The sequence below is a fragment of the Schistocerca americana genome, chromosome 3, assembly GCF_021461395.2.
Source record: "Schistocerca americana isolate TAMUIC-IGC-003095 chromosome 3, iqSchAmer2.1, whole genome shotgun sequence".
Lineage (NCBI taxonomy): Eukaryota > Metazoa > Arthropoda > Insecta > Orthoptera > Acrididae > Schistocerca > Schistocerca americana.
This window is the reverse complement of record NC_060121.1, coordinates 732,883,764-733,027,942: the sequence shown is the minus strand read 5'-3', so window position 1 is coordinate 733,027,942 and position 144,179 is coordinate 732,883,764.

Sequence of the window (144,179 nt, the reverse complement as noted above, 5' to 3'; positions counted from 1 at the left end):
TGATCCGTCACTGCCAAGTAACAAAGCTCAGTGAAAGTTGGACCATACATAGAAAGAACTGCTACCGTATAGTATGGAAGGTAACTGAAAGAAATACGCAATGTGGCGAACATAAATGACACATTTAGCCAAAGATAATAATTACACTGAAGTGACTTCAATTTACAGGGTGAGTCACTAACTATTGCCACCAAGAAGTAACTCCGAAAGTACGATAGGAGCTGAAAGTTTGTGGGACAAAAGTTGCATAGGATAGTGGGGGCCATAATAAGACGTTGGTGTTTTGTTGCTATGAGGGGTCGCTTCAGAAAAAAAATGGTTCAAATGGCTCTGAGCACTATGGGACTTAACATCTGTGATCATCAGTCCCCTAAAACTTAGAACTGCTTAAACCTAACTAACCTAAGGACATCCTACACATGCATGCCCGAGGCAGGATTCGAACCTGCGACCGTAGCGGACACGCGGTTCCGGACTGAAGCGCCTACAACCGCACGGCCACACCGGCCAGCGGGTCGCTTCAGAGATATGAAGGTCAACTTTGTTTTTTAGATGGGATGCTATAGTTTGGTACTTATTTTCTGATAGCGACCGTCGAGACGAATCGAACGATGTGTAACAGTAAGGTCTTTGAAGGTCAACGAAGGTCATAAAGGTGGCATGAACGTCCATTTACAGAAGGTGTTCGAAGTGATGACTACTGGTATTACTGCAGTGCTGTAATATTCTTATCATGGATTGGACTTCAAAGACCGTACTGTTACACGTAATTGGATTCGTCTCGATAGCCGCTATCAGAAAATAAGTACTAAACTATAGCATCCCATTTAAAAAAACATAATTGACCTTCATATCTCTGACGCGACCTCACGTAGCAACAAAAAACCAACGTCATATTATTCCCCCATTGTCCAATGCAACATTTGTCCCACAAACTTTTCACCTACTATCATACTTTCGGAGTTATTCTAGTTGGCAATAGTTAGTGATTCAACCTGTATAACTGTACCGCGGAAATCACAAAAGGCGAGAAATGATTCTTGGTAGGGAGAGTGATCACCCCGGAAGACATCGTTATTCTGTCACCGTACTCCTTTCCCCATGTGCATCTTTCCAGGCGTGAATTTGGCCCTAACATCATTTTCAAAGATGACAGTGCGTGGCCATATCGAACAGCAATGGTGGAGAGGCTTTTGGAATGAGAGCATTTTCGTTGAATAGTGTCCTACCCGTTTCCACGAATTACACTATTGGCCATTAAAATTGCTACACCATGGATATGACGTGCTACAGACGAGAAATTTAACCGACAGGAAGAAGATGTTGTGGTATCCAAATGATTAGCTTTTCAGAGCATTCACACAAGGTTGGCGCCGGTGGCGACACCTACAACGTGCTGACATGAGGAAAGTTTCTCAAACACAAACAGCAGTTGACCGGCGTTGCCTGGTGAAACGTTGTTGTGATGCCTCGTGTAAGGAGGAGAAATGCGTACCATCACGTTTCCGACTTAGGTCGGATTGCAGCCTATCGCGATTGCGGTTTATCGTATCGCGACATTACTGCTCGCGTTGGTCGAGATCTAATGACAGTTAGCAGAATTTGGAATCGGTGGATTCAGGAGGGTAATACGGAACGCCGTGCTGGATCCCAACGGCCTTGTACCGCTAGCAGTCGAGATGTCAGGCATCTTAACCGCATGGCTGTAACGGATCGTGCAGCCACGTCTCGATCCCTGAGTCAACAGATGGGGACGTTTGCAAGACAACAACCATCTGCACGAACAGTTCGACGACGTTTGCAGCAGCATGGACTATCAGCTCGGAGACAATGGCTGCAGTAGTTACCCTTGACGCTGCATCACACACTGGAGCGCCTGCGATGGAGTACTCAACGGCGAACCTGGGTGCATGAATGGCAAAACGTCATTGTTTCGGATGAATCCAGGTTCTGTTTACAGCATCATGATGGTCGCATCCGTGTTTGGCGACATGGCGGTGAAAGCGCATTGGAAGCGTGTATTCGTCATCGCCATACTGGCGTATCACCCGGCGTGATGGCATGGGGTGCCATCGGTTCCACGTCTGTGTCACCTCTTGTTCGCACTGACGGCACTTTGAACAGTGGACGTTACATTTCAGATGTGTTACGACCCTTGGCTCTACCCTTCATTCGATCCCTGCGAAACCCTACATTTCAGCAGGATAATGCACGACCGCATGTTGCATGTCCTGTACTGGCCTTTCGGGATACAGAAAATGTTCGATAGCTGCCCTGGCCAGCACATTCTCCAGATCTCTCACCAATTGAAAACGTCTGGTGAATGGCGACCGAGCAACTGGCTCGTCACAATACACCAGTCACTACTGGTGTATCGTGTTGAAGCTGCATGGGCAGCTGTACCTGTACACGCCATCCAAGCTCTGTTTGACTCAATGCCCAGGCGTATCAAGTCCGTTATTACGGCCAGACGTGATTGTTCTGGGTACTGATATCTCAGGGTCTATGCACCCAAATTGCGTGAAAATGTAATCACATGTCTGTTCCAGTATAATATATTTGTCCAATGAATATCCGTTTATCATCTGCATTTCTTCTTGGTGTAGCAATTTTAGTGGCCAGTGCCATGGAGCACGTGCAGAATATGTTGGGGAGACGTCTTGCAGCGGGTACACACGCACTGACGACCAGCCAGCAGTTGTCACTCACAAATCGTAAAAGAACAGAACGCCTTAACAGAAGACCTTACCAATCACGTAGCCAGCACGAGAGAGCGATACTCAGCATGCATTGCCGTCGTGGCGACCGCGCACCGTTTTAAGAACCATGTCCCGCTTTTGTGATCATCATATACTGCGGCAACTTCAGTGTAATTATTGTCTTTAATTAAAAGTGTCATTTACATTCGTCTCATTGCGTATTTCTTTCAGTTACCTTCTGTCCTAAAATGTAGGAGTTCTTTCTGTGTATGATCCAACTGTCAGTGGACTTTTGTTACTTGGCAGTGACAGATTATGCGAAAGTTACTTTCGTCATCACATAAAAGTGTAGTTCCAATCGTATAAATTTGGTTTTCTGTGGTTGCCTTATTTCTCTGCAGATGGAAGACGAAATTGTTTCTTAAGGAGCACCAGCGGCAGTTTCCTTCCCCAATCCTTACCCAGTCTGAGTTTATTCGCCGTATCTAATGACTCTCATACAGACGGGACATCGGAGAAAAAAATCCTTCCTTCTAACAACTATTTAAATTTTCACCGATTCCTGCCGGAAATATGTCCATTGCGTCAATTATCCGCCAATTATTTCGGCTATTGAGTCACCAAGTATCACGCGTAATTATTCAGACTGGCACTCCCGTACTGATTCCTGTAATTCGTCATAGACTCTAGCGAATCCACGCCCCCACTGCCGGCTGCTGCTCACCCACAAGAGTACTGCTTATTGGTATAGCTTTCCCGTGTTACCACACCGTAATGGCACGTGTATAAAAGCTAAGAACTAAGGAAAGACGTGTACTGCTGTAAATGGAATTCAGACACGCCAGTGTGATGGGGGTACTGATTACTGAACAGTCGCTTAGTATTCTCCGTACACTCTCGAAAACACATTTATTATTCGCAATTTTCTGATGTAACTTCAAACGAGGTTTCTAAGCTACCCAAGAAAATAAACTTTTACAAGATCTTTGAGCGTAACATATTAATTCAAGGTTATGTCAGCCAAGCACACGACAGTCCCAGTTGTTTCTGAACTTACATATACCCATTGCCACATCCCACAAACTACGTAATAACTATTCAGGGGCTTACAAAAGCACGAACAATATCAACCATGAGCAATAAAAACCTTCGAACCCTAAAACATTCTGTACGAACATGTCGTCAGACATCCTTGTCATTTATAGGGGTGGATTTTCTGCGTGCAGTGATTATTGCCTGGCAGAATGTTCCGTTTAAAGGCCATAGTATCTCATTTTCATACTCAAACTGCTGCCCAGAAGGCACTGATCACCAGCTGTCGTTTACGTAGGTGGAGACATTGCTCTCATTGGGGTATGTACCAGCGGCTTTATGTAATGATGAAACACTGATCATACCTTGATATTCGTGAACCTGGTGGATTCCTTACCATCAGTATTTAGACAAGTGTGTGTGACACCAGAGGAATTCGGTGTGAGCCGCCTGATTGTAAGCGGCAATTTTGTCTTGTTTCTTTCGGACAATCAGTATGGTCGATAGCACATTGAACATAGAAAATTATATCGACATTTTGAATAATGTTACGTGCACACTGCCGCAACAGTATGGAATCGGAGCGACTCTTTATGAGCATAATAAAGTTGTTCGCAACAAATCAAATTACGCTGGATCGTGGTTCGAAAGAAAAGAAGACAGATGCTTGGATGACAACTACGCAATCGAACACTACCCGTAAAAAATAGAATAAAACATTACAAGCGGAAACAGTTCTCCAAAGACTAAATTTTATATCAAAACGGGGCATACACTAAGTGATCAAAAGTATCCGGACACCTGGCTGAAAATGACTTACAAGTTCGTGACGCCCTCCATCGGTAATGCTGGAATTCAATATGATGTTGCCCACCCTTAGCCTTGATGAGAGCTTCCACTCTAGCAGGCATACGTTCAATCAGGTGCTGGAAGGTTTCTTGGGGAATGCCAGCCCATTCTTCACGGAGTGCTACACTGAGGTGAGCCCTGGCCCGACGTTGGCGTTCCAAAACATCCCAAAGGTGTTCTATATGATTCAGATCAGAACTCCGTGCAGGCCAGTTCGTTACAGGGATATTATTGTCGTGTAACCACTCTGCCAGAGGCCGTGTATTATGAACAAGTGCTCGAACGTGTTGAAAGATGTAATCGCCATACCCGAACTACTCATCAACAATGGGAAACAAGAATGTACTTAAAACATCAATGTAGGCCTGAGCTGTGATAGTGCCACGCAAAACAACAAGAGATGCAAGCACCCTGCAGGAAGAACAAGACCACACCATAACACCACCGCCTCCAAATTTTACCGTTGGCACTACACACGCCGGCACATGACGTTCACCGGGCATTCGCCATACCCACACCCTGCCATCGGACCGCCAAATTGTGTACCGTGATTTTTCGCCCCACACAACGTTTTTCCACTGTTCAATCGTCCAATGTTTACGCTCCTTAGACCAAGCGAGGCCTCGTTTGGCATTTACGGGGGTGATTTGCGGCTTATGAACAGCCGCTCGACCATGAAATCCAAGTTTTCTCCTCTCCCGCCTAACTGTCATGGTACTTGCAGTGGATCCTGACGCAGTTTGGAATTCCTGTGTGATGGTCAGGATAGATGTCTGTCTATTACACATTACGACCCTCTTCAACTATCGGCGGTCTCTGTCAGTCAACAGACGAGGTCGGCCCCTACGCTTTTGTGCTGTACGTGTCCCTTAACGTTTCCCCTTCACTATCACATCGGAAGCAGTGGACCTAGGGATGTTTAGGAGTGTGTAAATCACGCGTACAGACATATGACAAATGGTTCAAATGGCCCTGAGCACTATGGGACTTAACATCTGTGGTCATTAGTCCCCCAGAACTTAGAACTACTTAAACCTAACTAACCTAAGGACATCACACACATCCACGCCCGAGGCAGGATTCGAACCTGCGACCGTAATAGTCGCGCGGTTCCGGACTGAGCGCCTGAACCGCTAGACCACCGCGGCCGGCAGACATATGACACATGTGACACCCAATCACCTGAACACGTTCGAAGTCCATGAGTTCCGCAGAGCGCTCCATTCTGCTCTCTCCTCATGTCTAATGACTACTGAGGTTGCTGGTAAGGAGTACCTGACAGTAGGTGGCAGCACATGCACCTAATCTGAGAAACGTATGTTTTTGGGCGTGTCAGGATACTTTTGATCACATAGTGTACTTTTCACAGGCAGTTATCCGCAACAACACTAGGTGTGCCCGGCATGCGTTGGAGAGTTTGTTTTTCTTTCTAAACAGGTACACAGAGACAAAGCAGACAAATTTACATTTCCAAAATAAATCAAAGAAAAGCATATTTTGTTCTTTAAATTAAATTTGAAAAAGTTTATTGAAGTGGTTTGCGTTATCCAATATTTTTGGTATTTGCGTTTGCTGCTAAAGCAAATAAATTTTTCGGCTGTAGCACACATGAGTATGCAAGAAATATTCGGACTGCTTACTGCGGAAAGGCAACTAGCCAGAAATGTATAAATTTCCGTTTTTCACGATTGTGGTTCTGAGTGGATCAGTAAATTGTTTACCGCAAAAAGGAAAGCAGTTTGCATGATAACATGAGTCTGGTTACGCCGTCAGTTTTCCGATTACTACAGATAGGGAACTAGTCCGCAACATGGTGATGAAGCTACGCGGCCAGTTTGCTCACTACACTATGTTGTTTTAAAGAGTAGGGTTCAAATTCTTTGTGTTGTATTTTGTCACAGGTCACGTTGTAATTGTACTGTGAATTGTTACTATATCTGAATAAAATGTGTAACATTTTTCATCTACCATGAAGGCAGAGAGGAAAGGGCTCAAATGAACTGTTTACGATGCTGAACTGGTACATCGAAAATAAGATCGGCAGGAACATAAAAATATTATAGGTGTTAGGGGATAATTGTGTAAGCCCGAATAAAAACAGTTCTCCGGTTAGGATGACGATGGCGCTCTGTGAGATCAAAAGATTCAGTGACATTAAAATTATTCCTCCTCTTACAGGTCACTCGTTCATGGCGAATTACGGAAATTTCGGGATAATTAGGAGGAACCTGAAGCAGCAGTAAATATACTATACAGTTGATGATGTTGTTGAACTCATAAATAATCCTCTTAAAAGGATAACAAGTTTTCCATTGCTCAAATGAAGGTGGATTCTTTTATCGACTACAGTTCCTGGTGGCCTAAGTTCTGTAAAAGAACCAGCCTGAGAGATTACTCGTATGGTTGAGACGTTCGTGGACACCTGAAAGGTTTCTCCCCTATTTCAAAATACCATGAGATGATATTTCAGCTGAGAATCCACTTTGTATTACGTGCAACAGGAATACTGCTGGTTTGACGATGGTCACTTTTAGGCTGAGAAAAGTTGTACAACCTTTAAAACTCCCCTCGAAGAAAGCATACGTATCAGAGCTGCCTATAAATAACAACAAACTGGATGACATCAAGAAATCTTTGGTCTATATCCTTCAAGACAAGAGGCAGTTTTGGAATTCAGTCATATCATAGCCGACAACAAGGGCATCTAGTGATATAATAACTGAGTAATGCAACAATGCAAAACGTCAAATATTATTCAGAAATATGTAACGAACAATGTTTATTACAATAAAAGACGTATAAGGCGAGACGAAACAGATTCTTTTCGAAACCCGTACAGTCCAGAATCGGTATGTCAATCCGGAAAAATCGCCTTGAACATTGAGGCAATCATCCCACCTACGCACTGGACTGAAGATATCCGTTTGGTAAATCGTCGTGTCTTGTTGCGTGAAGAAGTCCGTAACTGGCTGCTGCACATCCTCGTCGACGCTTCAACGCCTTTTTGAAGAGACAGAAGCAGTGATAAAGGCATTGGGACACATCGGGACTGTACAGCTCTCGCGTAGAATTGATTGTCGTTGTCCGTAAACGAATGAGGATGGTCTCCCAGGTCACCGGCGTCTTGTAGCGAATCGCGACCAACACAGATCTTGGCGCACTATTCCACATCGGTGGTTTTCGATTGCCATGCTGCCCCATACACATTCTTCAGTCTCTGACGGATGTCAACCAGTGTTTTGCCATCGGCAGCCAAGAAAAGAATACCAGCACGTTGGTCCCTGTTTGGATGTATTTCGTGACAACATCGCTGTAGTTTATACCATCGCATTTTCCGCGCACACGTCGGAAAGACACCGATGGCACTCTAATCCCTTGCCTACATGTTGGTGCTTATATATCCGCATCGGAGTCGCGTTACGTTGCATACCCGCTGCAGTAACATCCTCAAACGGAAACTCTTTGTTCGCCTCTTCTACAATTCTGTTTAAGACAAGTAAATCAATCCTAGAATTAATCTGAAAAGTGTACTGCAGAAGTGGAACATGTATACCACCAACAAAGCCCTCTCCCTCTTTCTTCTTACGTCATACTTAACTGATAGACCTACAGAATATGCAAGCACACCTGCATCAAGGAACCAGAAACGCACGACAGAAGATAAATTGTATTAACACTAGAACGGCGGAGTTTCTGACATTCCTAACGCCGAAAAGAGGTCATTTTGACACCACAAAAAATATTTTCATATTTGACTTAAACAATTACTTCTTTAATGTTCGTTAATCCAAATTTTATTTCTAGTAATCTCAACAATTATTTACCATTGTGAATAATAATTACTAATTTATTCGAACAACAGTGTACCGTACAAATTTATTGTTGCTACTGCTAACAAGTTTCTTAGCTATAGAGTTTAATTTATTAACTATTCATACATCCTTCTAGATACATTTAGTATATTAGCACCATTTTACTCTCACGCTTATTTTATAAACAGCTCTGTACTAATTTTCACTCAAGTAATTTGAAGCTGCTGGACACACTTAGCACAGGTGATATCTGTTCATGCGCACATTTTCCACACACGCTTTGTAGCACTTTACACAGTTTTCGCAGGTCTTATTGCCTTTGCAGAGGCTGATTTGGCACTTCCTCCGCTTTCTAGGTGATTTCAGTCCCATGTCCTCTTCCTCTGCCTGATGTTCTTGCTCTTCGTTTCCCTGAGTTCATTTGCCAATTTAAGTGTTAACTTCTTCCTTTTCATTTTCTTGTTCGTTACTACGTTATAGATGACATGCATTTACAGTCACCGTGTCCAATATGTTGTAGAAGACAGGCCTTGTCCATCCCCTACACGCAACCGTCGTACTATATTTGTGGATCATTTGATCAACCTCCTCCACCCCGTACTTCGTTGCATCGTAGAACCTTATGGTTTCAGGTTTTCTCTTTCCTTTCTTGCTTTTTGCTACTTCAGCATGCAGCATAGTCAGAAGAATGACATTTTTATTCTTCTTTCCTTGTATGCAGTAAAGGTATAGTCTGTGTTGCCACTATTATGCACTATTGTGGTGGAGTGTATTTAAGCACTCGGCTTCCTTCCTTCATTGGGAATTTCACGTTGGATCTTGTTCATTGCACAAACTAATGAAGTTTTCTTTTCTTTGATGGTTCAAATGGCTCTGAGCACTATGGGACTTAACTTCTGAGGTCATCAGTCCCCTATAAATTAGAACTACTTAAACCTAACTAACCTAAGGACATCACACACATCCATGCCTGGGGCAGGATTCGAACCTGCGACCGTAGCGGTCGCGCTGTTCCAGACTGTAGCGCCTAGAACCGCTCGGTCACCCCGGCCGGCTTCTTTTCTTTGAGTTTTTATCAAGTTCAAGATTCGTAAAAAAGTTGTCTGTGGTCACATTTCTTCCTTGATTTCCAAATGGCTCCAAGATATGCAGAACGACGCACTCTCCAAGTGGTTGGGAAAGCATTTCATATATACTTGTCGTTACATCAACAGCCAACCAAAATTTGGGACCATATTTGTCTGGTTTGTTGGACATGTACTGAGTAAACCAGCATATTGCATTGCTTGGTAACAGTTGCTCGACAATGGTCATATTTTCTCCAGTGATAAGCGCAAATACTGTTTTCGATTAACTTTACCCAAACTTCAGATACAGGAGGGAATTTGTTGGCTGCCAGGCGTTCAGCTCGGGTTGATTTTTAATCAGAACGAAGGAGTCTGAGAAGCTCGTGAAATCTGTCCCTTGGCATAATGTCCTTGATAAAAGCAGGCCCCGAAGTGTGCGACCAGAAATCATCCACAGACATACATTTTATTCACAATACACCCCAAACATACATGATGACTATCAGTTTCCCCAGTTCCTCAAGTGACGCAGTGCAGTCATTGTCTTTTAATACTTTTCGAGCATCTGATACTGTGTATTTCTTCATGACACGTAGCATTGCTTCATCAAAAATAAGACGGAAGACACTGATGACAGAGTTGTCTACTTGTTGGCAAGCATGAGCAGTGGTACTTCCTCTCTCCTTCAAAACATTCACAGCTGACCGCCTTCCAGAAGACGAATATTTCCAATCTCCCACACGGTTCCATTCCTTGCAATCATCTTTGTAGACGCTTCCAACTGTACCTGCTGTGTTGAAAGAGGTGATGATTGACGTGTATCAGTATCTGAATCCTCTTCCACTAATCGCCCCCTCGTTCACTTTGTCTTCATCTTCACTTGTGTCAGGTACATAATCATCATCTTCGTCAATGAAGTCGATTTCCGATTCAACTTCAGAATTCTCTAAGAGATGTAACATTTTTTTCATCAGAAAGTCCACGCTAACGATACAAAAAAAAACGTGTTTCTCGGACGAAGACTGCCTGAGTGACACAACATAAGTTGTGGCGGGCTGGAATGTACACGTGCCAAGTTGCAACAATGAGGAACAACTGCTCTGCGTTATTGCTCACTGTTGCTACTATATTGTTGTATAATTTACTTATATTCTGAAGAGAAATGTCAGTGAGGTCAAATTGACCACTTCCGCCGTTCTAGGTATACTGAATGAAATGGTGAAGAAAATTAAAATATTTTGTAAGTACTAAAACATCTTCAGAAAGAGGAGAAAAAATTAGAATAAGTCATATAACGAAGTAAAGACATCAACGAAGTAAATAAATTGGATACGACAATGAACCAAAAACTTATGACACGGGTCATTTTGATCCCTTCCGCCGTTCTAGTGTTAAACCGGTTTTCTTCAGTTTTTTGTCTCTAGAGTAAAAGTAGGAAATGTAAACATGTTGCCTTTTCGCAGTAAGTGGTTTATAGACATTTCACATACATTTAACATATTGGTACATATTTTTTAAATTCGTGTCTTCAGCGGTATGTCATCCTTCAGTTTCATGTGTATCCTGAGGAAATTTGTTATTATGCCAGCAACTGATTGTCGTTCCAAGAACAATCACTGTCGCTGGCTGCTGTATGATTTTCTACAGTTGTACACGATGCGACTCTAGAGAGGACGTTAAATTTATCTGCGGTACTGAGCTGTGTGATATGATCCTTGGCCTCGAAATGTTATGCGCTTGATGCACCGAACAACGCGAATCTGATTCAGATTGTGCTTCATACATTTGACGTGTCCCAAGACAATTGTTTACAGGGAAGAAATACCAACAGGTAGTTTTCGAACTTTTATACATGTCACCGTTCTCATCGTCACCCCCACCTCTAATTGATAGTGTGATAATTCCACAGTATTTTTATGCAGATAATGTGTAACTTATACATCAAATTTGGCTGAAATTCTTTCAGGCAGGAGCTACTGAGATTTCCTGACATGTCAGTGTGTTTAGATCCTCCCGTCCCTAGCTCTAGGGGTGAAACGTCATCGTGAGTGTCACCAAAATACTAGAGACCCCGAAAAGCAGAGACTTGATGTTAGTATCAGTCGTTATTCAATAGTTTCACATGTCAAATCTTCCCTCCCCCAATAATAATTTTATGCACAGATTTATACAAATAATGAGTCATGTACATACAAAATTTGATTGGAACTATACCAGACGTTCCTGAGTTAATTTTCGAAGTCACCCAGCTTCATCCCCATCCCTCAGTGTGGTAGGTGGTTTTCTACCCACACAGAAACCCTTGGGGGCATAAACACAACAACTCATCAAATTTTGTTGTGTTCGGATGAATTGAATACGAACGTACAGAAGACAAACAAACAAATATCCATTTTTATATATTACACAGGCTTATTTTCTGTCTGTCGACGGCTGTTTTTGTTTCGAAATAACCAGTTCTGGGAAAAGTCGCCCTTCTTCCGATCCTATCTCGTAGTACAAAGAAGCCGATCTTAAAACAACTACCAGTTTTACTGTAGTACTTACGACAGGAAATAAATCTAATTTTTACTAAATTTACTAAATTCTAGTAGCACACTATTATTTACTTTAAGAATATTGAACTCCAATGCAATTAGCTGAAATTCATTACCGCGTGACCTCTAGAAACAGCAGCTCCGCCTTCCGAACTGACCTGGAGGTGTGAAGACCTGCGGGGAGAACGAAAAACACTGTTGTTAATAAGACAACAATTCTTTCATTTAGTCCAACACCACATAATAATATTAAGCTACACGGGTAGCACGGGTTGTGTGGCGTGGGCTGGGCCGTTTTTTAGGTTAGATGGCCTTGGGCAAGTACAGAAAGGGCAACAGCCTCAACGGGTGCAGAGCAAAGTCAGGACAAGCGGGGACCAAGCAGCAATCGGTATTGTAATTGTAAACTGTCGAAGCTGCGTTGGTAAAGTACCGGAACTTCAAGCGCTGATAGAAAGCACCGAAGACGAAATCGTTATAGGTACAGAAAGGTGGTTGAAGCCAGAGATAAATTCTGCCGAAATTTTTACAAAGGTACAGACGGTGTTTAGAAAGGATAGATTGCATGCAACCGGTGGTGGAGTGTTCGTCGCTGTTAGTAGTAGTTTATCCTGTAGTGAAATAGAAGTGGATAGTTCCTGTGAATTATTATGAGTGGAGGTTACACTCAACAACCGAGCTAGGTTAATAATTGGCTCCTCTTACCGACCTCCCGACTCAGCAGCATTAGTGGCAGAACAACTGAGAGAAAATTTGGAATACATTTCACATAAATTTTCTCAGCATGTTATAGTCTTAGGTGGAGATTTCAATTTACCAGATATAGACTGGGACACTCAGATGTTTAGGACGGGTGGTAAGGACAGAGCATCGGGTGACATTATACTGAGTGCATTATCCGAAAATTACCTCGAGCAATTAAACAGAGAACCGACTCGTGGAGATAACATCTTGGACCTACTGATAACAAACAGACCCGAACTTTTCGACTCTGTATGTACAGAACAGGGAATCAGTGATCATAAGGCCGTTGCAGCATCCCTGAATATGGAAGTTAGTAGGAATATAAAAAAAGGGAGGAAGGTTTATCTGTTTAGCAAGAGTAATAGAAGGCAGATTTCAGACTACCTAACAGATCAAAACGAAAATTTCTGTTCCGACACTGACAATGTTGAGTGTTTATGGAAAAAGTTCAAGGCAATCGTAAAATGCGTTTTAGACAGGTACGTGCCGAGTAAAACTGTGAGGGACGGGAAAAAACCACTGTGGTACAACAACAAACTTAGGAAACTACTGCGAAAGCACAGAGAGCTTCACTCTAAGTTTAAACGCAGCCAAAACCTCTCAGACAAACAGAAGCTAAACGATGTCAAAGTTAGCGTAAGGAGGGCTATGCGTGAAGCGTTCAGTGAATTCGAAAGTAAAATTCTATGTACCGACTTGACAGAAAATCCTAGGAAGTTCTGGTCTTACGTTAAATCAGTAAGTGGCTCGAAACAGCATATCCAGACACTCCGGGATGATGATGGCATTGAAACAGAGGATGACACGCGTAAAGCTGAAATACTAAACAGCTTTTTCCAACGCTGTTTCACAGAGGAAGACCGCACTGCAGTTCCTTCTCTAAATCCTCGCACAAACGAAAAAATGGCTGACATCGAAATAAGTGTCCAAGGAATAGAAAAGCAACTGGAATCACTCAACAGATGAAAGTTCACTGGACCTGACGGGATACCAATTCGATTCTACACAGAGTACGCGAAAGAACTTGCCCCCCTTCTAACAGCCGTGTACCGCAAGTCTCTAGAGGAACGGAAGGTTCCAAATGATTGGAAAAGAGCACAGGTAGTCCCAGTCTTCAAGAAGGGTCGTCAAGCAGATGCGCAAAACTATAGACCTATATCTATGACGTCGATCTCTTGTAGAATTTTAGAACATGTTTTTTGCTCGAGTATCATGTCGTTTTTGGAAACCCAGAATCTACTATGTAGGAATCAACATGAATTCCGGAAACAGCGATCGTGTGAGACCCAACTCGCTTTATTTGTTCATGAGACCCAGAAAGTATTAGATACAGGCTCCCAGGTAGATGCTATTTTTCTTGACTTCCGGAAGGCGTTAGATACAGTTCCGCACTGTCGCCTGATAAACAAAGTAAGAGCCTACGGAATATCAGACCAGCTGTGTGGCTGGATTGAAGAGTTTTTAGCAAACAGAACATAGCATGTTGTTATCAATGGAGAGACGTCTACAGACGTTAAAGTTGCGTGCCACAGGGGAGTGTTATGGGACCATTGCTTTTCACAATATATATAAATGACCTAGTAGATAGTGTCGGAAGTCCCATGCGGCTTTTCGCGGATGATGCTGTAGTATACAGAGAAGTTGCAGCATTAGAAAATTGTAGCGAAATGCAGGAAGATCTGCAGCGGATAGGCACTTGTTGCAGGGAGTGGCAACTGACCCTTAACATAGACAAATGTATTGCGAATACATAGAAAGATGGATCCTTTATTGTATGATTATATGATAGCGGAACAAACACTGGTAGCAGTTACTTCTGTAAAATATCTGGGAGTATGCGTGCGGAACGATTTGAAGTGGAATGATCATGTAAAATTAATTGTTGGTAAGGCGGGTAGCAGGTTGAGATTCATTGGGAGAGTCCTTAGAAAATGTAGTCCATCAACAAAGGAGGTGGCTTACAAAACACTCGTTCGACCTATACTTGAGTATTGCTCATCAGTGTGGGATCCGTACCAGATCGGGTTGACGGAGGAGATAGAGAAGATCCAAAGACGAGCGGCGCGTTTCGTCACAGGGTTATTTGGTAACCGTGATAGCGTTACGGAGATGTTTAACAAACTCAAGTGGCAGACTCTGCAAGAGAGGCGCTTTGCATCGCGTTGTAGCTTGCTCGCCGGGTTTCGAGAGGATGCGTTTCTGGATGAGGTATCGAATATATTGCTTCCCCCTACTTATACCTCCCGAGGAAATCATGAATGTAAAATTAGAGAGATTCGAGCGCGCACGGAGGCTTTCAGACAGTCGATCTTCCCGCGAACCATGCGCGACTGGAACAGGAAAGGGAGGTAATGACAGTAGCACGTAATGTGCCCTCCGCCACACACCGTTGGGTGGCTTGCGGAGTATAAATGTAGATGTAGATGTAGATGTAGATGTAGAATTGTAACCTAGCAGTCTGTGCGTACACACACATGTCTAGTAAATATGGGAAGTAGCATACTTTCTGAGATCTTGGTCACAGTAGGGGCCGTAAGACGCTTCGTTGCAGAAAAAAACACAGGCGTTTCATTGGAGCTGCAAGGCCAGCAGTGTTTTTTCGTGTCTTTCTGTATCACAGCAGTGTATGGCTAAAATGATTCAAATGGCTCTGAGCACTATGGGACTTGGCATCAGTGTAGGTAACATTAGTTTGAGTATTAGGTAACCTGCAGTCAGTTGTTGTCTTGAGTAGTGTTGTACTGTAGCCCGTCATGTTACCTTACACAAGTAATTGAACTTTTCTGCTCACTGTTATTATGCCGTTTGACAGCCTCAATAGCTGTGTACACTTTTTACTCTTTTAAACTACTTGTTAGAAGCGGAAGCCAATTACAAGTGACAAGGCGAATATGTAAGAAATGTATATGTAAATGTATTGTTGGCTGGGATATTGGATGAGGTGGGTTCACGTGTGAGAGAGGGTGTTCCTCAGAAAACATATGCCGCTTTCCTTGCTGGTATGCGAGAGTTGTGTCCTATGTGTATTTGCGGAGTGTAGATGAGTGTAATGGACGCATGTATAGTGTAGTATTGTATGATGAGAGAAGCTGGAGGACGAAACACAGCCTACTCCTCGTCGAGCTTACCGTCCTCAACTGATGGACTTACCGCCGTCAACAGTGTCACGCGTCCTCGCTTTATGAAACATCGCGGAGAGTTTTGGAATTTAATCCAGGACATTGGAGCTAAGACTGGTGATCAGAAACTTTACGCCATCATTTGGCTTCCATTGTCGGCCAAATAATTGCAGTGAAAAACTCATCCACCACCAGAATTCGAACCGGCTCACCTCCAAGTCGAGCACCACTACACAAAACGTGCATTAGCAACGTTTGCTGCGCAGGCGGGTATGATTGTGTGTTACGGTGCGGCAAATGGATGCAGCATGGCGACCCTCGCTCTCTACGCTGTCACACACCATCCACTTCGCGGAGCACCATCTGATAAGCTGTTGCGCAGGCCTTCCAGCGTACCAGGCACGCACACGCTGGAACATAAACATTGTAAGGCCTCGGCCATTACGCGCTCTTGCCGTGGAGGAGTTTAAATTAGTCGTTGGGCAAAACAGCCATCAACTGAAGTAAGCATCGCCAACTAGAATATAATCTGGAACAGCCGTCTGAAGATCAGCCTGTCGGTTCGAAACCGTAACAGCGCCATTTGTGAAAGTAAACAGGTTATTAACAGTAGCTAATGCTCTTTTCTTCTTTGCAAGAATGAACCGATAAAAGTTATTGCCACGCAGAACCAATCAGTTTCCTGCTACGAACTTAGCACGTTCTTCTTAAAAAATTTATTTTCTACATTCTGTAATTATTTTTATGGCGATATGTTGAGCAGCATACTTCCGTTTTATTAGAATACCTTCTCAATTTTTTTGGATAGAAATCACTTATTTACAAAGAGAGATACAATGTTTTCCATCCCCTGTCTAACCTCAGATTCGGATCTTTCCATTTCCACTCTCCATGTGTTTTCTTGCGCGAATTTATCACGTGATTAATTAGTATTCAACAAATTTCGTTTTGGAGTCTGCTGTCACCTTCTGGGTAAGCTTTCCGTAGGGACGCTATATTCAGAGCACAGTTCAGTGCCCCAACTAGCACAGAGCTAATACATGGAGCCTTTGCGCTAGACCGCGAATGAACGCACAGTGACGTTCTAGAACAGTAACAAAAGCTTCTCGTTACCCAGTGAGGTGCCATATATAGGAAGTTGACAAGTGAGTCTTTCTCACAAAGACAGTACCTAATATGGACATGAAGTAATAGCCACGCAGCCAAGATAAAAGCGTATTCTGTTGCAACGCGAAACAAGAACGTCAACAGAGACAATTTTCACTACGGTGCACAGATAATATGTGTTAGAACACAAGCGAACCTATTTCCAGAACATTTTGCTTTTTACTATCTCGTTATATTTGAATTTTCGCTGTAGTGTACTTCAGACAAATGCATCTAAATGCAACCAAAATGTCTAGTAAGTTACGTGATTAACAAATGAAGCTGGCGACATTATAAGAACCATGCATTGCTGTTCTGGGCGAAGGGGTTTTGCTGTTGCCTTTCTCAGAACATTTATGAAATGTCTATATCGTGTAGAAGACTGCAATGACTAGTTATTCACTGCAATCCGGTGATGATGTCGTTCCCGATGAATATAGACTGGTAGAAAGGAATAAGTTAAACGCGGTGCCGACAGATAGCCTATTCTCTAAGAACATGATGGAGAGCTGATACAAACAGACGGAGCGGCAACAGTAGTTTCACAGACACTCCTTTCGTAAGACAGTGCTGAGAGCTTTGAGGCATAGCCCACGACGTCAACAAACATTCCTACTCTTTCCAACCACATACCGAGAATGATAATTTCTTCCACGATTAGGTAACGAACACATTATCTCTAAATCGAACGATAGTGTTTATTTTTAGATGAATTGTGAAACTCTATTTTTATAAGGATGATAATTGATAAACCCGGCATTGCTCGGGGATTCATTTTGGCAGTTTTCTATTAGAAAATGAAAGAATAAATGAACTGTGTTTGTAGTGTAATATCGAAAAAATTTCGTTTCCATGGATTGGTGAAAACACTTACGAAATTATGTAAGAGGCTATATGGCAGACGCGGAGAGCTGTATGTTGTGAGGTGGCTTCCAACTTACGATTATTTGCTTTTAGGAGTATGCTGTCATTGAAATTGTACTGAAGCCAAAGTTAGCATGCAACAGTAAATCAAGCTACGAAACGTATGGAAATACTGCAGTACCTTTGTTTTGGACAGTTGTGAGGTATGATTTTCTTTTCGCCCACCTTTTTCGTTCGTCCATCTATTGCTTCAGCTATTGAGGCCATTCGTGCCCCTCGGCAATGTTGTTTGCGTCAAATCGAAATTCGCGAAAGGTCACCTTTACATTCGTATGCTAACGCGTAAACATGACTTGTTTAGTACAGCACGTCTGCTACAAAGGAACATTTTAAGACCTGTGACCAAGACGAAAGTCTTCCTTTTGTTTATTCTTACTTTATATGTACTCCTGTTGTAAACTCGGTGTGAGATGATCCTGGACAGTTTCTGTCCGATGGACGCTGTTTGGTGTCTACAACGCTATTTTGTAAACGTCTCTACGGCAAGGTCTCTTCATTACCCTATAGTTCTATAAACGGCTATCGTTTCCGCCTACAGTCGTTTGCACTTCGTAGTTGACAGCTGTCAAAATCACTACCAGGTCTCAGGGATATCCTTAGGTTGACTCGACTGTAGGAGTGTCTTACCAGTAAAGAATAGACGAATTAAAACTTCAGGCGTGATGCGCCATTTTTTCCGGCATCTTAGTGTTTATCACGCCATTTCTCTTGAACTATGTGTAGTACAATTATATATTTGTGTAGGTACACTCAGCAGCTTATGTGTATATTCTCTGAGAAATATGTTGCGAATGGAATTAATAGCAAGGAAGTAATAAACTTTAACGACATGCTTGATGCGGCAGTTTTTGACGGATCTCACTGTTTATGACGCATTATATACGAAACTATGTTTGGTATCAAGATATAATTTTGTAGGTGCACTTAGCGGCATCTTCGGATACTATCTGCAAAGTGTATTGCGAATAGAATTTGAAGCACAAAAGAAATAAATTTAAACGCCATGAATGTTCTTCATGCATCTCGCTGTTTATTACTTCATATCTCATGATTTATGATATGTAGTTTATTGATGCCTGACAGTAACGAATTTGTGTACCAATTATGTTGAAATCCGTCGGGTGCTTTAGGAGGAGATGTAGAACGTACACACATACACACATCCATTTTTATTATATGTATGGATGTATTTTGTAATAGTAAACCGCGTGAAAGCGGCCGCACTCACTAGTTGGTTGGAGAAAATTTCACAGAAAACCAGCAGAGGGACTCATAGCTTCTTCTTTGTTTACATAAACTGTAGTAAGTTGTTTACATAAACTGTAGTAAGTAAGTTTATCCTGCCTGTAGCTTAGAGCAAACGATGACTCTCATACGAAAACACAATACCTCTCATGGATCATGGCTAACAGCTCTAAACTGCGTGTAGGCTAGTAAAAATAATAATCCAGTCGATATCACCCGACTGACAATGAGAATCTAGTAACACATCTTTCTACGTGGAAGTAAGCTCTTCAACAGAGTACATAAGAAGACGATTTATATCCAATGAAACAACAAGTATACTTTTATCAGTTACTATTTATGTCCACGACCCCTTTAGAAGGTTTAAACCTTTGTCATCAGGCGGATTTACATTTGTTAGTATGACATATGTGTGTGTGTGTGTGTGTGTGTGTGTGTGTGTGTGTGTGTGTGTTGTGTTACAATTTTGTGGGAACTTGTGACACTGTCTCCAGTGGTCACAGGCTCCTTTCTCTGCCGTAACACATGTAAACTGTTGAGGTCATCGGTCTCTAGACTTACACACTACTTAAACTAACTTTTGCTAAGAACAACACACACACACACACTCCAATGCCCGAGGGAGGACTCGAACCTCCGGCGGGAGGGGCCGTGCAATCCGTAACATGGCGCCTCAAACCTCGCGGTCACTCCGGGCGGAAAAAAAAGGATCCTGTGACCACTACAGACAGTGCAAGTTACCCCAAAATCGTAACACAACCCATTCATATGTCATACTAACAAATATGAATCCACCTGATGATGGAGGTTTAAACTTTCGAAACGCGTCGTGTAGATAAATAAACAGTGACTAGTAACGGTAAACTTGTTGTTTCATTCGATATTAGTAACAGTTGCGGTAAAGCGTAACCTATAATGTTCGCATTTAACGTCAAGACGATTTATTTACGGTATTTTAGACTGCTGTTAATAGTTCCGAAGAAATTTTATTAATACTTTTAAATTTTTTTTTAGTTACATTAAATTACATGCAGTTCGGCGTGGAAGATTTGGGACTATTCAATGTAGTTGTGCACGGAAATGTCCTTCGAAGATGATGCTAAAACTAGTTTTAATAAAATAACGAAGTACTGCGATATTTAGCATTCTCGCTTTTGTCGACTAAGAACAAAGTCATCTTGTGGTTTCCATATTCATACTATGCTTATGCTTTGTGCAACGTAACAAACATTGGTTACCCTCATTTGTCTCTTACATCTCCTTGGCTTACTTAGTGTCTGATGACAAGATACCCAGAAATTTTGCTTTTCTGTTAACGTTAACACTAGTTCGTGACAGATTATGAATGCTGGAAAACAACTTATAGCACCAATCGTGCCAGACGAAACAGTATCGTTTAGTAAATGAACCCTGTGGCCAATGTTATAACTACGAATATTAATCTGAAAAGTTGTAAACCGCTGTGTGCAGAAATTTCAAAACCGCTTCATTGGAATCATAGTAATAATAGGAACCGTCTTCAAAAAATGTTACTAAGAATTACTACCCTAACACAACTACTCGTGACATATTTATATTGTTGTGCGGCAGTCTTCAGGACGCTGCCGAAACCAAGTCGTATCATGTAGATATTGTCGTATATGTGTGGTTAAAGCTGGCTGTGTAAATTGAAAATTACGCGATCTTTACATAATCATTATGAAACAAGCATGGAAAGATTCAGAATAAACAGAAGTCTATGCTAAATATGAGTTTAATTTGTATTCTGTTTTGTTTGTTTCATGTGACGCCAATTCGCGGCAGGTGGTGGTTCATGTTAAGTGTTGGGTTGCCGATAACATTGTAGGGTTCGCCGGAATAAGCCAGCTCTGAGCTCGCACTGCAGGCAGGAGGCAATAATTACAAGCAGGTATCACAGGTAGTTGATTACTACTTTGAACAAACGTTTATGGCTGGGACCGCATAACGATCGAAATGTCGCACTCACGGACATTTTAACATCTGAGATGGTGTAATAGAGTCACAAAATACGTACAATAAGCAGTTTTGTTAAAACTGACAGTTATGGTTCAATAATTGGAAACAGTATAAAGGTATCAGGGTCATAGCCATAAATGGTAGCTACAGATATGAAAGAAATGTGTCTGAATAACCAAGGTATAGAAGCTTGGATGTGTTACACTTATTCTTTTGGCTTTGCCATTGACGTAAGACAAGGACGGATGCTGTTATAAAGAAGGGTAATATAAATGCAGGGTATTCAAACCATCGAAATAGTGAGGTTTGTTCAGTCAATAAACCCTCAGTAACACTGTCTAGCAGTTCAAACGGTTCCCGCTCTCTTTCTGCAATTATTAACTCATATATTAAATAATTTTTAGTTGAAATGCTATCAACAGCTTTGGTGGATACAGATACTAAGGGAACATAGAGACGTATGAGGGCATGTGAAGCTATTGATGGTGATCCGTACGTCGCATGGGGACGTATAAGCGAGGCGGTTCCCTTGACGCTGTTCGGGAGGAGTAGGTCACGTGCAGGCATAGGTTTCACCCTCCGCCTTCTCTGATCACCATCATACAACACAAACATAACACTACAACATACACGCACCCATTACACTCACCTACACTCCACAAATACGCATACTACATGCCCAATGTGCACGCAGAATGAAAATGCTTTCCGACAGCCTGTTGAGCCCAGCCATGCGATATCGCAACCGAATAAAGCCATATTTACCGGTATAGGCACTATTATTTCAATTCTGTCTGCTCTGCCATCGCAGCTACATTCTGGTATGAAGACGGCTCAATAAAAAGCAATTTGGATTGTGTCGGTATTAGTAATTTAATTTTAGAAGTTGAAGGTTCAAAGAGATTATAACTGGAATTTAGCCACTTATTGTGTTTATAATTCACTGTTTTATGACACCGATTGTTAGCTTTCACAGACAATGGTGACTACCTGATTCTGATGGACATATTTCGTAATGAGATACGTACAAAATTTTCAGTTGTTGCGGTTCTCAGAGAATGGTAATTTATCTGGATGCCTGACTTAGATGTAATGTTAATCGCGCGGGATTAGCCGAGCGGTCTCAGGCGCTGCAGTCATGGACTGTGCCGCTGATTTCGGCGTAGATTCGAGTCCTCCCTTGGGCATGGGTGCGTGTGTTTGCCCTTAGGATAATTTAGGTTAAGTAGTGTGTATCCACAGGACATGTGGCCTGTAATAGAAGAAGTGTCATGATGATCTCTCCATTGGCAAAAGATTCCGGAATAGTCCCCCATTCGGATCTCCGGGAGGGGACTGCCAAGTATGAAGTTACCATGAGAAAAAGATTGAATAATCTACGAAAGGATAACGTTCTACGAGTCGGGGCGTGGAATGTCAGAAGCTTGAACGTGGTAGGGAAACTAGAAAATCTGAAAAGGGAAATGCAAAGGCTCAATCTAGATATAGTAGGGGTCAGTGAAGTGAAGTGGAAGGAAGTCAAGGATTTCTGGTCAGATGAGTATCGGGTAATATCAACAGCAGCAGAAAATGGTATAACAGGTGTAGGATTCGTTATGAATAGGAAGGTAGGGCAGAGGTTGTGTTACTGTGAACAGTTCAATGACCGAGTTGTTCTAATCAGAATCGACAGCAGACCAACACCGACAACGATAGTTCAGGTATACATGCCGACGTCGCAAGCTGAAGATGAACAGATAGAGAAAGTGTATGAGGATATTGAAAGGTTAATGCAGTATGTAAAGGAGGACGAAAATCTAATAGTCATGGGCGACTGGAATGCAATTGTAGGGGAAGGAGTAGAAGAAAAGGTTACAGGAGAATATGGGCTTGGGACATGGAATGAAAGAGGAGAAAGAATAATTGAGTTCTGTAACAAGTTTCAGCTAGTAATTCCGAATACCCTGTTCAAGAATCACAAGAGGAGGAGGTATACTTGGAAAAGGCCGGGAGATTCGGGAAGATTTCAATTAGATTACATCATGGTCAGACAGAGATTCCGAAATCAGATACTGGATTGTAAGGCGTACCCAGGAGCAGATATAGACTCAGATCACAATATAGTAGTGATGAAGAGAAGGCTGAAGTTCAAGACATTAGTCAGGAAGAATCAATACGCAAAGAAGTGGGATACGGAAGTACTAAGGAATGACGAGACACGTTAAGTTCTCTAACGCTGTAAATACAGCAATAAGGAATAGCGCAGTAGGCAGTACAGTTGAAGAGGAATGGACATTTCTAAAAAGGGCCATCACAGAAGTTGGGAAGGAAAACATAGGTACAAAGAAGGTAGCTGCGAAGATACCATGGGTAACAGAAGAAATACTTCAGTTGATTGATGAAAGGAGGAAGTACAAACATGTTCCGGAAAAATCAGGAATACAGAAATACAAGGAAGTGCAGGAAAGCTAAGACGAAATGGCTGCAGGGAAAATGTGAAGACATCGAAAAAGATATGATTGTCGGAAGGATAGACTCAGCATACAGGAAAGTCAAAACAACCTTTGGTGACATTAAAAGCAACGGTGGTAACATTAAGAGTGCAACGGGAATTCCACTGCAGAGGAGAGAGCAGATAGGTGGAAAGAATACATTGAAAGCCTCTATGAGAGTGAAGATTTGTCTGATGTGACAGAAGAAGAAACAGGAGTCGATTTAGAAGAGATAGGGGATCCAGTACTAGAATCGGCATTTAAAAGAGCTTTGGAGGACTTACGGTCAAATAAGGCAGAAGGGATAGATAACATTCCATCAGAATTTCTAAAATCATTGGGGGAAGTGGCAACAAAATGACTATTCACGTTGGTGTGTAGAATATATGAGTGTGGCGATATACCATCTGACTTTCGGAAAAGCATCATTCACACAATTCCGAAGACGGCAAGAGCTGACAAGTGCGAGAATTATCGCACAATCAGCTTAACAGCTCATGAATCGAAGGTGCTTACAAGAATAATATACAGAAGAATGAAAAAGAAAATTGAGAATGCGCTAGGTGACGATCAGTTTGGCTTTAGGAAAAGTAAAGGGACGAGAGAGGCAATTCTGACGTTACGGCTAATAATGGAAGCAAGGCTAAAGAAAAATCAAGACACTTTCATAGGATTTGTCGACCTGGAAAAAGCGTTCGACAATATAAAATGGTGCAAGCTGTTCGAGATTCTGAAAAAAGTAGGGGTAAGCTATAGGGAGAGACGGGTCATATACAATATGTACAACAACCAAGAGGGAATAATAAGAGTGGACGATCAAGAACGAAGTGCTCGTATTAAGAAGGGTGTAAGACAAGGCTGTAGCCTTTCGCCCCTACTCTTCAATCCGTACATCGAGGAAGCAATGATGGAAATAAAAGAAAGGTTTAGGATTGGAATTAAAATACAAGGTGAAAGGATATCAATGATACGATTCGCTGATGACATTGCTATCCTGATTGAAAGTGAAGAAGAATTAAATGATCTGCTAAACGGAATGAACAGTCTAATGAGTACACAGTAGGGTTTGAGAGTAAATCGGAGAAAGACGAAGGTAATGAAAAGTAGTAGAAATGAGAACAGCGAGAAACTTAACATCAGGATTGATGGTCACGAAGTCAATGAAGTTAAGGAATTCTGCTACCTAGGCAGTAAAATAACCAATGACGGGCGGAGCAAGGAGGACATCAAAAGCAGACTCGCTATGGCAAAAAAGGCATTTCTGGTCAAGAGAAGTCTTCTACTAATATCAAATACCGGCCTTAATTTGAGGAAGAAATTTCTAAGGATGTACGTCTGGAGTACAGCATTGTATGGTAGTGAAACATGGACTGTGGGAAAACCGGAACAGAAGAGAATCGAAGCATTTGAGATGTGGTGCTATAGACGAATGTTGAAAATTAGGTGGACTGATAAGGTAAGGAATGAGGAGGTTCTACGCAGAATCGGAGAGGAAAGGAATATGCGGAAAACACAGATACGGAGAAGGGACAGGATGATAGGACATCTGCTAAGACATGAGGGAATGACTTCCATGGTACTAGAGGGAGCTGTAGAGGGCAAAAACTGTAGAGGAAGACAGAGATTGGAATACGTCAAGCAAATAATTGAGGACGTAGGTTGCAAGTGCTACTCTGAGATGGCGAGGTTAGCACAGGAAAGGAATTCGTGGCGGGTCGCATCAAACCAGTCAGTAGACAGATGACTTAAAAAAAAAAAAAAAAAAAAAAAGTGTGTAAGCTTAGGGACTGATGACCTTAGCAGTTAAGTCCGATAAGATTTCACACACATTTGAACATAATGTTAATGTTCTTTTACATTTTTGATCTCTTTTTTTTTTTTTTTTTTTTTTTTTTTGGTCATCAGTCTACTGACTGATTTGAGGCGGCCCGCCACGAATACCTTTCCTGTGCTAATCTCTTCATCTCAGAGTAGCACTTGCAACCTACGTCCTCAATTATTTGCTTGACGTATTCCAATCTCTGTCTTCCTCTACAGTTTTTGCCCTCTACAGCTCCCTCTAGTACCATGGAAGTCATTCCCTCATGTCTTAGCAGATGTCCTATCATCCTGTCCATTCTGAACTATCGTTGTCGGTGTTGGTCTGCTGTCGATTCTGATTAGAACAACTCGGTCACTGAACTGTCGGCCGGCCGCGGTGGTCTCGCGGTTCTAGGCGCGCAGTCCGGAACCGCGCGACTGCTACGGTCGCAGGTTCGAATCCTGCCTCGGGCATGGATGTGTGTGATGTCCTTAGGTTAGTTAGGTTTAAGTAGTTCTAAGTTCTAGGGGACTGATGAGCACAGCTGTTCAGTCCCATAGTGCTCAGAGCCATTTGAACCATCACTGAACTGTTCACAGTAACCCACCCTCTGCTCTACCTTCCTAATCATAACGAATCCTACACCTGTTATACCATTTTCTGCTGCTGTTGATATTACCCGATACTCATCTGACCAGAAATCCTTGTCTTCCTTCCACTTCACTTCACTGACCCCTACTATATCTATATTGAGCCTTTGCATTTCCCTTTTCAGATTTTCTAGTTTCCCTACCACGTTCGAGCTTCTGACATTCCACGCCCCGACTCGTAGAACGTTATCCTTTCGTTGATTGTTCATTCTTTTTCTCATGGTAACCTCATACTTGGCATTCAAATAACTTCCGGGAATTCAGCCAGGTAACACTTTCAGCGACCGCCGATATTTCGGCGGGAGAACACCCCGCCATTTTCAAGGCAAACTGCAACGGACAGGCGGCGTACATGCAAATTTAATACCTCGGTTCTCAGACCCAAGCAGGAAAGATAACACACACACACTGAACACTAGTGCCACCAAAGATGGCCAAAGTCAGAGCTATCGATAGTGAGACTATGAATTCGCAGGTGAGGTAGCATTGAGTCTGTCCCTCTGTTTCTTGACAAGGGAGAGAGCCGGATTCCAAACAGAGTTTAAACAGAAACCTCCATCCCTGTTAACAAGGTTGCTCGCTAATTTAATCTCAACTGCCTCCCGAATCACACTGTCCCAATAGCTGGACGTGCATGCCAATATCTCGGTGTTATTATATAACATGGAGTGACCAGTATCCAAGCAATGTTCGGCAATAGCAGATCTATTTGGCTGCTGTAATCGTGTGTGCCGCTTATACTCAGTACATCTGTCCTCCACGGTCCTGATAGTTTGACCAATATATGCCATGCCGCAGCTACCAGGGACACGATATACACCCGCCTTACGCAGTCCAAGATCATCCTTAACGGAACTCAAAAGTGCTCCAATTTTAGATGGAGGTCTGAAAACACATTTCACATCGTATTTCCGTAAAATGCGACCGATCTTATTGGACGTGTTTCCTACGTATGGCAAGAAGGCAGTAGACTTAGGTGTTGACTCAGAATTATCATCAATCACCTGATGTACAGTTGGTCGATAGCGCAACGCACGTTCAATCTGTCTATCACTGTAACCATTTTGACGAAATGTAACTTCAAGATGGGACAGCTCAGCTGGCAAAGTCTCAGCGTCAGAAACGATATGTGCCCTGTGTACCAAGGTACGAAGTACCCCTTCACGCTGAGCCGAATGGTGACAACTATTAGCTTGTAAGTACAAGTCGGTGTGAGTACGTTTCCTGTAGACTGCATGTCCCAATGATCCATCATCCTTCCTCCTAACCAACACGTCGAGAAAGGGAAGGCAACCATCCTTTTCCACCTCCACCGTAAAACGAATGTTCGGGTGGATCGAGTTCAGATGTTCTAGAAAGACATTCAAATTCTCCCTACCGTGAGGCCAAACAACGAAGGTATCGTCAACGTATCTATAGAAACAGGCGGGTTTTAAAGCCGCCGACTCCAATGCACGTTCCTCGAAGTCTTCCATAAACAAATTTGCGATCACAGGAGACAACGGACTACCCATCGCAACTCCATCTGTCTGCTCGTAATACTGGTCATTAAATAAGAAGTAAGTGGATGTCAACACATGCCTAAAGAGATTAGTTAAATCAGCACCAAACCTGGCTTCAATTAACCGCAACGAATCAGACAGAGGAACACGAGTGAAGAGAGAGACCACATCGAAACTCACTAAAATATCAGAGTCATTCAGCCTCAGTCCCTCCAAACGACGTAAAAAATCAGCTGAGTTCCTGATATGATGTTCACACCGTCCTACTTGTGGACTCAACAGAGAAGCAAGATGCTTGGATACACAATATGTCGGGGCGCCGATGTTACTCACTATAGGACGGAAAGGAACCCCTTCCTTATGAACCTTTGGAAGGCCATATAACCTAGGGGGAACCGCACTATAGGTGTTAAGCCTCTTGATTGTGTCCTGCGACAAACCACTTTTCTTCAGGAGGCTGTTGGTCTTTTGGTCTTTCTCTCAACACTTTTTGTGGGGTCAGCATCGATTCTGCGATACGTTGAATCAGATAGTAAACGTTGCATCTTTTGTACATAATCATGTTTATTTAAAACAACGGTGGCATTGCCCTTGTCAGCAGGTAAAATAACAATACTGGGATCAACTTTGAGAGAGCGAAAAGCAGCCCTCTCTGCTGCTGTTACATTACTCTTGGGTGGACGAGCCCTAGTCAAAACACGGCATGCCTCCCTCCTAACTTCCTCTGCAGCGTCAGGAGGTAGTTTGCAAACTGCCTGTTCAATTGAACTAATAAAATCAACTACCGGCAAATTCTTCGGAGTGGGTGCAAAATTTAATCCTTTCCCTAGCACGGATAAGGTTGCGTCGTCAAAAGATTTCTCTGTGAGATTTATCACAGAACGTCGAGATATAACGTCCGACTCCGCGCGATGAAAACGTTCAAACTTTGCCAAATGCCGGGCAGTAACGGAGTTGTACTCCCAGTCAGCTTGGGTCCATGAGGCACCGTCCAACCAATCCCAAGTGAAATCAGACACTTTAGATGCAACCATTAAATGAAAACGATGCAATTCTTTGGAAACAGAATCCAAACGTCGACGAGTAAAACGAATCCTTTCGCGAACAAGAGCCAAGCCAGCACGTTGCTTAATTCGATTGGCGGCAGGAGAATTAATATGGTGCACAACCTTAGCAAATGTTGGGACATGATTTTCATCACGACACCTCAATAAAAACGACAAAGCACATTGCAGTCTAACTCGACAGCTACGAAGTTTATCCAACTTACGTAAACACCGATACATTTCCTCCCCGTAGAGGTAAACAATGTGAGACCTGATTTTGAGGAACGTGCATTGGAGTCGGCGCCTTTAAAACCCGCCTGTTTCTATAGATACGTTGACGATACCTTCGTTGTTTGGCCTCACGGTAGGGAGAATTTGAATGTCTTTCATTTGCTAAGGTTGTGCACCATATTAATTCTCCTGCCGCCAATCGAATTAAGCAACGTGCTGGCTTGGCTCTTGTTCGCGAAAGGATTCGTTTTACTCGTCGACGTTTGGATTCTGTTTCCAAAGAATTGTATCGTTTTCATTTAATGGTTGCATCTGAAGTGTCTGATTTCACTTGGGATTGGTTGGACGGTGCCTCATGGACCCAAGCTGACTGGGAGTACAACTCCGTTACTGCCCGGCATTTGGCAAAGTTTGAACGTTTTCATCGCGCGGAGTCGGATGTTATATCTCGACGTTCTGTGATAAATCTCACAGAGAAATCTTTTGACGACGCAACCTTATCCTTGCTAGGGAAAGGATTAAATTTTGCACCCACTCCGAAGAATTTGCCGGTAGTTGATTTTATTAGTTCAATTGAACAGGCAGTTTGCAAACTACCTCCTGACGCTGCAGAGGAAGTTAGGAGGGAGGCATGCCGTGTTTTGACTAGGGCTCGTCCACCCAAGAGTAATGTAACAGCAGCAGAGAGGGTTGCTTTACGCTCTCTCAAAGTTGATCCCAGTATTGTTATTTTACCTGCTGACAAGGGCAATGCCACCGTTGTTTTAAATAAACATGATTATGTACAAAAGATGCAACGTTTACTATCTGATTCAACGTATCGCAGAATCGATGCTGACCCCACAAAAAGTGTTGAGAGAAAGACCAAAAGACCAACAGCCTCCTGAAGAAAAGTGGTTTGTCGCAGGACACAATCAAGAGGCTTAACACCTATAGTGCGGTTCCCCCTAGGTTATATGGCCTTCCAAAGGTTCATAAGGAAGGGGTTCCTTTCCGTCCTATAGTGAGTAACATCGGCGCCCCGACATATTGTGTATCCAAGCATCTTGCTTCTCTGTTGAGTCCACAAGGAGGACGGTGTGAACATTATTTCAGGAACTCAGCTGATTTTTTACGTCGTTTGGAGGGACTGAGGCTGAATGACTCTGATATTTTAGTGAGTTTCGATGTGGTCTCTCTCTTCACTCGTGTTCCTCTGATTCGTTGCGGTTAATTGAAGCCAGGTTTGGTGCTGATTTAACTAATCTCTTTAGGCATGTGTTGACATCCACTTACTTCTTATTTAATGACCAGTATACGAGCAGACAGATGGAGTTGCGATGGGTAGTCCGTTGTCTCCTGTGATCGCAAATTTGTTTATGGAAGACTTCGAGGAACGTGCATTGGAGTCGGCGGCTTTAAAACCCGCCTGTTTCTATAGATACGTTGACGATACCTTCGTTGTTTGGCCTCACGGTAGGGAGAATCTGAATGTCTTTCTAGAACATCTGAACTCGATCCACCCGAACATTCGTTTTACGATGGAGGTGGAAAAGGATGGTTGCCTTCCCTTTCTCGACGTGTTGGTTAGGAGGAAGGATGATGGATCATTGGGACATGCAGTCTACAGGAAACGTACTCACACCGACTTGTACTTACAAGCTAACAGTTGTCACCATTCGGCTCAGCGTGAAGGGGTACTTGGTACCTTGGTACACAGGGCACATATCGTTTCTGACGCTGAGACTTTGCCAGCTGAGCTGTCCCATCTTGAAGTTACATTTCGTCAAAATGGTTACAGTGATAGACAGATTGAACGTGCGTTGCGCTATCGACCAACTGTACATCAGGTGATTGATGATAATTCTGAGTCAACACCTAAGTCTACTGCCTTCTTGCCTTACGTAGGAAACACGTCCAATAAGATCGGTCGCATTTTACGGAAATACGATGTGAAATGTGTTTTCCGACCTCCATCTAAAATTAGAGCACTTTTGATTTCCGTTAAGGATGATCTTGGACTGCGTAAGGCGGGTGTATATCGTGTCCCTTGTAGCTGCGGCATGGCATATATTGGTCAAACTATCAGGACCGTGGAGGACAGATGTACTGAGCATAAACGGCACACACGATTACAGCAGCCAAATAGATCTGCTATTGCCGAACATTGCTTGGATACTGGTCACTCCATGTTATATAATAACACCGAGATATTGGCATGCACGTCCAGCTATTGGGACAGTGTGATTCGGGAGGCAGTTGAAATTAAATTAGCGAGCAACCTTGTTAACAGGGATGGAGGTTTCTGTTTAAACTCTGTTTGGAATCCGGCTCTCTCCCTTGTCAAGAAACAGAGGGACAGACTCAATGCTACCTCACCTGCGAATTCATAGTCTCACTATCGATAGCTCTGACTTTGGCCATCTTTGGTGGCACTAGTGTTCAGTGTGTGTGTGTTATCTTTCCTGCTTGGGTCTGAGAACCGAGGTATTAAATTTGCATGTACGCCGCCTGTCCGTTGCAGTTTGCCTTGAAAATGGCGGGGTGTTCTCCCGCCGAAATATCGGCGGTCGCTGAAAGTGTTACCTGGCTGAATTCCCGGAAGTTATTTGAAAGTTGTATACGCCAGGAGAAACTCAGGTCTCTCATACTTGGCAGTCCCCTGCCGGAGATCCGAATGGGGGACTATTCCGGAATCTTTTGCCAATGGAGAGATCATCATGACACTTCTTCAATTACAGGCCACATGTCCTGTGGATACACGTTACGTGTCTTTAATGCAGTGGTTTCCATTGCCTTCTGCATCCTCATGTCGTTGATTATTGCTGATTCTTCCGCCTTTAGGGGCAATTTCCCACCCCTAGGACAAGAGAGTGCCCTGAACCTCTATCCGCTCCTCCGCCCTCTTTGACAAGGCCGTTGGCAGAATGAGGCTGACTTCTTATGCCGGAAGTCTTCGGCCGCCAAAGCTGATTATTTATCAAAATTTAGGCAGTGGTGGGGATCGAACCCGGGACTGAAGACGTTTTGATTTTGAATCAGACGTTACCCCTAGACCACGGGTACAGCCCTTTGATCTGCCATCCTTATAATCTGTCGAAAATGGTTCAAAATGGCTCTGAGCACTATGGGGCTTAACATTTGATGTCATCAGTCCCCTAGAACTTAGAACTACTTAAACCTAAGTAACCTAAGCACATCACACACATCCATGCTGGAGGCAGGATTCGAACCTGCGACCGTAGCGGTCGCACGGTTCCAGACTGAAGCTTCTAGAACCGCTCGTCCACACCGGCCGGTTAATCTATCGAAAGCTCTCTAGTACTACAGATGATTCTAAGATATTTCTGTTTGCTTATGACACTAACTTGGCAGTAAAGGAAGTTGTGTCAACATTCGCACTGTTACATGTAGTTAAGTTCATGACATAAGTCAAGGCTTATAGAAAATAACAGTAAATCACAGTAAGACTCACTTTTTACATTTTCTAACACTCTATTCAACAAAAACCGACGTTTTAATTTCAGAGAATGGGCATATGATTTGTGAAACTGAACAGTTCAAATTTATAGGTGTTCAGATAGATAGAAACTATGGTTGAACGCCTACGGTCAGGATCTTGTTCAAAGACTTAATGCCGCCATTTTTACTATTCGAATGGTATCTGAAGTAAGTAACTGTTCGACACGAAACGTAGGCTACTTTGCTTATTGTCATTTGCTTATAACATATGATATTATATTTTGCGGTAACTCTTCCCATTCTCAAAGGATATTTGTGGCTGAGAAACGAGCGGTTCGGGCAATAAGTGGTGTAAGTTCGCAAACCTCTTGTCGACCCCTGTTCACCAGTCTGGTATTCTGACATTGGCCTACCAGAATATACATTCTTTACTGTTGTTTCGTGTTAACAGTATCAGCTTATTCCCAAGCATTAACAGCTTTCACTCAGTTGATACTAGACAGAAATCCAATCTGCATTTGGATCAAACTTCTTTGACTTTTGTGCAGAAAGGTGTGTAGTATACTGTAGCATCCATTTTTAATAACCTACCAAAAGAATTCAGAAGTCTTATCAGTAATCCACTGAAGAGTTTCCTCGCGTCACTCCTTCTATTCTGTCGAAGAGTTCCTTGAAAAATGAAGCTGATTCCTGTGTTATATTATTGTTTGCATTTACATAAACTTATGGCTTGTCTTTTTTTTGGATTCATAAACATTTTATTACATCTGTTATTTTTTTCTGTTGTAATTTCATATACTGACACGTTCCATCATCTAGGAGATTTTGTCCTCAATCTACGGAACTAGACATGTAAAATAAATAAAAAAATTGGGTAGAAAACTTGCAGGGTGGTTGTACGCCACAACAAATCGGAATAAGATGTACAACCAGTTTCCGAAGGTCGGGATTATCTTCAGCAAAACATGGAAAACCGCCAAATCCAACACATCGCAACCGTAGTTGACAGCTGTGAAAACTGTCGAAATACCCTGGGGAAAATGATGACACTACGTTGCAAGCAAAACGGAAATCTAGAAACAATCAATATTTCGGCGAAAGCTTGAAAAGTGAAAACCTTTTATCTTTTTATCTGGACTAGCATCGGTAGCTGGTCAGTGTATTTATGATAAACTAATGTACGAAACTTAAATCGCTACGGAAGCCAGAGGAAATGTCAACAAGACAGTACTTCCACCACAGCCACTGCGCAACGCCTGTAGATGTCTGCCTTAAGACGTAGCGTTTAATGTTTGAGGCGCCTAGATAAGAGAAAGTAAGTTTCTTTTATCAAGAATCTACACTCTGTATCACACAGCTACGAAGTTTCATGACGGATTACAACTAGTCTAGGAATGTATACATGAGCACATCAGTAGAATTCCTGGAGTAGGATGGTCGCAGGTTCGAATTCTGCCTCGGGCATGGATGCGTGTGATGTCCTTAGGTTAGTTAGGTTTACGTAGTTCTGAGTTCTAGGGGACTGATGACCTTAGCTGTTAAGTCCCATAGTACTCAGAGCCATTTGAACCATTTTTTGAACCTGGAGTAGGATGGAGGTTGTGACAGGTGGAAGATCTGAAGCACGACGTGAAGTTTGTCTGGATAGTTTGTAAAAGCACTGTATACAAATCGCTGAGATTCTTTCGTATACATGTTTGATTTAAATGGTAACTATAAGCTAAATTTACTTTGATTTAATTCGTTCATATCATATCACTAAATTATAGAGAGTATTCATTAAAATCTGCTACGAAAATTTAAATAGGAATCAGTGGAAAACAGGAAGTTCATAAAAATTATAACTATACATAAAGATATGAAAACTAGTAACAGATGGGGGAATTGGCGCCTCATGCCGAGGCGAGCACAAGACATCCTCACGTGACACTGCACAAATGACGACTGGAGTGATGCTTGATGTGATGGCAGAATCACGGTAAATCTCATACCTTACAGGCTGAATTTTGTTAATGGAAAGCGAGTAGTACACAGAGTGCCGCAATAAGCCGTGAATGTCAATGATGCAGCTCATCCACAGATCGATTCTACAGAAAATTCAGTGTAGCCTCAACATTAGTATCCGACAATAAAAGAAAACCGAAGACCGAAAACGAACAGAACACTTTCACAGTCAGAGCACATTTGATAATTTAAATCCTAGCAAAATGTGGAATTTCATAAAATACTGCACCACATAAATATTTTTTCACGCTTAGTAGAACTCATTTCGAGAATTTAGTTTATTTTCTGGTGTACTTGTATACAAGAATATTTTTTTATATATTTGCGTGCGTGAATTTTTGCCCCTTTTGCATTGTTGTTGTTTTTTAAACGTTATACTGCAATCAGAAAATCGAAAAAAATAAATCGTGGGGTGTTTTTCTATATGCTAATTCTAGAAATAGTACTTTTTTCTGCCTGCTTGCAGGTATTGTGACTCCTCTATTACACAGAATACCACAAACACGCAAATCTTCATTGACACTGTTTTTGTAATCAAAACATTTTACAGGGGTACTATTATGGTTTGCCATAGAGTTAGCGTACAGTCAGAGGTATGACGTTATTCGAAGCTTACTTTATTTATATAAAGTTTCCTGTTACAAAATTTATTTTACATTATTGATTATTAAATTATTTATTATATCCATATTCTATTATGTTGCAGATGCTGAGTAGAGTCTATGAGGAAATGAACAAATTTATGGAAAATACTATTTATTGCAAACAGGAAAAAAATTAACTGATTCTCTCTTTAGTTTGTGATTGAGAATCTTCTCCTCTTGTTTTTTGTGGTGTACAATAATTTCCAGCTCATCCGTTAAATACATTGTATATAATTTTTGGACGCGGTGGAGTGTCTTAAGAGCGTTTTCTATGTCTTCTAAGGAGAGTCCAGTGTTTTTTGTGTGTGTTGCTGCTGCTGATTTTGTGAATAACCACTTTCAAAAATTCAAAGCTAACTTTCCTAGTTCACGTGTACTTACGATTAAATAACTACAACAACTACAGTAATATTCTCTTGAATGGCTTAGTGAATAAAATGCTCCTAGCTGGTGCTTCTCCATAAACGATTTGTGTAAGAAATTGAAAATGACAATCACTTTAGCAGGACATACAAGTTTTGCAGAGTTTTCTAATTAGAAAAGATTAATGATAGCGATAGAAAGATGAGAAGTTTCTGCTTATTTCATCATCTTGGTCTTTAACAAAACACGAAAGTTTCTTCGCAAATATTGATAATCACTACGTAAAAGAAGAAGAAAGCAATAATGTCTTATTAGGATTCGCAATCGCTTTTAAATAGAAGTTATTTGCAGGTGGAATTTCTAAAGGTGAGTTATACTAGTCTCGGCCTTAGTCATAAGTACTCGCACTGCAGATGTGAGAAGAAAAGCATTCAACTGAAGCATTACGTAGGTAAGAAGTGGAAATATCGGTGTTACCTTGCCTCGGAAGTACGGTAGTCTGGACAGTGACAAATGTAGTTCTTAATTTAAAATTTGTTACTTAAAGAAAACATTATTTGGAAATTGCGTTTTGCAAGTAATTACATAGAAATTTATTGCAACTTTTGTATGACGACCTGTATTTTCTTATCTGCTGCCCAATGATACTTTCAAGTTAACTTTGTGGTATAACTGCTTGAATTGTAGAAGAGTAGTTTAATGTCAACTATATAATCAACTTCCAGCCGCATATATTCGTAAATATAATGGTTACGTCAGGCTATGTTAGAAATTGTGATTCAAGCTTAAATCCAAGACAAGGCGTAACTGAAGAAAGAGATATAAAAATAATGAGAGTAATAATCCCTAGCCCGTTACAAAGTCTCTACCAACTTGAAGTAAATAAATACACATAACAGCATATAGGAATATCATATTCACGCTGTTGTTTGTTTGTTACTCTGTTATAGTAACCCGTCATTTAGGCAAGGGTTGCTGCATTAACAAGACAGTAGTCGTATGCCACTCGAAAACAATCTGTCCGTCAACGTGAACGTGGAGAGCACCAAGTTTCATTCACATACAATGAACTGAAAATGTGAAGCACTGGTAGTTATGTTGACGTAGAAAAACGTGTACATTCGCGTACCTCCTCCTTCCCGTTCCCCCTCCCGCAATAATATGGTATCGACTCGTGTTCTGGTCTGTGAATCGTTCTCAAAACGTTCGACTTTTGTTAACTGAAAAAACTATGAAAAGTAGTTAGAGGCAGTGAATTAGCGTTTAACACTCTGAAAGACATGGTGCAAAGAACACATCTCCTATTGAGGCTCACATAGCATACACTTGTTAAAATTTCTCAAGACGTCGGTGTAGTGAATGTAACTGCCAGAAACAATGCGATGCGTTGGAGGAGCCGTGTTGCTGGGTTGGCCATAGCAACGTGAGTGCGTTTCAGAACATGTGCTTGGTGCTCACATCAGCTATCCTGCCCGAGTTGCACAGCACCGTGCTACTGACTGCTCTTTTCTTGCAATGTGCTCGCTATTACTGTGATTTTTTTTTTCTTGTGCTATCTAACTTTTTCAGCCGCCACCGCCGTCGTCCTGTTAGAAACCCATTCACTTGGTGACTCATCCTTGGATGAGTAGCTCCAAAGACTTGAAAATGTAATTTTCATATATCAAAATTGAAAACATTTATTATTATTATGTGTCCTGCCTAAAAGACAAGTCTTTACACGGTTGTTCCCCACGCCCTTCTGTTTAGTATGGCTCTCTTCGTCTCTACAAAGAGTCTACTCCCTTTAATGACATCTCTCAGCTTTTATCTTCTCCTTACTTTCTCTCCTACACGTTAAAATACAGAGAGATAAAGTGGAGAAAAGCTGCAACCCTGTTGTCACTGTCACTCCCTAAGTACTGTGGCACACTCATATCGTTAACAAGACCCTTGCGAAAGTACCGCATAGACCACTGTAATGAAGACAGTAATCCACTAGATCACTGCTTTGAAAAAGCAAGACTCGATTCCTGAGTGCACACCTTGTTTTAGATTTACGCAGATATGGTTATCAAGGCCAGTGACGATTCCTTTCTTCCTTATTGGTCATCCAGTGATTCCGATTTCCACTGGAAGTTCACTGTCTCATACTCGTCCTCTGGAATCAGTACAAGTAACGAAAGAGCGTAATTGGTGTCGCTGTGTAATGAAATGTAAGTGAAACCTGCTTCTTGTTCTAAGTGTGTAGATGGCTCTGATGAGTAAATGTAGACTACGACGTTGTGTTTGCATTCTTCGTGACGAGAGAAGAGAGTGAAATACATTGCAGCCCTGTTATGTACTCCTCTCGAATTGCATCAAGGGTAACACTATTGTTATCCGATCGCCTTAAACCATGTTTTATGTCCTCATTCCATTTACATAGGAATATTAGAGCTAACTGCCTCGTCGATGCTGAGGTCATTAGTGATGCGGAACTTCACATTTGTAGAATGGTTGGTAAAAATAAAGACAAAAGAGGAGCCTTCCAAATAACAGCAGTAAGTAGTGCACGAAAACCTATGTTACTACAGGTAGTCATTCGACGATATGAACAACGAATACGTGCCCTGTATCTACGTCACCTTGCTCTGTCTTAGCCCACGAAACATTTCAGAGTAAAATGTAATTGAAGTCAAAAAGTGGGTACAAATTCTAGCTATCACGAAGAGATTTACTGTTACAATTTTGAGTGCGTAGAGTCCAAGATATGTCACGCCTTTCGATAGTCACCGGCCTCAAATGTATACTACATGGCAGAGTCCCTTTCGCTATGTTCGTGTTACTTTGTACTCGTATCTTTTAAGCACTAGCTAAGTAGCTAAGTGCTACATATTTCTCCATTAGAACTAACAACTGGAAGAACACTCTCTCTAATATTATAAAATAAAGGAAAATCAAGAAGAGAGAGAGACGAACAGAATGAGAAATAAATTTATCATTATTACGAAAACATGTGTAGGAGGCCACAACTGCTACAACAGAGTGACCTTAAACAATCTTAATGGGTAAGGTACTCGACGTCCAGTATCCTTTTAGAACTAACTTGAGGAGGGTCACTGAACCAAAATCAACTCAACAGTATGCTGTACTATTTCAAGTTTCACCACATGTGCAGTACATGAGGTACTGCGTTTTCAATGTCTCTCTGAGACGCGATATTTGATCCGAAGAGAACTTAACTCCGGGAACGATGAGGAGCTGATGGTCTACTAAACCCGTTCCCCTTCATTCGTATCCTGATGTCGAACAGTTCCCCTCCTCTGCGGCACATCATATCCTTCTGCTCCAGTCACGCGTTTAATGGTTGGCAAGCTCTCTTTCGGTTGGCTGTGGAAGAGCGAGGCTATTTGAGTCAGTAATCCAAATGTAGCTCATTATGCACTGCCTCGTAGACAGGAATGATATGTATCTGCTGTCTCCCTCCCGTCATTAGAGATTCATAAGCTACATACTCCAGTAGGATGTGGTCAGGAGTACCTATGGCTCCGCAATCGCAGCTGAGTTACACTTATTTTTATTTCCTAACTATGAAGTAATAAAGCTAATACTGGCAGCAATTGTACACTGCTGCTGCTACTAATACTGATAGTAGTAATAATAATGATAATGACAATAATAATAATAGAAAAGAATTTATAGGTGTTCAAAATAGATGTTTCTGATATAGCAAGTTCTAGGGACAGGAAATGGCTGGCTCTGTGCACTATGGGACTTAACAGCTGAGGTCATCAGTCCCCTAGAACTTAGAACTACTTAAACCTAACTAACCTAAGGACATCATACACATCCATGCCCGAAGCAGGATTCGAACCTGCGACCGTAGCGGTCGCGCGGTTCCAAACTGAAGCGCCTAGAACTGCTCGGCCACTCCGGCCGGCTAGCGACAGGAAATTGAAGGAGAATGCACCAGCTAATAATATTGGGTAATGAGGAAGATTTAATTGGAAAGAAGGATTTACAAGAGAAATGAATGTGTACAGGGACAATGGTAGTCATTATTGTTGCTTTAGTAGATTTGTCATTAGCTGTCTTCTGAAACTGAAGATGGATTCAGTTCCCTAATATAGTGTGGGAGGTTATTCCAGTCCTGCTTCTGAGAATAACTTTGAGAAAGTGGCTGAACGATGGAGTGGGACAGAAAGGATTTTGCTCTGGTGGGAACGGGTGTTTCTGTCATGTTGTTCAGTAAGAGTGTTGGGGGACAGTGTACGTTGATAAGACAGTAGAGAAGACAGAAGGTGCGAAAATCTCTGCGCTTGTCTGCATGCAGCCGGGATGGCTATGCATATGACTGCGAAATACGATCAGAAACTTGAACATCGCAGATGTAACGAAGACAGGCATTCATAACTAATTCCAGACCCCGTGAAACTTCCTGAGAAAGGCCTCGCAGGATAACATCTCTGTATTCTTAACTGCAAGTATTTGTACAAGAATCTTCTTCAGGTCAAGAAGGAAGAGCTTTTTATATTTTTTTAAAGGGATGGAGAAATGCTGAAGTCTTCTTCCACATTGCAGTTACATTCTCAGTCCAATTTAGATTTTCATGTGTTATTACTCCTAGACTCTTCGCTGAAGATGATATCTTGATATTTGACCCCTTCAGGGTTAAAGACGGTAGGGACTCCCGATACTTTGGGCTAATGAGCCTAGAATGACCAACCGGTACGACTTTGGTTCTGGATGGCTGAACTGAAACCCTATGTCCTTCGTCCATTTTGGTAATCCCTAAAAGTCGGTACTGAGAGTCTCAGTAGCTGTCGTCAGGTTTATTGGTTTTTCATTTAGATACAACTGACAACAGTTGGACAAAACTGATGACACATCACTGACATATTATGAAAAGAGTATAGGAATTAATACCGAATCCTGGGGGGCACAAGATACTATCTGCCTCCATTGTGACTTCATGGTGCCGGGTATGACGCACTGTTGGCGAGATGTCAGATTTGAGCGAAACCGTTGCAGAGCACTTGCCGAGAAATTTAGTCTGCTAAATTTGGCAAGTAAAATGTCAAAGGCTTTGCTCAAATCTTTATCACTTGTGCTTGTATGGCAAACATTAGGTCACCCGTTACCTCTATTGAGGCAGACGTTGTGCTGCGATATTTACGGAAACCTGATTGGTCTTCGTCTAGCAGGTTGTTTGTGGTTAGGTGGTTTGTTAGCTGGTCGTGGACTATATATTCTCAGGCCTTGTACAGTGCAGGAATTAGAGGCTGCTATGGCAACGTCCTTTTTAGGTGGTGGTTTAAGTAATCCCTGTTTCCAGGCCTCAAGGGGAACACATATGGCTAATAAGTGGTTGAAAACATCTGTTATAGTGGACAGTACTAGATCAACAACGAGCTTCAACATCTGTACTGTGATGCGATGCGATCGTGTCTCGAGCGAGGTGGCGCAGTGGTAGCACACTGGACTCGCATTCGGGAGGACGACGATTCAATCCCGCGTCCGGCCATCCTGATTTAGGTTTTCCGTGATTTCCCTAAATCGCTCCAGGCAACTGCTGGGATGGTTCCTTTGAAAGGGCACGGCCGACTTCCTTCCCCATCCTTTCCTAATTCGATGAGACCGATGACCTCGCTGTTTGGTCTCTTTCCCCCAAACAACCCAACCCCCCAACCCAACCGGATCGTGTCTAGTAGATACTGATCTGATACGCTTGAGTGCTTTTTGACAGTTCTGCCGGTATGAAGTCGTGGCCCACGAAACTCTTCTGTTCCTAAAGTTTCGTCCAGAACTGAGCTGGACATCTTCAGAGTCTTGAGTTTCCTGGACCACGACCTTATACCCCGAAAGGTTAACCAGAAGCAATTTCACCCAGTCGTGAAAAAAATGGTTCAGATGGCTCTGAGCACTATGGGACTCAACTGCTGTGGTCATAAGTCCCCTAGAACTTAGAACTACTTAAACCTAACTAACCTAAGGACATCACACACATCCATGCCCGACGCAGGATTCGAACCTGCGACCGTAGCGGTCGTGCGGTTCCAGACTGTAGCGTCTTTAACCGCTCGGCCACTCCGGCCGGCCCCAGTCGTGAAAGCCTTGATTTTTTGACGGTATTGAAAGTAACATGCTTCAGACATAATTTATCGTAGCTACAGTCGTTTACCTCCACGAAGTAAATAATGAGTCTCTATTTTGTTTGTGGTTCAATTGTGGTTGCAGGTAACGCGAAGTACCGGTTCAGTTCTTGGGATCAGCTCGAGCTTTTAGTTTGCCTATACAAAGACCACGCAGATTTCTCTACAGGACAGCTGGTCTATTTCTGTTGTCGGTTAATGTATGAGCATCCATGAATTTTTCATTTATCACAGCTTGACTGACTCTTTTCCGCTACTGCTTGTAAGAGGTATTGTTTCAGGCGTGGGGTGCCGTTCGTCTGTCCGATTGCAGCGTCTCTGAGATTCATTGGCTGTTTTAGTTCTTCAGTTAGCCAAGGTGCAAGATTTCTTCTTACTTTTCCAGACTTTAGGAGAACACATTTGTCATATAGTCCAGGAATTTTGTTAGTAAATCCATGAAGTTTTTCGTTTATGTCCGTGAAGGGAATAGAAGAAGTCCCCCAAAGTATTTCTTGCGCCCCAGTAGCAACTTCAGATAAAGCGTTTGAAGTCTCGGTACGTATTCAGTTGTCGTTTCCTTCTGGGACATTCTAGGCAGTACATCATGAGAATTATGTCGTGGGTAGACATGGCAGGTGCTGATGTTTGAGAGCGACGAATTACTCTGCGGATTTCGTTGCAGATATATCTATGAGAGTGTGACTATTGCTCGTATGATGTGTAGGAACAAGCTGAAGTAGTGATACGTTTGAAGAAGAAAGCATCGGCTTAAATTTCGTACTGGATGGACTGCTGTATAGAAAATCTATGTTCGTGACGCCAGCTATAATTATTTGCTCGAATGTTGATTCGAGACTTGAATGAGCAGTTTCGAAGCGGGCATCTCCATCTACCTTAGACATTTTGTGTAGGACACAAATAAGGCACTTCTTGTTCAGGGATTTGATCTGCAGTGCAGTTATTATCTATCAGTGACTGAGGACGGTTTGCTAAACAACGTTACATCAGTATTTATGTCGTTAGCAGCGTGGATGTCGTTGTAGCTATTACAAGTCACATGTTTTTAGCTTGGGTATTACCTCCAAGTACATGTGGCAAGAGCAAGCCATTAATACTTATTTTCGCCTGGGCAGCAGGTCAGGTATTTAAGTGTGGACGCGTGGACGCAAAACGGCTAGTCTATAATGACAGGCGTATTCCACTTAGTGGTGCAGTTACGACATGCAGAAAACACGTTTGTGACGTGTGTGTGGGAAGATTGTTCGAGGCAGAGAAAAATCAACCAACTTATTAAGGTATCACATATAAAAATCTCTGAACTTACATCCATAACACCCTGTATATTAAACTTGTTTATTTTTATTATTGTTGAATGTGTGTAGCACAGTAATGACAAATCACAGTTTATGCATGCCCCTGCTCTACCCCATCGTCTGTTATATTTTAGAAAGCTGTCTACATACCGAACTTGTGTGAATACTTGGTTTAAGCCAGGTCTCCGACAGAAGCATTACGTGCATGTCTATATCTTGAAATAAGGACGGGAATCGTCGAGATGAGCTGGCGGAGATTGGCCATTTGCGTGTACAGTGTGGAGCTTGGTACGTTCAGGTGCGAGAATGCCACTGCTAGTCACCAACAACTCTTGGTCAGCGCTGGCGAAGGAGCAAGGGACAGCGAGACACTTCTTTTCTCAGCATACTACGTATGTAGATAACATGGACCTGGTAGGTAATGCCCAAGGCCTGTATCTAGTCCAAAGGGAACTATTTGAAAGGACTCCCTGCCATTCCGGAAGAAAATATATGCACGCCTTCCAGTGTCAGACGTGCTGCATCTCTCCTTCCACGAAACCACAATACGGTCTGATTGGATCGCGATTATCTCCACGACTCCAAAGTATTTCGTTTACTTTTTGTAACCTGTTTTTCCTTCAACGAGCAGACCAAGAAGCAGGACACAAACACAGCTTGTAGTGCATCAGCTAATATGCATAAGCATCCGAGCAACGAAGCAGAAATGTAGGCTGTACCCGCACCACCGACACGGACAGATTTACCGTTGGCGGTGCTCTCGGCCAAAGACTTTTGGAAGCAATAATGACGACTTATGACATCCTACTACACCGTGGTAAAGTCTCAGCAAGGACGTCAGTATTGAGGAGGAACAAAGGTGCGTAAGTGGCGGCGGTGTGAACCGAGCGCACTAATCTTAGCACCTGAAGTCTCTTTCGTAGCAGTAGTTTCTTTATCATGCTTCTTCTTCATCTTCTTAAGGTGCCGCCTCTCTTTGGAGACTGACTCTCATCATGGCTAATCCTGTTTTTGACTTTGTGCATCTAACCAGTAGCGGGGAAGTGCTTCAGAATCACTCTCTTAGATTCCGTAATTACAATATTCGTCTTCTTCCCACTTACTTTTTACAACAACTTTTCCTTCCATTATCAGTCGCAGTATATTATATGAGTCTCATGATTATGGCCACAATATTGTACCATAGTTTCGTGGTACTGATAGTGTTTCGGAATTCCCTGTCCTTACTGATTCGTCTTGGAACGTCTTTATTAATTCTTTGTGTGCAAGGTATTTTTAAATCTTGTCGGTCCGCCTCCGTAACTGCGCCGTCAGTGTGGCGGATTACCAAGCGAAGTGACCCGCGTTCGATTCAAAGCCGGTCGGAGATTTTCTCCGCTCGGGGAGTGGGTGTTGTGTTGGCCTTACCTTCGTATAATAGTAACTGATATTCCATTGACGAGATGGCTGAAGCTGCACCTCTCGAAAGTCAATAAACCGAAATAAAAGAAAAAGAAAACACTTGTATGCAAAGCCACGCTTCGAATGCCTCAATGTCCCTCATCACTGCCTTATTAATCGTCCAGGAATCCACTCCATACAAGAGTACTGGGTTTACATAACATTTACTCATTCAGAGTCATGGTGCAAGTTTTCAATATGGTTGGTAAGAAACATCTCATCTTAAAAAAAGCAGCCTCAGCTTGTCAAATTCTGCTATTGTTTCCTGAGTCTGATCGCGAATATCATTGATCCAAGTCTGGAGATATTTGTGTTTCGATACATTTTCATTGTGCATGAGAAGATCTTTCGAGTTTTGCTAATAATCATGTATATGGTTTCCCTAAAATTCATTTTGAGGCCAAAATCGTTGCTGACTCTATTGATTCCTTCACATAATCTGTATAGCTCTGTTACCTTTTCTACAACCACTAGTGTGTCATCAGCAAACTGTATACCGGATGTATCAAAAAGGATCATCTGATTTGGCACGTCTATATTTCTGAAGCTAATAAATATAGTCAAGGAATTTTGTTTGTTGATGAACGGGAAACTCAAAAAGATTTTCTTCATACCTTTTCATAGGTGTTCAATATGACCCTCCTGAGATGTACGGCATATGTCAATGTGCTATTCAAATTGTTCCGACACTGCAGCGAACATGTCTTGAGTTACAGCTTCCACAGTTGCTGTTATGCGATGTCTGAGTTTATTCATTGTTCTTGGTAACGGAGACACATAAAAAGAGTCTTTAAAAAAAAACACAACAAATAATCACATACAGTCAGGTGCGGTGACCTTGGAGGAGAGTAATAAGAGACTGAATCATTTGGTCCAGTGCGACCGATCCATCGTTCAGTTAAACTTTGATTTAAAAACTCTCGCATTTCCAGATGCCAGCGTGGCGGAGCCCCACCCTGTTGGTAAATGAAGTCGTTCGCATTAGTCTCCAACTGTGGGAAAAGAGAGTTCTCAGGCATATCGAGGTGTGTACTTCCCGTAACAGTGTTCTCGGCAAAGAAAAATGGACCATACACCTTTTCCTGTGAAACTGCACAATACACAGTAAATTTTGGGGAGTCCCTCTCATGTTGTACAACTTCATGCCGTTGTTCCGTACCCCATGTTTTCACATTATGACGGTTCACCTTTCCTATTAAATGGGATGTTGCCTCGTCACTTAACACTAAGCCTGTTAGAAAACTGCCATCTTGCCGAGATTGAAACTGCAGAACTCCACATGTTGTTTGTCGCCTTCACGAAGAGCTTGCAGTAGCTCAATTTTATATGGTTTCATGTGTAAACATAGATGCAACACACGCCAGATGGACATCGGGGGCATACTGAGCTGTCGAGCTGCACGGCGAACGCATTTCTGCGGACTCTTTGTGAAACTAGCCGCGCTGAGTAGCCGCGTGGTGTAAGGCGACAAGCAACGGTTTGCGCGTCTCCTCCCCCCCCCCCCCCCCCCCCCCCCCCCGTTGGAGGTTCGAGTTGTCCCTCAGGCATGGATGTGTGTGTTGTCCTTAGTGTAAGTTAGTTTAAGATAGATGAAGTGGTGTGTAAGCCTAGAGACCGATAACCTCAGCAGTTGGGTCGCATAGAAACTACCATCTTGTGTAGCTAGGGCGGATGGGTTCGACGTGTGTCAAACACTCGGGGACGGCCCGGCCATTTGTTTTTACACAAACGACCTGTTTCTCTGAATTGTTCATGTCATCGTCTAATGCTCTGTGCTGTAGGAGAATCTACACCATAACTAATACGAAAGTCATGCTGAACTGTTATTACTGACCCGCACAAAGGTAGAACACAAAACTCTGTTGTCCCGACACCATTTTTACTAGAATTGAAGTGGGCGCACACTACTGCTATCTAGCGGGAACCATACAAAACTCGAGAGTTTGCTGTTTGAAAAACACAAACAGTACGTTGTTGAAGCACTATCTCAAATAACATAAAAGTTATAATTTTTTTAAACCGAATGATTCTTTGTGATACACCCAGTATTATCAAGTACTATCTCAAATAACATAAAAGTTATAATTTTTACAAACCGCATGATTCTTTGTGATACACCCAGTATTATCAAATACTTTTCGCTGACGCGTATACCTGTTTCAGTGTTATATACAGCTAGCCTGAAGATGGCCTCTGAATAATAGTTAAATAGAAGTGTGGACAGAGTAGACGCTTGTCTGACTCCTCGCACAATCGTAATATCTTCTGATATTTCCTCTTTTTAATTATTCTAATATCATGTCGGTCGATTTCACCTTCTTCCAATAGGCTCATCAAGTTATCATGTAGCACTTTGTCAAAAGCATTTTCATAATCAATGAACCTCAGCACTATGTCTTCATGTCTGGGCATTTTTATATCAAAATAAGCCTTCTCTGGTAGTCACATCGTTAGGGAATGAGAAACAATTTTAACTCTGACGAAATAGGACTGTGGACAATAGCGTGCCTTTACCGTTTCAGGCAATAGACAGAAAGACGAGGGGTATATTCACGTAGGTATCCCAGTTAATTCGTAACTGTTTTTCCTTGTTGTTCTCTTCAGTCAGGAACTGTGACAGGACCGTTACCGTTAACAAGGTACATAAATGATCTAGTAGTTGCTTGCCTCTCTCTCTCTCTCTCTCTCTCTGTGTGTGTGTGTGTGTGTGTGTGTGTGTGTGTGTGTGTGTGTCCACCCCTGTTAGCTGAGTGGTCAGCGCGGCGGAATGCCACGCAAAGGGGCCGCCCGGGTTCGATTCCCGGCTGGGGCAAGAGAGTTTCTCCGCTCAGACACTTGTGTTGTCCTCATCATCATTTCATCCCCATCTGCGACGCGCAAGTCGCCCAATTTGGAGTCGAATGCAATAAGTACTTGCGCTCGGAGGCCGAACTTCCCCGAATGGGGACTCCCGGACCACATTGCCGTACCCTCATTTCCATTTCAGTATCTCTCTGCAGAACGACCTGCAGAGGGTTGATGAACGGTGCAGGCTCTGCCAGTTGACTCGTAAATAAAACTAACATTGCGCATACATAGGGAAAGAAATTCAGTAGTGTACAACTAGTGATGATAAATTACTGGAAACGGTATCTAGCGTAAAATATATAGGGGTATATATCCATAGTGACATTACGTGGAATGACCACATAAAATAAATAGTAGCGAAAGCAGACGGCAGTCTAAGATTTATAGGAAGAATCAAAAGGAAACGTAACTACCCCACGAAAGAAGTGGCTTAGAAGGCGTTTAGTCGACCGGTTTTTGAGTACTATTAATCAGTCATAGAGTCTCACCAGTTAGAACTGATAGAAGAGATAGAGAAGATCTAACGATGACTGGCGCGTTTCGTCACGGGATCGTTTATTCGGTGCGAGAGCGTTACAGAGATCCCCGCCAAACTCTAGTGGCACACGTTACAACAAAGGCGGTGTGTATCACGTAAAGGTTTACTATTGTAATTCGGTGAGAGCACTTTCCGCAAAGAGTCGGACAACATACAGGGTGTATCAAAAAGAGTCATCCGATTTAAAAAAAAAAAAAATCATAACTATTATGTTATTTGAGATACGTGTGTGGACAACATACTTTTGGAAAGAGCGAACTCTCGAGTTTACGCTAGGTAGCAGCAGTGAGCGCCCACTTCAGCTCTAGTAAAAATGGTGTCGGGACAACAGAAAGCGTTTTATGTTCTACGTTTTGCGCAGTGCGGGTCAGTAATAACTGTTCAGCGTGACTTTCGTACTAGGTATAGTGTGGATCCTCCTACAGCAAAGAGCATTAGACGATGGTACGAACAATTCCGAGAAAGAGGTTGCTTGTGTAAAGGCAAATAGCCAGGTCGTCCCCGAGTGTCTGACTCAGATGTCGAACGCATTGATCATAGTTTCACAAGGAGCCCGCAGAAATCGGTTCGCCGTGCAGCTCGGCAGTTCAATATGCCCCCGATGTCCATCTGGCGCGTGTTGCGTCGACGTTTACACATGAAAACATACAAAATTCAGATATTGCAAGATCTTCGTCAAGGTGACGAACATTAACCTGTGAAGTTCTGTAATTTTATTCTTCGCAACATGGACGATGACAGTTTTCTTCTACGCTTAGCGTTTAGTGATGTGGCAACATTCCATGTAAAAGGTAAGGTTAACCGTCTTAATGTGAGAATATGGGTTACAGAACAGACACATGAAGTTGTAAAACATGAGGAGGACTCCCCAAAATTTAATGTGTTTTGTGCAATTTCACAGGAAAAGTATAATCCATTTTTCTTTGCCGAGAACGCTGTTACAGGAAAGATATATATCTCGATATGCTTGAGAACTTTGTTTTCCCCACTTGGAGACTGATTCGAATGACTTCATTCACCAACAGGATGGCGCACCTCCGCACTGGCATATGGAAGTTCGGGAATTTTTAAATCAAAGTTTAACTGAACGATGGATCGGTCGCACTGGACCAAATGATTCAGCCTCACATTAGTCGCCTCCACGGTCACCGGACCTGATTGTATGCGATTATTTCTTGTGGGGGTTTTATAAAAGACTGTGTTTCTGTGTCTCCGTTACCAACAACATTGAATCAACTTAGACATCGCATAACAACAGCTGTGGAAGCTGTAACTCTTATGCTCGCCCCAGTGTGGAAACAGTTTGAATACTGCACTGACATAAGCCATGCATTTGAAAGGGCGCATATTGAACACCTAAGAAAAGGTATGAAAAAAACTTTTCGAGTTTCCAGTTCATCAAAAAACAAAATTCATTGTATATGTTTATTACCATCAGAAATATAGACGTGCCAAATCGGATGATGCTTCTTGATACACCACGTATTACTTGAAGGGCTTATTTCAGTGGTGGTACAAGTCCATAAGCCCTTCACTACCTTCCACATATCTCTCGCGAAATGACCGCGACGAGAATATTCGAGAAGTTAGAGCTAACACAGAGGCTTACCGACAATCACTCTTCCCAGGCACCTTCCCCGAGTGGAACAGGGTAGGAGGGATCAGTTGTGGCGCCAGAAGTACTCTGTACCAGTACCAACCACCGTTAGGCGGTTTCCAGTGTAGGCGTAGATGTTTTTGCGCCCACTCTGTGCGCACGCCCCTGGCTGAGCCTGGCAATATCGCTAGCCCCTCTGTAGAGCCTTGCCAATCTGCCGGCCGAAGTGGCCGAGCGGTTCTAGGCGCAACAGTCTGGAACCGCGTGACCGCTACGGTCGCAGGTTCGAGTCCTGCCGCGGGCATGGATGTGTGTGATGTCCTTAGGTTAGTTAGGTTTAAGTTGTTCTAAGTTATAGGGGACTGATGACCTCAGAAGTTAATTCCCATACTGCTTAGAGCCATTTGAACCTTGCCTACCTGTCCAACGTGTGAGTCCGCCCCTGACCACAGTGTTCCACCGCACAGCCCAGGAAGCTGAGAGGGGCAGGAAGCGCATAGGCCGCGGCGCGAAATGCAGCCCGCCTCGCTCCGCACCGCTCGGCCACGGCGCACGGCTGGCGCCTTACGTAAGCGCCTATATATTCCATTCCGTCTAAATCTCCATTTATGATGTTTCGCGAATGTAGAGGCGACTATCTCGCGGTGCCGTGTGATTTAGAGCAGCGCGCATAGCGGCCGGCGTCCGCATTACGCATTCCCGTCTGCGACGGAGAATCAATTACGGGTTTCGACACGCGGAGCGGCGGATTCCTCGTGGCTTGCGCGGCACGCAGGGAATATGTATTGTTAATGGTAAAAGGTCGCCGGCGGCGGCGGCTGTGGCCTTGGCACGCGCAGGCGGGCCTAGAGGGACCGAGCCGCGCAAACCGGCCGGCACTTCCGCCTACTGCCCGCCGCCTGCCCGTATCGCATGCAAATTGTCCAGCGCTAGTCCAACTTCTCCTGCCTAGATGTGGCGCGCCCTTGAAAAACTTACCAGTCTGGCTCCGTTGTCGGCAGCCAACTTTTGCGCGTCACCAAGCTGCGCTTCGGTAAATATGTCACGCGGAACCTAATTGCCACTAGTCATACCCTGTTGAAAGTGCTGCATCGATGCAACCGAATAGTCTCAGTCGTTACAACCTTATTAATGTTTTATCTAGCCTCGCTCGAAACAAAATAGACTGTATCTGAGACAGCGTTTATTAACAGCGAGGAAAGAGAAGGACGAAGTGTTCGGATTAAAACGATTGTAAGACAGGGTTCAAATGGCTCTGAGCACTATGGGACTTGTAACGTCCCCTTAGAAAAATTATTGAATTACTGTGCTGATAAACATCTTATGTTATTTGATTTTCAAACAGCTGAGCAAAACCGAACGTACTCAGACATTCACTAAAGTGACACACAATATTTTTAGAGCAACGCAATCTGACTTTCAGTAATCCCTACAAAAGAATGGCCCTGATTAACAATAACCTATACCTTTCATGAATTCTTACCTCACAAAAATCTTCGTTACTCGAACTACTGCAATACAGCGAGCGCCAATACTGCCAGCTAAATGAAAGATTCCAGCTACTGAAGGCACTAACGACTGATAGGCATACTTAGCAAATGAAAGATTTTGAAGGAGAACAAACAATGTATTTACCTTAATAGTGTTCAAAAGTCATAATATATATATATATATCAGTTCATGACATCCAGTCTTACAAATTTACTGTCTCTGATGGACACACGTCCAGGTCATCCGCTCTCAAAACTCCGCCATCTCTCTCCCCACATCCACCACTCCTCGCGGCTCACCTCCAACTGCGCAACGCTACGCGCTGTTCACATCCAGCTGCCCAACACTACAATAGCAAACAACAATGCAAACCAGCCAGAGACTGCACACTGCCAGTGATTTTCATACCGAGCGCTACGTGGCGTTACCAATATAAAAACCTAAACAGCCTACTTACAGACTTAACCGCTCAGATCATCAGTCCCCTACAACTTAGAACTACTTAAACCTAACTAACTTAACAACATCACACACATCCCTGCCTGAGGCAGGATTCGAACCTGCGACTGTAGTGGTCCCGCGGTTCCAGACTGTAGCGCCTAGAACCGCTCGGCCACTTCAGGCGGCTGTAAGACAGGGATGCAGCCTTTCGCCCCGACTGTTCAACCAATACATCGAAGCCGGCCGGGGTGGCCGAGCGGTTCTAGGCGCTACAGTCTGGAACTACGCGACCGCTACGGTCGCAGTTTCGAATCCTGCCTCGGGCATGGATGTGTGTGATGTCCTTAGGGTAGTTAGGTTTAAGTAGTTCTAAGTTCTAGGGGACTGATGACCTTAGAAGTTAAGTCCCATAGTGATCACAGCCATTTGAACCAATACATCGAAGCTGCAATGACGTAAAGAAGAGATTTAAGAGAGAAATTAAAATTCAGGGTGAAAGGATGTCAATGATAAGATTCCCCGGTGACATTCCTATCCTCAGAGAAAGTGAAGAATTACAGGATCTGCAAAATGGAATGAACAGTCTAACGAGTACAGAATACGGATTGAGAGTAAATCGCAGAAATACGACAATAATGAGAAGTAGCACAAATGAGAGCAGCGAGAAACTTAAGGTTAGTGATCACGAAGTAGAAGAAGTTAAGGCGACCTAAAAAGCAGACTAGCACTGACGAAAAAAGTGTTCCTGGCCACGAGAAGTCTACAAGTATCAAACATAATACTCAATCTGAGGACGAAATTCCTGAGAATGTACGTTCTGAGTACAGCATTGTATTGTAGCGAAACATGATCTGAGGGGAAAACCGTAAAAGAAGAGAATCGAAGCATTTAAGAGGTGCTACAGAAGACTGTTGAAAATTAGGTGGACTGATAAGGTATGGAATGAGGAGGATCGCCGGAGAATGGGCGAGGAAAGGAATGTATGGAATACACTGAAAAGAAGAAGGGACAGGATGGTAGAACATCATGTAATAATTGAGGTTGCAAGTGCTACTGTGAAGAAGCACTCGTGGCGGGCCGCATCAAATCGGTCTTCTGACTGGTTTGATGCGGCCCGCCAAGACAAAAAAAAAAAAAAAAAAGTAAGTTACTTGGACGTAGAGTTGTTCATAGACGAATAAGTAATTTGGTGGGTTGGCTGGTTCGGGGGAGGGGGGGGGGGGAGGGGAACAAACAGCGAGGTCATCAGTCCCATTGGATTAGGGAAGGATGGGGAAGGGAAATGGCAGTGCCCTTTCGAAGGAACCGTCTCGGCATTTGCTTGAAGCCATTTAGGGAAATCACGGAAAACTTAAATCAGGATGGCCGGATGCAGGTTTGACCCGTCGTCCTCTAGTGTGGTAAGCACTGCGCAATCTCGCTCGGTACAAGTAATTTAGAATCTAATCTATAAGAGAGTGATAGTGTCATTACTTTTCACAACCAAACAAGCTTACTTGATTTGTCTATATTAGTAATGGAATATTCTGAAGTCAGAACTGGTCTTAGAGTAGGAGACGCGTTATCGCCAATACTTTTTAATGTAATTTTAGAAAAGATAGACATAGAACACCAAAAATTAAATCAGTCCGGAATAAAACTGGGTAATATCACAGTAAACGGACTTGCATACGAGGACACTGTTATTCTGATAAGTGGTAGCAAAGAGGACTTGTAGCTGATGCTGAGTTCTTACAGAAATATTGCAAGGAAAGCAGGGTTACAAATTAACGACGAGGGAATTGAGCATCTGGTCTAGAGCAAGTCGCCCAGCGTTCGAACCCCCCATTGATAGCTGACGAATTCACTTTTAAAAGAGGGCCGGCCGATGTGGCCGGGCGGTTCTAGGCGCTTCAGTCTGGAGCCGCGCGACCGCTACGGTGGGCATGGATGTGTGTGATGTCCTTAGGTTAGTTAGGTTTAAGTAGTTCGAAGTTCTAGGGGACTGATGACCACAGATGTTAAGTCCCATAGTGCTCAGAAACATTTGAACCTTTTTTTTTTTTTTTTAAGAGCACACAATACAAATATTTGGGAAGCAGTTTTAGCGAGCAGAACATAAAGGAAACTGAGATTAAGGCAAGGATCAGCACGGCAAACAGATAATATTTTGTCTTACATTTTGGGAACGCGCAGAGCAGTAGAGCAGTTTCAGAAGTTTAAAATCAGACTAAACCAGAGTGTCCTCCTCCCGGTAGCTCTATATGGCTCTGAAGCATTTACATTAAGAAAAACACATGAACAAAAACTGTTATTCTTCGAGAGAAAGATATTAAGAAAAATATTAGGCCCCATTAATTAAATGATGATTATTAATTAAAATGAAAGAAGAAACACTATCACGATTAGATTTCTCGAGATCCGTGGAGGGTGGAAGGGGCCGAGGAAGGCCTCGGACGAGATGGAAGGATATCAACGGGGATAAAGAGGAGATGGGCTGCAGAAATGAGGAATGGACCACGAAATCCAGGAACAGAAATGATTGATGGAGGAAAGAAGAGCACGCAAATGGTCTCCAAGCCAAACGACAATTGAGAAGAAGAAGAAGAAGAAGAAGAAGAGGAATTAGTAGTAACGGAATATGGTGTTGCATACACAGAACTGTGTATGAAGAAAACTCATTAATATAAAACCGTTTGACAACAAAATGCCAAATGAAAATAACTGGAACATTAACAATAAACATTCAGGAGGATAATGTGCTATATCTCCAAAGCCTTAATTTAATCACTAAATATGGACCATTTTCACTTTGGAGGTTGGATAACAAATTTTTGTTTTGGTTGGTGTTTACATAACAAAGTGACCCGAAGTGTTTGGTGTTTCAAGGGCCACCGTATCGAAGGTTATTACAGCACTCAGGGAAAGGAAGGTTAATACAGCACTCAGGGAAAGCGGAGAAACATCATCCTCTAAGTCACAACTCAGACGAAACTGTGTATGTAGTGATTGTGACAGAAGAGGATTGTGACGAATAAAAGAAGACGACAGCTGCAAAAGTCACTGCAGAAATGAATGTCGTACTCGCGAACCCTGACAGCATTAAAGCAACACAAAGGGAGCTTCACAGGCAGGGTAACTGCGGGGCGAGTTGAAATTCCAAAACCACTCACCAGTGACGCAAATGCCCATAACAGTAAAACGTGGGAATAGGTGACAGTTCTGGTTGATCAGGTCCAACCCCGAGTACAATGTCTGTTTCCTAATGTTATGTTGTGTTCCAAGACGGTAGAGCCCCTGTTCACATTACTCGCATCATCCAGGACTGATTTGGTGAGCACGAGAATGAACCGTCGCCTCTCCCCTGGCCACTACAGTCACCAGATCTCATTACTACTGATCCTTTGTGGTATAATTTTGGGAGAAGGGTGGGTGATCGCAATCCATCATCGTTACTTATTTACCACTATTTTGCAGGAAGAATTGTATAAGATTCGCTTGAAAACCGTGCAGGACCTGTATTTATCCATTCTGAGACGCCTGGAATCTGTTTTGAATGTCACCGGGTTTTCTACATCGTATTAGGCACAGTAATGTGTTGTGTTTGTGGTGTTCCATGTTTTTGTCTAACCAATGCATCGCTTAGACACAATACTCGCTTGACGTTTGGAATAGGAGCTGTATTTTTGCATGTATGTTTACTTACATTTGAATTGCGTAATAATGTTTGAGAAGAGTACTAAGTGAAATTTGAATCGCAGTAATTAAAAACAATAATTAGTGACAGCCATAAGCAGAAGCTACCATGTTTAATAATAAACATTCATTTTAAAATGTTACATCTCGTTGTGAAGTTAAATATTGGGCGACAATAGGGACGATCTCTGTTATTAATTGACAGTAGGAACCATCTCGGTATTTGTCTATAATTACGTATTTTGAGAAACCACGGAAAATACAACCATCCCTTCATCCTACAAAGTCACTAGTTTTCGGCGTTTATCATTATCCCATGCCGAGAGGTAGGAGATGTTAACGTCTGGGATGATGTGATGGTGGCAAACACCGAAACCCGTAATGTGTGCGGTGACAAAAATTGTTATCTAGACTGAACATATTAGTAAAAATAGGTCTCAGAGATCGCTACCTACTTCAGATTCTGTCTTTTTTTCATAAACGGTATTAAAAAATTGTTATCTAGACTGAACATATTAGTAAAAATAGGCCTCAGAGATCGCTACCTACTTCAGATTCTGTCTTTTTTTCATAAACGGTATTAATTCACATAAATGCCTAGGATAATCATGAAAGGGGGATGTATTCCTGGAATATTGAGAAACTGTTCATTGTCTGTAGAAAAAGAAAAAAGTGCTTACAAGACACGTGTCTGGCGTATATTGTGCCTACTCGAGGGCTTGGAATAAATGCCTGAGTGGGGTATAGCAGATATCGAACGTAAGTGAAAATCGATAACTCTAATAACTTTCATGTCATTCCATAATTTCTGAAAAGCTTTGAAGTTTGAGGACAGATATCTAATATTTGCGGAATCAATCTATAAACATACTTCAGTTAGAGCGTACCCAGGACCTGAGCTTGGGGAGGGGGCGAGGGCTTATATCAGTTTTCTGATGAATGGCGCACCAGCTTTGAGATTTCACGACAGATGGCTCGAGTTACACTTGCTACAATTCGATTCCGAAGAGACCGTTAAAACTACTCTAACAACAGCACACACAGACTTCATCAGCAATGAGACGTGACTAAACCGTCAGCCGTATCCTTCCTAGTCATTTGGAAAGTATAGGCATAGATATCGACCATTGCAAGCGTTAAAAGCTTTCTCACGTCACTTAAAAGTCTGTTTTCTTCCTATACAGCCAGAGTCACTAAGAAGACAGACTTCTCCAATAGGTTTCTTTAACACATATTGGTAGATGCATATCACTAATCGGTGTCATTTACGCTGTCATGCGAGGGTAACGGAAGTAGAACATCCGGACATACAATTTGTACTAACCAACATGTGTGTGTGTGTGTGTGTGTGTGTTTGTGTGTAAATGAGAGTTACAGCGTATTGTTGTTTATAAATTTTCATGCCGACGGAAGTGCAAGACGTTGAAGAACATTCCAGAACGGGCATAAAAGCACGATTGAAATAAATGACCATGCCAGGGTTAGCAAATGATATGACACATCTGGCAGAAAGTAAACGATGATTTACAAATAACTGATGAAGGCACCTCACGAGATTCATACTACAGAGTCTGGGTTATGAATGAACAAGACGTGATGGTGAGTAGTGCAATTAGAAACAAAAATATCGAACTTTTTAACATAAAAATAGAGGAAGACAGAAAAGCAGAAGGGTGCAAGAATTCTCCTATTTAGGAAGCGTATTTGCACAAGGTGGCTGAAGCAAGGTGGACTTCAGTAGTGGATTCACGCAGGCGTAGAAACTTTTCTTGTACAAAATATTCGTCCTTCACGAGTATGAAATATTGAAGCCTATTTGAGAAAACAGTTCCTGCAACTGTAAGCCTCTGTTCGTCTGCACCAAAGTAATCTGGTATACCCGACCGGTAAAAACATCGAATAGAAGAAACGGAAGAATTAGAAACGTGATATTACAGATGGAAGCTAAATATCAAGTGCACAGATGAAAAGTCTATGAAAACTCTTATCTGAAGAAAAAGTAGATTACTGATTGTAAGATATCTGCCAATGTATAAAGGAAAGCACACTTTTACATGCAACTTGAAGAATAGGAAAGCGACATATTGTAAGGAAAGTTTAAGATTACGATAGGTGAAACTCATAATCGAAAATATGTCATGCAGCATAAACGCGTAAATGAAAGATTAGCAGCCGGCCGGTGTGGCCGTGCGGTTCTAAGCGCTTCAGTTTGGAACCGCGTGACCGCTACGGTCGCAGGTTCGAATCCTGCCTCGGGCGTGGATGTGTGTGATGTCCTTAGGTTAGTTAGGTTTAAGTAGTTCTAAGTTCTAGGGGACTGATGACCTCAGAAGTTATGTCCCATAGTGCTCAGAGCCATTTGAACCATTTGAAAGGTTAGCAGAAAGTACTTTAGAGGCGAAGTCGACTTCAGATGGGGTGAAAAACTCGAAGACTTTAAGATTACAGTACTCATTTACATGAAGTACAAGCATTAATGAATTATTCTACACCAACGTAAATGCATAAACTTCTACAATAATCTTACATAAATCATGTAACAAAGCAGGTTTATAGAGTCTTATATTCTTGTTCCGCTTTGGAGATATTTTTGCAGGATGTCAATCGGAAGTATATAGCCATCTGGCAGTAGCTCGAGTAATATGAATGAAATTCGATTTATCTGTATAATTGTTTCGTCCGTTATAAGAAAGTGGTCCGTAACAGAGCGAAAATCTTTTTTCCCAGTTTTTACACTGAAGGTCACAATGAACACTTCAGATCTCCCTTCTGAATTAAAAAAAAATTATGGCACGCAATAGCTAAAAACATATTATTGTCAGTATTTTCAGCCGACACCTTCAGTTTTTATATACTAACAAGTCATACTCTTGTTTACAACATTTTTATTTGGTGGTAGTTTATTTAATAATGAGAGTACAGTGTAGCCCATACAGTGGATATTATTAGATATCTTAAAGTTATTAACTTTTAACTAAGTAATTTGGATTATATTCAACACTGCTAGCGCAGCAATATACTGCACTATATGTATAATTCTTTCACATGACATTACTTTGTTATGTCTACGACAAGTTTAATACAATTACGTTAACAATCTGTATTTGTACACTTAATGACCTTTATAAATAGAGAACTTATGCTACTGTTTATTGACCAAGTTCTTTCTTTGTTTATTATCGATAGTGACATATCAGTCTTTGACTTGAGACTATGAGCAAGCATGTCTATGTGTGCGTTGTCATGTGTGTATCAGACTTCTAACAGCAATCTTGTTGGAACAGTTTACAAATCTCCAGGTAAGAAATGCTTTGAAGTATCACATTATTTGCACAATGAATCTTAGAAATGGTTCAAATGGCTCTGAGTACTATGGGACTTAACATCTGTGGTCATTAGTCCCCTAGAACTTAGAACTACTTAAACCTAAATAACCTAAGGACATCACACACATCCATGCCCGAGGCAGGATTCGAACCTGTGACCATAGCAGTCGCGCTGTGCCGGACTGAGCGCCTAGAACCGCTAGACCACCACGGCTGGCGAATCTTAGAAATAGCGACTAAGTTGTATATATTGATTTCTGTTGTTCTTGTTTTTGATGCTGTGCACAATGGGATGGAACGTCGATTCTGTAAGAGTCATTTTTACAAACAATCTCTTTGGGTATATAAGGATGATTCACAATTCCTGTTACAGGCCTTTTGGGGAGTTGGTGGATAATATTTTGATAAGGAATACATGTCCAAAAATGTACCATTTGCATATAAAATAAAGTTGAAGATTGGATGACTTCTTAATTTCCCGCTTGACTGTACGATACATAGTGATAAAGAGCTGGGCAATGCACATATCACAAACGTTTTCTCTATCACCTCTGTCCACCTATTTTGGTACGATTACAACGGCCGGGAGAAACTGCTGCATTTGCAACTACAGTCCGATTAAAACTACTTGGCAGTTCACGTCTGCCACTTGCCGTTACAGTGTTGCCACATCGGTTGCCGGCTACCGCTCGGCTGTAGGAGGCACACAAACACGGTGGGTCACTTCACAAATGCTGTTAAGGTGTAACGCACAGCAATGTTGTAATCGGCCGCCGCGAGTTGTGATGGAAATACAAGATGCTCTGTCGACAGCTGATTTTAAGCGACCAATGACTGAACTGCAGCAGATGACGCGTTTTGTAGGCCTTAATTTAAACTCATATCCCAAGCTAACGGCAACCTCGTGATGTGTGATGTATTTGAAAAAACGGCGGTCAACAATCTCCGGCAGAACTAAAGCCACAATCGCTTTGTTCACAGCAATTAAACGTAACCTCTACAAGAAACGCAAGACAGAAACATTTCAGTTTCAGAGCGAGAAGCAAACTCATTTCTCGCTTTCTTTGGTTACCTGAAACTATTCTCACACGGCCGGCCGAAGTGGCCGTGCGGTTAAAGGCGCTGCAGTCTGGAACCGCAAGACCGCTACGGTCGCAGGTTCGAATCCTGCCTCGGGCATGAATGTTTGTGATGTCCTTAGGTTAGTTAGGTTTAGCTAGTTCCAAGTTCTAGCGGACTAATGACCTCAGCAGTTGAGTCCCATAGTGCTCAGAGCCATTTGAACCATATTCTCACACTGGCTACACGAGCTGCCGCGTTATCCGCTGAGCAGTCCTTGTTGACACTTGGTTGCAGATTATAGGCGATACAGTCAGATTCCAAACGATAAAAGGATAACATAAAGAAAAATAAGATCATAAAAAATAATAAGATGATGAAAATTACAAGGCAAAGAATGAGAAATAAAAAAATTACATTTAAACCAGTTAATTGAATGAAAATAATAATCAAACTCTTTTAGTTTAGATTGGAAATACAAAAATATTCGCTGCATTTGGAGAGATTCCAACCTACTACTTCTGCATGTCAGGTTTATACGCTACCCATTGCACTACGTCTCAGTTGTGGGTTACGTGGTAATGTGTATGACTGTGACGCACAGTGGCAACTTTGAACCGCAGCCTTCAAAAATTCGGCTTAACGCAATGTTGTGCGAAGCTCCTCTAATGCAAGTCGATCTCTGTGATTATCATAACTGTATACGCGATGCTGAATCGTGTCTTGTGTGGAAGGATCCAGTAGTGCTTGGTTGGTGCGATGTATGAAACGTGTCTATTTCATTAGCGTCGTTGTGTGTGTGTGTGTGTGTGTGTGTGTGTGTGTGTGTGTGAGTGTTGTTTTTGGCGTAGTTACCGTGTATGATGATATGATGATATACGAAATAAAGGTGTTAAACCCATGATTTGGCACCGAAACTAGTCAAGAAAGACAGGCGGACAGGAAACTGGAAGTGAACTGACCAATTACAATGGCAGTCCAGGAATGGCGGCGTTTCGGGCGCGACGTTGAGAGCTCTGATTGGAGGAAACCAGCTCAACCGCGTGAAGTGTCAACAATCAAGTAATTTTATTCGGACTGAAAGAGGGCTGACTGTATTGTTCCACGGACACGCTCCGAGATTTGTGGACCGTGTTTATGAAAGCATGCGTCGGAGATAGATCTTGTCCAACGAAGTCAAGGTCGCCACGTTAGGGACACACGGGTCTTTGTCTCCGCTACAACTTCTAGAAGCCTCTAAAAGCAGTTGTGAAACATCCTTGCCGGCCGGTGTGGCCGAGCGGTTCTAGGCGCTTCAGTCTGGAACAGCGCGACCGCTACGGTCGCAGGTTCAAATCCTGCCTCGGGCATGGCTGTGTGTGATGTCTTTAGGTTAGTTAAGTTTAAGTACACTCCTGGAAGTGGAAAAAAGAACACATTGACACCGGTGTGTCAGACCCACCATACTTGCTCCGGACACTGCGAGAGGGCTGTACAAGCAATGATCACACGCACAGCACAGCGGACACACCAGGAACCGCCGTCGAATGGCGCTAGCTACGGAGCATTTGTGCACCGCCGCCGTCAGTGTCAGCCAGTTTGCCGTGGCATACGGAGCTCCATCGCAGTCTTTAACATTGGTAGCATGCCGCGACAGCGTGGATGTGAACGGTATGTGCAGTTGACGGGCTTTGAGCGAGGGCGTATAGTGGGCATGTGGGAGGCCGGGTGGACGTACCGCCGAATTGCTCAACACGTGGGGCGTGAGGTCTCCACAGTACATCGATGTTGTCGCCAGTGGTCGGCGGAAGGTGCACGTGCCCGTCGACCTGGGACCGGACCGCAGCGACGCACGGATGCACGCCAAGACCGTAGGATCCTACGCAGTGCCGTAGGGGACCGCACCGCCACTTCCCAGCAAATTAGGGACACTGTTGCTCCTGGGGTATCGGCGAGGACCATTCGCAACCGTCTCCATGAAGCTGGGCTACGGTCCCGCACACCGTTAGGCCGTCTTCCGCTCACGCCCCAACATCGTGCAGCCCGCCTCCAGTGGTGTCGCGACAGGCGTGAATGGAGGGACGAATGGAGACGTGTCGTCTTCAGCGATGAGAGTCGCTTCTGCCTTGGTGCCAATGATGGTCGTATGCGTGTTTGGCGCCGTGCAGGTGAGCGCCACAATCAGGACTGCATACGACCGAGGCACACAGGGCCAACACCCGGCATCATGGTGTGGGGAGCGATCTCCTACACTGGCCGTACACCACTGGTGATCGTCGAGGGGACACTGAATAGTGCACGGTACATCCAAACCGTCATCGAACCCATCGTTCTACCATTCCTAGACCGGCAAGGGAACTTGCTGTTCCAACAGGACAATGCACGTCCGCATGTATCCCGTGCCACCCAACGTGCTCTAGAAGGTGTAAGTCAACTACCCTGGCCAGCAAGATCTCCGGATCTGTCCCCCATTGAGCATGTTTGGGACTGGATGAAGCGTCGTCTCACGCGGTCTGCACGTCCAGCACGAACGCTGGTCCAACTGAGGCGCCAGGTGGAAATGGCATGGCAAGCCGTTCCACAGGACTACATCCAGCATCTCTACGATCGTCTCCATGGGAGAATAGCAGCCTGCATTGCTGCGAAAGGTGGATATACACTGTACTAGTGCCGACATTGTGCATGCTCTGTTGCCTGTGTCTATGTGCCTGTGGTTCTGTCAGTGTGATCATGTGATGTATCTGACCCCAGGAATGTGTCAATAAAGTTTCCCCTTCCTGGGACAATGAATTCACGGTGTTCTTATTTCAATTTCCAGGAGTGTAGTTCTTTGTTCTAGGGGACTGATGACCTCAGATGTTAAGTCCCATAGTGCTCAGAGCCATTTGAGCCATTTTTTGAAACACCCTGTACAGTGTACGCAGATGCTGAACGATGATTAGCAACAACCACAATTAGCAACAGTCATAAAGGTTTCCATAGGAACTGGTAGAGGTACGACATAATATTTGGCATCGTACTTCTTATTTTTATCAACGTATTTGATCTCTCCCAATTTTTTTCTCTGTAATGTACAAGCGAGGTGCATAAATATCTGTTGGTAGTTGCTGGCAGCACGTGCATCTTGGGCACTCAGGCAATGAGCACTGGCGATCTCGTACGGCCAAAGGAGAGGACTAAGGCGGTAATCGATGCCGCATTACCCGGAGCGCGCCTATTAGGAAATGAGCATCCCCCGTGTTTGGCGATGGGCCGTGCGGTCAATAGGGCGGCGTGTGCTCACGCCGCCTGCTTCTCCTTGTGCCCATACCGCCGAATCAGGCGGTCTCAGCAGGAGCAACGCTGCCACGTGTTCCGAATAATGGAATTGCCATAAGACGATGTGCAGAATACTCCTCGTTTATCTATAACACACTTGTGGAAATTTAAAAGAGTAATCCACAAATAACGTACTGTTTCAGTTGAACTCTGCGAATCATTGCCAGTTGTGTTCAAAAATGTTCAAATGTGTGTGAAATCTTACGGGACTTAACTGCTAAGGTCATCAGTCCCTAAGCTTACACACTACTTAACCTAAATTATCCTAAGGACAAGCACGCACACACACCCATGCCCGAGGGAGGACTCGAACCTCCGCCGGGACCAGCCGCACAATCCATGACTGCAGCGCCTGAGACCGCTCGGCTAATGACGCGCGGCGCCAGTATTGTGTCAGAGGGTATTTTTTTTTTAATGTGCCATGTGTTCGTTCATGTTTCCTTCGGTTCTTTTGAAGGATAGAACATGACACAGTATTTCTACGTCTTTGTGTTAGGCATGCCATTACATGTTCACTCACCAGATTTTACAAGCATTAAACAGCAGAATAGTGCCGGTTGCTATTTTCTACGACATATCTAAGGCATTTGACTGACTGAATCACAATATTCTCCTAGATAAACTGGAGCTTTTAGGGATTGATGGTATAACCAACCAGTGGATAATGTCATACGTAACTAATAGAACGCAGAACGTTGTACTTAGTCATTCAACCAGAGTAGCTTAGAAACATTATTTTGACTGAGGTGACATCAATAATGGTATTCCCCAAAGTTCAGTCTTAGGTCCACTAACGTTCTTCATATTCACTGACGAAAAAAAATCGCATCACCAAAAAATAACTAACGTAGAGTAATGGAGAAGTTGCAGCATTAGAAAATTGTAGCGAAATGCAGGAACATCTGCAGCGGGTAGGCACTTGGTGCAGGGAGTGGCAACTGACCCTTAACATAGACAAATGTAACGTATTGCGAATACATAGAAAGAAGGATCCTTTATTGTATGATTATATGATAGCGGAACAAACACTGGTAGCAGTTACTTCTGTAAAACATCTGGGAGTATGCGTACGGAAGGGTCTGAAGTGGAATGGTCGTATAAAATTAATTGTTGGGAAGGCGGGTACCAGGTTGAGATTCATTGGGAGAGTCCTTAGAAAATGCAGTCCATCAACAAAGGAGGTGGCTTACAAAACACTCGTTCGACCTATATTTGAGTATTGCTCATCAGTTTGGGATCCGTACCAGGTCGGGTTGACGGAGTAGATAGAGAAGATCCAAAGAGGAGCGGTGCGTTTCGTCACAGGGTTATTTGGTAAGTGTCATAGCGTTACGGAGATGTTTAGCGAACTCAAGTGGCAGACTCTGCAAGAGAGGCGCTCTGCATCGCGGTGTAACTTGTTGTCCAGGTTTCGAGAGGGTGCGTTTCTGGATGAGGTATCGAATATATTGTTTCCCCCTACTTATACCTCCCGAGGAGATCACGAACGTAAAATTAGAGAGATTCGAGCGCGCACGGAGGCTTTCCGGCAATCGTTCTTCCCGCGAACCATACGCGACTGGAACCGGAAAGGGAGGTAATGACATTGGCACCCAAAGTGCCGTCCACCACACACCGTTGGGTGGCTTGCGGAGTAGAAATGTAGATGTAGATGTGGATGAAATTCCGGGAATAGATTCGTCTAAGTAAAATACGTAAGTGATTAACATTGAAAGATCACACGTTAATATAAGCGCGAGGAGAGTTATTGCAAATGTAAAAATAATAACCGGTGTGACCGCCAGAATGTAGGATGCAAGCATGGAAACGTATGTGCGTTATGTTGTACACGTGCCAACTGCTGCTCAAATTGCTGCTGCAGATGTAGTACGTTAAGCCGGAGCCATATGCCGAAATCGACGGTCTTCCCTCTCGTTAGCGCCACGTGGCCGTCCGGAGCCCGGTCTTCTTGCTACCGTATGTTCTCGTGACCAACTCTGCCAGCAGTCATGTACAGTGGCTACATTCCTGCCAAGTCTTCCTGCAGTATCGCAGAAGGAACATCCAAATTCTCGTAGCTCTACTACGAGGGTCACTCCAAAAGAAATGCACACAATTTTTTTTAAAAATCCATCTTTTATTCTGCATGTTTGAAAGTTTTACAGTGTGTAGATACATCCTTTAGGAACAATATTTCCATTTCTCCACATAATTTTCATCCCTCTCAACTGCCTTACGCCATCTTGGAACCGGCGCCTGTAGACCTGCACGGTAAAACTCTGGAGCAACCTGATGGAGCCACTGTTTGGTAGCGTGCACAAGGGAGTCATCATCTTCAAACCTTGTTCCACGAAAAGAGTCTTTCAGTTTCCCAAAGAGATGATAATCACATGGAGCCAGGTCATGACAGTAAGGCGGGGGTTTCAGTGTTGTCCATCCGAGTTTTGTGATCGCTTCCATGGCTTTTTGACTGACATGTGGCCGTGCATTCTCGTGCAACAGCAAAACATCCTGCTTTTGCCGATGTGGTCGAACACGAGTCAATCGAGCTGGAAGTTTCTTCAGTGTCGTCACATATGCATGAGAATTTATGGTGGGTCCACCTGGCGTGATGTCCACAAGCAAGAGTCCTTCGGAATCGAAAAACACCGTAGACATAACTTTTCCAGCAGAAGGTGTGGTTTTGAATTTTTTTTTTTTCCTTGGGTGAATTTGCATGATACCACTCCAATGATTGCCTCTTCGTCTCTGGAGAAAAATGATGGAGCCATGTTTCATCACCTGTCACAATTCTTCCAAGAAATTCACCTCCACCATTCTCGTACTGTTACAAAAGTTCGCTGCATACCGTTTTTCTTGTTTCTTTGTGAGCCACTGTCAACGTCCTGGGAACCCACTTGGCACAAACCTTTTTTAACGCCAACACTTTCAGTATTCTGTAAACACTTCCTTCCACTATCCCAACGTAGCGTGACAATTCGTTCACTGTGATGCGTCTGTCAGCAGTCACCAATTCGTTAACAGTCTGCACATTGTCTGGAGTGTGTGCAGTACGAGGCCTGCCGTTGCGAGGACAATCCTCAATATTGCCGTGCCCGCTTTCATCACGTAACCTGCTTGCCCACCGACTAACTGTAATGCGATCGACAGCAGCATCTCCATACACCTTTTTCAACCTCTTGTGGATGTTTCTCACTGTCTCGTTTTCACAGCACAGGAATTCTATGACAACACGTTGCTTCTGACGAACGTCAAGTGTAGCAGCCATCTTGAAGACATACTGTGATGGCGCCACTCACGGGAACAGGTTGAACTAAGTTTGAAAACAAGTGGGAAGGATATATCTACACACTGTAAAACTTTCACACATGTAGAATGAAAACTGTATTTTTACAAAAATAGTGTGCATTTCTTTTGGAGTGACCCTCGTATACGACTTCCTTCAAACTCAGTGAGGATACTGGCTTCTTTGTTGCCTTAAAGGCTTCTCCACAACATCAACCCACCACGTCCAATCCCAAAGGTAACTAACGCTCATGATTGTTACACCGTCTATTTAAAGGAGCCCGATTTGCATCCTCATGGTGGCGTTACTAGCGGCACGCTTATGCGACTGGTGTGAAATCTGAATAGACATAATGTACAAACACGCCAACCAACTGTCGTTGATGTCGCACAACTTCTTCTTGATGTTGCGATTTTTTTCCGTCACTTATGTAAACGATCTTGAATCTAACACACAACAAGCAGAATTAGTTTTTTTCGCAAATGACACTAGTATTGTAATCATTCCAAAATATGCACTGTGGTGTTGTCGGAAGAGCGAGGTACGAAGGCAACGTTGGTACCCGGCGACGGTTCAATTAAACGTATTCGCTGCCAGAAGCAATGAAATGAGGGACGGACGGTTGCGCAGACACCGCCAGCACAGTTTCCATAGCCACCACGTCAGGTCACTTACTTATGGCAGAGAGGAGTACCGCTCAGCCCAGTCACCAATTACTGCCAAAGACGACAGCATCACCTCTCTATCGAGCAAGCAGTGCCACAATTGCATTAGAACTCTGCATAAAGGTTTATCGTCAGCTGTACTCTGTGAGAAGAGACTAGTATCTTGTTCTGTATCACGTAACTCCGTCCATCTGTATCAAGTAACTCTGGCCTCGCAAGGCCCATCGGTACCGACCAATTCTTGCGTCTTCCACAGCCGACTGGCGTCTCTGCATGCGGATACGGAGGGGCATGTGGTCAGCACAGCACTCCACCGCTCTCACGGCCATTGTCAGTTTTCACGACCGGAGCCGCTACTTCTCAATCAAGTAGCTCCTCAACTAGCTTCACAAGAGCTGAGTGGCTGAGTGCACCCTGCTCGCCAACACGACTCGACCTACCCGGACGGTCATCCATCCAAGTGCTAGCCAAGCCCGATAGCGCTTAACTTCGGTGATCTGACGGGAACCGGTGTTACCACTGAGACAAGGTCATCTGTACATTAATATTCAGCGTCAGTAATAAATATTCATGACATTCCTGTGGACGTGGATTGTTACAAAGATAAGTATTTCGTCTTGTTCAAGTTGTAATAAAATGATCCGATATTTCATATCTTGTCGTGTCATATTGGCTCCTCAAGGAGTAAAACTAAGAGCCTACCAGTGTACCGACGGCCGTTATTTCGTCCGGTACAACACACACAGCAATACAAGAAATGGTAAATAAGGTTCTTAAAAAAAAATGGCTCTGAGCACTATGGGACTTAACTGCTGTTGTCATCAGTCCCCTAGAACTTAGAACTACTTAAACCTAACTAACCTAAGGACGCCACACACAGCCATGCCCGAGGCAGGATTCGAACCTGCGACCGTAGCGGACGCGCGGTTCCAGACTGTAGCGCCTAGAACCGCTTTTTTTTTTTTATTCACTAGAAACAGTAACAAAAATGACTACAATGAAATGACATAAATAAGGTGACAGATAATTGCAGTCATGAATTACAGCATTCAAAAAATGAGTCTTTAGTAGTAGCACAATTTAGCACCTTCACTGTCACCTTCAACTGGTGGCAGTTCAGTACGCACATTTTCTTCTTCTGCAGCCGGTTCCTCATCATCATTTCCCAGACCCAAATTAATCATTCAGTAATTCCTTGATATGTGTTCTTTCCTGGGTAAATTACGTGGACAGAAGAGAAGTCCCGAACAGCGACATCGCAAAATATTTCACAGCCTTGTTATTTTTGTCAGTTCCAGCCTTCTAAACGCATCTATAGGGAGTTCAAGATCTTCCTTTATATCAGACACCAGATGTTTCTCGTCATATTCTTGTATCTGCTGTACTGCTGATTTATTTTTCATGTGTGACTTGCAGGTGAGGTTAGGGTCGGGAACGTGACCCAATCCATTCCCTCTCTACTAGGAATCCAGTTCCTAACCTATACCCATTCGTTTGAAGACAATTCGGAGCATGTTACCATATTTCTTATTGTGATTCTGATATTTGAGTATTTTCTCGAATTCATTTTCCATATACATCTTGTATTCAATATGTTCATCGCTCCCAATATTGTTAAAAACATAACTTGTATATTTGCCCATTAACCAAATCACTGCGTTATTTTTTGCCTGAGGGTAGTAACTTTCCTCTGGTCTGAAGAAAATGTTAGTCGGTACATTGTTTGCTGAAGTTCTTGTTATTTGAGCAATTTTCTCCCTGGTCCACCTCCAGTTGATAATCCGATCTCCACAAGTGTAATGATGAGGGACACTATCAACGAGGTTGCATTTGCTGCAGAGGTTTGTGTCACTTAAACCGACGGCAAAGAGGCGCTCATTAGTGCTGATGATGTTATTGACTACCTTGTACCACGCTGTTCTCACGTCAGACGAAAGAACATCACTACTGATGTTTTTCCAGACCACATTCCATGCTATTCCAGCATATTTGGTTTCTATGTTATTTTTCCTTTCATGTTTCCGCCTTTCAGCTAAAATCGCCTTTGCTGTAACGTTTTTGGAGTTTAAAATCTTTTTGCTGAGATAACTTAGTTCAAGATAATACTCCCTACTCCGGCCGGCGGTTCTTAAAAGCAACTTTGCTTGATTTCCTGCGAACGGTCTCACTCTCAATTTTAAAAAGGCAACACATATCCCAGTTCTGCACATCTATTGTACTACACCAATGGTAAGCGTTAACACCTGGTGAGGAAGTAATAACTAGGGTGGAAACTTCAAAATTAATAAGTGTCCCTGTTGATGAAAATTTAAACTGGAAAAAGCACTTCTTCGAACTTAGTTCAGCCACATGTGCATAGATCATTAAGTGACTTATTATGCATATTTTCATCCTATAATGAAATATGAAATAATGTTCTAGGATACTGTAAGTTATCTTTAAGAAAGAAAGTCTTCACTGGTAAAAAACGTGCTTAAGAATTTTATGTGGCTCACATCCACGACCACCTTGCAGACATCTGTTTAACGAGTGGGCCATTCTGATTGCTGCTTTACAGTATATTGATTCACTCATGAAGTTTTATTGTAAATAATACACTGCAGTTCAAAGTAGATTATGACGTGCATTATTACAATACCAGAAGGCAAAATGCAATTCATTACTCCTTCTACTCTTTAGAAGAATTTCTGTTATTATAATGTGTACAAGGCCGAGGGTAGGAATTACTAACTCACATCTGCGTATTTAATAATAATAATTAAAAAATAAAAAACTTAAAACCATATCATTACGATTTATCTTAAAAACGATCCGTGGAACATGAAAATAAGTAACTAGACATTATTTGCCTGCTTTTTTCTGCATTGTCTATACAAGATAGACGCGTAAGTGACAGAATAATAATGGTAGTTTCTGTCCTGTAAGACAGGTAAGACGCGATGGCAAACATGTTATCAGGCGAGGAATTTGACAGAACTCCGAAAGACCTAAATAGAACTAGAAGATATTCCTTCACAATTATTAAGATACATGGGAGAGCCATCCACTATAAAACTATCCCCCTTGTATGATGTACACACTAGCTTACAAACTCGGTATTGCTCGGGTATTCACATTCCTATGTTTCTACTAGAAGCGGAAAGAAAAAAGTAGTGTGTTTGTGGTGTAATGTCGATAATATTTCGTTTTCACGCATTCCTGAAACATCTTTGAAATTATGAAACAGTCTTACAAAGAAATATGCATTATGTACAAATGTGTAACTACAGATGCTGTGACTGTCTACAATGCGATTTTGTAGACTTCCGTATGGCAACGCCTCTTCATGGCTCTATAGACGGCTGCTGTTTTCGTCTACAACCGTTCGCGCTTCGCAGATGAAAGCTGTCGAAAGAGCTACTAGGTGTCAGGTTCAAAAAAATGGCTCTGAGCACTATGGGACTTAACATCTGTGGTCATCAGTCCCCTAGAACTACTTAAACCTAACTAACCTAAGGACATCACACACATCCACGCCCGAGGCAGGATTCGAACCTGCGACCGTAGTGGTCACGCGGTTCCAGACTGAAGCGCCTAGAACCGCACGGCCACACCGGCCGGCTAGGTGTCAGGGATTTCCGAAAGTTGACCTGACTGTAGGAGTGTCTTTGTAGCAACGAATAAATGTATTAAAACTTCATGCATGATTCGGCATTTCTCCACGCATCTCAATGTTTATGTCGTTGTATCTCTTGAATTATGTATCGTGCAATGATGTATTTGAGCAGACACATTCAGCGGCAAATAAGGATACGGTCTGCGAAATTTGTTGCGAACAGAGTTAGTAGCAAAGAAACAATAAATTTAAACGTTTTGTATAATGAGGCAGTTTTTCAAGCATCTCATTGCTTATGACCTCATACCCCAGAACTATGTGGGTGGTTCTTACCCCGACAGCGATAGTAAGGGATACGTGTACCACGTTTGGTTGAAATCGGTCCAGTGGTTTTGGAGGATATGTTGGAATAGAAACACCCCCCCCCCCCCGCGCCCCCTCGCCCCCCCCCCCCACACACACACAAAAGGCGTTGCAGTTATTTAGTCACCCGCTACAAAAGGATGCCCACTACAGGAGATGCTCAACGTTTTCTCCAGACACATCGAGACCCGCCTGACATCGACCTGCTTTCAACGGTGCACCGTCTCAAAGACACGTCTCGTATATCGAAGACATCCTGCCCACTAGGCCCTCCAGCGATGTAAAAGATGTTTCAGACACAAGGCCTTCAGATAACCCCACAGGAAAAAATGGAATGGGGGCAGATGGAGTTATGGTGATGGCCGTGCGGCTGGCCCACCGCGACAAATTCAGCGGCCGGCAAAAGTTGCCTGCAGATGTGCCCTCACTTATCTGCTGAAATGCGCGGGGGCTCCATTGTGCTGAAATCGAAAGCAGCGACGAAGAGGCAGGGGAACCTCAGTCGGCATGTACCTCAGAACCTCTCGCAGGAATACGAGATACATGCGACCATCAAATCGGTCCGGGAGAATGTACGGTCCAATTAAATAGTCTCCGACGATGCCAGCCTACATATGACCATAGGACAATTTCGTATCTGCTGGATTCCAGTTTTGTGTTGTGGATGTATACTACGTCACATGCAAATGATAGGGAACAACGAGATAGCTCTACAGGTGCAAAAATCAGATACACAGATGTGACGAAAGTCATGGGATAGCGATGTGCACATATAAAGACGCCTTTAGTATCACCTACATACAGTATAAAAGGGCAGTGCGTTGGCGGAGCTGTCAGTTGTACTCACGTGATTCAAGTCAAAAAGTTTCCGAAGGAAATTAACAGATTTTGAAGCGGAATGGTAGCTGCAGCTATACCCATGGGACACTCCATTTCGGAAATCGGTAGGGAATTCAGTATTCCGAGATCCACAGTGTCAAAAATGTGCCAAGAACATCAAATCTGAATCATTACCTCTCACCACTGACAACACAGTGGCCGACAGCCTTCACTTAACGACCGAGAGCAGTGGCGTTTGCGTAGAGATGTCAGTGCTAATAGACAAGCAACACCGCTTGAAAAAACTGCAGACGTCTATGTGTGATGTACGACGAACATATCCGATAAGTCAATGTGACGAAATTTAGCATTAATGGGCCGTAACAGCAGACACGAGTGCTTTTGTTAACAGTACGACATGTTTGCAAGGTCTCAAATGGGCTCCTGATCGTATCCGTTGGACCCTAGATGAATCCTGCTTTTGGCTGGTAAGAGCTGATGGTAGGGTTCGAGTTTGGCGCGGACCCTACCGAAGCTATGGGCCCAAATTGTCAACAACGCAGTGTGCAAGCTCGTCGTGGATCCATAAAGGTGTGGGCTTTATTTACATGGAATGGACTGGGACCTCTGGTCCAACTGAACCGATCATTGACTGGAAATGGTTATGTTCGGCTACTTGGAGGCCATTTGCAGCCAGCCATTCAAGGACTTCATATTCCCAAACGACGACGTCATGTCACCAGGCCACAACTGTTCGAGACTGGTTCACAATTCTAGTGAACAATTTGACTACCCAAATCACCCGGCATGAATCTCATTGAACATTTACGGGACATAATCGAGAGGTCAGTTTGCGCACAGCATCGTGCACTGGCAACACTTTCTCAATAATGGACGGCAATAGAGGCAGGCAGCATGACTCAATACTCGTATTTCTGTAGGGGACTTCCAACTTCTATGCCACGTTGAGATGCTGCAACTACGCCGGGCAAAAGAAGGCCTGACACGACGTTAGAAGGTATCCCATGACTTCTGTCGCCTGAGTCTATGTACATAAATAAGTCAAAGGTCGGCGTAGCATCAGGAGGTCTTCGTCAATAAATTGGGCATCATGTAACAGTCTGTAAGTCTGAAGCATCGAGTCGTATAATACCGTCATTTCCATATGCTATGTGACAACTAATTATTTCGTATATTTCACTAGGGCCGGTTTATTGACTAGTGTTCGTCGCTCTGGGGCCGTTACCAGTTGCGATTAATAGTGCAGTTAAGAGTGGTGCGTTTCGTCAGAGGTTCGTTTTGCAAACGTGAGTGCGTCACTTCGTCCTTCGTACTGCAGTTGTAGAAGACTCAAAAGAGCCGTTGCATATCACGAACAGCTCTACAGCTAAAATTCCGAGAGCGTATTTTACGAAAACAGTCTAGTAACCTATTACTCAAATCCACACTCATCTAGCGGTATTACAACGACGGCAATATCAGAGAAATTGTGGAGACAAGCGGACAAATATTCTTTAGAAGCACTATTTTGTACTGGATAAGGAACGGGGGAAATGTTAGTGGTTCCAGTAGTACCCTGTGGCCTTTCCTTCATCTTGAGATCACGTTCGTGGTGGCTCTGGCTGCTATTGCTGGTGGCCACAAGGCATTTTTGAATATTGCGAAGATACGCAGCTAAGATTTTTTTGTCTTGGGAGCTCGACTGAAAAGTTGGTTGAACAAATACACAGCGAGCGGTAAGCAAACCGCCGATGTGGCTTCAGATTGATAGGTTACTACAAGACGTTAGCCACATGACATAATTATTTTTTGTGAAATAAAAACTGGACGAAGCGGCAATGATAGCACGCTCCTGCAAACATTCATGTATCTTAATAACAACCTCTAAGCTTGTCAGTTTTAGCAAAGATTTTATTTGATACAAACCGGAGAATCAGAGTTTGCAAGGTGTCAGGCAAATCCAACACCTTCCATGAAAACCCCGACATGATAAGCAAATCCAGTAGTATGTCACGTAGCTCCGAATAAATCGTGACATTAAATTAACCAAAGTAATACGAGTAACGAGTGAGCAAATGGAATACCACAGACTAACACAAGAATGCCTAAATGCATGTCACACCTTCCCACCGTGAGACAGACGCAGTTCCGAGTGGAGAAACGAGAACAGAAGCAGAGAGCAGAACCGTGTTAAGCGAGAAGGCCCTACGATAAGGGACGGACACCCACGTCGCCAGCTAACCCCCCACAAGTTTTTAGCGTGAGACTTTTTCGCGTCTCTGTTACGTTAGGACCACCCCCCAGCCCATGTTAAAAGCTAGAGCCCTCCAGAAGAACAGTATAGATCTTACGATAACACAAAAGGGGCTACACCACCCGCAAGTTTTAGCGTGAGACTTTTTCGCGTCTCTGTTACGTTAGGACCACCCCCCAGCCCATGTTAAAAGATAGAGCCCTCCAGAAGAACAGTATAGATCTTACGATAACGCTAAAAGGACCACACCAGCTGCAAGTTTTAGCGTGAGACTTTTTCGCGTCTCTGTTACGTTGCAGACTTTAAAAACATTGCCCCACCACGAAAAGTATAACGTTTCTCATTGGATAGATAGAATTTTCGTAGGCAGAGCTTAAGGTTAACATTGAGACCCTGATTGGTCAGATGAAAACACAGCCAGATAGTTTTTTTTAAACCAACTTCGGTAAATTGTAGTTAGGAGAAGTTAGGAGAGAGTTGCTGTGAGTTGCTTCTGAGCGGGCGAGCTGGACGGAGCTGTGCCGGCCGCCGCCCCCTGACGAACACCGACAAGGTAATGAACGCACGCGATGCCGCATTTTTGAGCGCATAAGGCTTCACTCAGAACTGCAGAAGTCCAATCTGTTACATCCCCTTTTTGCGTAATACTAGTGTCGATCGTCAATTAAAGCTCATGGTGTTCACATTTGCCACTTGAAGTAAAAATCTGAAACTCGATGATTTTTCTGTTATATAGTTATTGAGTAGCCACATTAGCCACTGTAATTTACGACAAGTTAGATAAGTAATTAAAGATAATTGAGGGTCACTGCAGACCATTTTGATAGTTTGTCTCTTGTGAAACTTAATTTAAACCTAGATTATAGATGTGATATGGCATAGGTCATCTTTCGATCCATTGTAGAACTTGGAAACCCATTCAGGGAATATTCGTTCACATTTTTGTTGAACACAGTTGGTTTTTACCATCCTGTATTAAAACATTTCCTTTTATCAATAGTGCAATTTATAAACGATGTTTTGTGAGTAGAATAAAATTTCCAATGGTAAACTTACTGCTTTTTCGACGTTATTTTACCAGCTAACTAAAAATAGGAAAGCCTTGAACCCCTTCCACTAAATTTAGTTAGTATTAAGATTCCTTTACAGGGAGTGCAGTGGAGCTGACGCTGAAATCATTAAGTATTTGGTTATATCATCGCTAGTCTCACTGAACTCTTCTGAGTTCTACATGTCATGTGCGGTCTGACGTCTCCTTACCAGCAACAGGTCCCAGGTTCAAACTAGTCAATTCCCTAAAAAACACGCTCAGAGAGTCGTTGCGCGAAAGTGGTAGGGAGACACGATATGGAACAAACAGACACCACGCAGAATGTTCAGAAGTTAGCTACTTGTATTCTATAAAATGAGATATCGAGAGGAAGTACCGGGATGTTCGCAATATTTTTTCGTAACGAACGGCAATGTTGCAGGTATACTGTGCGACACAGTAAGACAAATAAGTACTTCGTCTTTTTTCACGCATTTATGTGTGTAGCCTGATATGAATTCTACTTTCTATCGCGATTTCAGCATTTCCGCCGTTTCTATGATTGTGCATATACAGTGAGTTCCATTCCATCCGAATTTTCCACTTTTGTCCGTAGAACGATAGGCGGCCAAATACATTACGTCATTATTTATAGATTTCAGTTCTTGTATATCCTACTCCTTCCCTCAAAAATCAATTGTTTTTTATTTCTGTAATCTCGTGCCATCGTAGTTCGTTAGCACCCACTTTCATACACATGAGTAGGAATTGTTTGGTTTAGCAAAGCTTTCATCGCGGTCTCTGTTTTCTGCATACCGCGCAATTAATGTAATTAAAAACTCTCATTTAATTTCCAGTATCAACCTATTCTTGGAATCACTAGATGTACCCCATGAAAATGAGTTGATCCACCGTTTCTATTTTATTATTTTCCGGTGCTGCGTTATTCCTAATTTTCCCAGAAATACCCTGGTTTTAGTATGGTTGGTCGATGTATTAACGATTTCCTCTACATTGTACCCAAGAGGATAAAAGCCATCGCGTACGGTAATACAAAAAGGTGGTATAAATGAGATCGCCTCAGTTTACGACAAGACTGCTACGAAACTGAGACAAAATGGTGCAAGCTTCATTATATAACAAATAAAATGGATAGATGGTATGCGTAACATTTGCTTACGAAACAAGTTAGTGTCTAAAATAACAAACACAATGACAAAATCGGCATATATATATATATATATATATATATATATATATATATATATATATATATATATATATATATATATATGAAGCCAAAATGCATTAATCAAAAAAGTACTAACGTGCTCCAGCAAAATAACAGCTTAATGAGGGAACAAAACATTAACTAACAACATACTAAAGATGAATATCACATGTGCGACACGTCAAGGGAAAAAATGCGTTATTGGACATCTGGATGCTAAATTAGAAATAATATGTCTTCGGGACACGAAAAATATGCCAGGAACAGATTTTTGAGATGACTGAAAACACAGGTTAATAAATGCGATTTCTGAGAACTGAAAACGATGAAGAACTTAGAGCTTGAAAGATGAATAAAGAATAACAGCCCCGTACACAATCATAGAGAGCAGACGTTTGTGCTGACTAAATAAAAAATTTAAAAGGAAAAGTGATAATTACGGGTAATTTGCCGAAAGTGTTGGTAACTAAATGTATATACTGATGTTATCATGTAAGTGCACTCGCAAGCCGCTAGAACACAGGTATTTATTATACAGTTCGAATGGTATGTTAACATGTCCTCAGTGACTGTTTTAGTTGTTCACATTTTACAATTATAACAATACTTTAAAAGCCAAATATTACTGAAACGAAAATCACGCCAGACTATGTAGGATGCAAGTACGTGAATATGGATGCATTAAATATCGAAAGCAACGAAATTACGGTATGTAACTGGTTAAGATGCAGAAACTGTCATTTCCATATTAGTGTTTTAAAAGCAGTATTAGAAGTGAGACTAAAAAGCATGCAGTAGACATGACTCGTCTGTCTTTAGATGGAGGTAAATGTGTAACTGCGTATAGAAATGCAGATTCAAACTTTAAGAAAGGTGCAACAATTGAAGAAATTGCAGAAGGACTTAATAAAAAATATGATCAAAATAATAACTCTTATAAAACTATGAAGAAGTACTATTAAATAATTTCTGACATATGACAGGAACTTAATTTTATAGATGATTAAGGTGGCTGAACTGTTCGCCTGTTCATTAAATCTAAAATTTGTCTTGACGGACTGCAATTGCAGGATAATCCGTAAATACCTCTCGGGTTTCAGAAGACGACTGCGCGAAAATATGCAGAAAAATGACACATGTCAGCAGAAAGTGCATCTCGCAAAGTCTTGATTCGTAATACGCAACGTGGCGTAACTGGACTAGAGGACAGGTGTGTCAGAATACGTTTGCAAATCAAACGTCCTGCCGATAGGGCAACCCAATTAACCGATTTCCAAAGGGGATTACTATGGCATCTTACTCGGCAGATCGTGTTACAGGCGTCAATAAATTCTCCTCAAGAATTGATGTTTGCCTAATCACAAACGGTGCCCATATGGAGCACATGTGATGTGAGTTAATAACGTGCAGAGATGCTCTGTCCACTGATATGTTCCTATTTTCTGTACGTCTTGTGGTTATCGTGCAGCTCACTTCTAAAACCCTAGACGTACTTTTGAATAACGATGTGTATTGACACAAAGATATATCATTTATTCCTCTTGATCCACATGGTATCTTTTCGTAACTTTCATTCGTTGGCTGAAACATTAAAGAATGTCTCTGTAAAAAGCTATGCCCGACACTTGTGAAAGACATATTACTTGCTTCAGTACATACAAAAGGAAACAGAGAAAATACAGAAAAATGTAGATCCATTGGTCTTTTATCTATTCAAGGTTTTTAGCAAAATACGTGCTAACTGAGTTTCACTGGGAAGAGAACAACTTGATTTCAGTGCTACGTTTGAAAGGTGTAGGTGTTTTTTGAGAAATGGCAATTTCTTTGAAATTTTTGCCACTACGAGTGTTTTTCTGTGCTTGAAAACATGAGTGATACTCTTTGGCTTCTAGAAGCTGTGTTATTTGTAGAGCACGAGCGACAGAGGAAGTCGGCGGCAGAGAGAGAGAGAGAGAGAGAGAGAGAGAGAGAGAGAGAGAGAATTGAATCGCCGGAGAGTAAAGAGGTTTGACGGCTGACGTGCCGTACAGAGATCGAATTTTATTTGAGGTTCTCCCTGGGGGTGACAGAATATAGAGGATGAAGTTTCGAGACGATTTTATAAACATAGGTACAATTTTGGAAAATATAATATGCATTCAGTTTTATTTGCTGCGGGCGCTAGCCAAGTAATTACTGTAGAGTAAAGATTACATTGTGTTTGACAATATCTACATTTTGGTACCCGGGATGAATTACGTCATGTGTTCTTCTTCACCCTACACCTTTGGTTAAAAGTATTTCATTAGAAAAGCAAGGAGTAAATTCCACGTAGTTTAAAAATTATTTGTATTAGTTAATTGTTATGTGTATGACAATAGTAAAAAAAATCATAGTTCATGTTAGTACAAGCCACTAGTATATTATCTAAAGGACGTTAATGTAATTTCAAAATACCCTTTTACTCATTTGCAAATATTCCACTGAAGCTTGTCCTCACTATTTCCATGAAAAGTATAACTCAAATTACACTGTCATGCTTTGCTCTATTGCGTGGAAAGCTAGCTGTATTTTTGGAAAGATAACAAAATTCTCATTTGGAAAAGTAGCTTAAAGCAAATACAAGGCCACCAGGCTCATGCAGTTCAGCACTTCATACGTCTGCAGTACGCAGACAGAGTAGAGCTGAGTTATCTGTAGCAAGGCAGGAAACAACTGTAGGACAAAAACATACTTTCTGAGATGAAATTAGGAACAATGTTTAGTAGCAAAATTTTCATATAAATCCAGACTAAGCGTTTCCTAAAACAGCATAGTTTTAATACAAAATAGTGAGCTGTTGTGTGTGATTCTTTCATGATGAAGCCATTCTGCGCATTATTGATAACGATTCTTTGTATTGAATTTCATTTACAGATAGATTCAGTTTAGATTAATTGGTATGATACACATGGAAAGTGATTTACATAGTTAATGTTCATGTTCAAAAGCAGGGCAGCGAAGGTTGTTCTAGATCAGAGTACTTGGAGACACCGCAACTGGAATTAAAACCTTTCTCACTGTTAGCGAGATGTTTTGGCACACACAGTTTACAAGTACCAAGTTTAAGCGTAAGAGTTTCACTTTTAGAATGGTGTATCGACAGCAAGCTGGACTAGATTTCCATTTTTTTATGTTTCAGAACTCCATTTTGACTGGATGTATAACAAATCAAAAGTATTTAAGTGAACGTACTAAGACGTGCAATTAGGCTCTTTCTTTAATCAGATTAGATCAGAAAAGTGACAATTAAGTTACGCTAAGCGAATCAGTTTCACTGACATTAATTATAATTTCCTTGGAAGTGGTGATAAATCACGAACCTGAAAGATAGCCTACAATAAATAGTCAGCAGGGACTTTAACTGATCTAGCGCAATTTGTGCATGAGATTATTGCGCCTCCTGCTTTTAGGGGCAAACAGACAAAAGACGAAAGTAGTGCTCACAGTTAAACACAGAACGATAAGCATGTGTAACCCGTTTGCTGACAGGAAGACAGTGTAGGCTCACAATGATGTTATTTAATCAGCTGGCGGTTTCGGGTATTTGGAGGAACTGTATACCAGTGTGTGGGGACTGGAACGTATAAATGGAGGACTAAAACACGACATGAAGTTCTTTCGGCAATTTTAGTTTAGATTTAAAAAACCTGAAACAACACATTTATCGTTAGATGGTTTTGATAACTCTTGCCTTAAGATCTAATACTTTAATGCGAAAACCAATCGAAAAGTTAGTGTCCAAAAATCGAAGGAAAGAGAAGCGTTCACAGCATTATAAATAAATTGGCGAAGTAAGACACAAGACAAGGATATATCACTGTGACGGTTAGGAACTTCGGACTCGGATGACCTAGGCATATTTTCTTTTAACGGAAGAAGACAAATTAAGAAAATTGGGAGTAACATAAAAGAGGATTTAATGGCAGATATTTCTAAAGGGGACATCAAGAAGAAAGGCAGGATACACTTCGATATGTCTAATAAGAATATGAAGATAATTTCACAACAGATTTCTGTTGTGGCTTTGGCAGTAAAAATAATAATGAGGAAGATTTGAGATAAAATCATCATCACTATTAAGGGGCTCCGGAAAGGCTCAAAATCATGAAAAGTTCAATTTTTACTTTTTTGCGTTTTCTGAATCTGCAGACTATTACCTTTTAATAGATATATAATTTATTCAATTCCGAAGACTACAACTATTTTTAAATTTTTTTTGAAATGTGTTCTACATGGGCGTGACCCACTGTGGCGCTGTTAAACTGCTGTCAGATGGTGTTATTATTAACGTCCGTGTTAATCAGGTACATTTTAGTGATGTGAGATAAGGTATGTGTTGTGGCTAACCTATTTTCAGAGACTTAGCAGCACCTGAACTGTTGAAAATGTGTATTCACGGAAAAGCTCAAAACCCCAATGAAAGTGTAAATAGTGTTATATGGTCGAGAATCCCCAAGACTGTATTTGTTGGAATAGAAACACTTCACTTTGGTGTGTATGATGCTGTTGCGACTTTCAATGATGGCAACATTGTAAGGTGCAAGGTATTTAGAAATATGGGAATGAAGATAGGTTCTAACATGGTACGAGCGATGCTTGCTTTAGACAAGGAACGCCTTCGGGCTGCAGACAGGGCTGTAAAGAGTCTAGAAATACAAGCAAGAGTAAACAGGAGGAGGAACAAGAGGAAGCTGGAGGAGGAGTTTGCAGAGGATGAAGATAATCCATCCTATGGACCTGGAATGCACTAAAAAGTTAATCCAATCTTTGTCGCTCGATTCCCAAAACTTTTATTTTCTCATACTAATTACATGTTTTCTAAGGATCTTCCAAACATATTTGTTTCAAACTTTCAGTAAATGTTACACAGTACCTTCTGCATAATTTAACACAGCCTTTTCCCAAAAAACTGTATATTTTTGAATATATAAATAAAAAATTGCAAAAAAATGTTGTGAATTTTCATTACAATTGAAAAAAAAATCATCTTTAATAACTGAACTAAAATTTTGTAAAATCCCTGTGTTAAGTTGTAGCCCATATTCCAATAAATAATCTGTAAAAAGTTCAACTTCCTACCTCAAATACTTTGTGAGGAAAGATGTAATTTATAAGCGTTATTTTAACATTGCAAGTATAGGACGTTCCGGAGCCCCTTAACAGACTTAAATATTTTTAATAGATACCACATTAAAAATAAACTAGTCAGAAGAGGGGTAAGAATACGCACAGAATACAAAAATGAAAAGGAATTACGGTGCTATCGCAGGCATACCAAAGTGATTCTGACATAAAATACAGCATATAGCCCCTCAGTCACTACTAAATAAAGCATTTCTCATGCAAGAAGTAGCGATTTAGAACAGCTGAATGTTGAGAATGAGCTACCTTAAACGCAATAAATAAATTAAATCGCTCTGAGCACTATGGGACTTAACATCTATGGTCATCAGTCAATAAATTAAAGGAAAGAGGCACAAACATAAGACGAAACCCTCTACGTTCGTACACAAAGTCGGCAAAAGCCACCTCTAATCAGTCAAATAGGAAAAAGTATTAAATCTGAGCTTAGCTGCCAGTATGAAAACTCTTTAGAAAGGTGGTACTTGCTTACAAAAAATTAAGTATAGAAGAGAAATTTGGGATTTTCGTAGAGCACCAAAGACATATTTCCTCACATGATTTTCCAGCAACTCGCCTCAGTCAACTGTTAGCACAAATCCTCGCCTCTTAAACCCAAATCCCCAAAACACATTCCTAACGTGATTCTAAACGTCAGAGCGGACGTAATTTTGAAGCAATAACTAACAGTATCGTTTGTTGAGTTTTTTGTTTCTGTTTCTTCCGTGGATTACACTGCGCTGACTTGCTGATGCGGAACGTGTCAATAGGTTTACAAGTAAGAAAACATCTATCTGTGACATACAGCTAAACGCTGGCGATTTAAGTAGCTTGCTTTTTACTCTCAACCTACAACAAAATATGTCAAATGTAACCCAACTCCGTACATACCATCTAATCAGAAATCCATCCATGGAGCAGAAGAAGTTATCAAATAGACATTATTTCAATTTCTTTTTCGATCTTTCAATATCTAGCAGAAACTTAAATTCACAAGGCAACTGGTCAAATATTTGTATGTATGCATACTTGGCTCTTTTCTGTGCAAGAGTATGGATGAGGCCAGTGGAGGTTATTTTGGTTCCCAGTGCTATGTTTATGAATTTTACTGTTATTTTCAAACTGTGCCTGATTCTATACAACAAACTTCATGAGAGAAGTAATGTGTTGTGAGGTTGTTATCAGTATGCAATGACAATTTTTCTTTTAAGTTGCCTACATTAAGTTTAAGGATGAACACCATATATTACGATTACAGCACGTCTCTGTACAGTGAATAATTCATGATGTAACTGCCCCATAAAATTGTTCTATGTGATATCGAAGGATAAAAGTATACTAATTTTCTAATGCTTTCATCACCAAAAGCAGCAGTTACTTGTTGAATTCAAGCGCTGGAGAAGATCTATAATATGTGATTTCCAGTTACAATTTCTGGCGAAGATGATGAGTATGTCAATCGTGGAAACCCGAGAGCTTTCCATCAACTGTATACGCCTGGAAAGTCTACGTTCACATAGACATGCGGGCTGGCACACCATGCACTTTAGATGTCGCGTATTTGAGCAATTACAACGGTGATTTTATTATCGACTCCGAAATCGTAGTAAGTTACGTTCCACCGTTATTCCTTCCCAACTGCACGTATGGCTTGTCCAGTTTGGTGTATTGTTAATTCTGAATAACAGTCAAAATATTAATACGACAACACTGCAACTGAATAATACACACATCAAAAAAAGTCTTGCATCACCCCAGTTCCCAGAGCTCCTGAAGATAGACATTGACTGTGGATATTGTATCACAGACACAGTCCCTTTGACTGTTCAAAGACGTCACTAAACCCGCCCAAAGATCTAAACAACCACGCATGAGCAGCGCCTACTAGACGGAAGGGGTCCGACAGCCGATTAGTTCTAATCATTCCACCAGGAAGGAAGTACACGGCTCTCGTTGTCTGTAGTTCAACCACGCTTACACGGTCAATACAGCGGTTCGATCGCGTCTGCGTTGTTACTCTGTGCCAGGAAGGCCTCTCAACATGGGAAGTGTCCAGGCATCTCGGAGTGAACCAAAGCGATGTTGTTCGGACATGGAGGAGATACAGAGAGACAGGAATTGGCGATGACGTGCCTCGCTCAGGCTGCCCAAGGGCTACTGCTGCAGTGGGTGACCGCTACCTACGGATTATGGCTCGGAGGAACCCTTACAGCAACGCCACCATGTTGAATAACGCTTTCCGTGCAGCCACAGGACGTCGTGGTACGACTCAAACTGTGTGCAATAGGCTGCATCGTGCGCAACTTCACCACCACTCGACACTATACAGCGCCGTATAGATGGGCAAAACAACATGCCAAATGGTCTGCTCAGGACTGGCATCACATTCTCTTCACCGATGGGTGCCACACATGCTTTCCACCAGACAATCATCGGAGACGTATTTGGAGGCAACCCGGTCAGGCTGAATGCTTTAGACACACTGTCCAGCGAGTGTAGCAAGGTGGAGGGTCCCTGCTGTTTTGGAGCGGCATTATGTGGAGCCGACGTACTCCGCTGGTGGTCGTGGAAAGCGCTGTAACGTCTGTACGATACGTGAATGCCATCCTCTGACATACTGCAACCATATCAGCAGCATATTGGCGAGCATTCGTCTTCATGTATGATAATTCGCGCCCCCATCGTGCACATCTTGTGTATTACTTCCTTCAGCATAACGACATAGCTTGACAAGAGTGGCCAGACATGAACCATATCGAAATCGCCTGGGATGGATCGAAAAGGGCTGTTTATAGACGACGTGACCCACCAACCACTCTGAGGGATCTACGCCGAATCACCGCTGAGGAGTGGGACAATCTGGACCAAAAATACCTCGATGAACTTGTGGATAATATGCCACGACGAATACAGGCATGCATCGATGCAAGAGGACGTGCTACTGGGTACTAGAGGTACTGGTGTGTACAGCAATTGGGTCCTCCACCTCTGAAGGTCTCGCTGTAAGGTGTTACAACACGCAAATTGTGGTTTTCGTGAGCAATAAAAAGGGCGGAAATTATGTTTATGTAGATCTTTATTCAAATTTTCTGTACAGGCTCCGGAACTCTCTTAACCGAGGTGATGCAAAAATTTTTTTGATGTGTGTATTTAGATTTCAGATTTTGTAAATACCTGAAACTAGCAAGGGGAAATTCGTTGGTCTACTTTAATTTTAGTTTTTTTTTACAATTCTTATTAATATACCAAATTCGCCGAATTTTGTACGTCAGTAACCAAAACCTTTACATTTAATATATTCGATGTGCAAAATAAAAGAAACTAATAAAATTTAAAAGTAGATTGCCCTTCCCAGTTCCACCACACATTTTTTGATACGTAGAAGTCGAATGGTCCAACAACCCAAAGACTAGTGTGGGTTCATCTTATATGGCCTTAGAAGCGAGCTTTGCAGTACAGTGACACTGAGCATGCATCGAAGTAATAAGAGTGATATTCGCAGCACACCTTCGTTAACAAACTGCTATACTGTTTTAATGGTTCCATATCGACGGCGATGCTAAAGGTTTCTGGGAGACGGACTTTCACTGGGTATTCTCGTCTCGAAAATGCGATCTCTGTTTTTAGTTGGGCCCGTGTATGTTTTCAAGTAGCTGGTACGAGTTAGAGGGTAGGAGGCGGGAGCCAATTTGGAAGCGTGACGCCATCAGAAGAAGAAAGAACCATAAGTAAAATAACTGTTATTGAATATTGTGCTTATTAAAGCGATATTAAGTGTCCGAGGAAGCTAAGAGACGGACGTGCAGTAAAACTAAAGATATTAATTCAATAATTCAGTGGAAAGTAATGTAATGAGAAGGTATGAACGAAACGTGTCGATAGGTCAGCGGCACAAATGTTCAAATTTAACATTCGGACGCGGATGACGACAAACAGTACTTATCCGATACTATTTGATTCAGTAAATTGCACGGGAAATACTCCAGAGTGACGATAATCCAAATAATAAAAGCCTCGTAAGACAATAAAGTGTGTGAGTCCGAAATGTATCATATCTTAGATTAAATTTGCTTTCTAATAAACAGTGACGGAAACTGCAATTACTTTGTATTATTAATTGACAATAACCAAAGACATGATATTAGATGTCATATTTCAATGCAAAAATGCTGTCAGCTATATCAAGGATCGTAACAGGGACTTGGTTATAGGCAGGCGGTCACAACTCTTACCTTTGAGTTGCTACCAGTTAAATAAATTTCGATGGCCTTCCCTAATTTTGCGACCGCTAAAGTGAACGTGTTAAATGTATCGGGAGGGGGGAGGAATGCTGCATGTTCCTCAGTCTTCAAACGACATATGAGATAACCGTGACGCTTGACTGATGGCACACCGAAGCACCACGTCTGAAGACCAGACCCTGACCGAGATGGCGCAGTGGTTAGCGCACCGGGCTGGCATTCGGGAGAACAACCGTTTAAATTTGTGTCCGACCATCTTGACTCAGGTTTTCGTGATTTCCCTAAATCTTTAAGGCAAATGCTGGTTTGGATCATTTGCGAGGACTCCATCGATTTCCTTATCCATCCCTCCATATGGTTCAAATGGCTCTGAGCACTATGCGATTTAACTTCTGAGGTCATCAGTCGCCTAGAACTTAGAACTAATTAAACCTAACTAACCTAAGGACACCACACACATCCATGTCCGAGGTAGGATTCGAACCTGCGACCGGACATCCCTCCATAATGCGGGCTTGTGCTTCGCCTCTAATGAGCCCGTTGTCGACGATGTTAAACTCTAATCTTACTTTGTCTGAAGACTTGGATGAACGGTGTTGCTATGGCCGCCCTGCGGTCTGTGGCGACAAGCTCTGTGCGACTATCGCCTGCATTAAAAATGAAACGGAATTCATTAGTGGAAACAATGTGTCCCCGTTCTGCATCCAAATGCAATGCTGACTGCATCAGTGATGACGCAATGCCAGCCGTTGCTACGATGAAGGACAAATGTCAGGTGATACCGTGCCTCTATTCGAGCGTTATTTTTTTGGACGGCCTGTTCGTGTCGTCACCACCAGATCCACGGAAGGCTCTCTGCAGCATTAAGCCCCTCAAGATGTGACACCGCCGTCTCCAACTCCATATCGATCGATCCGACGATCGTCTCTGTACTAAGGTGGTTCGGAACAGCATCCGAACTACAAGATGTACTGTTTGCGTAAAGTCACCTTTGACATTGCCTGCTACGGTCGCAGGTTCGAATCCTGCTTCGGGCATGGATGTGTGTGATGTCCTTGGGTTAGTTAGGTTTAAGTAGTTATAAGTTCTACGGGACTGATAACCTCAGATGTCCCATAGTGCTCAGAGCCATTTTGACACTGCCTAAGATACGGTTCATTTCAGCGGCTGCAGATGGGCTTCCTACCGTCCAATAAATCACACCGATTGAGGTATATCTGTGAGCTGATATTGTAGTAGTGCAGAGGGTCGTCTTCTTTCATCTTCATCATCACACACAGTTCCAGGTTTTCAGGACGCGTTGTACCCTTTTATGGCTTCAGATTCACGTCTAACGACCTCTTCGTTTTTGCAAATTAGTTAGGTACAATTCCTGTTTACCGGCGGCACTTGATCTGTTTTGGTGCTTCATCTATGTTTTATTTTACAGCAAGTAGACGACTGTTAGCAAGGTGCAATAGCTTTCGGTTTCATATTTTCCTCGTGAATTTACATTGACGTCATTGCTCGGGGAAAGCACAGCCAAAGCAGTTATGTGATGTGGTAAGAAAATATGTGGAACACAGGCTAGCTAGCCTTTTGATTGATAATCCCATTCAGTTCACAGCTGTTTGCGTTTATGCATCGAGTGAAGTCCACTGGGGCAACAGAAATCTTGTATAGAAACCACAATGGCAATGGTTTTCCACCAGGCGCCTCTTAGGTGAATATTGCGACTGGTGCATGCCATTGCGTTACTTATACACCGCACAAACAAGTAGGACACATAGATCACGGGTGTCTTCAGGAAATAAGGAAAGCAGAAAAAAATGGCTCTGAGCACTATGGGACTCAACTTCTGAGGTCATTAGTCCCCTAGAACTTAGAACTAGTTAAACCTAACTAACCTAAGGACATCACACACATCCATGCCCGAGGCAGGATTCGAACCTGCGACCGTAGCGGTCTCGCGGTTCCAGACTGCCGCGCCTAGAACCGCACGGCCACTTCGGCCGGCTACGAAAGTAGAACTTCTACCCAATGAGGCCAAGTGAGTATTGATCAGTATAAAATTTATTTTGTTGCTCTCCATATGTTGCAACAGGTCAGGTATCATGATATAAGGCGGGATAAAAACAAACAAAAAACACAAACATTTAAAAAACGTGCAGCTACTGTGCTTGACAGAGGGACTTCGTACATCATTTGCTTTTAGTTTCGAAGATACCAGTTTATGTAAGTAACACCAATAACGAAACGGAATCTGTGACGGCAGTTTTGGCATTTAAGTTAAGTATGCTTTCCCCTTCTGTGTTTCACTGAAAACCGTAACAAATGATGCATGAAAAAAAGATGCGCACTTCCCAATTTTTTAAAAAGAAGTAACAGTTCTTGGAGCATCGAGATAGAAAAAATGATAGGAACATCCATACGTATCAAAATAAGCGTCCTTTCATTATAATCACGTGCCAGAATCCTTTTACTGATGTTTTCAACAATGCTGACGGGTGAGGTAGTTTACTTGTAACACTGTTGTTTAAACTTTCAGACATACGTAACAGTAACTTTGTTAAATACATCCGCCTAGACTGACCGATGTCATACTTTTTTAGATACGGATAATGACGAGATTCATGCGGTATTCAAACATGATCAAATGAGAAACAGGTCTGCGGCCCAGACGTTGACGGAAGTTCGTGCGGATAGTTTAGTAGCATTCAGCTCAATATGTTACTGGTAAAATTACATTAAACGATGTCATACGATACATGTGTTTCCATCAGCTATAGATTCGCGATTGAAGTTTCTTCTTGAGAAATAACTGATAACATTCACGACATTGTGAGGGACGAAATTCGCACTACGATACGGAAGGTTCTTGAAACGAAAACTTAATGAATTGAATGGAAGAGTCTACAGCCATGTTGGCTGTTTATCGACTGTGACTGTTCGGTAAAATAATAAATACGGTTTACGGAAACCGCTAACAGTTACTAACAATTGTAATCTCTGGACAAGGAATGCGTTTAAAAGAGTTAAGATAATGTACAGATATAGTAATAACCATAGAGGTTATTTCCTTCTAGTCCTGATTCAGCGCTGCCTGGATAAATGTAATGGTCGAGGTCCACCTTTATACAACAAATTTTTTTCATGTTGTTGTTGTTGTTGTTGTTGTGGTCTTCAGTCCTGAGACTGGTTTGATGCAGCTCTCCATGCTAATCTATTATGTGCAAGCTCCTTTATCTCCCAGTACCTACTGCAACCTACGTCCTTCTGAATCTGCTTAGTGTATTCATCTCTTGCTCTCCCTCTATGATTTTTACCCTCCACACTGCCCTCCAATGCTAAATTTGTGATCCCTTGATGCCTCAGGATATGTCCTACCAACCGATCCCTTCTTATAGTCAAGTTGTACCACAAATTTCTCTTCTCGCCAATCCTATTCAATACCTCCTCAGTAGTTACGTGATCTACCCATCTAATCTTCAACAATCTTCTGTAGCACCACATTTCGAAAGCTTCTATTCTCTTCTTGTCCAAACTATTTATTGTAAATGTTTCACTTCCATACATGGCTACACTCCATTCAAATACTTTCCTAAAGGACTTCCTGACACTTAAATCTACACTCGATGTTAACAAATTTCTCTTCTTCAGAAACACTTTCCTTGCCATTGCCAGTCTACATTTTATATCCTATCTACTTCGACCATCATCAGTTATCTTGCTCCCCAAATAGCAAAACTACTTTACTACTTTAAGTCTCTCATTTCCTAATCTAATCCCCTCAGCATCACCCGACTTAATTCGACCACATTCCATTATCCTCGTTTTGCTTTTGTTGATGTTCATCTTATATCCTCCTTTCAAGACACTGTCCATTCCGTTCAACTGCTCTTCCAAGTCCTTTGCTGTCTCTGACAGAATTACAATGTCATCGGCGAACCTCAAAGTTTTTATTTCTTCTCCATGGATTTTAATACCTACTACGAATTTTTCTTTTGTTTCCTTTATTTCTTGCTCAATATACAGATTGAATAACATAGGGGACAGGCTACAACCCTGTCTCACTCCCTTCCCAAACACTGTTTCCCTTTCATGCCCCTCAACTCTTATAACTGCAGTCTGGTTTCTGTACAAATTGTAAATAGGCTTTCGCTCCCTGTATTTTACCCCTGCCACCTTCAGAATTTGAAAGAGAGTATTCCAGTCAACATTGTCAAAAGCTTTCTCTAAGTCTACAAATGCTAGAAATGTACGTTTGCCTTTCCTTAATCTTTCTTCTAAGACAAGTCGTAGGGTCAGTATTGCCTCACGTGTTCCAACATTTCTACGGAATCCAAACTGATCTTCCCCGAGGTCGGCTTCTACCAGTTTTTCCATTCGTATGTAAATAATTCGCGTTAGTATTTTGCAGCTGTGACTTATTAAACTGATAGTTCGGTAATTTTCACATCTGTCAACACCTGCTTTCTTTGGGATTGGAGTTATTATATTCATCTTGAAGTCTGAGGGTATTTCGCCTGTCTCGTACATCTTGCTCACCACATGGTAGAGTTTTGTCAGGACTGGCTCTCCCAAGGCCGTCAGTAGTTCTACTGGAATGTTGTCTACACCCGGGGCCTTGTTTCGACTCAGGTCTTTCAGTGCTCTGTCAAACTCTTCACGCAGTATCGTATCTCCCATTTCATCTTTATCTACATCTTCTTCTATTTCCATAATATTGTCCTCAAGTAAACATATTTTTTTCCCATTCGGGCCTTCTTCAGTGGATGCTATTATTTAATATAATCTTTTAAAATTGTTTCCGCGGAAACAAACTGCAATCAAACTCTATCGGTCGGTCACCTTTCCGCAGTCTGTACAAAGTTTCTAAAACACTGTGTTCCCCGTGACTGTTGTACATCTACATCTATACTCCGCAATTTCTGATCAAAGTGCGTACATATGACGTATCGTCTCAGTTGTACGAGTGGACTCGTGATGTCCTGGCATAAAGGTCACACTTAGCAGTAATTGACAGAAAGTCATCGAGTAGAACAGAAGTAATATCTGGTGTTCCCAAGGAAGTGTTATAGGCCCTCTGCTCTTCTTGATACACATAAGCTACTTAGGAGACAATCTGAGCAGCCGTCTTAGATTGCTTGCTGATGATGCTGTCATTTAACGCGTTATAAATACATCAGACGATCAAAATCAATTGCAAAATGATTTAGACAAGACATCTGTATGGTGCCGTAAGTGGCGACTGACTCTAAGTATGGAAAACTGTGAGGTCACCCACTCTAGTACTAAAAGGATCCGCTAAATTTCGGCTACACAATCAATCCCACAAATCCAAAGGCTGTAAAGTCAACTAAATACTTAGAGACTACAATAAAGAATAGCTTAATCTCAGCGGTCATACAGCTAGCATTTATTGGCGGAACAGTTACAAAATGCAACTGATATTCTAAGGAGACTGCTTACACTACTCTTGTCTGCCCTTTTCTGGAGTAGTGCTGTGCGGTGTGGGATCTACAACAGATAGGAGTGACCGAGGACATCGGAAAAGTTCAAAGATGAGATATGCGGGATCTTCTCATGATATTTCAGTCACCAACTTTCTCCTCAGAGTGTGAAGATACTTTGTTGGCGCTCTCCTACTTAGGGAGAAATGATCATCAAATAAAATAAGGGAAATCAGAACTCCAACGGAAAGATTTAAGTGTTCATTTTCCCCTCACGCTGTTCGATAGTGGAATAGTAGAGAAATAACTTGAGACGGTCGTTGTGCCCGTGCGGTTCTAGGCGCTTCGGTCTGGAACCGCGCGACCGCTACATTGCACTGACTGCAAAACCACGTTCGTGATGAACACTAACCTGTTGATGTGCTTAATGTTAGTACTGTACAGCAATGAGTCGCATGTCAACACAAGCACCGAAGTCAACATTACCTTCCTTCAATTGGGCCAACTGGCGGTGAATCGAGGAAGTACAGTACATACTGACGAAACTAAAATGAGCTCTAACATGGAAATTAAGCGTTTCCGGACACATGTCCACATAACATCTTTTCTTTATTTGTATGTGAGGAATGTTTCCTTAAAGTTTGGCCGTACCTTTTTGTAACACCCTGTATTACAGGCATCAACAGAGTAATTGATGCCGCAGGATGTGTTCCGCACAGTCTATACTTCTCTTAGTGAAATTTTCACTCTGCAGCGGAGTGTGCGCTGATACGAAACTTCCTGGCGGATTAAAACTACGTGTTCATCACGAACGTGGTTTTGCAATCAGTGCAATGTTTACAAATGCGGATGCCCACTTGATGTATGGATTAGCACGGGGCAATAGCCGTGGCGCGGTACGTTTGTATCGAGACAGATTTCCAGAACGAAGGTGTCCCGACAGGAAGATGTTCGAAGAAATTGATCGGCGTCTTAAGGAGCACGGAACATTCGCGGCTGGGGAAGACCTAGAACGACTAGGACACCTGCAATGGACGAGGCAATTCTTCGTGCAGCTGACGATAACCCTAATGTCAGCGTCAGAGAAGTTGACGTTGACCACGTCACTGTATGGAGAGTGCTACGCGAGAACCAGTTGTTTCCGAACCATGTACAGCGTGTGCAGTCACTATCACCAGCTGATTGGCCACCACGGGTACACTTCTGCGAATGGTTCATCCAACAATGTGTCAACCCTCATTTCAGTGAAAATGTTCGCTTTACGGATAAGGCTTCATTCCAACGAGATCAAATTGTAAATTTTCACAATCAACATGTGTGGGCTGACGAGAATCCGCACGCAATTGTGCAATCACGTCATCAACACAGATTTTCTGTGAACGTTTGGGCAGGCATTGTTGGTGATGTCTTGATTGGGCCCCGTGTTCTTCCACCTACGCACAATGGAGCACGTTGTCATGATTTCAAACGGGATACTCTACCTCTGCTGCTAGAACATTTGCCTTTACAAGTACGACACAACATGTGGTTCATGCATGATGGAGCTCCTGCACATTTCAGTCGAAGTGTTCGTACGCTTCTCAACAACAGATTCGGTGACCGATGGATTGGTAGAGGCGGACCAATTCCATGGCCTCCACGCTCTCCTGACCTCAACCCTCTTGACTTTCATTTATGGGGGCATTTGACAGCTCTTGTCTACGCAACCCCAGTACGAAATGTAGAGACTCTTCTTGTTCGTATTGTGGACGGCTGTGATACAATACGCCATTCTCCAGGGCTGCATCAGCGCATCAGGTATTCCATGCGACGGAGGCTGGATGCATGTATCCTCGCTAACGGAGGACATTTTGAACATTTCCTGTAACAAAGTGTTTGAAGTCACGCTGGTACGTTCTGTTGCTGTGTGTTTCCATTCCATGATTAATGTGATTTGAAGAGAAGTAATAAAATGAGCTCTAACATAGAAAGTAAGCGTTTCCGGACACATGTGCACATAACATCTTTTCTTTATTTGTGTGTGAGGAATGTTTCCTGAAAGTTTGGCCCTACCTTTTTGTGACACCCTGTATAGGGGTTAAAAATTGCGGAGAGAGGCCAGCGTTCAACTACAGTAAGCAGATTCATGTGGGTTTAGGTTGGAGGTATGATGAGAGTCACGCTGAACGGTATAGTGTGGAAACTGAAGGAAATGGATCTCAGGACTGAACAGCTCAACAACTCTCTGCTACACGGTAGTGCGGTGTGCACAGACCGCAGCACCAGAACCACTGCTACTCTGTGTCCTCTGGTCCTGTTCTCTGGCTCGCAGAATGGTGGCGCACACGCACTTTAGGTCTAGTCGTGCTTCCATTTGTGGCGTAGCGGCGAAAACTTCCGTCGCGAAGGACACGCGTCGCTCACAAAAAAGGCCCGCGGCCGCAGTGCAGCCTGCAGACTGCAGCCTGCAGCGCGCCCAACAAAGGTAGCGGCCGCGGCCGCGGCGCGCAGGCATGCGCTCGTTTGACTGCCTGCGTGCGCGCTACACCAGGCCGCGGTTCACACGGGGACCAGCTCCTCGCCATCTCAAACTCCATTACCGTTACCGGGACACTACTGCGGGCGCCGTCCGCGTAGGATGGGAGCCACTTTCCTCCACGGCAAGATACATCGGTTCGCTATGTTAGCGGAATCAACTGCGAGAGTAATTTCGTAATATGTGCAACTTACACAGACTGAAAAAAAAAGCGAAGCATACGGAAAGAGATGATGGAACGGAATGATACTTCACAGAGTGTCCGATGTTATTTCAATGATACAAAATCCGAAATCTAGTAGAAATCCTTGGGTAACAGAAGATATATTGAATTTAATTGATGAAAGGAGAAAATATAAAAATGCAGTAAATAAAGCAGGCAAAAAGGAATACAAACATCTCAAAAATGAGATCGACAGGAAGTGAAAAATGGCTAAGCAGGGATGGCTAGAGGACAAATGTAAGGATGTAGAGGCTTATCTCACTAGGGGTAACGGCTGGTCCCGGCGGAGGTTCGAGTCCTGCCTCGGGCATGGATGTGCGTTTGTCCTTACGATAATTTAGCTTAAGTAGTGTGTAAGCTTAGGGACTGATGACCTTAGCAGTTAAGTCCCATAAGATTTCACACACATTTGACTAACTAGAGGTAAGATAGATACAGGAAAATTAAAGAGACCTTTGGAGAAAAGAGAGTCACTTGTTTGAATATCAACACCTCAGATGGCAACCCAGTTCTAAGCAAAGAAGGGAAAGCAGCAACGTGGAAGGAGTATATAGAGGGTCTATACGAGGGCGATGTACTTGAGGACAATATTATGGAAATGAAAGAGGATGTAGGTGAAGATCAAATGGGAGATACGATACTGCGAGAAGAGTTTGACAGAGCACTGAAAGACCTGAGTCCAAACAAGGCCCCGGGTGTAGACAACATTCCAATAGAACTACTGACGGCCTTGGGAGAGCCAGTCCTGACAAAACTCTACCATCTGGTGAGCAAGATGTACGAGACAGGCGAAATACCCTCAGACTTCAAGAAGAATATAATAATTCCAATCCCAAAGAAAGCAGGTGTTGACAGATGTGAAAATTACCGAACTATCAGTTTAATAAGTCACAGCTGCAAAATACTAACGCGAATTATTTTCAGACGAATGGAAAAACTGGTAGAAGCCGACCTCGGGGAAGATCAGTTTGGATTCCGTAGAAATGTTGGAACACGTGAGGCAATACTGACCTTACGACTTCTCTTAGAAGAAAGATTAAGGAAAGGCAAACCTACGTTTCTAGCATTCGTAGGCTTACAGAAAGCTTTTGACAATGTTGACTGGAATACTCTCGTTCAAATTCTAAAAGTGGCAGGGGTAAAGCACAGGGAGCGAAAGCCTATTTACAATTTGTACAGAAACCAGATGGCAGTTATAAGAGTCGAGGGACATGAAAGGAAAGCAGTGGTTGGGAAGGGAGTCAGACATGGTTGTAGCCTGTCCCCGATGTTATTCAATCTGTATATTGAGCAAGCAGTAAAGGAAACAAGAGAAAAATTCGGTGAAGGTGTTATAAGCCATGGATAAGAAATAAAAACTTTGAGGTTCGCCGATGACATTGTAATTCTGTCAGAGACAGCAAAGGACTTGGAAGAGCAGTTGAACGGAATGGACAGTGTCTTGAAAGGAGGATATAAGATGAACATCAACAAAAGCAAAACGAGGATAATGGAATGTGGTCGAATTAAGTCGGGTGATGCTGAGGGAATTAGATTAGGAAATGAGACACTTAAAGCAGTAAAGGAGTTTTGCTATTTGGGGAGCAGAATAACTGATGATGGTCGAAGTAGAGAGGATATAAAATGTAGGCTGGCACTGGCAAGGAAAGCGTTTCTGAAGAAGAGAAATTTGTTAACATCGGGTATAGATTTAAATGTCAGGAAGTCCTTTAGGAAAGTATTTGTATGGAGTGTAGCCATGTATGGAAGTGAAACATGGACAATAAATAGTTTGGACAAGAAGAGAATAGAAGCTTTCGAAATGTGGTGCTACAGAATATTGTTGAAGATTAGATGGGTTGATCACGTAACTACTGAGGAGGTATTGAATAGGATTGGGGAGAAGAGAAATTTGTGGTACAACTTGACTATAAGAAGGGATCGGTTGGTAGGACATATCCTGAGGCATCAAGGGATCACAAATTTAGCATTGGAGGGGAGTGTGGAGGGTAAAAATCATAGAGGGAGACCAAGACATGAATACACTAAGCAGATTCAGAAGGACGTAGGTTGCAGTAGGTACTGGGAGATGAAGAAGCTTGCACAGGATAGAGTAGCGTGGAGAGCTGCATCAAACCAGTCTCAGGACTGAAGACCACAACAACAATACAAAATCCGAGTCAAATTTAGAAAGAACTTGGTCATGTGAGCCCACTTGTCAGTATGACGTTTCACCTCCTCTGGCCTGGATACATGCATTTCAACCGTAGAGGTGAAAACAACATACTCCGGTTAAAAAGAGGAAACTTGGGAAGAACTTTGAAGGAGTGAACTGTCCAGCACACATTTTACTGTTTCAATAGCTGCAGACACTTATCTGCCGATATCATGTTAATTATTTTTCAATCTTGACAATCAGAACCTCAAAACTTGCTGAGTTTTGTGGATTTGTGAATACGTGCTACGGACAGCTTTTGTCACACTATAAAACTAGATGGCTATCTCTTATGCCTGGAGTCAAGAGAATCTTACTCTGGGAAGCTCTGAAAACTTTTTTCTTGTCAGAAGAAAAACCACCAAAGATTTTGGTAGAATTTTTCCTGCTCCTTTGAGCAAGACTTATTTTTGGTTTATTCATCATCAATTAAGGTTGTTTAGTAAGAAAATGAAGAGGATTGAGAGTACTAACACAACTGTGATTGAAGCGAAGGTCATTATTGAGAATGCAATAATTTTACTACAAAATACAGAAAACTGTTGTTATTTGGGTGTGAAAGTTAAAGACATTTTTAAAAATTCAGAAGATCTTTACTCTGAATTAACCACCGAAAATTGTCCCAGCGACGTAAATGAATTTTAAGAAACCGCCATTACTTATCTTACTTATCAAGCAACTATCAGAGTTTAACATTTTCCAGTGCATGTCTTTGACTAAATAGTGGAATGGGAAGGCATAGAAAGCACATTGGTTTATTTAATAGGAAAAGTAGATATTTGTGAGTCAGAAAAGTTTGATCAGTGTGTTCATTTGAAAAATTTTCTGGTTTAAAAACTTTTAGAGGATAATTGGGAGTCAGCATTACCTGACCGGAATAAATGGCTGGATTTTTCAGAAATACAGAGCTCAGCGTTCAGAAGTGAGAACTGCTAAAGATATGCCGATATATGTTTCATTATATTATTGAGAGGATTTTTTCATTAACTGGAGCTCAACGGATTGAGGAACGGAACCGTTTGAACATAACAACAATGGATAGCATCTTACAGTGTAGATATAAACTCTTTAAGTGCGTAGACAAAGTGTTATAAAAGCTGTCAAGTCGTCTGAGAATTACGACTGTTCCATACAATAATCTGTGTCAAGGTTGTGTATGTAAATAACTTATACTTTCTTCTTTTCAAATATATTTATACACGCATTATGTTCAGTAGTGACGCTTAGTTTAATTTCTCCAGGGGCCTGAAGTCCTTCCTCACCCCCACCTTATGATAAGATTTCTATGGATTTTGTCCCGATTTTAGTAACAACATTTTTGGCAGCCGTACGGTCACAGCAGCACTGCAACCAAGCTGTTTATGTTGTGGTATGAGCGGCAGCCTACGCATGCGGCGATAATTGCCTTGCCTGCTGCCGGTCTCCAACCAATGGTGAGGGGTGACAGAGAATGTTGCAGTCTGTCTATTACTTATTCTCGGACGGCAGGCTCTGATGTGAAGGGGTTACCTTGTGCTGGGTCAGATGTGATCGACCGGAATCTTGACTACGGATGTGCTTTCCATGGGTCACAGTCGCATCAAAATGCCCACAAATCTCGATTCTACCAGCCGGTCAAATGGAAACCCATAATGAAGATCCTTTTCAAAGTTTGTCAGTTGTTGATAACACTGGCTCACAAGAGTTCGAGCCATCTCCGTCAGCCTCGCGGGGTAGCCGCGCGGTCTAGGGCGTCTTGTGACAGTCCGTGCGGCTCCCCTCGTCGGCGGTTCGAGTCATCCCTCGGGCGTGGGCGTGTGTGTTGTCCAGTTAGATTCAGTAGTGTGTAAGTTTAGGGGACCTAAGCAGTTTAGGCGACCTACGCAGTTTGGTCTCATAAGACCTTACCACAAAATTACATCTCCGTCACAGCGATCACTCAACATCCGACGCCGTTCACGTCCCTTATACACTCTACCAGGCCAGCTAACAACAGTAACCACGAGCAACACTGATGAAATGAGGTGGCTTTTCTACCTCTCACAGAGATTTGCAGTTCTGATCATTTACACGCCAGGCGATGGTGTGTACGTGTACTGAGTTAACATTGTCATCCGACGATGCCTTCTGGGTGTTTCACTTTTCTGTCAGGCTATGTATTCTTTCCCGACTCAGCTGCTGCTTCAATTGTGTTAATCATGTAGGGGGGAATAAATATTGTCCGTCCTTGGGAACTGAATATTTATTTTGTTTTCAACTAAAATTATTTTACCTATTTTTACTAGACAATCTCAGTAGTCTATGAAATAAAAGATAGTTGTTTAACTAAATGTGAAGCAAGGAAACGCTACAGCCTCACAGTTTCAGATATTTTCTTTTGGAGACCACTGACGATGCTTAATCGGAATAGGCAAAACATATTTGGTTCAAAACAAGATAAACTTTCAGTTCAAAAAGATGAATAATATTTATTCACACAATTTTTTGTTGGTCTGTCCACGAACCATGGTCGTAGATGCGGTGAGAAGGCTTGCGTGCCTTATCGATAGAGGCAGCCACACCGTAGGCGCAGCCACAAAGGAGGCTCTCTGTGACCGGGCTACCGTACGGTTCCTGAAATGGAGCTATGTTGGTATTGCGAACGGCCGAAATTGAGGGGAAATTACAGCCGTTACGTTTCACAAGAACATGCAGATCTACTGTATCGTTTAATGATGATGGCATCGTCTTCGATAAAATATTTTGGAGATCAAATAGCTCCTCATTCCGATCTCCGGTTGGGGACTACTAACAAGCTGTTATCTGTAGACACGCCTGATTGACGTATGGTTTCCAAGAAAGGGAGTGTTGGTTTTGGGAAAGGTTGAAAGTGTGGGGAAACTACAGCCGTTGTATTTGTCGTGGATGTGCAACCCACCTGTACAGTTTAATCCCGCGTCCGGCCATCCTGATTTAGGTTTTCCGTGGTTTCCCTAAATCGCTCCAGGCAAATCCTGGGATGGTTTCTTTGAGAGAGCACGGCCGACTTCCTTCCCCGTCCTTCCCTAATGTGATAAGACCGATGACCTCGCTGATTGGTCTCTTCCCCCCAAACAATCCACTCCAATCCACCTGTACAGCTTAATAGTAATGGCATCTTCTTGGGCAAAACAATTCGAAAATTAAAATAGTCCTCCATTGCGGTTTCCAGGCGGAGTCTACTGAGGAAGATAATCTCGACAGGAAAACAAATGTAGGTTCCATGTGTCGGAGAGAGGAATGTTAGACTCCTTTATTGTATGAGTACTTTAGAGACTTTAAAAAGAGAAACGGATACGTTTGAAGTAAATACAAAAAAATGGTTCAAATGGCTCTGAGCACTATGAGACTTAACATCTGAGGTCATCAGTCCCCTAGAACTTAGCACTACTTAAACCTAACTAACCTAAGGACATCACACACATCCATGCCCGAGGCAGGATTCGAACCTGCGACCGTAGCAGTCGCGTGGTTCCCGACTGAAGCGCCTAGAACCGCTCGGCCACCGCGGCTGGCAAGGTAAATACAGTGGTAATTATCGAAGTACACTGGTTCAAAGAATATGCTTTCTGGTCAGGTAAGTACAAGCTTTTAAACACAGAAGCCAATAATGGTAATGCAGGAGTAGGTTCCATAATGAATGAATACGAAAGTAAGAATGTGGATGTGCTACTACAAAAAAAAAAAAAAAAAAAAAAAAAAAAAAAAACACACATTGAACGCGTTACGGTAGCCAAAGCGAACGCAAGGCACCGTATTAGTACTTGCTAGTATGCCTCTTAGCTTCGCATATGGAAAGAATGTATAAGGAGCGATCACAAGGTTTCCGTACGAAACCCGTACAGTCCGGAATCGGTATGCCAGTCAGCCAAAATTGCCGTAAGCACTGAGGCAATCATCCTTCCGACGCTCCGTAGTTGACATCTTGTAAAACACCTTGTCCCGCTGCGTGAAGAAGTCCGTAACTGCCTGCTGCACATCCTCGACAGACAGGAATCGTCGACCCCATCAAGGTCTTTTTTTAAGGAATCTATGGCGTGATAATCACTTGGGCAGATCAGCAGTATAGGGCGGGTGCTTACGGTGGCATAACTTCTGCGTCAAGACATTTGGAATATGTGGACTTGCGATCTTATGAAGCTGCTCGGAACTTGGCCCATCATTCCACAACGGTGGTTTTGGGCGGCCGTTCTGCCCCATACACTTTCTCCATTCTCCGCTGCATGTCTACCGGAGTTTGTTCTTCAGTAGCCGCGAAAAGAATAACATGATGTTAGTCCTGTTTTTACGCATTTGATAACAGCCACTGGACAAACACAAATACCACACTAATCCATTTCCTACATGTCGGTGCTTATATACCGACACTGGAGTCGCGCTACGTTACATATACACTGCAGCAACGTCCTCAAATGGATACTTTTTGATCGCTCCTTATGATCGAAAAAAGATATTTCCAAGTCGTTAAGAGGGCGGAATACGACTGGTAGAATTATGCACAAAGCACAACTTAAGACACAAAAAAATTGTTCAAATGGCTCTGAGCACTATGGGTCTTAACATCTGAGGTCATCAGTCCCCTAGACTTAGAACTACTTAAACCTAACTAACCTAAGGACATCACACACATCCATATCCGAGGCAGCATTCGAACCCGCGACCGTAGCAACAGCGCGGTTCCGGACTGAAGCGCCTAGAACCGCTCGGCCACAATTAAGACACAGCTGAAGAGGCTTTCACAATGTACTTTAGCATGATAAGCTGCGCCAAACCACGTCTCCAGGCTTAAGACCATAACAATAACAAAGTTTATATAACAACGTGTCTTTACTCAGCTGCAGACTGAACAGAACCATGTAGTTACAAGTAACGAAACACTGGGATAGCGACCGGAGGAAGCTATTTCATGTAATGAAACGCACATCCACACACAATTTCTTTCAACTTGAAAATAAGTCTATCTTTGGTGGGCTCACGTCCTGACTGTTAGAAGCATACAATAAGTAAGTCTCAATCTATCAAAAGCTTTCGACAGTGTTGACTGGAATACACTCTTCGGATTGTCAAGTTAACATGGATCAAATACACAGAGCGAAGGCTTATCTTCAACTGAAACAGAGCTCCGAGTGCACTTCTAAGATTCGAAGGACATGAAAGGGCGGCAGTAACTGAGAAGAGAATGAGACAGGGCTCTAGCCTCCTCTTATTATTCACTCTGCACATTGATCAAGCAGTAAAAGAAACTTATAAAAGGGGAATTAACGTTCATGGAAAAGAAACAAAAACTTATTAACCATGTTCTTAGTAATGCACAATGGAAATAACATATGTGGTTCAATGCTGGTCTGATGCGACACATCTTCATTCTTCTTACATGTATTTTACATGAATTTTTGAACTACTTATAAATGTCCTGTACGTATTTATTTATCAAGAAAGCACGGAGTCTGAGTATGGTGCTAATAACCTGTGTAACGGTTGCACATAATTTCATATCTTTTCTAGAGCCTGCAGACAGTAAACATGCATAAGGATAAATTTTCCCTTATTAACAATACAGTGAAGTAAAAGAATCAAAATCAAGTTTTCACACTCCATCAACGACTAGGTTGGTGGAAAAACGTAGTAAACGAAATTCACAATTGTATTTTCAAAGGTATCATCCACAAGTTTCCCGTAATCAATTTAGGAAATGCACAGCTAACCGAAATCTTGATTGTTCAAGATGGATCTGTGTTCCTCCAGAATGAGCCTTAACCACGCACCAATGCGTCCTATGTACAAGGCGACAAGGACTGAAATAAATAATTGGAAAATCTTTATCTTTAATAAGAATAAACTAAAGAACATGAGGCCATTCTGCTAGAACATGACACGGTGATTCAATCCTTACCTCTAATTTTCAAATGATGCCACCTCACACGGTCACAATACGGAAAACATATTAAAATTATACAGCGGTTTTCACGAAGCCAACATCATAGTTCATATGGCGTAACTTACTACCGAAGCGCTCGTCGAATGGAATAAATCTCTGCTACTGTTGTTCTGTGCGTTAGATTGAATTGACAAAAGTTGTGACGCAGCATCAAATACACGTTGATAGTCAAAATTAGTTTGACTTTTGTGAGGATACTTTGGCAAGAGAAATCCATGATCAACAACCTGGACTATTCAGTGACCAAGTTAAACAATAAACCGCTTGTATGCATACAACACTCAAACATGCCTTGCAGAACAACTATCTAAAAGCTGTAAAATGATCTCTGAATAAGGAACACTTAGGACAGAGGCTGCAGCTTGGTTCTGCACGAGAAGTACGATTTATTTCTGTAACATGTTATCCTCACATAACGCTTGCAGATCAGACTTTTAAAGTGAAAAAATAGAAAAACGGGACGAGTGCGAATAGGACTTGTGCTCTGAGGGTTCCGTACAAACTTAACTATGTGATTAGGCAGTATTTCCGTCCCAGCAGCTGTGAATCTCGACGAGTTTCGCCTATTATCGTTATTGATACGGGAAAGGTATCGGTCCTGGGAATTCCAGTACTTTCCTGAATGTATTAATTTTAAGTCTGTAGTCGGATAAAAAAAGGACGAAATTTATTTTTTCGCGTGTTATAGTTAAAAACTAAATTTTTTCTGCCTTTACTCGTACAGTGAAACCTTGCTTCTTGTCAAATTTCCTGATTCTACGTCAACGGGAAGTTCAAAACAGTTCAAATGAATCTAAAAACTATGGAACTTAACATCTGAAATCATCAGTCCCCTAGACTTAGAACTGCTTAAACCTAACATCCACGCCCGAGGCAGGATTCGAACCTGCGACCGGAGCAGCAGCGTGGTTCCGGACTGAAGCACCTAGCGGCCACAGCGGCCGGCCAATGGGAAGTATCCTATAGGTTTCGATAAGTGAGTTCGCGAGTATGAAAAACTGTTACGTAAATGATCATATCTTTTGACTGCATTGACTTGGAGTCCTCAATTATTTACACCTTAGTATGTGTCAGAATTTCAGCTTCATATGTCTACCCGTTCCTGAGGAAACATACGGATGGACAGACAGACAATCGGATAACAAATGACAAAAAAATTTTGTCGTGTAATTTAATTACAAATTAACAATTTTCAGATCTTTTCCTTTAGTTACACTGTGAAACCTTACGTCTCGCCAAATTACATGTTTTCAGGTGACAGGAAAGTTCAAAATGGCTCTGAGCGCTATGGGACTTAACATCTGTGGTCATCAGTCCCCTAGAACTTAGAACTACTTAAACCTAACTAACCTAAGGACATCACACACATCCATGCCCGAGGCAGGATTCGAGCCTGCGACAGTAGCAGTCGCGCGGTTCCGGACTGCGCGCCTAGAACCGCTAGACCACCGCGGCCGGCTGAAAGGAAAGTATCCAATAGATTTTGATAAGTGAGTTTTCGAGTATCAAAATATGTGATACAAACGACCCTACCTTTTTATTTCACTGACGCTGTAGCTTACATTTTGAACGTCGCCAAGGGACCTATACGACTATAGTATGTGTAGTATGTGCCATACATTTCAGCTTGATACGTCTACTCGTTCTCGAGGAAAACGGGATCTGAAGAGACGGATGGACAGAAAGTCGGATAAAAAATGAGGAAAAAAATTCTGTAAGATAATTACACAGTAACAATATTCCAATTTTTTCCTTTACTTGTACTATGAAACATCTCTTCTTGACATATTTCGTGACTCTAGGAAGTGCACTACAGGTTTTGATGAGCAAGTTGGCGAGTATTAAAATGTGCGACATAAATGGCCTTATCTTTTAATTACATTGACATATAGGGTTACATTTTGTTCACTGCCAAGGGACAGTAGACCTCAGTATGTTCCATAAATTTCAATTGATATATCTACCTGTTCCTGAGGAAACGGGGTCTTAACAGTCGGACGGACAGAAATACAGCTCGCATAACAAATGACAAAAAATATTTTTCACGTGATAAATTACAAATTTTGCGATTTTTTCCTTTAATTGTACTGTGAAATCTTGCTTGTTGCTACATTACGTTACTCTAGGTCAACAGGAAGTACGGTATAGGTTTTAATGAGCAAGTTTGCGAGTGTCAAAATTATTATTACTTTGAGCTTTTCCTCATTACAGAGGCTTATCTCCAACATAATAATTTACTCGGAAATTACGAGTGTCAAAATATGAGAAATAAGTGGCGGTATGTTTTATTGCATTAATTTGGAAACCTACATTTACTACACTGCCACGGGACAATACACCTTAGTATGTGACATAAATTTCAACTTGATACGTCTAGCCATTCCTAATGCAAATTATTTTAAAAAGACGGACAGACGGACAACAAAGTGATCCTATATGGGTTACGTCTTTTTCAACTGAGGCATGGAGCCCTAAAAACGGGACATGTGCTACACAGCGCACAAAAGAAAAGAGCCTGTTAAGTCGAAGTCAAAACAGAGATGTAAGAAAAAGAATAAAGCAATGATATAACCATCGGCAGGACATGATACGACAAGTTCAGATGAGAGAAGGAGCCATCCGGCCTCAGATTGCATTACTCTGGAATATAAAACAAAAAAACCGGAAGAAAAGACGAACACGAAAGAGGCAGTTGAAAGATCGGGTGAGAACATACGGGAGGGGCGCGGGAGGAGCGGAGGGCAGTTTTTCAGATGTTTAAATTTGTGGGAATTTCTAAGGGACCAGACTGATGAGGTCAAACCAAAGTCATTAGGACCCTGCAGGCAACGAGTTCAGTTTATTGGCTTCGTAATGGTGTTGCAGGTGGCCTGTGGAAAGAAACCCACGGCTTTTACACTGAAACCGTTCATTATTGGCTGAAAAATACAGAAAGCAGCTCGTTGTTAAATACTCGGGTTACCATAAAAAGTATTATGTTTTTTTTCTAGCGACGCTACTGGATGCAAGAATCCAGACTGGGCAAGGTCAAGAAGAAAATCAATTTGCAATGACTTGTGGCGGAATGTTAAAAAAGTATGAGGCGAAAAAAAACTTCGAATCCGTCATGCTCACTGAGTTACACAGATAGTTCTGTCAAGGACCAGATACTACACATATTTTTCAACGAGACCTCGCGTAAGTTTCCCTACTCTCATGAAGCAACATTTCCCTTTTGGAGAACGATTATGGCAGACATGAATGGAATACCAGTCAACAGTTTGTCAGTGGATGAGCCCTTCCTGAACAGATCAGCAGTGAGAGGACTGTTTGCACAAGAAACAATTTTGAAGTCGACCATTGCTTCAATAAACAATTTCCATCTACACCTACTTCTGTGTGACTGCTCTGCAACTGACAGTTTTGGCAGAGGGTACATCGAACCACGTTTAGACTATTTCTCTCTAACAGAGCGCAGGAAATGGAACAACTAAATCCTTCTGCCCGAGCTCTGATTTCTCTGGTTTTATTACGGCTTTCCTATGTAGGATGAAGTCAACTAAATACTATCGCATTCGGAGGAGAAAGCTGGTCATTGAAATTCCGTGAAAAGTTTTTGCTGCAACGACAAACGTCTTTGTTTCAGTGATTGAAACCCCAACTCGAGAATCACGAATGGTCGGTTCAGCAAATTTCTTAGTTTAATCTGGAAAGAATTGGAGTAAGAGGAAACTGAAAACTGAACCCCAAGTTATTCGTTTACGAACCGTACGCTTTTACCTTTTTAGCACAGGCGCGTACGTAAGTGAGTCGTGGGCGATAAATAGTTCGGAAAGAAGAAAATAGAAACTGGCGAAATGTTATGCTACAGAACAATGTTCACTATTAGATAGGTAGATCGTATAACTAATGAAGACGTATTGAACCAAGAAAAGAATTTATGGCACAACTTGACTAAAAGAAGAGAACGGTTGATAGGACGTATCCTGAGACATAAGGAAATCATCAACTTGGTTATCATATGGGATATCAAGTGAAATTTGTAACTGGACTGAGAATTTCTTGGTAGGGAGGGCGTGGTATGTGATCCTGGATGGACAGTCCTCGACAGATGTAGAAACTACTTCAGGTGTGCCCCAGGGATGTGTGTTGGAACCCTTGCTGTTCGTGTTGTATATTAATGATCTAACGCAAGATATTAATAGCATCCTCATACATTTCGCAGATTACGCAGTTATCTGTAACGTATTTCCGGATTTCCGGAAGGCTTTTGACACGGTACCCCACAAGCCGCTCGTTGTGAAAATGCGTGCTTGCGGAATATCGTCTCAGTTATGTGACTGGATTTGGGATTTCCTGTCAGAGAGGTCACAGTTCGTAGTAACTGACGGAAAGTCATCGAGTAAAACAGAAGTGATTTCTGGCGTTCCCCAAGGTAGTGTTATAGGCCCTTTACTGTTCCTTATCTATATAAACGATTTGGGAGACAATCTGAGCAGCCGTCTTCGGTTGTTTGCAGATGACGCTGTCGTTTATCGACCAATAAAGTCATCTGAAGATCAAAACAAACTGCAAAACGATTTAGAAAAGATATCTGAATGGTGTGAAAAGTGGCAGTTGATCCTAAATAACGAAAAGTGTGAGGTCATCCACGTGAGTGCTAAAAGGAACTCGTTAAACTTCGGTTACACGATAAATCAGTCTAATCTAAAAGCCATAAATTCAACTAAATACCTAGGTATTACAATTACGAACAACTTAAATCGGAAGGAACACATAAAAAATGTTGTGGGTAAGTCTAACCAAAGACTGCGTTTTATTGGCAGGACACTTAGAAAATGTAACAGACCTACTAAGGAGACTGCCTACACTACGCTTGTCCGTCCTCTTTTAGAATACTGCTGCGCGGTAGGGGATCATTACCAGATTGGACTGACGGAGTACTCCGAAACTGTTCAAAGAAAGGCAGCACGTTTTGTATTATCGCGAAATATGGGAGAGAGTGACACAGAAATGATACAGGATTTGGGCTGGACATCATTAGAAGAAAGACTTTTTCGTTGCGACGGAATCTTCTCACGAAATTTCAATCACCAACTTCCTCCTCCGAATGCGAAAATATGGAATGGAACGACCACATAAGCTCAGTTGTAGGTAAAGCAGGTGACAGACTTCGGTTCGTTGGTAGAATGCAATGGAAATGCAATCAATCTACAAAAGAGATTGCTTAAACAGATACTTGTGCAACCCGTCCTAGAATATTGCTGAAGTGTGTGGGACCCGTTCCAAGTAGGACTAACAGGGTATAGTGAACGTATACAGAGAGTGGCAGCATGAATTGTCACATGTTTGACCCGTGGGAGTGCGTCAAGGGCTGATGAGAAAAATGAATTGGCAGACACTTGAAGATTGACGCAAACTGCAGAAAAAGTCTACTTCGGAAGTTTCGAGAACCAGCTTTTGATAACGAATCTAGGAATAAATTACAACACCCTACATATCGCCCTATAGGTATCGTGAGGACACGGTTACATTAACTACAGCACGTGCACAGAGTCTTATAAAGACACATTCGTATTGCGCTCCAGACGTGAATGTAACGGGGTGAAGTCCTAACAAATATGTTTAAGAAGGCTGCGCGCAGAATCGCTGTTTCGATGAAGGGGGTTGTATTTGTGCTCGGCTCCTATTTGAGCTACGAACATTGGGGTTAGAATTTTTTAGTATATATTAAGCAGGAGTCTGGAAAAAATGTGCGAGTCGATTAATTCCGTTTGCAAAGTTGGACTGACATTAATGCTCAACTAATGGAACCGTTTGTATGTGCACCGTTCGGATTTTACGTGCAGGTAAACTGAAAAAAAAAAAAAACACGTTTTTCTGGGAGGTTTTTGCGTCACTTCTATATTTTAAACTTGTACGAACCGGTTCAAATAAAGCACTAAGGTAGGTAAATGGATAAACTTAAACCGAAATGTTTTTATCCAGTAATCTATACCTGTTTTCGAGATACGATGGTTTAAAGCGAGCTAAACGCAGCACATAAAATTCATCGAATCGTGAATCGAATGCACGAAAACGGTTGAAAGTGATTCAGATCAACAACAAAAATGAATTCTTACGATAAAATTGAAAACTCACTTTCAAAAATCTAGCTTCTTTCGGCATACACGGGCAAAAAACACTTTTCTGTGAGTTTTTCTTTCTACGCGTGCCACTTCCATGTTTCAGTCTAGTGCGAATCGGTTCAAATTCTGTAAGAAGGTGTACAAATACATGACCTGCAACTTGCTAATTACAGGCTTAAGTCCCTGATCCTGTCCCCAAAATTCAGATGATTAACCATCGACTGTAATCAATATATAACATCATATAGTTGAAGAGGATACAAGTGATAGCCAAAAACGCTTTTCTGTGGGAAAAAATTTCTGGGAGTGGATTTGTTCCTGGGGGAATGATGTCATGTATCACGTTACTTTACTTCGCGCGACGCATTATATTACATGACGAGAGTACAAGTACACTAAAGTCTCAATAATCCTACGGCCCTCAGTAATCCGGCCTATATCCTCAATGGTACACAACAACGTATTACCGTGCGCAACAATACTGTTAGTGAATTATGTCAAAAAATGCTAAACATATCTGATAATTGTGGCATTCTTTACTGTACAGTATCACGTCTTCTTAAAGGGAACAGTTACGATAGACGTCAAGTAGAAAACCGAAATTTTAGGTAAGTTCAACCGAGGTTCTTCCCAGACACCAATTTCTGAGAGTACAACGTTGGACGAGCAACCATTTGCGACATTAGGATGCAAGACGATGTTATTTGACAGTACTCATCCAAAATGGGATGAGTTGGGAAAACGTAAGGTTATGCGAAAGAGAGAGAATGAAGAACTGGACGTAATCGTTGATAGATTGTTCATACAACAGTGTACTAAAGGAATTCCAGTCAGCGTCCCGATAATAAAGGAAAAAGCAACTGCAGTTAGAAAACTAACTTGGCGGAGTAATTTGCTTGCAGCAACCGAGGGTGGGCCACCAAAGTGGAAAAGACTACATAGTCGTCGGTAGCTGACAGTCACCGGGAAAAGTCACTCTGCTACCGAAAACGATGTACATGACTTTGTAAACAAGGTACGAGAGATAATGGAAGAAGAACATTTCTCTGCTAATACCCTGCACAATGCAGATGAAACTGGACTCCATCAAAAACATTTGCTGCCAAGAACGAGAAGCAAGCTCGTGGTACAAGCAACAGAAACAATGCGCAACATTAATTGCGTGTTGTAACGCAAATGGGACTCATGTGTCCTTGGAGTTAAAGTGTATATCCTACGTTTAAAATAAATTTCAGCTATAATCTGGCATTTTCGCCAATCTGGCACCAAAATGTGCGAGACATGGTCAGATTAGCGAGAGTCTAGTGCACTAACAAGTAAATACGCGCGAATATGTCAAGAAGTTTTGATTTAAATGTCTTTGAAGCCGTCAGATAAGTTGGAAAGCTAGTTCCCTCCTTTTACATTCTTGGCTCTGCCCAGGACATTTTCTCATTTTTGTGCTATGATGGGAGCATTTTTCATTCTGGTAACTGAGAGATTTAGAACGTTCGGTGGGTAAAAACTGTATACGGAGACAAAGGTCCGACGACTGTGATCAGATTCAAATAGATGTAAGTTGCACCTGGTATGCAGAGGTGAAGAGGTGTGCAGAAGATGAAGTGGGGTGCAGAACAGGGACAAATCATTCTTCGGACTGAAGACAATAACAACAGCCGGCCGCGGTGGTCTCGCGGTTCTAGGCGCGCAGTCCGGAACCGCGCGACTGCTACGGTCGCAGGTTCGAATCCTGCTTCGGGCATGGATGTGTGTGATGTCCTTAGGTTAGTTCTAGGGGACTGATGACCACAGCTGTTAAGTCCCATAGTGCTCAGAGCCATTTTTGAACAATAACAATAGCTACAGCGTTCATCCGAGGCATCAGGAGAATACACTGCCTCAGTGGATCTGATCTTTCTGGCAACTCTTGCTTACGAGTAGGTAAACAAGGTTTTCAGAAAAAATAGTTTCATCCACGAGCCTATCGTTGACGGAACGACGCGTGTCTTTTAGCTTTTTTAGTTTCGTAAAACACGATTTCACCCACGCCCCGACTGCTGGTGCCTGCAGGAGCAGCACGAACTGCGTAGGCGCCAGGAAGCAGGCGTCTCCCTCCCTCCCGCTCACTCACACATTCAGTCTTGCTGACAGCAGTGGCCTCTCTCTCTCTCTCTCTCTCTCTCTCTCTCTCGCACACACGCACACACACAGCGGCAGCAGCGCCCACGCTGGCGTCCGGCTCACCTTCAGAGGATGGTTGCAGGCGGCAGAGAGCGTGGCGGCGTGCGGACTGTGGCGCAGCCCTCGCAGACACTGCCCCCGGCGGGCAGCGATCCCGCGTTCCCCGACCACGCAAGCCCGCCCCGCAGCGCACGCACCGGCCGCCGCGTACTGTGCGTGCGTGTGTGTGTGTGTGTGTGTGTGTGTGTGTGTGTGCGTGCGTGCGTACTCACGCGACGCCCACAACGCTCCGCCCTTACACGCCCGCTCTGCCTACCCACTCATTTCAGGGTCCACCATCTCTGGACAACGTAAACCAAAGCGACAGCGGCGTCGTACCTTATCACTCATAGCTTTGATGTGAAAGGAAGTTGACCACAAACATGACAGTATAATGAAACTGTCGTGCATTCTGTTTAGACTAAAGAAATGCGACTCGACAAAGCTGAGTCTCGTAATAAGAGACGATACAGAGCTGCATCACTACGTTAAACAGGATAAGTCCAGATTTCACAGACAAGCTACAATGGTCTATAAGAAATAAATACCGACAGCAGTAATTTTATGTATTATTTTATTAGACTACCAGTTTCAGGCGCTTGTATAAGTCAACGGAATCAAGCTTACAATAACATTATTTTGTAGTATGTAACTGTGACCATACTACAAAAAAAAATTACTTTTTCGATCTTAGGCTCTTACTTCGACCTAAATGCATTGTTTATTTGGCTTTCTGGTCTTTTTAACGGTGATTACTTTCCTCCTCAATTCAGTTACACTGCTGGGGTTAGTTTGCCTTATTCCTTTATCATGTTTATTTACTTCGGTTCTTTATATTTCAATATCTATACATTGAGACAGATTCTCTGTCTTCAGGACGTTTCGTTACACGACCACAGTATGTGATACCAGTGTTTATAGACATGACTCAGCGTTTTTTTTTTTTTTTTTTTTCAGTGCAGGCTTTTCTAATTACTGCAGAATCAGAGCTTTTACTTTATTTCGTAACGTAATGTTAGCACTGTATTTTAAGCTTTTACCTTATTCTGTAACTTTATGTTAGCATATGTTTTAAGGGGTTTTTATTAACACAGTTGATGGGTACATGACAATTCCGTGACCAATGTTCGTATGTCATGCATTTTAGTTTACCATCTTGATATCTTTGATCTCTCTTCTTACATTTTTTACTAATGTATATGAATAAATGTGTATGATTAATTTATTATGATATGATTAATTTATATGTATTAGTGTATATGATTAATTTATTTTAAACACTGACAGCTGATGTTGTATATTGGATTTGCTGTCAATTGTAAGCTCGATTTTGTCGATTTAAACAGGGGCCGGAAGATGGTGCCGATGAGGCACCGGAAGTGGTAGTCAAATAAAATAATTAATAAAATTATGTCTGTTAGCATTTATTTTCTTCAAGTTTTTGACCAGCCCTAGTCTCGTCCCATTTATATAAGATGGAACTACAGAAACTTTCATGGGGGTGATCAGGATCGCTCGTGCAACTTTTGAAACCCGCAATCCTTTTTCTGCCGGCCGGAGTGGCCGAGCAGTTCTAGGCGCTTCAGTTTGGAACTGCGCGACCGCTACGGTCGCAGGTTCGAATCCTGCCTCGGGCATGGATGTGTGTGATGTCCCTAGGTTAGTTAGGTTTAAATAGTTCTAAGTTCTAGGGGACTGATGACCTAATATGTTAAGTCCCATAGTGCTCAGAGCCATTTGAACCAAGCTATTTAATCCTTTGTCTCCAATCGCTCGTTACAGAGTGATCCGTTCACAATTTGTTACTCCAATCACCTTTGTGGCAGCGCTCCACAGGCATCATTTGCACACAAATGCAAACACGTGTAGTGTAGAATATGCGTCTTGTTTGTTCATGGTGTTAGTATGCTGATGGCACAGTTAAAGGAGTTCTGTGTCTTTAGTGTCTACCTCTTCCATTGACACTTCATTATCATTATCTGCATTAACGATTTAGGAGACAACCTAAGCAGCCCTCTTGGATTGTCTGTCTTGTAAAACCGTCAGATGTTCAAAACCAACGGCCAAATGATTTATACGAGATATCTGTATGGGGCGAAAAGTGGCATTTGACTCCAAATAATGAAAATTGTGAAGTTATCCATACGAGTACCGTAAGCCGGGGTTACTTTGGCCAAACTTTCTTCCGGTTTTTTACAGGCGGCAAGCAAACAAACGATAGCGGCCGAGATAAGATTTCAAATTGATTTCTGTAGTACTGTCAGAGACCCGTACCATCAATTAAGTACGTTATCAAACAAAAATCTTTAGATTTTTTGCTATGGTGCAATAAAAAAGTGGGCCACGTCAATCGCACACGTGAGTACTTGGACCCACTCAGTAATTTCTTCATTAAAAATGGTAATGTGATGTTAGGACACAGTAAACTCAATGCATATCTGAAGAGAAGATATTAAGGAGAACGAGGAACAAATTCAACACTAAATTTTGAAATTTATAACAGGGAATATTGAACATTATTCAGAAACTGATATAGCAAATATACAAGTGCTGTATACTCGTATATTTTCAAATGACTAATTAATTTTCATGGTACATGATACACTAATGTAACTAGAATATATTATATGTTAAGGATGAATATGGGGCTTATTGCACAAATTACTCAAGCTCTGGTACTTGAAAACAGCCACATTTTGTTAGTCGTGTTAGATTGATAATACTTATCAAATCCTCGCAAAGATAAAATTGTTTATGTTCTGGCCATTTACAATAAGACGTTGTATTTCCCATAGCAGTTCACTTTAGCAATCTTATCACTCAACTCAGTCTCAGTTCCAGAACATTCTTCTTTGTTGTATGAAACTGTTGCAATTCTGCCCAATAACTAAATTAACTTTCAACATTTTGTGATGTTAGACTTCATATTGCACGTCACAGAAATTCTCAGAATCACCGTCAGACTCTAGCATCACATAATCCTCCTTTTGGGGTTACTTTGGCCTGGGCTGAAGTAATCGCAAATTTTGCAAAAATGTGCACCATTTTCCAGAAGTGTTAAATATATTACCTAAATTGAATTTCACGCAAATGTCAGTTGCTAACCTTATTATCTAATACTCACAGAATACAAAATTACACTCACTATAATTTCAGCATAACTGATGTGAACCCCTAGGCAGAAGTTATTGGAGTGTAATAGCTGTCAAAGTATTTATGATCGACATTGAGTCCAGTGCTGTCGATACAGTATTACTTCATGGATGTCACAACTTTTTAGATCGTTCTTCACACACTACAAATGCATACTTCCTTACTCTCACCCTAACAATGTAATTTTAGTGGAGAAAAGTTTAAAACTATTTTCGATCAGTGGGTCAAAGTTACCCGCAGAGTGACAAAGTAACCCCAGGTTACGGTACTAAAAGGGATCCGCTGAAGTCCGGTTACACGATAAATCATACAAATCTAAAGGCTGCAAATTTTACCGTGTTTGTTCGAGAGTGAAACGGTAGAGAAATAGCTTGAAGGTGGTTCGGTGAGCCCTTTGCCAGGCACTTAACTGTGAACAGCAGAATTATGATGTAGATGTAGGTCACGTGTAAGGATGAAAGGGTAGTGAAATACACATTTTACCGCGCAGTGCAATACGTAGCAATACATAACTGTTTCATTACAGAAACTGCTTAAAATGTCGAGCTCCACGACCAAATCTGATCGTACTGCTCCCATCGCGAAGAGTCCCACAAGTTTGGCGCATTACTCAGCGACCAGGTCCATAGGAGCATCGACTGTAAATTTCTCAGTAGTGTTCTTCTAGCAACCGTGGGAGGAGGCGTTTAAGAAACGTTTTGTAGACTGTCGGATAGTACGAAGTCCAATATCAAAATGGTCGACAGTACCATGTCCTAGGCTGCGGATAAACCGGTGTCGATAGGCTCGATACACCAGCGACGATACGGTATCCACATCTAAATATGAGTCTGCAAGACCATTCAGTAATTCCTACTTATGTGGATGACTGTGGCCGGCCGCTGTGGCCGAGCGGTTCTAGGCGCTTCAGTCCGGAACCGCGCTGTTGCTACGGTCGCAGGTTCGAATCCTGCCTCGGCCATGGATGTGTGCGATGTCGTTAGGTTAGTTAGGTTTAAGTAGTTCTAAGTCTAGGGGACTGATGACCTCAGATGTTAAGTCCCATAGTGCTTAGAGCCATTTGAACCATTTTTTGCATGGCTATGGATTTACTGAACCCGTTTCACACTATTTCTTTACCGTTCCAAACTCTAACAGCGTACTAGGAAACGAACATATAAATCTTTCCGTGCGAACTCTGATTTCTCTTTTTTTTTTATACAGTGATCATTTCTCTCGAGGTACAACACGTGTTTCTTTAAGTAAGTGCCGTTTTGAAATCAAACAAGTAGACTTTTCTTAGGGCGTTTAGTTTTAGGCGAAAGCCAGTAATTTAATCTAGTTTCCTACGTGATTTCCACCAGTATTCGTCATGTTTCTGTTTGTCTGTGAGTATTTTAAATGACTCTCTGGTGGAGAATCCCGTCGACTGTGAAATACGCGCTGTGATTCGTTTTCTTGGTGCTAAAACCGTAAAAGCGGCTTAAATTCTTAGTTACATCAGTGAAGTGCATGCCGAAAACATCATGAGCGATGAGGTGGTACGGGAGTGTGTGACAGCTTTTAACGATTGCCGTACGAATGTGCATGATAAGGAACTAAGTGGGCGACGTTCAGTCATTACTGACGATCTGGCGCAGATAGTTCATGAAAAAGTGAAAGAGAAGAGAAGCTTTACTATTTCGCCGTTATGTGATAAGTTTCCTCAAGTATCAGGAAGTGTGCTTTGTGCAATTGGTACCTGATCAGGCGGCAGATATCTGCGAGTATGGTATTCAAAAGCCGGTTGTGCGATACGATGAGTGCCTTAATACTGGTGGAATTACGTAGAAAAGTAGATTAAATTACAGGCCTTCAGGTAAAAATAAAATTGCTAAGAAAAATCAAAACACACCTTGTAGTTGGATGCCAACACTGCTGAGCGTTGTGGCCCTACGAACCAAGCATCTCCATCCCAGACAATTACCAGCTTCCCGTAAAAACTGTTCAACGGGTAAACCAAAGATCGTCTTGATTTTACCAACCCACGTGTTCGGTGCTCTTTCTCTCGGTCTCTTGCTCTCGATCTTCCCTTCCATGATTATTTTCTCCGGGTTTCTCCACTTATTCTCACAATATCCCCAAAGAACTAGAGATTTTTTGGTTTATACGAGAAGAAAGGCGACTAGAGACTTTGACTTGCTCAATAAGAGACATATTTGTTCTTCTTTCAGTCCATTTTATGAGCGGTACCTTTCCCCAGCTCAAATGCATCGGTACGCTACTTGTCTTTGGCTTTGAGGATCCATGTCTCGCAACCATAAAAGAAGATGGAAGACACAAGTGTTTCAACAAGCTGGACCTGTGTGATGTTCGTTATTGCTCTGTTGTGCCAGATTTTGCTGAGCTTCTTCATAGCCACTCGCACTAGCGTGATTCGTCTTTTTCTGTCATCTTCATATTTTCCGTGTCACAGATATTTGACCCCAGATAGATGAAAGAGTGCATGACTTCCAGTTCCTTTAAACGACCTTAGAGTTGAACCTGTACTCCTCGATCAATTAACATGAGTTTGGACTTGCTAAGATTGAGGTCCAGTCTATATCACCGACTAATGTCCTTTACTTTTGTTAATAGCTCAGCAAGTTCGTCTTCACTGCTGGCTAAAAGCACCGTGTCATCAGCAAACTAGAGTTTTATCTAATAGTTCTACTACCAACTGAGATGCCTTTAGACTAAACATCAAGAGCATTCCTCATCTGCACAGATGTTGTACAGTTGGCTTATTAAAACACAACCCAGTCTGACACCCTTTGACACACTGAAGAAGTCAGTTGTGTCAGCTCTTATCTTCACAGCTGCGAGGTGATTACTGTATAGATTTCGGATCAGTGCTGTCAAATGTTGTGGGACGCCGAACACTACAAGCAACTGTCACAACTTTTCCCAGACAACAGAATCAAAGGCTTTCCTGTAGTCGAGAAAGCATATGAAGACAGAAACACAAAACTGTCGCAATTTCTCGATTATTTGTCGTATGTTGAGTATCTGTTCACGAGTTCCTATTCCTTCAACAAAACCTGCTTGTTCTGTGGATATAAAACAGGCTAGATCAATAGAATTGCCAAGTCTACGCCATTTTAGTTGCTCAATGTACTCCATGAACGAGTGATTTGGACACACTTGTGGACGTCTGAGTGTGGAGCTAAATAATTTCGAAATCTGTAACATAATTTATTTACGAATACCATAAAGAAAGACAGCTGAGTGGAACATTTCAAATATATATTGTCAGTAAATACGGCTGATCTGACAGATGGCCAATCTGGAGATATGGATCACACGAAAAATACTACCTGTTATAAACAGAGCCTTGCCCGTGTTCTACGAGTAGCGGAAACATGTTCTCTGCAGACGCGACAACATTCCGGAAAAACATGCAATCACGCGGGTGTATATGTACTCTCAGCGTGACGGACTCAGAACGGGAAGTGAGGTAACAATCTGAACGAGTTAGTCCGTAACGAGACAAACTAAATCGAGTCTTCTTTTCATCCGATCTTTCAGAAAACAGCCTTAATCAGACTCTGCAGTACTGTCGGTAGAGACCAGACTACCCCTGTACAACAACTTTGGGTTTGTCTAGGATATAGAAGTACCTTTGCAGTACTTACTTCAAATAACACTGGTTTACTGAACCAATGTCTAATCAGTTAATTTCGTAGCAATAATCAGAAAACAATCGTTTATACACTGAAGAGCCAAAGCAACTGGTACACCTGCCTAATGTTGTGTAGGACGCCAGCGAGCACGCAAAAGTGTCGCAACACGATGTGGTATGGACTCGACTAATGTCTTAAGTAGGGCTGGAGGGAACTGACACCATGAATCCTGCACAGCAGTCCATAAATCCGTAAGAGTACGAGGGGGTGGAGATTTCTTCTGAATAGCACGTTGCAAGGCATCCCAGATATTTTCATGTCTGCAGAGTTTGGTGGCCATCACTCAGAAGAGTGCTCCTGGAGTCACTCTGTGGCAATTTTGGTCGTGTGGGGTGCCGCGTTGTCCAGCTGGAATTGCCAAGTCCGTCGGAATGCACAATGGACATGAATGGATGCAGGTGATCAGACAGGATGCTTACGTACGTGTCACGTATTGGAGTCGTATCTAGACGTATCAGGGGTCCCATATCACTACAACTGCACACGCCCCAAACCATTATAGAGCCTCCACCAGCTTGAACAGTCCCCTGCTGATATGCAGGGCCCATGGATTCAAGAGGTTGTTCCATACCCGGACACGTCCATCCGCTCCATAACATTTGAAACGAGACTCGTCCAACCAGGCAACATGTTTCCAGTCATCAACAGCCCAATGTCGGCGTTGATGGGCCCAGGTGAGGCGTTAACCTTCGTGTCGTGCAGTCATCAAGGGTACACGAGTGGGTTTTCGGCTCCGAAAGCCCATATCGATGATGTTTCGTTGAGTGGTTCGCACTCTGACACTTGCTGATGGCCCAGAATTGAAATTTGCAGCAATTTGCGGAAGGATTGCACTTCTGTCACTCTGAACGATTCTCTTCAGCCATCGTTGATCCCGTTCTTGCAGGATCTTTTTCCGGCCGCAGCGATGTCGGAGATTTGATGTTTTATTGGATTCCCGATTTTCACGGTACACTCGTGAAATGGCCGTACGAGAAAATCCCCACTTCATCACTATCTCGGAGATGCTGCGTCCCATCGCTCGTGCGCCGAATATAAAACCACGTTCAAACTCGCTTAAATCTTGATAACCTGCGATTGTTCGTGTAGTAACCGATCTAACAACTGCGCTAGACAGTTGTTGTCTTATATACACGTTGCCGACCGCAGTGTCGTATTCTGCCTATTTACATATCTCTGTATTTGAATACGCATGGCTGTACCAGTTTCTTTGGCGCTTCAGTGTATTTTCCACTATTATTTATGGTTGGGTTGTTGTTGTCTTCAGTCTGCGTTCTTGAAGCTCTCCATGCTAGTCTGTCTGATGCATGTCTCTTTACTTCGGGTAATTACAGCATTCTACATCCATTTGGACCTCTTACTGTGGTCGAGCCCCATCCATCTACAACTTTTACCCCTTACATTTCTCTCCATTATCAAATCAACAATTTCTTGACGCTTCAGGTTGTGTCCCCTCAACCGAACCCATCTTTTGGTGAAATTCTCATTTCAATAAGTGTCTTTCCAATAGTGATGCGATCTACCCAACTAATCACCAACATTCTTCTATGGGGCCTCATTTCAACAGTTTTAATTTCCTTCTTGTTGCCTCTGTCCATGGATCAGTCATATCCGTATAAGGCTAAACTCCAGTTCTACTTCCCTCTGCTTCAGCTAATCTACGTAATTCGACTATATTCAGTTACCCCCGTGAAACAGCTTGGAGCGTGGCTGTAGGAGAGCAGATGATGCTGGTGTTCACTGGACGAATTTCAGTTTATAATTTATTAATAGAAGACGAAATCTGAACATTACACATGATTATAAGAGCGACTTCAGCCTGGTTAATCACAACAGTTTGGTCAGAAAGTACACTTTATTACATTATGCCATAACACAATATACGTTAACAACGTAGCTTCCAACCGAAATATACTTAATGATACTTAACCATAAGAAAATAAACATTTAGCCTTACAACTGGTAGCAAAATATGCATGCTATTAAGGTTCAGTGATTCACAAAAGATGATGACAATACTGAATGAAAATCATCAGTAAAGAAACAAAAGCTATCATGACAAATTCTGCTGGTGAATCGTGGAAGGCCTTTTACAGGCTCTCATCAGATTCTTTAAAATAAATGTTTACGTGAAAATTTTAGAGAATAAGAACATACATAACTCAAGTACATTATTTAGATTAACCTTAGTGCAACTGGAGCACTGAACTTTACAGAATCAAGTGATGATACTTTAACAAGCAGGCAAGAATTTTTTTAAACGAATATCCAACGCAAAATTCTGCAAAAGCAACACACTTAAGATATACTATATATGAATTAGCTTAACACACATCGAAATCTTGATGCGGCTGGCGCACCAAACCTTATAGAATCGAACGGTAGCGAACCATCTAATAGATAACCTCATTAGCGACTAAATATTTAACGATATTGTAATGGCGAAAAAAAAATGGTTCAAATGGCTCTGAGCACTATGGGACTTAACATCTGAGGTCATCAGTCCCCTAGAACTTAGAACTACTTAAACCTAACTAACCTAAGGACATCACACACATCCATGCCCGAGGCAGGATTCGAACCTGCGACCGTAGCGGTCTCGCGGTTCCAAACTGCAGCACCTAGAACCGCTCGGCCACACCGGACGGCCGTAATGGCGGAAAGATTCACAATTTAGTCTCCCAATTAAACATGACTGTCCTTTGAAGCATGTAAAACACATGGATACAGGCACACATAGACAAAAGAAAAGCCAACCAAGTATTAAATTTTACCGAGATAGGAAAACGAAAAGAAAGTTTCATCTTCGAAAACAGGCCACTCACTTGTACCAGAGCCTTACACACAGTGAGATACACAGTTTAACAAGAACTCTAGCACAGGCGTGGCAGGCAAGACTACCACAACTGAATGACGTAGACGAACATGACATCAAAGTCACAAAAAAAGTATATCACAACGCCGTACGAACCTCAATGGGCGACAAGACAATATCGCTCCCACACATGATCGCCACCTGTAGCCACAGCTGAGCACTAAGCTGATGTCCTCCAGGAGCTGTCCTCCAGACACACAGCAGTGAGAAATTGGCAAGCCGACAGGTTACACCTGTTGAAGGTGAATCCACGGCGTCCGTTTGGGCGGCGTAATCGGTACATGGCATTGAGATAACGACAGGCAGAAAGCCTGTTCCTGATGCCTGTTGCTCCACAACATCCATTTGGCCCCCGCCCTCTGTCCACGCGCTCGGTGCACACAGCTCAGGACTGCCCTCCGTGGTCAGCGGCCGCGGCCACAGCTTGAACACTCAGGCCGGCCGCTACCTAAGGCAGACACGAGAATGAGTGCTTGCACCAGTCTACCAGTCAACACTCCAGCATTTCCGTCTCGGCGACAGATCATTAACTCCGCAGCGCACTTGTGGCAAGGCTCTCTGATACTGATACCCAGATAAGAGTTGGCACGTTTCACTTTGTTTTACTAACGTTGATTCTCAGTTTATACCCACTTTTCAGCATACTATCCACTCTGTTCAACTAATCTTCGAAGTAGTAGACGATATTCGCCTGAATTATTTAGATCTTTAGGAAAAATAACTATAGCAAAACTACTACACCTGGTGCACTAGACACATGAGACGGGAAATATGTTTAAACTTCAAGGTTGTAAAAATTCCAGTTCGAGAGAAGTCATTTGGTGATAGGTGTGAATATTACTAAATTCCATCCGAACAGGTCTCGGAAGATCTAATTGTACCGACTGACCGCCGTGTCATCCTCAGCCGATAGGCATCACTAGATGCGGATATGGAGGGGCATGTGGTCAGATCACCACTCTCCCAGCCGTCTCGCTTTTCGTGACCGGAGCTGTTACTTCTCAATCACATTCCCCCTCAGTTGGCCCCATAAAGTCTGAGTGCACCCTGCTTGCCAATAGCTCTTAGCGGTCACCCATCCAAGTGCTAGCCAAGCCCGACAGTGCTTAAATTTGGTTACCTGACCGGAACGGGGGCGGTGTTACTATTGCAGCAAGGCCGCTTGCAGGTGTGAATATTGACGCAACACAATTGAAGAAGTCATGGTTGCAATATTTAATATAATTATTTGCAGAAGAAACGAAATCTTGGAAGAAGATCAGTTTGAGTTCCGGAGAAATGTATGAAGCCGTGAAGCTATAAAGACACTACGACGTATTTTAAAAGAATGACTACGAGAAGCAAACCTACATTTAGACCATTTGTAAATTTAGAGAAGGCTTACACTTCTTGAATAAACTCCTTGAATATCTAGAGACACAATGCAAAGAGTGAATGATTATGTACAATTTGTACAGAAACGAGACTGTAGTTGTAAGAGTCAAAGGACAGGAAAAGGGAGTAGTAGTAGAGAAGGGAGTGAAAGAAGTTTGTAGCCTATTTCCCATATTATTCAGTCTGCAAGCAGACCAAACACTAAATGAACCCATGAAGAAATGTGGACAGAATTAATGCTCAAGAAGAAGAGATAAATACTTTAACGTTTTCCGATGATAATATAATTCTGTGCGAAACAGCAAAGGACTTGGAAGATTAGTTAAACGGCATTTACAGTACTGAAACTATAGCTGAGTCCGCGTAAGTTGATCCCTGACAGTTGTAGGGGGCCAGTAACGTAACGCGATTTTGTAAACATCTCTATAGTAACGCCTCAATGTTATCACATCCATGTAAATGGCTACCGTTGGTGCTTCGCAGTTTGAAGCTGACAACAGCATTGCGAGGTGTCAGGGATCATCTTACGCCGCCTCCACTGTAGGTTGTTACACCACGCAAAGAATTAAAGGATCAGTTTTTCGAAACCACGTAAGTATCTCACATGGCGACGCAGAAGTTTTAAATTTGACTCGAAGGTTATATAATTTTCCTCTGCAATGGCGCTCAAGCGTGACGGCCTTCGACGTCACCGTCGGGCTTGACGATACGTGCACAAAGGTCACAGCTCAGAAGTTCACGTGACGTGTAAGATGCGTTGATGATGTCACACTGGCACCAAACTTAACACAGTTCTTCTCAGCACTACAGTGTATGTCACGCCTTGAGAAGATCATCACACCCCGTCTTACCCACTTTTCACCCCTTTTTTTGATGCCTCTCCGATGAATGTCCTAAGGCGACGCTCAGCGTTGAAATAGGTGACCCAGGAAAACATTGCAGACACACAGCCACTCAGAATAGACATGAAAGGAGGGTGGCATAAACGTCATCAGTAAAACTATCCCTTTCGTTCATATGTTTATTCTCAAACATTTCGTGGTTGAAAATGGCAATTCTCAGTTGATGAGCAACTGGACGACGTTCTTGCCAACCTTTGACGCTGCTGACACCACCGGACGACTCAACCATTCTCTAAGATCCAGAATGAGCTTTTCACTCTGCAGCGGAGTGTGCGCTGATATGAAACTTCCTGGCAGATTAAAACTGTGTGCTCGACCGAGACTCGAACTCGGGACCTTTACCTTTCGCGGGCGAGTGCTCTACCAACTGAGCTACCGAAGCACGACTCACGCCCGGTATTCACAGCTTCTGGAAACGTCCCCCACGCTGTGGCTAAGCCATGTCTCCGCAATATCCTTTCTTTCAGGAGTGCTAGTTCTGCAAGGTTCGCAGGAGAGCTTCTGTAAAGTTTGGAAGGTAGGAGACGAGGTACTGGCAGAAGTAAAGCTGTGAATACCGGGCGTGAGTCGTGCTTCGGTAGCTCAGTTGGTAGAGCACTTGCCCGCGAAAGGCAAAGGTCCCGAGTTCGAGTCTCGGTCGAGCACACAGTCGCACCCTTTGGGAATGCAGTGTGATCACACTCTCGTTTACAGGTTAGAACCACCAGAGACAAAGGGTACTTACTCATTTTCAGCCCTCCTGTTCCGCGCCCTGCTTTGGCGTAGTCAAGAAGGAGGGAGGGGTGGGGGCGAGGTGCGACATTGATACATGCGTGAATAGAACCTAGAACGGCAAAGGGTCCCTCTAAGACCCACCAGTTTCGCAGCATCTTCGGTGGGACTCACCCGCCTTTATTGAGAAACTTTAAAATTTAAAAATATACCTGTACAAAGATAATGTGTGAAATAGTCCTGAGCGCCTGCACGTTGGCAATCCCTTGACACTCCTCTGACTCCAGATGGCTTCCTGCGGACATCTAGGACTGCTTCACAGGTTGTCTCTATAAAGTCATGTTGCCGAACTGAGGTCTTGGCGGGACCCTTTGCCGGTTTATTCAGGCATAGGTCAAAGTCGCACACCCCTCTCCTCCGTGATCAGCGATAAGTTAATAAGAGATGGGACTGATCCACCGTGGTACACAAAACACGTCAGAACACTGTTGCAGAAGCAACGAGAAAAGCTTGCCAAATTCAGAAGAACGCAAAATCTCCAAGACTGGCTAAGTTGCTCGAAATTTAGTGGCAAAAAAACAATCAATACCGTCACTGCGCGATAGCGATGGAAATGTTACTAATGATGGTGCCACTGAAGTGGAGTTACTAAATACGGTTTTCCGTAATTCCTTCACGAAAGAAGACGAAGTAAATATTCCAGAATACGGAACCAGAACAGTTGTTAGCGTGAGTGACATAAAAGTGGCTGTATTAGGTGTTGCGAAACAACTCAGATCACTTAATAAAGGCAAGTCTTCCGGTCCAGATGGTATACCAATCAGGTTCCGTTCAGAGTATACAGACACAATAGCGCCTTTCTTAGCAACCATATACAACCGCTCACTTGACGAAAGGCCTGTTCTTAAAAACTGGAAAGCAGCACAGGTCACACCAATATTCAATAAGGGAAATAGGAGTAACCCATTGAATTACAGACCCATATGACTGACCTCAATTTGCAGTAGGATTTTGGAGCATATACTGTACTCGAAGGTTATGGATCACCTTGAAGAAAATTACTTATTGATACATAACCAACACGGATTCAGAAAATATCGTTCTTGTGCAACACAGCTAGCTCTTTATTCCCATGAAGTAATGAGTGCTGTCGACAAGGGATCTCAGATCGATTCCATATTCCTAGATTTCCAGAAGGGTTTTGATACCGCTCCTCACAAGTGACTATTAATCAAATTGCGTGCATATGGAGTATCGCCTCAGTTGTGTGACTGGATTCGTGATTTCCTCTCAGAGAAGTCACAGTTCGTAGTGATAGACGGTAAATCATCGAGCAGAACAGAAGTGATATCTGGCTTTCCGCAAGGTAGCATCATAGGCCCTCTGCTGTTCCTGATTTATATAAATGATCTAGGCGGTAATTTTAACAGCCCCCTTAGTTTGTTTGCAAATGACGCTGTAATTTATCGTTTAGTAAAATCATCAGACGATCAATTCCAATTACAAAATGATCTAGAGAGAACTTCTGTGTGGTGCGAAAAGTGGCAATTAGCACTAAATAAAGAAAAGTGCGAAGTCATCCGCATGGGTACTAAAAGACATCCGATAAATTTTGGGTATACGACAAATCGCACAAATCTAAGGGCTGTCAATTCAACTAAATACCTAGAAATTACAATTACGAGCAACTTAAATTGGAAAGACCACATAGATAATATTGTGGGGAAGGCGAAACAAAGACTGCGCTTTATCGGCAGATCCCTTAGAAGATGCGACAAACCCACTAAAGAGACAGCCTACATTACACTTGTTCGTCCTCTGCTGGAATATTGCTGCGCGGTATGGGATCCTTACCAGGTAGGATTGACGGAGGACATCGGAAAAGTGCAAAGAAGGGCAGCCCGTTTCGTGTTATCGCGCAATAGGGGTGAGAGTGTCACTGACATGATACGCGAGTTGGGGTTGCAGTCACTGAAACAAAGGCGGTTTTCTTTGCGGCGAGATCTATTTACGAAATTTCAATCACCAACTTTCTCTTCCGAATGTGTAAATATTTTGTTGACACCCACCTACGTAGATAGAAATGATCATCACAATAGAATAAGACAAATCAGAGTTCTAACGGAATGATTTAGGTGTTCCTTTTTCCCACGCGCCATTCGAGAGTGGAATGGTGGAGAAGTAGTAGGAAAATGGTTCGATGAACCCTGTGCCAGGCACTTAAGTGTGAATTGCAGAGTAAACGTGTAGATGTAGTTGTTCACGCCAGAGGAGGGCGCGAATCAGGAGGGCAGAAAATACATAAGCACCCTTCGCTGATTCCGATTACGTTCTAATTTTGTCGAAGGGTTTTGAACGATGCCTTGTGGTTCCGGACTGTACACGATAGCAAAAATTGCCGTCTCGTTAGAGTCCAAAGCGGTGCGATCAGCCCCACAATGTCCTTAGAGAAGGGTTGAAAAGTTCGGGGGTGTCAGCAGTGTCAAAGGTTGACAAGAACGTCGCCCTGTTGCTCGTCGCTGTGCGAACTGAAGTTTTCGAACGCCCTGTGGAAAGGGGTCGTTCCACTGACGCCCTTTATGCCACCCCCTGAGACCATTTCGTCTCAGTTGTGAGCGGCGAAGTGTCTGAAATGTTTTCTTCGGCCACTCACAAGAAAATGGCGTGATTTCAACGCTGTGCGTCGCGGTTCTGACCTCCATTGTACAGGCGTCAAAGGAATGGGTGAAATGAGTTTATTGACAGAAAACTGTAGAAGTGCAATCAGTCTACAAAGGAGATTGCTTCAAATCACTCGTGCGGCCCATTCTAGAATATTGCTCAAGTATGTGTGGGACCTGTACCAAATATAACTAAATGTAGATGTTGAACATATACAGAGAAGGGCAGCACGAATCATCACAGGTTTGTTTCACTCGTCGGAGACTGTTGCAGTGATACTGAAAAAACTGAATTGGCAGGCTCTTGAAGAGAGAGATAATCCATTCCAAGAAAGACTGCTAACAAAGTTTCAAGAGCAGGATTTAAATTATGATTCTATGAATAAACTAGATGAGGTTGAGATTAGAATAATTACAGCATGCACAGACGCATTCAGAAACTCATTCTTCCCGCGCTCCATATGTGAATGGAACGGGATAATGGGACGTACCCTCTGCCATGCACTTCGCAGTGGTTTGCATGTATGGATGCGGATGTAGCTGCAGATGTAGAAATATGGGTGGGGGAGAGATTGACGACCTTCCCATCCTGTGATGTACACTGTGGTGCTGGTCAGAATTGTGGTGAAATTTGGTGCCTGTGTGACATCATTAACCCCATCTTACACGTCACATGACCTTCTGAGCTGAGGCCTTCTTTTCGCATGGGTCGTCACCTCGTTGTCTAAAGCATCTTCGAGCCCGAGGATGACTCAGGGTGCCACACTTTTCCTCCATTGTAAAGTAAGTACGAGATGTAGGCACCTTTGGGCCAAATTTCAAACCTCGCATCGCAATGAGAGACAGTTACGGAGTTTAAAAAAAGTGATCCTTTAATTGTGTTGCGCAATATATTTATAGTACGGGTTTCAGTTTTATTCGAGGTTTAGTATTTTTTGGGCAACAGTGTGTGTTCAGAAGCTGTTGAGACAATTAGTATACCTAGCTGCGCGTACGCCTTTCTTTCATTTCCATAATATCTGCAACGCCGTAAGCTGTACACACGCTCATTACAGTAGACTGCAACGCACGGTTACATAAACTAATAAGATACGTTCTGCAGTGTCCGATGTCAGCACGAGAAAATCATCACCGCAAACCCGTCGCCCAAGACCATGACGGTGTTTCTCTCACACTGACTCGAGTAGGTGTTGGGCAACGTTTTACATAGAAAGTTGTGCGGAGATCTGCTGATAACACTTAGTGGGTGAGGCCTTTCTATGTCATATATGAATTAACTACCTGAAGCTGCGACGTTTCCAAATATCGCACTTAGATCTGCAGATAACGCGTAGCCACATCATCCTTGTGGGGGACTACGGGAAGGGTCGAGAGCTTTCCGTAGCAGACTAATGACAGAGAAACAGTAAACGAGGAAAAACACGTAGGATGAGGAAGTCTTAAGCCAGCCAGATAACTACTGGCCGACAGCGCAAATATCTTCTTAAAGGGACGTTTGCGGTCATCGTTAATTGAACATACCTGCAACCGGCCGCATCGTGGATCAAGATAACGTGAAGCCCACCCGTTGTAAACACAGCCGGGTGAAAGCCAGCTCGCGGAAACTCTTTACCATAAGTCTCTAGGAAACCAAAAAGATGAGTTGGTAGCTACAGTGCGCAGTTTTAAGCCTTCCAGATCACAAGAAAAAGCTACATCTCTTCAGATCAACTATTTTTCAGAAATATAATATCAATATTAGTGAAGCTAATGAGTTCTAAATTCGTACTAATAGGACCACCTATTGGCGGTAGACCTCTGCATCCAAAGAGGTGCTACAGTGTTTCGCACGCTGGAAGAGCTTTCGAAAGGAGAGGAGGTTAAACTTCTGTATTTCATATTTGATGGCTGAGAACCTCCTCGAGAAAAGCCGCCTATGTCCAACCGAGTTGATCTTCATCCCTAATGACCTTGCTACCACTCAGTTCTTTTGCTTATGTAGCAGTATCATAGTACTAGTAATCCGACACCATAGCTGGGATCGCTACCGAATCTCAGAGCGATCACGCTCGACTCGTAGATAACCCACTCGTATCTCAATTGTGGAAGAAAGTTTCATCAACAGTGTTTGGACAGGAAGGGAAGCTCCAAACTACGTTAAGAGCCAACCCTCTTTATCTTTTCGGAAAATGATGGCATGTGACAGAATTTATGATGATCCTTCCGTCAATCTGTACGTAACAAAAAATAAAAAATAAACCAGCGACTATATTGCATCTGGGAACTACAGAGTCTTCTCAAAATTCGGGTTCATAATTATACATAAATGTATATGTCGTGTGACCAGGGCCACCCGTCGGGTAGACTGTTCGCCGGCTGCAAGTCTTTCGATGTGACGCCACTTCGGCGACTTGAGCGTCGGTGAGGATGAAATGATGATGATTAGGACAACACAACACCCAGTCCCTGAGCGGAGAAAAATCTCCGGCCCAGCCGTGAATCGAACCCGGGCCCTTAGGAGCTGACCACTCAGCTACCGGGGCGGACATAATTATACAGAAGACAGATGCTTCTAACTGAGTAGTTTGAAACGTGGAACCAATGAACGGAAATTAATATTTTAGACGGTAAAAGGTCTTTAATAAGCAAATAGTGTGATTGACATTTTTGTAAACTGTTTATGTTTCATAACAAGCTACGTGTGTCGCATCACCGTTGATGGAGGGAGCTATCTTGAGAAACAACACACAGTCGTACGTGATGTGCCCACTGCAGAGTTTACTGCAATTCAGTTCATGACTGCTTCTCGATGACAGAAACTACCCTTTAGAAGACATTGAATACATGCATGGTGTAGCAGGTCTTTTTTGCGAGGGGGCGCGGGTGTTGGGTGGAATATAGTTTTCTGACTGGTTTGATCAGGCCCGAAATAAATTCCTATCCTGTACCAACCGCTTCACCATAGAGCAGCGCTTGCGTCTTATGACTTCAACTATTTGCTGGATGTTTTTCATCTCTTTCTCCCCCTGCAGTTTTTACCCTCTTACAGATCCATCTCATTCCCATGAGATTTATTCCTCGATGACAAAAAACATGTCTATCACTCAGTCTCTTATTGTCAATACTTTCCAAATGTTTCTTTCCTCGCCGCTCCTGCGGAAATCTGCTCATTTCCCAACAGTCAACCTAACTTTCGACATTATTCCACAACAGGATATCTCAAATATTTCAATTCTACTCTTTTTCTGTTTTCCCGTTCTCGATGATTCATTACCACACAATACTGAGCTCCAAATGTAAATTCTCAGAAATTTCCTCCTCAAATTAAGACCGACGCTTTATTCTAGCAAACCTCTCTTGTCTCGGTGTGTCTTTTTTGCAGTAGTCTGAAATGGCTAAAAATTCCGAACGAATGTACAGACAAATGTTTCGTATCGGGTGTCACCCTAAGTGGAAAAGATTTATGGCAGTCGATAGAAACTTACGACAATTAGTGACCAACGTTCTTAGCAAAGAATATTTCAGATAGTAGAATTTGATATGGTGTTGAGTCGCTTAGGAGAAAGTTTAATGGTAAGCACCCGTCAACTTGCCCGCGAAATATACACTTCCAAGATTTCAGCGTAAAGCGCACTGGTGGAGTGACAGTAGCTCCTTTATGGCAAGCAACGTGTCAGTCAATGGGGCCAGTGGATTTTGAACTCAGGGTTCAGTTCTTTGAACGGTTTATCCAGCATAGTACTGCATTGCCAGGTTCCCCACATTTTCCATTTGTGACGAATGAAGCCTGTTTCAAGTGCGATGCGGTTTCGCTTATTGCAGTAGTAGTGTCTGGAGCGATGGAAGTCCGTACACCACATTCATCTCAGATCTTTAGCAACTAGTTTATCAACTTGCAAAGTTGAATTGTGCGAGATCATTCTACAGGATATTACTGTTCAGTCACATTAAGGTGACTACCTGTCAAAAGCCTGAAAAATTACCTTTTGCAGCGCCGTCGGCTGCGAAACTTGCAGGAAAAGAGTCAGTGGGATTCCGGAAGATATCGACAGGGATGTGGAGCCATTCCGACTTCAGTGCCATGGCCAGCTGGGCTAAGTTCCTCGGTTGAGGATCCATGGCGCATTCAGCCCAAGCGAGGTGGTCCCATAGACTGACGATTGGGTTTTAATCTGGGAATTTGGTGGTCAGGGAGCTACGGGGAAACTCATCCTGATGTTCTTCAAGCCACGCACGTACACTGTGAGCTGTGTGACATGTTGCATTGTCCTGCTGGTAGATGCCATCGTGCTGAGGAAAAAGAAACTCTACGTTGGGGTGGACAAGCTCTCCAAGGATAGATGCATTGTGATCCACTGTGCCAACCAGACGAGTTCACTCAGGGAATGCCACGGAACATTCTCCAGATCATAATGCTCCCTACGCCGACCTGGACCTTTCCGACGATTGTCACAGGACCATATACGCCAACAGCCATGTGTCCGAGGGAGCATAAAACGTGATTCATCTGGAAAGGCCACCTCTCGCCACTCAGTGGACACCCAGTTGCGGTATTGGCGTCGATTTCGACCCTTCATCGCTGATAAATAACGATTAGCATGGGTACATGAACCAGGCGCCTACTGCAGAGGCCCATAGCAATGTTTCCTGAGCAGAAGTCGAGAAGATAGTGTTGAGAGCCCTCTGGTTTATCCGAGTAGTCAGTTGATCAACAGTTGTACTTCGTTCACCCCTTCCGTCTATGGCCAGTGGTGCACCACAGTTGTGCACCACAGTTGCCTCTGCGCCGGTCTTGGGTAGTGCCATTTTGCCGTGCACCTTTTACTTTAACCACGGTGGCTCGCGAGCAGTTTACAAATTTTGCTATTTCAGAAATGCTTCCGTCCTTGGCTCGAAAGGCACTGATCATGCCCTTTTGGACGTCAAATAAATCGCACCGTCTTCTCATTATGACGACTGCACTGTCTGCGCGTCCCCCCCCCCCCCCCCCCAACACGTTTTATATACTCTCCGCTGCTAGTGTGCTAGTGCCGCCACCTGCCGTCTGAGAGTAGTTATTGCACGCTGACGTCGGACATAGGCAGTGGTGACAATGATGTATGATCTGGTGACCACTCGACATTTGATGCCACTGTTCTTGGAGACAACACCTCTCGTTGCCCCCGAGGAGATCGGTATCAGCTTCGGTATTAATGCGATGAAAGTTTGGGACAACCTGTATACCTGGTGTACAGACTACTAGGTATGCATCTGAGCCGTGTGCGACTCACGTTAATGCCGTTTGTTCTTTGGCATTCTGTCACATCGAGTGGCGTCTTGTTTCTTCCTTACTTATCGGGCGTAACGAAGTTGCTGGCTTGCCTCCTTAAGTGGCAACAGCAGCACTTATCGATACTAGTACTGTCGTACTATCTTTGGTGTGACCGCTAGTATTTCCCGGTGGTGTTGGTGTGTGTTGTAGTCAGTCGGTCGGGACAGAGCAGCGAGGAAGTCTCCGCAGCGCGGGGCCAGGCCGGAACCGCTGGTGGCATGCAAGCGTTGTCCGACCGTTTAAGGTGCTAGCTGCGAGAGCGACAAAGTTTGTTGCCCACCGAACCTGGATGCTGAAGTTGAGTTATCAGTTAACCAGTTATGAATCCTCAACTATTGTGACATCACTTCATTTGCAGGTTGTTGTTCCCTGGGCTGTTCGGGCTAGCAGCAAAATCTTGCAGCCGTCTTCCTATGTTGTTGTTGTTGTTGTGGTCTTCAGTCCTGAGACTGGTTTGATGCAGCTCTCCACGCTACTCTATCCTGTGCAAGCTTCTTCATCTCCCAGTACCTACTGCAACCTACATCCTTCTAAATCTGCTTAGTGTAGTCATCTCTTGGTCTCCCTCTACGGCTTTTACCCTCCACGCTGCCCTCCAATACTAAATTTGTGATCCCTTGATGCCTCAGAACATGTCCTACCAACCGATCCCTTCTTCTAGTCAAGTTGTGCCACAAACTCCTCATCTCCCCAATCCTATTCAGTACCTCCTCATTCGTTATGTGATCTACCCATCTAATCTTCAGCATTCTTCTGTAGCACCACATTTCGAAAGCTTCTATTCTCTTCTTGTCCAAACTATTTATCGTTCATGTTTCACTTCCATACATGGCTACACTCCAAACATATACTTTCAGAAACGACTTCCTGACACTTAAATCTATACCCGATGTTAACAAATTTCTCTTCTTCAGAAACGCTTTCCTTGCCATTGCCAGTCTACATTCTAAATCCTCTCTACTTCGACCATCATCAGTTATTTTGCTCCCCCAATAGCAAAACTCCTTTACTGCTTTAAGTGTCTCATTTCCTAATGTAATTCCCTCAGCATCACCCGACTTAATTCGACCACATTCCACTACTCTCGTTTTGCTTTTGTTGATGTTCATCTTATATCCACCTTTCAAGACAATGTCCATTCCGTTCAACTGCTCTTCCAAGTCCTTTGCTGTCTCTGACAGAATTACAATGTCATCGGTGAACCTCAAAGTTTGTATTTCTTCTCCATGGATTTTAATACCTACTCCAAATTTTTCTTTTGTTTCCTTTACTGCTTGCTCAATATAGAGATTGAATAACATCGGGGAGAGGCTACAACCCTGTCTCACTCCCTTCCCAACCACTGCTTCCCTTTCATGTCCCTCGACTCTTGTAACTGCCATCTGCTTTCTGTACAAATTGTAAATAGCCTTTCGCTCCCTGTATTTTACTCCTGCCACCTTCAGAATTTGAAAGAGAGTATTCCAGTCAACATTGTCAAAAGCTTTCTCTACGTCTACAAATGCTACAAACGTAGGTTTGCCTTTTCTTAATCCAGCTTCTAAAATAAGTCGTAGGGTCAGTATTGCCTCACGTGTCCCCATATTTCTACGGAATCCAAACTGATCTTCCCCAAAGTCGGCTTCTACTAGTTTTTCCATTCGCCTGTAAAGAATTCGCGTTAGTATTTTGCAGCCGTGACTTATTAAACTGATAGTTCGGTAATTTTCACATCTGTCAACGCCTGCTTTCTTTGGGATTGGAATTATTATATTCTTCTTGAAGTCTGAGGGTATTTCGCCTGTCTCATACATTTTTCTCACCAGATGGTAGAGTTTTGTCAGGACTGGCTCTCTCAAGGCTGTCAGTAGTTCTAATGGAATGTTGTCTACTCCAGGGGCCTTGTTTCGATTCAGGTCTTTCAGTGCTCTGTCAAACTCTTCACGCAGTATCATATCTCCCATTTCATCTTCATCTCCATCCTCTTCCATTTCCATAATATTGTCCTCAAGTACATCGCCCCTGTATACTCTTTCCACCTTTCTGCTTTCCCTTCTTTGCTTAGAACTGGGTTTCCATCTGAGCTCTTGATATTCATAAAAGTGGTTCTCTTTCCTCCAAAGGTCTCTTTAATTTTCCTGTAGGCAGTATCTATCTTACCTCTAGTGAGATAAGCCTCTATATCCTTACATTTGTCCTCTAGCCATGCCTGCTTAGCCATTTTGCACTTCCTGTCGATCTCATTTTTGAGACGTTTGTATCCCTTTTTGCCTGCTTCATTTACTGCGTTTTTATATTTGCTCCTTTCGTCAATTAAATTTAATATTTCGTCTGTCACCTATGGATTTCTATTAGCCTTCGTCTTTTTACCAACTTGATCCTCTGCTGCCTTCACTACTTCATCCCTCAAAGCTACCCATTCTTCTTCTACTGTATTTCTTGCCCCCATTCTCGTCAATTGTTCCCTTATGCCCTCCCTGAAACTCTGTACAACCTCTGGTTTAGTCAGTTTATCCAGGTCCCATCTTCTTAAATTCCCACCTTTTTGCAGTTTCTTCAGTTTTAATCTACAGTTCATAACCAATAGATTGTGGTCAGAGTTCACATCTGCCCCTGGAAATGTCTTACAATTTAAAACCTGGTTCCTAAATCTCTGTCTTACCATTATATAATATATCTGATACCTTTTAGTATCTCCAGGATTCTTCCATGTATACAACCTTCTTTGATGATTGTTGAACCAAGTGTTAGCTATGATTAAGTTGTGCTCTGTGCAAAATTTCTACCAAGGGGCTTCCTCTTTCATTTCTTACCCCCAATCCATATTCACCTACTACGTTTCCTTCTCTCACTTTTCCTACTACCGAATTCCAGTCACCAATGACTATTAAATTTTCGTCTCCCTTCACTATCTGAATAATTTCTTTTATTTCATCATACATTTCTTCAATTTCTTCGTCATCTGCAAAGCTAGTTGGCATATAGACTTGTACTACTGTCGTAAGCGTGGGCTTCGTGTCTATCTTGGCCACAACAATGCGTTCGCTGTGCTGTCTGTAGTAGCTTACCCGCATTCCAATTGTTTTATTCATTATTAAACCTACTCCTGCATTACCCCTATTTGATTTTATATTTATAACCCTGTATTCACTTGACCAAAAGTCTTGTTCCTCCTGCCACCGAACTTCACTAATTCCTACTATATCTAACTTTAACCTATCCATTTCCCTTTTTAAATTTTCTAATCTACCTGCCCGAATAAGGGATCTGACATTCCACGCTCCGATCCGTAGAACGCCAGTTTTCTTTCTCCTGATAACGACGTCCTCCTGAGTAGTCCCCGCCCGGAGATCCGAATGGGGGACTACTTTTCCTCCGGAATATTTTACCCAAGAGGACGACATCATCATTTATTCCTACAGTAAAGCTGCATGCCCTCGGGAAAAATTACGGCCGTAGTTTCCCGTTGCTTTCAGCCGTTCGCAGTACCAGCACAGCAAGGCCGTTTTGGTTAGTGTTACAAGGCCAGATCAGTCAATCATCCAGACTGTTGCCCCTGCAACTACTAAAAAGGCTGCTGCCCCTCTTCAGGAACCACACGTTTGTCTGGCCCAACAGATACCCCTCCGTTGTGGTTGCACCTACGGTACGGTTATCTGTATCGCTGAGGCACGCAAGCCTCCCCACCAACGGCAAGGTCTATGGTTCATGGTTCCTATATTGTGATTAATTATTAAATTGACTGTTACTTGTCAGTGAAGTGCACCAGCGGCATTTTCTGCCTCGTGGCCGTTAACGCCCCAGTTACCTGCCTTGGTCGTTAGCGTAGTTTTCCGGTAGTGTGCCTTTCCTCGTCGTGTTGATGCTGTCCGGCACGCCGTGTAGTTCGACAGCCTTTTACGTTGTTTGGTTCATATTTTGCTTAGAGTGGCTATTGTTCCCTTGGCTGTTTTTTGATGCCAATTTCTGAAGACGTAGTGCTGTTCATATTCTCGTCCTATTTTCCATTGTTGTGCCGTTGGTCGCACGGAAGGGAATTGGTTAAATTGTTGGTCGGTCCCTGGGCCGTCCCTAGTTTGGATTGCATTCGATTAATTAACTTCAACTCTTGGCTGCCTGTCTCACCTCACCTTACGTTTGGACTACCTTCTGAGGCCTACCCTTGCAACACTAGCAGAGGTTGAAAATACCGCTTCAGTTGCAAATTACTTTATTTTCACATGACCAGTTTTGGACTGTTACGTGTCCATCCTCAGGTGTGGTAGCCGTGCTGTTGTCCCCGAGAGGCACGTGTACCCGGTGTGGTGTGCTGCCTATGAGCCCAGAACACTTTTGAGCACCACTTGTTCTGTTTGTTTTAGATTGTGATTTTCATTTTAGTTTGAAGTATTGTGCAAGCCCTTTGGCCGTGTATTAATTCAGTTCTTTTTTTTAATTTTACATAAAGGCCTTCAGCCGTGTTAAAGTAAAATTTTGAAGATTGATTTTATTTTCAAAAAAAATTTCTTTTTAAATTTGTTCTGTCTGAAATTGTTTGTAATCCAGGCCCTAAGCCGTTAGTTGTTCAATGTGTTACGTGTGGCCTTCAGCCGAGGATTTACGTGAACCCCTTTTAATAAGGCCTTCAGCCGTGTGTATTCTTTAAAGGAAAATTTTTTATAAGAAGGAAGGGGTTTATTTTAAATTGTTTGTCTGACTTGTTGTTCAAGCTTTCGGTCATTGTTTCAAATTTGTTTGTGGCCTTCAGCCGTGCAGTAAGTTAATATTTCTTTAATTAGGCTTTCGGCCGTTGTGTTGTAAGTTTAAAAAGAAATTTCTTGATTAGAAAAATTGTTTATTAATGTGTTTTAAGTATAGTTGTCCTTCAGACGTGTAGTGTAGGACTACAGCCGCTAATTGTTTTCAATTGCATGTTTTTTTTACCTTCTAATTTAATTGCTTTCATTTCTAAGCCAGACCTTCAGCCATTCTTTTTCCTGGAGTGGTTTTGGGTACAATATATGGGATAAGTACTGCAGACAAAAGAATTGATTTTATCCTCGTCTGCCCTATCTCGTGGCACACGGACAATCAGTAAATTAATCTTTTGCATATTACTGCAATAATATATGAATTCATGGAAAAGGCAGTAGGTTCATCGTTAGGCATATTTAATAGGAATATGGAATTTTCGTTTCAAATAACTGCCGTTCTAGGAAATGTCTAATACACCACATAATATATATCTCAATAATTAGCTTTTAATCCCATTAAAGACCATAACTTCTTTAAATTGACCTATTTTCTGAACTGGAAGAAATACAATAAGGACGAGATATGTGATATTATATTTTAACACTTAATTATGTTTGTTGCGACAAAGCACACAATTACCTTTGTAGAAAAACGATTGTACTTACCAGAAACTAAGAGTGATTGGGCTTTTAAAACAGCCGTAATTAAATTTATATTGTTCTTTAGCGACCAGCGAATCATGTCAATATTGGCAAGGGTCCATGTTCCGCGCCTTCAGTTCCTCTGCATCGTTATATAATCTCTGACCAAAATCAGAGATAAAGCAAATTTTCTAATACTAAGTAAGATATACGTTACACTAGCATCGGGTTTCACCAACAGGAAGCCTTTCCAATTAAGGGACCAAACAATCTCTCAGCGACCGTTTGCCATGTGTCTCTTTGTTTTACGCTAGTGTTGCAAGATAAATGACACATTCTGGTGTTAATACTGTGAAATTATTTCCATAGCCTTGATAGAAAAATCACGCGCTTCAGGCCAGCATATGCATAGCTGCAAAACCAGAGAAAGAGTTGATAACGCTATCACAGGCGCATTCCGTTCACAACCGAAAAAATACGAAAAAGAAGTGCACTTAGGGCCGTCAGGCTAATATCAATCACGAGTAGCATGATTAGGAGGAAAACGGCGTTGAGGAGGAAGAGGGATGGGGTGTTGTAGGGAACGCAGTCGTTGGCGGAAAGATATCTGGATCGCCATTGCTATGTTAGTAATGCAACGAGCTCTCTTAAAGGTCTCATCCGTTCTGAATATTGCATGCGGCAGACAGAATAAGAGACACAAGAGCTGCACAAACACAATATCACAAAGTTCTGTCACCGCTATAGGTGTTTAGAATAGTCATCTCCCCCTGCTCCAAACAGCAACAACAACCCCGTACATCACAGTGTTTTTCAAACTTTACAAAAGCAGATGGTGTTTCATGTTCTGAGAACAAAATAACAGTCAAATAAATAAATAAATACATAGCGAGAGAAATAAATATCGTAAAATAAATAATGGTGAAATATAGTAAAATAATAAAGATCTTTTGGTTGTATTTCACAGTTTGACACTTTACATATGATGGTGTAGTGTGCGTGTTAGTTGCAAAATATTTGAAACACATTGCTCTCAGTAAACTATTTCGTCAGCAACGCACGTCTTCCACACAATGGACAGTCTATCGAAGAATCATGCAGCATACGTCGATCCATTATACAGTTCGAGTTAAAAAGGAAAAGGAAATCGATTCAGCAATTCGCTGTACAATTACTCTTCCCGCTTCCAAACTATAACAAAAAAACAGCATCATCTGATACGTAGGAACCGATTTGGTACATACCTCTATCGTAATCTATCTTTACCTGCTTCGATATGTTTTTCTCCTTATGCGTGGCAACTATTGTCCGGGAAAACCACTGTGTACATCCTAATGATGTACATGGTATTCTTGTCAGGACTTAAAGACTCCCAGCATAAAAATCTGCCGACCGGGGTGGCCGAGCGGTTCTAGGCGCTACAGTCTGGAACCGCGCGATCGCTACGGTCGCAGGTTCGAATCCTGCCTCGGGCATGGACGTGTGTGATGTCCTTAGGTTGCTTAGGTTTAAGTAGTTCTAAGTTCTAGGGGACTGATGACCTCAAAAGTTAAGTCCCACAGTGCTCAGAGCCATAAAAATCTGTATAATTATCTTCAGCGGCGATGCAATGATCCTTGCATTGGGAACAGAAATATCATTCAAAATACATTGTTACCGCAGCATGAAAGTAGTGAGCGTGTAAAATGTCTATTCCCAAAACCGTTTCACGAAGGAACACCGCCCTGTAGTTCCTCCTTTAAATTGTCACACGAGCGACAAAATGATCGATATCGAAATCGCTCAACAGAGGAGAGGTTCTTTGACTGACGGAATATCAATTCGATTCTGCATAGAGTAAGCGAAAGAATCTGCCCCTCTTCCATTAGCGGCGTGCAGCTGGACTCTAGAGGAATGAAGCAATCCTAAAGACTGGAAGAAGCACAAGACATCCCGTTCTCAAAAAGGATCGTCGAACAGACGCACAAAACCATTGACCTATGCCTCTGACGTCGGTCAGTTGTAGAATTTATGGCACCTGTTTCATGCCCGCGTACTATGACATTTCTGGAGACCGAGAATCTTCTCTGTAGGAATCAACAAGGGTACAGAAACACAGACATAGAACGCCGTAGCAACAACCGCCTGGGTGGAAGTCGTCTTCCTTGGCTTCCAGAACGCGTTCGATACAGTTCCGCACCCCCACCAAACGAACAACGAGCGTAAGGAAGATGAAACCAACTGCATGATTGGACTGAAGAGTTTCCAGCAACCAGAACACAGCATGTCATTCTCAACGGAGAGTTCAGGCGTAAAGTAGCTTCGAGCATATCCTAAGGGAGTGCCACAGGTCCATTAGTTTTCACGATTTACAGGGTGGTCCATTGATCGTGACCGGGCCAAATATCTCACTAAATAAGCGTCAAACGAAAAAACTACAAAGAACGAAACTTGTCTAACTTGGAGGGGGAAACCAGATGGCGCTAGGGTTGGCCTGCTAAATGGCGCTGCCATAGGTCAAACGGATATCAACTGCGTTTCTTTCGATAGGAACCCCCATTTTTTATTACATAGTCGTGTAGTACGTAAAGAAATATGAATATTTTAGTTGGACCACTTTTTTCTCTTTTTGACCGATGGCGCTGTAACAGTCACAAACAAATGTCTCACAATTTTAGACGAACAGTTGGTAACAGGTAGGTTTTTTAAATTAAAATACAGAACGTAGGTACGTTTAAACATTTTATTTCGGTTGTTCCAATGTGATACATGTACCTTTGTGAACTTATCATTTCCGAGAACGCATGCTGTTACAGCGTGATTACCAATAAATACCACATTAATGGAATAAATGCTCAAAATGATGTCCGTCAACCTCAATGCATTTGGCAATACGTGTAACGACATTCCTCTCAACAGCGAGTAGTTCGCCTTCCGTAATGTCCGCACATGCATTGACAATGCGCTGACACATGTTGTCAGGCGTTGTCGGTGGATCACGATAGCAAATATCCTTCAACTTTCCCCACAGAAAGAAATCCGGGGACCTAAGATCCGGTGAACGTGCGGTGCTCCGACGACCAATCCACCTGTCATGAAATATGCTTTTCAATACCGCTTCAACCGCACTCGAGCTAAGTGACGAACATCCGTCATGTTGGAAGTACATCGCCATTCTGTCATGCAGTGAAACATCTTGTAGTAACATCGGTAGAACATTACGTAGGAAATCAGCATACATTGCACCATTAAGATTACCATCGATAAAATGGGGGCAATTATCCTTCCTCCCATAATGCCACACCATACATTAACCCGCCAAGGTCGCTGATGTTCCGGTTGTCGCAGCCATCGTGGATTTCCGTTGCCCAATAGTGCATATTATGCCGGTTTACGTTACCGCTGTTGGTGAATACGCTTCGTCGCTAAATAGAACGCGTGCAAAAAATCTGTCATCGTCCCGTAATTTCTCTTGTGCCCAGTGGTAGAACTGTACATGACGTTCAAAGTCGTCGCCATGCAGTTCATGGTGCATAGAAATATGGTACGGGTGCAATCGATGTTGATGTAGCATTCTCAACACCGACGTTTTTGAGATTCCCGATTCTCGCGCAATTTGTCTGCTACTGATGTGCGGATTAGCCGCGACAGCAGCTAAAACACCTACTTGGGCATCATCATTTGTTGCAGGTCGTGGTTGACGTTTGACATGTGGCTGAACACTTCCTGTTTCCTTAAATAACGTTACTATCCGGCGAAAGGTCCGGACACCTGGATGATGTCGTCCAGGATACCGAGCAGCATACATAGCACATGCCCGTTGGGCATTTTGATCGCGACAGCCGTACATCAACTCGATATCGACCTTTTCCGCAATTGGTAAACGGTCCATTTTAACACGGGTAATGTATCACGAAGCAAATACCGTCCGCACTGGCGGAATGTTACGTGATACCACGTACTTATACGTTTGTGATTATTACAGCGCCATCTATCACAAAGCGAAAAAACTGGTCCAACTAAAACATTCATATTTGTTTACGTACTACACGAATATGTAATAAAAAATGGGGGTACCTATTTAAAAAAACTCAGTTGATATCCGTTTGACCTATGGTAGCGCCATCTAGTGGGCCAACCATAGCGCAATCTGGTTTCCCCCTTCAAGCTAGACAAATTTAATTCTTAGTAGTTTTTTCGTTAGACGCTTATTTCGTGAGATATTTGGCCCGGTCACGATCAAGGGACCACCCTGTATATAAAGTGACAGAGTACACAACGTCGGAAGTTCCACGAGGCTTTTCGAGGGTGCTACTGTTTTATGCAGAAAAGTCGCAACGCTGTAAAATTGTAAGGAAATGCTGGGGATCGGCGCTTGGTGTATACAGGGCGACAAATGTAGCATACTGCAAATACATAGACTCAAAGACCTTTTATTGTACGGTTATGCGATGGCAGAACAATCACTGGGTTACTTGCATAAAGATCTAGGAGCATGCGTACGGCGCTATTTAAAGTGGAACGACCACATACCCTAAAATTAATCACGGGTAAAGCAGATGCCGGATTGAGAATCATTGGAAGAATCCTCGGAAAAGTAGTCCATCAACAAAGGAAGTAGGTCACAAAGCAATCGTTCGACCAATAGTTTAATGTTGGTCGTCGGTCTGGGATACGCAAAGGATAGGATTGACAGAGGAAGAAGACGAATCCGAACAACATCACACTTCGTTACAGATTCACTTCGTATGCACGAAACCGCCCCGGATATGCTCAGCCAACTGCAAAAGAGGCATTCTGCATCACGGTATAGTCTACTCTTAAAATTCTGAGAGCATAGATTCGTATGAGAGTCAGCTAATCTATTCCTTCCTCCCACATATATCTCGCGAAAAGACCATGAAGATAAAATTAGGGAGATTCCAGCCCGCACAGATGCTTACCAGCAAACGTTCTTCTCGCGAACCATTCGCGACTGTAACAGGAAAAGGGGGATCTGTCTCTGGCACAGAAAATATCCTACGTCACACGCCGTACGGTGGCTTGCGGAGTATAATTGTAGATGGGATATATAAGCGGAACCGTTCACGTCGACAAGAACTAAAAAAAAAGGCTCATGCGCATACTACACCGAAGCGCCAAAGAAACTGCTATAGGGGGCTTTCGCATGCTAAGACCCACTTGTGTACCCTTGATGACTGCCCGACACAAAGCTTTACGCCTCGCCTGGCCCATCAACACCCATTGGACTGATGATGAATGGAAACATGTTGCCTGGTCGAACGACTCTCGTTGCAATTGTGTCGAGCGGATGGACGTGTCCGGGTATGGAGACAACCTCATGAATCCATGGACCCTGCATGTCAGCAGGGGACTGTTAAAGCTGGTGGACGTTCTATAATGGTTTGGAGCATGTGCAGTTGAGATGATAATGGACCCCTGATACGTCTAGGTACGACTCCTTTAGGTGACACGTACGTAAGCATCCTGTCTGGTCACCTCCATCCATTCGTGTCCATTGTACATTCCGACGGAGTTGGGTAATTCCAGAAGGACAATGCGACACTCACACGTCCAGAATTGACAACTGTTGTCAAGTCTTCGAAGGAAGCACTCGAATAACTATGAAGTCTCCGAAGGAAGCAGTCGAATAACGAATTCACGGTACCCGGACACTGATGGCTCCAGTATGCCAATATCGATACATCTGAATGTGTACATGAAGGGCGTATGGAGCATGAAGACAGCATACTGAACTGCCGAAAATGATAGTCAAAATGAAATAAAATAACTTCTCAAAGACGTACGGCTGTTTGGCGATCTTCTTCAACAAATATTTGAGCAGCCGCTATCCCGGGTACGCAAAGGGTCAAAGAGAAGCTTAGGATGGGTAGTCACCTTAGCAAATTTGTTAACCTACTAAATATTCAGCTAATAAAGCGCTATCTCTAGTTCTTAGAACATTTTCTGTGTGACACATTCAGTTTAAGCGGTTCGTATCTGTATTCCCTCTGTATTTAGTTGAAACGACAGCCTTTAAGTCTGTGTGATTTACCGTGTAACTTATGTGGACGATCTCATCCTAGTTATCGTTCAAGGTCAACCGCCACTTTTCAGACACTGCACATATCTTGCCTAGACCATTTTTAATTTGATTTGATCTTTTGATAACTTCACCACACAGGAAACGGCACCACCATCTCCAAACAATCTAAGAGTATTACTTACATTGCCTTCTAAGCCGTTAGTATAGATTAAGCAAAGCACAAGATCTGTAATGCTTACTTTGGAAACCCCAAATATCACTTTTGTTTTACTCCATGATTTTCATTCATTTATTATGAACCGTGATCTTTCTAACGGGAAATCGCGAATGCAGTCCTATAGTGAAGATTAAAATCCATAGTCAAGCAGTATCCTCAGAAGCCGCTTGTGAGAAACTATGTCAAATGCTTTCTGGAAATCCGGAAACTGGAACCAACTTTCGATACTCTGTCGATAGCACTGATTACTTCTTGTGATTAGAGAACGAGAAGGATATTTTCTGAATGCGTCATGGGGCAATATGTCGTTTTCTTTGAGGTATTTCATAACCGTAGAGCAATGTGCAAGTACCAAAACCATAATACAAATTGATGTAAATGATATGGTTCCGCAATTCAGTGGAGTATTTCTATGTCCTTTATTGTGTTCAAAATGGTTCAAATGGCTGTAAGCATTATGGGACTTAATATCTGAGGTCATCAGTCCCCTAGACTTAGAACTACTGAAATCTAACTAACCTAAGGACATCATACACATCCATGCCTGAGGCAGGATTCGAACCTGCGACCGTAGCACCTGCGCGCTTCCGGGCTGAATTGAGTAGAACCGCTCGGCCACAACGGCCGGCCCTTTATTGTGTCCTGATGTGACTTAGCAGCTTTCCAGTCCTTAGGTAAGAAATTTCTGTGGAGTAAGTGTTTCTGTATGATTGCTAAAAAAGCAGTTTTATCAGTGTACACCAAAAGGAAGGTTGGTTGATTCAGGGGAGACCAAACAGCGAGGTCATTGGTCCCTCCGGATTTGGAAAGGATGGGGAAGGACGTCGGCCGTCCCCTTTCTCAAAGGAACCATCCTGGCATTTGCCTGAAGCGATTTAGGGAAATCACTGAAAACCTAAATTAGTACGGCCAGATGCAGTTTGAACTATCCTCCTCCCAAATGCGAGTCCAATGTGCTAACCATTGCACCACCTCACTCAGTCCCAAAAGGAAAATAGTGTATGATTCAAATCAAAAACCTTGCCTGAAGTAGATGATTTGCTTCACTACAAAAAAAATGGTTCAAATGGCTCTGAGCACTATGCGACTTAACTTCTGAGGTCATCAGTCGCCTAGAACTTAGAATTAATTAAACCGAACTAACCTAAGGACATCACACACATCCATTCCCGAGGCAGGATTCGAACCTGCGACCGTAGCGGTCGCCCGGTTCCTAACTGTAGCGCCTAGAACCGCACGGCCACTCCGGCCGGCCACTTCATTGCGGGTATCTACTTTCAACTTCTTCATGTTGGAAGCCATTTTTGATTAGAATTCTGGAATATTTATTTGCTCTTTTTTGGTGAAGCTAGACTTCATCTGCATGTTTCACGGGGAGTAATTCATGTTTGAAAGCGGAGTCAGGCAAGAACAGATGTCAACACAACTTTTCTCAGCAGGTAAAGAGGGAGCTCCCAGACCCTAATGTTGGAAGTAGAAGATTATGTGTTCATATAACACATCTGAATCTATATTGCTTTGCAAATAGCATATCACTATTTGCTTCTAGTGCAGACAGATGTGATTAAGTAACAGAATTTGTGAACCAATTGCAATAAAATAACATACAACTAAGATAACAAAAAGGAAACTGGAGCAAAATAATACTCATAGAATCTCTGATTATATGTTTATGTTTGTGATCTCCTCCCAAAGCTCTGGATCTATTTCAGCCACATTTGTTGTGGAAACTCGGGACGTCTTGCGTATCAGCACTATGAGGTGTACAGCCTCCTAGCGCCAATAGGAGAAGAAATACAGGCAAACACATATTTTTCCGGTACCTGACCTATAGGCAGTGCTGCACATCTGGCACATTGTGTGGGTAAACTAACAGCCTGCCAAACCAACATGTTTTGCAGGGCAGCCTACATAACGAAGACAAGAAACAATAATCCAGGTCCTGAGATGAAAGCCGCATAAAAGGCTTGTGTTGTATTTGTATTGGCCTGCTTTAGCGATCTACTTTGCATGGCAGCCTGTACATCAGGAGCAAATGATTCTCAGGCCTAGTACATACATATATGAGGGAGATAGAAAGAGAGAGAACGGGAGTTTACACATACCGTGCTTTATCGTAAGTTATAGCTGTGAAGCTGTTAGACATTGTCCTTCACTTCAGAAAAAAGTTAGTGAGAAATGGAGAAATGCATTTTGTGAATCGCTATGAGAGATAGGGAAGCAAATGGAATGGGGAACAGACTGAAGAGTTGTACTGCGAATGATATGGAGGCGAGCCAGGGGAATGGATGGTAGATAGCACAAG